This window comes from Carcharodon carcharias, chromosome 11, assembly GCF_017639515.1.
Source record: "Carcharodon carcharias isolate sCarCar2 chromosome 11, sCarCar2.pri, whole genome shotgun sequence".
NCBI classification, from domain to species: Eukaryota; Metazoa; Chordata; class Chondrichthyes; order Lamniformes; family Lamnidae; genus Carcharodon; species Carcharodon carcharias.
In genome coordinates, this window is record NC_054477.1 from 125,805,764 (window position 1) to 125,947,390 (window position 141,627).

The following is a 141,627-nucleotide window of genomic DNA, read 5'->3' on the forward strand; positions in this document are numbered from 1 at the left end:
ACCTATTGCTCTTCCTCCTGTCCTGGACAGGCAGGCTACTTGTGGTGCCAGAAGCTTGGCTCTGTCCACACTCCATGGAGGATCCAGCACCCTCATCAGCCTTCAAAATGGAATACCGATTTGCGAGCGAGACCCTAGGGGACTCCTGAACTACCTGCCTGTTTCTCTTGGACTGCGTGGTGGTCACCCATTCCCTTCCTTTCTCAAGTCCCTTCAGCTGCGGTGTGACCACCTCTCTAAACATACTATCCACGATGCTCTCAGACTTGCAGATGCTCCACAGTGTCCCTAGCCGCCGTTCCAGTTCTGAAACCCCAGCTTCCAGGAGCTGCAGCTGGACACACTTCCTGCACACATGCTGGTCCTGGGCATTGGAAATGTTCCTGGCTTCCCACATGGAGAACGAGGGCTTATCCTTTTAAGTTAAACCTTTTAAATCAATTACTCTCAGGCCATTCTTTCCTGATCCTTGTTACTACAGAACTTACAAACTATAAACCACAAAAAAGACCTTAAGCAATAAGCGATAAAAGTAGTAAATACTTGCCCAACCTTACCAGTCATTTCTCTCCCTTGTAGCCCCTACTGCTAAAGCAGGGCAAGACCAGTCTCTGAAGATTTAAGAAGTTGGATAGCAAAGAAAAAATGCAAAGAGCACCTCTTCCTCTCTGCACTGAATTCCCACTGTGCACCAAATTGCCAATATCTCACTCTGGCTGTGTCTCACTCAGGATGAGATCTCTCCCCTGCTCGTGTGCAAACTCACTGATCACTGGCATCTAGCTCACAACCGGCTGAAGGGACATCACCTCTGTCTCTCTTACACACACCCTCATCTCCATTTGGCCTCATCACCTCTGGAGACTGTCTCATCCTATCCAAGGCCTCGCTCAGCACATGCTCATGCCTACCGTCCTTCTCATTTGGCCTGCCATGCATCTTGCTCACACTCTCAATTTGTCTTTATGCAGGACAATATTGCACACAATCACCAGGAGAGGTCCGAGACTGGGGGTGAAGTGCCAGACATCAAGGTCCTCACTCCATTCGAGATTGGAGCATTGCAGCTGGTCAGCGAGGATGTCGACCATTCCTGTGATGATGGTGAGTTTGGCAGTGAACACCCACGAGGATCCTGCATCAAATCACCCCTCTCTCAAAGCTGCTCTTCTGTTCTGTGTTCAACATGGCTGTCAAACACCAACAATCTCCATTTTTTCTCCTAGGTACACAAGACATGTCGCCCTCAGGTGACCATGACCTCAACCCCAGCACTGATGAGCCCTGGAAGGAAGACCCTGAGGGCAGCACAATTGAAGACCCATCATGGCGCTCACCTACACCCTCCACCAGCATAGCAACACACACCTCTGTGGGACCTAGATGTAGAGTAGCCTTGGGATCCCAATCTGGTGAGCACACCACACAATCTGTTCCGTAGCAGGCAAAGGCAGAGACATCACTGGTCACCAGCACTCAGGGGACTGCTGGAGGCAAGGAATCTGAGTCCGAGTCAGATGAGGAGCCTCTGGACTTGGTCCTCAATCAGTTGGTGGAGCTGCAAAGGCAATCACAGGAACATCAGGAAGGGATGTTCGCTGCACTCCTCAAGATTGCAAAGCATGAAGGAGGAGTCTGCCCATCTTCAATCCTAGATGATAGCATCCGCATGCCAATGCACCAAGGTCAACACTGGTAGGATGATGGCTGTCATGGAGACCTTGGCCCCCAATAGTGTGTACGTAAGATGGGTGCGGGACAGCTCAATCTCACTCTAGCTTCCCCTTCTTAAGGAGTCAGCCAGGCGCCATCAGGAGGAGGAGGATCAGCAGCTAGACTCCCTGGGGCCATCCACCTAGGTGACTCTGGGAATGCCTCGTTGATCCAAATCCCCTCTTTCTCTGAAAGATCGAGGAGGGTGCAGCTGGCACACAGCAGGAAATCCAAAGCAGGCTGGGATCCTTCAGGTCTCGGCCTCCAGAAGATGCCTGCAAAGGTCATCACAGACAGGGCATAGCAGTCAGAAGGCTGCCTCCACCTCCACTGTGGATGTCAGGGGAGCACCAAGACGTAGTGGCATGGTGAGAAAGGTTAAGCTGATGTAATTCTTTTGGAGACTGCATGCGGGTGTTAATCACTTGTACATAATGTTTTTTATTGTCAATAAACTCCCAAGAATGTCTCCTTGTTCTGATGATTAGTGTTCATGTCACTCAGACGTGAAATCATGGTTCCTGCACAAGATAAAGGCAGGAGTCCCAGTCCAGGGCCTCTTCCCTGTGCTGTGTGTAGCCTTCAGACCGAAGTGAGGGTCTGGCTTCACACCCACTGGACACCTCAGTGATGCCTGCTTGTTATTGCTGCCTGACTGTTGTGGGCAGGTGTCAGAGTTCCCTCATTCTCTGTGTGCTCTCAGCACCTTTGAGATGAAGTTGGCCCCCCACCATCTCTTCAGCATCTGTGATCAATGATGCTGTGCTCCTGAAGGGGTCAGGTGCTGAAGGCTGACAAAGGATCAGGTGCATTTAAAGTTTCACGGTTGTTTCTCCATGATATGACCCTGATCACAGAGCGTGAGTGAGTAGCCCTCAGCCAGACAGGAGGGGTCTGACATTCACAGAGGCTATGTGAAGATCTATAGGGCGTCCTCACTGCATGTCATCATTATGTTCCTGGAATCTAGAGACTATTAGGGTCGCTGTTGCATCTCCATGCCATGAGCCTGAGCACTGAGGGTATGTGCACTGCCATCAGGCACACAGGAGTCATACGTTCACAGATGCAAGATGAGAATGTCAGGACTGCCCTCACTTCATCTCGTCGTCATCCTTCACGAATCTTGCAGCTATGAGGGCCTCCCAAATGTGCCTGCCTCATCTGGTCAGCGCGATAGCATCATCACTGGCATCCTTGCCTTTGAAGGCCTCATCGTTGTCGCTGTCTTCTCTGGGGACTGTATTGTCCACCAGACCTGTCAATATACCAGAACTTCATTTTCAAAATGCCTATCATTTGCTCCACCAAAGTCCGGGTCACTCTGCTGCAGTCTGAGGCCGCCGCATAGGCGCCAGCCACGTCACGGGTAGCCCTTGTCCCTGAGGAGCCAATCCTGCAGCCTCTGTGAACCCTGAAAGAGGTCAGGGGTCGAAGACCTGCTAAGGATGTAGACCTGCAGGATGCATTTGTGGTGGTTACATACCAGCTGAATATTCGAGTGGAAGCCCTTGCAGTTGACACAGTTGACTGCTTGTTGTCATGGAGATCTAAGTGCCACGCGAGTGCAGTTGATTGCTCCCAGCATCTGTGGAAAACCACAGGTCTACGTAAATCCCAGTGCTCTTGCATCCTGGCTTTCCTGATCCCAATCAAAATGAACAAAGTTCTGTGCCTTCGCGAAGATGGCGTCTGTGATCTCCTGAATACACTTGTGTATGGAGGCTTGCAAGATCCCACACAGTACACCTGTGGAGTGCTGGACATAAAAATTGAGCACAGTGGTCACTTTCATGGCAACTGGCAGTGGATGCTCTCCATGTCCCCTGCAGGTGGTGTCACATGTGACTTACAAGTTCCCCAGACATGTGCAGTCTTTGGCGACGCTGGCTCTCAGTCATCTGCAGGAACGACAAGCACCTTCTATAAAGCTGGGGTCTTGCGAAGCACCAAGTGACAGCTTTCTGTGAATCTTCAGCTCCGTGCACAGCAGCCCTGCCGCCCCCTTCATCTCGAAGGAGGTGCTCCTCCCTTTACCTAGCCATGTGCCTCGCCGTACTCTCCTTCCCTGTTCCCTGTAAGCCATTGGACATACCACTAAATCACCAGGCTCCATAACCCTGATGTTCTCCTCTTTACAGGGTCAAAGAGCTGCATGGGTTAACATGGTTGTATCAAGAACATCCCTTGGTTAAGTCTGAAGGCCCCTTCACACATGCAGGAGAGTGCTGGCCACTGCTTGGATGGTCAGTGTATAGTGCGCTTCATCGCTTTCTGAAAATTCACCCACCTCCGCTCTACTTGACCAATTGGCAACAGCTTCAGCCATTGGACTGTATGCTGTGCTCTCAGTTCAGGTGCAGGCATTCTCCTAACCCGCTCTATAAGCTTAAACCATAATGGATATGGGTCCAAACCTGTGAGTGTCTCCACCAGTAACTGCACTATGGCTATGGAGATTCTACAACTTGCCCAGTTGACCAATGGTTCTGCTGCCCCCTAAAACGCACATTAATTTGCAGTCTGCACCCAAGTGGCATTTGGTGGCACTTCAATGCTTTGCTCGAGTGGGCAGAAAAAGTACAGAGACCTGACTCCAAAAATGTCAATGGGGCCGCTGCTGAATCGTCTCAGCTGGGTAAGGATGCTCACATTTGACAAGCTTTTCCAAGTGCTTGGCCGACCCCCAGCATGTGTTTCTGTAATTCCTTTAGCGTGTGCTGCTTTGCACCCAACCCTCCCAGCCCTCCCAGCAGAGCCCTTGCCCTGGCACCACAGTAAAAGCCAGCTGGGAGAAAGTGACTCCCCAAATGCATGGCACCTTGTGCTTGATGGCCTACGGGTGACGCTCGTGAACACTGTCCTAGGTCGTGTGCAATCAACTTAGAGTTCCCCTCAAAATTCAGGTCATCAGGTTTAGACCTTTTAAAGGCAGTCATGAAGCATGCCGTTCTGCAGTCACACCAACGTAGGCAGTAAATTTGATGTGGAGGGGTGATTCTGGAAAGCAGGGCATATAATGAGATGCAAAGTATTAAAATTAGGTTCCTGACATGCAGTGGCAAGAAACGCAGCCTGACATCGATGGGTGGAGCAGCCGATCACAAACTGGTTTCATAACACCATGAAACCGAATTTTGGCCTCCTCACCAGTGTCTGCTAACGGAGCCAGACAATTCCATCCTAAAAATTAATAAAGAGGGAAAAAAATTATAGTACAAGAGAAAGCTAGCTAGAAATATAAAGACAGATAGTAAGAGTTTCTACAGACATTTGAAAAAGAGTTAAAGTGAGCACTGTCCTATAGAAATTAAGGCTGGTGAATTAATAATGGAAAATAAGGAGATGGCAGGTGAACTGTAAAGGTATTTTGTGCTGGCCTTCATTACAGAAGTGACAACTAACATCCCAGAAACAGCTGTAAATCAGAAATTGGAAGGGAGTAACTCAAGAAAATTATCACCATGGAAGTGGTACTTTGCAAATTGTTGGGACTGCAGGTTGACAAATCCCTGGGTCCTGATGGATTTCATCCTGCAGTCTTAAAAGAAGTGGCTAGTGGGATAGTTGATGTGTTAGTTTTAATTTTCCAAAATGCCCTAGATTTGGGGAAGGTTCTATTAGATTAGAAAATAGCTAAGGTAACTCCTTTATTCAAAGAGGGAGACAGAAAGCAGGAAACTGTAGGCCAGTTAGCTTAACATCTGTCATAGGAAAAATGTTCAAAACTATTAAATACATTATAAGGCACTTAGATAAATTCAAGGTGATCAGGCAGAGTCAACATGGCCGTGTGAAAGGGAAATAGTGTTTAACCAATTCAGTGGAATTTTTGAAGTACAGGTTCTGTGGATAAAAAGGGGAAACCAGTGAATGTACGGTTTTCAGAAGGCATTCGGTGCCTCAAAAGGTTACTGTGAAAAATAGAAGCTCATGGTGTAGGGGGTAATATATTGATATGCATAGAAGATTAGCTAGCTAACAGGAAACAGTAGGCATAAATGGGTCATTTTCTGGTTAGCAGGATATGATGAGTGGTATGCCATAAGGATCAGTGCTGGGGCCTCAACTCTTTACAATTTATACAAATTATTTAGATGAAGGGACCAATGGCTGCTAAATTTGCAGATGACACAAAGATAAGCAGGAAAGTAAATTGTGAAGAGGGCATAAGGAAGTCACGAAAGGATATCAATAGGTTAGGCAAGTAGACAAAGATCTGGGAAATGGAGATAACGTAGGAAAATGTGAGGTTGTCCATTTTGGCAGATGAATAAGAAAAAAGGCAAATTATCTAAATGGTGAGAGATTGCAGAGTTCCGAGATGCAGAAGGATCTGAGTGCCCCAGTGCATGAATCACAAAAGGTTAGTATGCAAGTGCAGCAACTAATTAGCAAAGGTAATAGACTAGTTTTCAATTCCCCTTGCAATAAACAATAACAGAGTTGGGAGGTTATGCTTCCATTATACAGGGCATGGGTGAGACCACATCTGGAGTACTGCATACAACACTGGTCTCCTTATTTAAGGAAAGATGTAAATGCATTGGAAGCAGTTCAGAGGTTTAGATTAACACCTGGAATGGGTGGGTTGTCTTATGCAGAAAGGTTGGTCAGCCTAGGCTTGTATCTGTTGGAGTTTAGAACAGTAAATTGATTAAAATCTTAAAAGTTCCTGAGGGGGCTTGACAGGGTGAAGGTGGAAAGAATGTTTTCCTCTTGTAGGACAATCTAGAACTAATGTCACTTTCAAAATAAGGGGGTCACCCCACTTAGGGCAAAGATGAGGAAATTTTTTTTGACACTTTGGAATGCTCTTCCTCAAAAGGTGGTTGAGGCAGAGTCCTTGAATATCTTTAAGGCAGAGGTAGATAGATTCTTGATAAGCAAGGGGGTGAAAGGTTATTGAGGGTAGGCAGGAATGTGAGGTTAAAATCAGATCAGCCATGGTCTTAGATCAGGCTTGAGGGACTGAGTGACCTACACCTGTTCCTAATTCGTATGTAACTTATAGCCCGTGGGCCAGTTGTATCAGGGGAAACATGGAATATGTGCTGGTGAACAGAGTGTACACCAGGTGCACATTGGGCAGGTGCCAGGAATAGTTGCCAATCAGCATCAGGAGGGTGAAGGTAAGTTGCAGATCATGGAGTTTCAAGGGGCATAATACTCAGGTAAATTAGAATTGGGTAATGATCAGAGGCAGGTTTTTCCTCGGTGCGTGGCTACCATGATAAAGGGGTGAGCAGACAGAGCAGCAGTGAAAACATAGGTGCAAGTTTAAGATTAGTTATCAGGTTTCTGCAGTTCTGATGTGCATTCTGGTTTTACAAGTATATACGTTAACTTAAAAAATGTGAAGTTTTGAAAGTATTAAAACCTAAATAAAACGTGTTATAGAAATTTATAATTGTACAAGAGATATGGAACTTCTGTTAAATGGGGGAGGCGTGGGGATGAGAAAAGCTGGAAAGCTGGGCTGTTCTCCTTGAAGCAGAGAAAGTGAAGGGTCTATTTAATAGGTCTTCAAATCATGAAATGTTAATTAGGTAAGCAAAGAGAAAAGAACCAGAGGTAACAGATTTTTAGATTCGTCAGAAATTTGATCTGCAATTCTAGGATTAACATACCAAAGCATAAATACTGCTACCTGCAACAAGTCCCAAGGTATGTGACTGAGGGTCTCCATAAGCAATCTCAGTTTAAGATTTTCAGATGGCCATCTCAGTGCTTAGTTGTTTTTCAACTCTAACTTTTGGAAGTGCATAAAGTATCTGTTCCTGCCATTAGTGCAGCTAAACTTTTAGAAATCCAAAAGCTGGTGAATGTAATAGAACGTGAAGTGTGTGTGGTTTTACATTGGAATTTGCGTTTTGAGAAAATTGAAAATTAGGATGATGATTCCAGATCAGTGTGGACTTTTCCTGGGTAACCACCTAGGATGTTATGTTAGCAAAAAACCCTAGTTTAGCTCCTGGGTAACTGCAAGACTGATGCTAACCACTCAGACCAACTCTCTCACCAACCTGACTAGCCCCTAAACTGACTACTCCTCTCAACCTGCCACCCTACCTATTCACCAACATTCAATTTACCATACAGTAGCCTGTACTGGAGGGGGGGGGTGTGGAGGAAAAGGAGGGTATACCTCATCTTCCCGACTAAGCACTGCGATGGAGCACTCCAATCGATGCTGCATTCCTGAAGCAGAACTTTGAAGACTCAGCAAGAAATTTCTGAACAGCATCTAGGCATGGAAAAGTTCAAGCAGAGTGGCAGTCCACCGGTAATTGATGCTTTGAGGAAGATCCAGGCCCATATTGTAAATTTATGATAAAGCAGCATTTTTATTGGTAAGACAGATGTATAACAAAGATACGGATGTTGGAAATAAAACAAAACGTTGGAGTCAGGGAGCATCTGGAGAGGGAGAGAAAAAAAAGTGAGGAGGTAACCAACTGCATTGTTCACATTAAGCCAAGATAGCCAAAAAAGAGGGCAGGTTTCGTTTCATTATTGTATGTAGGCATCGTTATGATGATAAAACCTTCATTAGTGTGATAATTCTATGCTCACTTGTACCAAGATTTATCTTTGTAATTGTAATTATATGGTTCATTTCTTGAGCATTTATGGCCAGTGCCCCATACAATTTCCATACCCTCTGGTCAAAAATTGGTGTTAAGATATTACTGGGAAGTTTTACTCTGCAACTAGCCACTGTTAAATTGCTGTGACAATATTTGAAACTTAATTTGGCTGCAGTATGATTAAGCACTGATTATGTAAATGGGATTGTTTAAAGGGTTAATTGTTTTTTCTATCATGGAGCTTTGCCCGACAGCAATGCATATTATGAATTTGCACTGAAAAATCAAGTAGCAGGCCACTGACCTCTATTCAAATTCCAATATGTAGTCTCAATAGAATTCTTAATTGTCCATGTCATGAGTCAGGTATTAGTGAAAACTAGCTCTAAAATCTTATCCTGACAATTGAAGTCTCTAAACAAATTAATCATAACTGATATACTTTATTTACAATTTTGATACTTCATGGAAATATAAAAATAGTCCCAAATTTCAGAACAGAGTGCAAGTACAAATAGTAAAATTACATTTCAAGTGCAAAATCATGAGGCATGTTTGTACTGCAAGTCTACTTCATACTCATCTACATACTAAAATTGTTTGCAGGAAATGGTGTTTTGTTGCAGACATTCAGAATTGAGTTGTACACATCGTAAATCTGGCCATTCACTCTGCAAACCTTTCTGTACAGAAAACGGTTTTAAACCGAGTGGAATTCCCCATTCTTAGCAACATTAATCTAGGAAATAACTCGACAATGTGATGACTATGTAGTTGGCACAATTTTACCTAATGGAATGAAGTTTTTATATTTTCCCCCAAAAATAATAAATTTAAAAGTTTAGTTTAAAATAATGATATTTGCGTGCCAGTTGATATCTGATCCCCCCAATGATCTATAAAACGTAAGGTCTCAAAGGATTCAAGCTTAAATCCATGCTTAACCAACATGGGCATTTAAAATCCAGTAACCTAGATGGGAGGTCTTGACAATTCCAACATGCCATCAGATGGAGTACTTCACTGCCACAAAGCGTACTATTTCCAGGTGAAAAAAGAACATTATGACACAAGACAAAAACAAAAATCCTTTAATCAACTTTGTAATAAGCTATACTGCCATACAATTGACACATCCTTGAGTACGGAGTGGCAATGAGGAAACTCAGCTGCCACCAGCATAGATCAAAATAAAACTGGACAATCGCCCACAAATTTTGTACATGTGCTGATGGCAGCAAAAGAAGTTCCCCAATGTTAGAAGCAAAATACTGTAGATACTGAATATCCGAAAGGAACAGAAAATACTGGAAACACTCCGGTGATCAGGTAACATTTGTGGAGAACAGAATTAGCATTTCAGGTTCTAATGAAATGTTAACACTGCTTCTCTCTCCACAAATACTGCCTAACTTGGAGTATTTCCAGCAATTAATATTTTTATTTCCAAATGTCAGTATGTGCTTGGGGAAATCACCCACATTACCCTTGTTCTGCAAACAAAGTATATGTTTATTGTCCTTCAAAATGACATGAATGGAATACTAGTCCGATGCTAGATATCAAATCATTTGCATTGACAGCTTACTATAAGGTCTTAAATTAATTTTAAGCTCATCTTTCACGATAAGCAGGCAAGTCTAATACCAGATGTCAAAATGTCAGTTTGGTGTTCACCTGAACATAAAAGAGCGTATTCTGTTTTTATATGGTTGCTAAACAAGACAAAAATACCTGACGTTAACCCCAGCACATCAAAAGTGGGCTAGTTATTTCAGGAGCAAGAAATGCAGAATGTTATTAGTATGCAGTTCTAAGATCCCTTAACCAATACTTTTTAGATACAATGGATCTAGTAGCATGGGCTTTCTGCCCAAAGGTAATGTAAAATGACAATCCTTTCTTTCATATTTGTCTCAAGCTATATCCAAATCAACAACCTAGTGCAAAGCTTGCATTCAGAATATTTCACATACTCAACAACCTTGTACAGTCTACAAAAAAGATACACATGTAAATTTAAGTTTCCTAATACATTACTATGATAGAAAAATAATCTCAAGGGTGTTTTGCTAGTTTTTTTTAATCTATCATTAACAAGGGGAACCCTTTATAGCAAATTTAAAACGGCTGCTTTTAAATAGTGTACTTTAAAATAATCTACTTATCTTCAAAAATTGAAAAGGTTGGTTACGTAACCAGAAATGTCACTCCAGCAGCAAATAAGCCACATGTATAGACTAAGAACTGGGCACTTTATCTCAAAGGAGATAAATGTCCAGTTTATGTAAAAAATGAATGTCATAACTGAGATGGGGCAGATTTTAATGCTAGCCAAGCCAGGGTTTCAATCTTTAAAGTGGCAAAGTACAAAAATTCATTTTTGAAAGAAATGTGCACTATTGAGAAGTCTGAAGATGATCGCATTTGCTGCAGGTAAATGCCATGTGCGTGTAAGGGTTAAACTCCATATAGAATTACAGCATGAGCACCATTTCAAATATTGAAATTCCCAGATTTCTACCAAAATTATAAAAAAAGTTCCACTACAGTATATCCAGATGATCATTTGCTAAGGGAATAATCCTTTTCTTTTGTATAGAAGTTTTAAACCATTCCAGTGTCCTTAAAGCATCAAGTTACGAGTGGATTAATTGGACCGAACAGTGAATAGGACATTTTTAATGTGTCTAAAACGTGTTCCATGACGGGATGAATACTGGAATATTTTGTTTTAAGTACAAGTTCTACTTCCATGAGTTTGAAACAATCCCACAATATGAATAGTAATGAGGTCAGATAAGTGCCATTGTATGCCACTAAACCGTGCTCATTCTATTGAGAGGGGCATTATTCAAAAAGTCCTTAGGCCAATTTTAAATGATACAAAATTTCCATTATTACTAGATGATTTGCTGTTTATCTTAGAAGCCAAGGACTTTCAAATCACCCGCACAAATTAAGACAATATTTTGGGGAATAAATTATTTTCAATGGGATCACATTTTAAGGCAATTTGCTTTATTATAAGTGTACAATGCATTTCGTATTTTAAGGAAAATATTTCAAAACTGTCCTGTGTGTGAAAAATACTATTCTGAACATTTTTGGCTGAACAAGAAAGTTATGCTGTTTAATCCTTTAGATCTTGGTTTCTGGCATCACATTCAATATTTCTGTTCCATGAAGTCTTTCTAGAAATGAGTAGCCAATACTCAAAACTTAGTTAAAGTGGAATTTAAAATTAAAAGGTCCTCCTGAGCCAAAAGGATTGAATCCTTGCCATTGGTTCCAGGATCTGTGAAAGTGATGACCACCTCCGCCTTGCTGATTTTCTGGATCCAGGGGATCCTCCCCCGAATCAAATTTCTTCCTCATTTCTATAATGAAAAGAGAAAAACATTAGCCCTAGGGTCATAGAGTCATCCTGGCACAGAAGATGGCTATGCAGCCCATCAAGTGTCCAGGTCAGCTCTCCATGGAGCAATCCAGTTAGCCCCATTACTCCACTCTATCCCCAAAGCCCTGCAAATTAATGAATGTCCCTCATTGCCCATCCAATTTCCTTTTGAAATCATCGATCATTTCTGCTTCCATCATCCTCAATAGCATCAGTTCCAGATCATTACCATTTGCTAGGTAAAAAAAGTTCTTCCTCTTTGCCCCTGTATCTCTTGCCCAAAGCCTTAAATCTATGTTCCATTTGCTAGGTAAAAAATGTTCTTCCTCTCATTGCCCCTGTGTCTCTTGCCCAAAGCCTTAAATCTATGTTCCCTAGTCCTTGTGTAATCAGCTAACAGGAACAATTTTTCTAAAGTTACCATAATTTTGAATAGCTTTATCAAATCTTCCATCAATCACCTTTGCTCCATGGAGAACAACCCAGCTTCTCAGCATCTTTGAGGATTTTCACATCCTTCATGAAATGTGGTGACCAGAACTGGATGCAATACTCTAGCTGCGGCCTAAGTTTTATAAAGATTCAGCATAACTTTCCTGCTTTTGTACTCAATACCTTTATGAAGCCCCAGATATCTCATGCTTTGCTAACTACCAACTACTCTCAAAATGTCCTGTCGTCTTCAAAGATCTAATACATGCACAGGAAGGTCTCTGTCCCTGCACACTCTTCAGACCTGTACTATTAATAATACATTGTTTCTCCCTGGCCCTTCTTCCAAAATACACCTCACGTCTCTATCAAATACAATCTTCCCATTGTATGAGCCATGCCCTTTGCAATTGATTCGCATCACTCTCATTGTTTGCCACTCCAAGTTTGGTGTCAAATTTTGAAATTATACCCTATTCCAATATCCAAGTCAAAAAGTAATGGTTCTAATCCTGACCCTTGCAAAACACTGACTATTGTCTATCATCCTCCATTTACCACAGCTTGCTGTTTTCTGTCCTAAGGCAAATTTTTTATCCGAGCTTTGTTAACCAGTCTTTTATGTAGCACTTTTCTAAACATTTTCTAAAATCCATATAGACAACATCCACTATGCACACTTTTGTTCCTTCAAGGTTAAATTAGGTTAATCAAGCACAATCTGCTTTTTACAAATTTGTGCCAGTGCTCCATAACAACTCAAACCTCTCCAACTGCTGTTAACTTTTTCCAATTTTTGTTTCTAAAACCAGTGATGTTAACCTGACCATCCTGTAGTTACTAGGAATGTCCTTACACCCTTTATTGAACAAGGGTAACATCATCTGCCAGTGTCCAATTCTGAGACCCCTCCGATATCTAGGGAAGACTGAAAGATTATTGCAAGCTCTTTTATCTCCACCGCCGCCCCCCCAACTTAGCATGATCAATATTTCTAGAACATACCATCAATTTGACCCCACCCATTACCTCTATCATCTCCACTCCTACCAATATTCTCAGAATCCTTTTCGTTAATGAGTACTTTGTATCATTAAGTAATCTAGTCTTGCCCCACATCTACGCATATTGTCACTTTGTTTGACCCGAAGAGGCCCCACCCTGCCTCTTACCAGAAGATTTTGGGGTCAGCTTTATCTAAAATGTCATTCTATTCTCAATCTCACTTTGCCAGTCTTAATCTCTTCACTTCCCCACTCAACTTATTGTAATTGGCCTAGCTCTCAATTGAAGAGTTCATGTGGCATGCATCATACATACTTTTTTTATTTCTTCATATTCTGTATTACCCATCATCCCTGGAGCCCTGGCCTTTCCCTCCTGTTGGAATGTAATAAGCCTGTCTTTGAAACATCACTTCGTTAAAGACGGTCTGCTATTTGGTTACAGTTTTTCCAATCAAACTTTGGTTCCATTTTACCCTGGCTATATCTCCCCTCATATCAAGTTGACCTTCTTGCAATTTAGAAGTTCTTCTTTAGATTATTCCTTGCAATTTTCCATTACTAATCTCAACTTTATGATCACTCATACCCAAATGTCCTCCAATAGACACTTGGCCCACCTCATTCATTCAATGACTGAAATAACAAGTAAGGAAGACATTTATCTCTAGAAAAGTACTAAATCGATTTCTATTACTTTTTTGGCATTCAGAATGTTCATAACACCCTCAAGATTTAGTTAGAAAAATAAGAAAAAGGGTTCTCATAAATTCTACCTTAAGCTCAACAGGCAGCTATAAACTAAATTGTCAACAACTCATAACTAAACTCTGACAAAGGCTTTGTTTTACAGATACTGCGGCCTGGCATTAAAAGAGGCAGATCAGCTGAAGTACATCTTCTCCCCATAAGCAGCAGAATGCACTGCAGCCTACTGCCATTATAAAATAGGGGAATATCAAATTTTCGACGATTAGAAAATCAAGTATAGATTAATTTTTGAAAAGCAGTCTCAAAATATGCCAAAGCATTACAAAATCATGAACTTATTAAATTCAATTACATGCTGTGATATTGAATCGATAAAGCAGAATTCTAAATCAATCGAAATAGAACTTGCATCATATAGCACCATTTATGTTCCCAAGTGCTTTACTGACAATGAAATATGTCTGATGTGTAATCATTGTGTGCAAATTATCTTCCAGGTATTCCTAAATTATGACACTTTTGCAAACAGCAGTGAAAAATCAGATTTTATATAAAATTAAATATTACTGAGAGATAAACAATGACCAAGACATTAGAGGAATCCCTTGCTCTTAAAAGTTACCATGGGATAGCTTATATCCATCAAATGCTTTTCATTCTCATCCAATAATATAGCACCTATCATTGTAGCAGTCTCAGTATAGAAGATTACATGCCAAATTCTTTGCAGTATAGCTTAAACCACAATCTTTGAGTCAAGAAGCAACTGTTACTGCGGAGCCAAGGAAAACTGCATCCATAACGTAGCCATATTAATCTTTCCTCATCTTGGCCAACTGGGGGTAAAACACAACTTTAGGACCTGGCTTTTACCCAGAAACATTTTAATGCTGTGGTTCTCCATTCAAAAAAGAGACAAGGAATCTAGAGACTAAAAAAGTAAAAGTTCATTAATTCTAAAATTGAAATATAGTCCAGAAATAGAATAAAAATTTCCAAAACTTTGAACGTGTGTTAAATCTTTGTCTACAGTTAGCACAACGGCAGAATAGTGGTTATGTCATTGGACTAGAAATCCATAAGCCTGGTTTAATGCTATGGAGATATTAGTTCGAATCCCACCACAGCAGCTGGGGATATTTTAAATTAAACTTAGAATAAGAAACTAGTCTCAGTAATGTTGATCATGAGCATACGGGATTGCCATAAAATTCCATCTTATTCACTAATGTCCTTATAGGATGGATATATGCTATCCTTACCTGGTCGTTCCTACATGTGGCTCCAGACCCACTGCCCTCCAAAATGGCCTAGTTGTATCAAGCCGCGACAGAAAGTTGAATAATAAAACCAGAGGGACCACCCAGCACCAAGGCACCAGCTAAGACATAAGCACAGCCTGCCCAGCAAAATCCTCATCATTGACACTTAGGGGCTTGAGCAAAAATGGAAGAGCTGTTCCACAGACTAGTCGAGCAACTAACTGACAATTATACCTTAAAGCCATTATCTCAGACACCTCCAACCACCCATTTACATGGTAGCATGGGCTCACCAATCCTGGGAGAAGTCATCATTGACTCTAGATCCCATTGTCTCATGGCACCAAGCAAAAGAGATTAAGAAAATCTCTTGCCGATTACCACAAACTGTCCTTCAACAGCTGAATCAGTACTCTACATGCTCAACATCGGCTGGAAGGAGCACAGACTACAGCAACAACAGAATGCACTCTGGGCAGGGAACTTCAATGCCCATCATCAAGAGAGGCTAAGAAGCACCAATGCTGACTGAGCTGGCCAAGTCCTGATGGATATAACTGCCTGCAGCAGGTGGTGAGAGAAAAAGAGCAATGCTGCAGAGAGGAGGGATGGGAGTACTGATTAATGTTTTTATAAAGCAAGAGAGAGATGTCCTAAAGAGGCTAAACGAAGAATCTATTTGGTTAGAGCTAAGAAAAAAAAATAAAGGTACCATTTACACTACTAGGTGTAATCCATAGGCACCAATTAGTTAGGAAAGAGCTAGAGGAAAAAATCTGCAAGGAAATCCCAAAGAGATTTTGCAACAGATAGGTGCAAAAAAAAAATAAAGGAATACTTTGATTATTCTAGAGACAAGGGAAAAAAGTTCCTGAATGCATTCAGAATTTAAGATCAAAATGGTAGTGACTCAATGAGGAAGGAGGCAATGATAGATCTGGTCCTGAGGAATGATGTGGGTCAAGTGTCACTAGGACACAATTGCATGACCGTGATCATAGTGATAAAGCTTAGGTTAGTTATGGATTGCTCCATGTCCTTCTTACAAGTAAATATAAACTGGGGGAGAGCCAATTTCAGTGAGTTGAAAACAGATCTAACCCAGATAAGTTGAAATCAAAGTTTGGCAGGCAAAACTGTAATGGAAAAATGGGGTTCTTTAAAGAAGAGCTTCAAGGTACATTCGCACAGACAAAGCCCAAGCTTCTTGGATGATGAAAGAGAGAGAAACTAAGATAAAGCAGAAAAAGGGTTTGTATGACAAATGTCAGGTTGATAATAACGAGTGAGAATCTGAATACAGAGGAGAAGCAAAAAGCTTGCAGATAACAAAGGGAATCCAAAAGTCTTATGAGCATATAAGTAGTCAAAAGAGAGGTAAAAGGGGGAGTGCGGTTGCAAGGAAGATGTCGCTGTCAAAGTCATTTGAGAGAGGTAGTTGAGATATTAAGGCCTAGATTTTGCAGTCGTGGAGACCCTGCACCTTATCCAAAAATGGCACCAAGACCCTGGATCCAGAAGTTCTGCCCCCATCTCCAACAGGTCCTATTTTTGCCAGTAGGGGAAAGGTGTGATTCGCACCTGGGAAAACTTGAACCCAGCAGGCCCATTTGTACTCAAGTTCAAACAGGCGCCATTTTTTCTGGAGCAAGGTTCATGTCACCATAGTGAGTATACTCTTAAACTAAGTCACATGCTCATAAAAGGTGAATAAGGTCTGTTGAACTGTCAAGCTGTCATGCTATTTAATTCCCCTGCCCTTTTGAAGTTTTGAAAACCAAACAGCTTGCTCTCAGTTAAATAAATTGGTGATTACAGTTTCAACAGTTGTTTATTAACATAACCCCAAGTGCTATTATAGTATTATTACTGATTGATTGCTTCCACAACCTATTATCAACACAATGGGCATGGGGGGCATAAATTCAGAGTTTGATTGACAGTTCAGAGATTATAAAGGGATTAGCTGTCTTTGATATGGGGCTTTGCTTTTATCTTTGTTTCTTTAAAAAAGATTAAGTGCTGAGGGGATTTTAAAATGTGTTGAATAAGCTTTTATTAACGAGTGTTTTTATATAGTGAAGTCTGTAATACGTAGAACTTAATTCTATTTAATCTCAGCAAGGCTCCCAAGGTCTGCTCATGACAGATATTGGATGAGTTGGTATAGAGGGTGTAAGGGCAGAGAAGGTGGGTTGGCATGAGTTGTCATTGTGGCTCTAAGGAGCCATGGCATGGGTAGAGGGACATGGGTTGACATGGAGGGTATGAGGGGCCTTTGGGGGCAACTGGGGGTTGAGGTGGTGTGAGGGGTAGAGAGCCTCGGATTCAACCACATAATGGAACAAAGACCCAGAGAACAGATGCAGGCCTTTTAACCAGCCTGCCTCAGCACTCAGTAGCCCATAGCTGCCTCCGAACTGTTTCCAGCACTGGCAGCCCAGACTCCAGCATGTATCCACCCCCACCAGAATGAAGGTCCTGTTGTTCGTGGCATTTTCCTTTTCTTTCCTTTACACACCAGCCCCTCCCCCCCAATCACCACCACCAAAGTGGGTGTGGCAAGTCAGGGAATTTCCCAACTCTGCACACCCAGAGTGGGAGTGGAAATCTGGGCCTAAACAAAAATCGATTAGAAAAGCTGGCTATACTTCAACTTGATAGATCACTCGGGCAGGATGAGATGCATCCATTGCAGAGGCACTGTTCATAATTATCCAATCCTCCTTAGGTACAGGGGTGGTGCTGGAGGACTGGAGAATTACAAATGTTACATCGTTTTTCAAAAGAAGGTGTAAACATAAGCCCAACAACCACAGGCCAACAGTTTAACATCAGATTGTGAAAGCTTTTACAAATGATAATCAAGGACAAAATTAACAGACACTTGGAAAAATATTAAGTAAGGCAGCATGGATTTAAACAAAAAATCATGTTTGCCTAACTTAATTGACTTTTCTCAAAAAATGCTCAGAGGATCAATTAAGGCAATACAGTTGATTTTATATACATAGCCTTCCAAATAGTGTTTGACAAAGTGCCACATAACAGACTTGTTAGCAAAATTAAAGCCCATACTGTAAAGGGAGAGTAGCAGCATTAACGCAAGTTAGTTGAGTGACAGGAGAGAGTAATGGTCAAGGAAGTATACCGTGTGAAAAGGGCAGACAAGCAGATGAAATTTAATGCAGAGAAGTGTGAAGTGATATATTTTGATATGAAGGATGAGAGGCATTATGAAAGCTACAATTCCAACGAGGCTGCAGGAACAAAAAGACCTGGGTGTATGTGCAGAAATTATTGAAGATGGCAGGGCAGGATAAGAAAGTGGTTAAAAGACAAAGGATCTTGCACAGAAAAAACAGAAGTACAAAAGCAAGGATAAGGTGAGTTGTTAAAAAACAATGGCTCGGTCCCAACTGGAATTCTGTACAATTCTGGACATTCCTAAAGGATATAAAAGGCAATAGAGAAGGTGAAAGAAATATTTACGAAGGGTTCCAGTGATAAAGAATTCAATTATAGGGATAGATTGTAGAAGCTGGGGCTTGAGATGAGAAAATTGAGGGGAAAATTCTTTGGTGTTCAAAATTATAAGGCATCTGGAAAGAGTAGATAGGGTGAAATTGTTCCCATTGCCAGAATGGTCAAGAGCCAGAGGACACAGATTTAAAAAGGTGCATAGCAACCAAAAGGTGAGTAGAATTTTTATTTTATTTAGTGTTTTGAGGGGATCTGGAATATACAGCCCAAAAGAGTGTGGTGGAGGCAAATTATCATGACATTCAAAAGGGAAATGGATAATTCCCATGAAGAGAAGGGCAGGGCTATAAGCAAGTGTGAGATAGAGGGACTGCGAGTTTCTCTTGGCAAACTGCATCGATATGACACACTTAATTGCCTACTTTAGTGCTGTAACCATTTAATGATTCCTTGATTACCAAGTCCAATCCTGGTACAGAAGCAAGGAGTATACTAGGAGTAGATCAAGGCATGCTTTAAAATGAGATGCCAACCTGGTGAAGATACAAACCAGGACGACATGCGTACTAAACAGTGGAAGCAGCATGATACAATTAGAGCTGAGTAATCCCATAAGTAATGGATCATTGATTCATTATGGCACAGGAGGCCATTAAGTCCATGCTTAGTTCTTGTAGGATCAGCTACAAGGAACAACTTTTCTTAAACCTCAACCTGTCATAATATTGTACACCTCTAACAGATCTCCCCTTCATCTCCAAGGAGAATATTTCCAGCATCTCCAAACAAACCTTGTAGCTAGACCTGCACCCTCTCAAGGATCCTTGCATTCTTCCTGAAGTGTGGTGACCAGAACTGGACGCAACGGTCTAGTTGTGGCCTGACCAGAACTTCATGCAGGTTCACCATAACTTTCTTGCTTTTGTACACAATACCTCTATTTACGAAGCCCAAGATTCTACATCCTTTGCTCATTACACTCAGTATGTCCTGCCCTCTTGAAAGGTCTATGCATCCCCAGGGCCTTCTATTCCTGCACACATTAAATCTATATTGTCTCCCTATTCTTTCCACCAACATACATCATTTCACACTTCAATAAATTCCATCTGCCATTTGTCTGCCCATTCTGCTAGTTTATGTCCTACTGCACACAATTGATATCAACACATTTGCCACACGACATTTGGTTATCATTGGCAAAACTTGAAGTGTTACTCTGTATTCCAATATCCAAGTCATTTACATGTATCAAAAAAGCAGTGGTCCAAACACTGATGTACAGGGAACACCACCATCTCCCCTAAACTGAAAAACAAAGTTCTCTCCCAAGCCAATTTTTTTAAGCCAATCTCACACCAACCCTCTTATTCCAGGAGCCTCATTTCATTAGGCAGCCTCGTATGGCACTTTGTCAAATGCTTTCTTAAAATCAATATAGACAATTTCCATTGCATTCTCTTCATCAAAAAATTGAATTAGATTAGTCAAAACACAACCTGCCTTTTACAAATCTGTGCAGACTATTTAACTCAAACCTTTAAGTGCCTGTTAATTTTTTTCAATTATTGTTTCTAAAGCCTAACCAGTGATATTAAAACTGGGTAGCCTATATTTACTCGGACTGTCCTTACACCCTTTCTCATTTGCCATTCCAATCCTCTGGCACCTTGCACTGTATCTAGGAAGACTAGATTATGGCAAGCCCTTCTGTTATCTCCACCCTAAATTCAACCTGGGATTCAACAGCCATCTGGCTAGTTAGCCTATGCACTCTAATCAGAGCCAGCCTTTCCAGTACATCCTAAGTATCAATTTCTACACCATCCATTACCTCTACCATCTCCACTTCTACTGATACATGAATAATCCTAGGGAGTTTCCCAGTGCAATACTCCTTTTTGAACCGGTAATTGGCACATAAAATATTTAAATGTTTCATTGTAACAGCTTCTCTCCACTCTCCTTGCTTCCCCTACTCCTCCCACCGCTCACCTCATCTTCCACAGCCTGTTATGGAACAGCAGGGAGTGGAATGGAGAAGTGAAAGAACGGGGGTGGCTGCAGAGAGATGGTGAGGGCCATAGGGGGAAAAGAGGTAGAGGTAGTGAGGAGAATTGGGGTGGGTGGGGGGGGGCCACTGGCTAGGGAGAGGAGGCAAAGGACTACAGGGATGCAAGAAGAGCAGGGAAAGTGAGGGGTGTGGTGGGGAACGTGGCTGTAGTAGTCATCGACTTCCTGATTGCCTTTTCCTGTTTGGCAGCAGCAGGAATAGGCTAGTGAAAAAAGCCTCCCAGCATCTGTACAGTCCTGATATGATACAAAGATTTGTTTGAACATCAACGTACAAGCTGCAAACTGAATATTCACTGACCCAAGAATCATGATGTTTCATACAGCTACCAGAAGTTAAGGGTTAAAAGTGGCAATGTCACAGAATTTTTCCAACAATGCTTAGCAAGTGAAAAGTCAATTTACAAGTCGCCAAGATGTTCCGTCAGATGCTCCAAGTGGGTTTGAAATATTCCATGATACTACTTGATAAACACTTTTTTTTCCAATGTTGATCCCTTAAACAACAAAATAAATCAACTCCAGAGATTTGGAGAGAAGTGGCAAGGAGCTCAGTAAAACACTGGTATGGAAGTAGTCACTCTCTGTATATGATCCAAAGGCATATGACAACAGCAAAGAGAAAAATATTCCAAAAGAGTCTCAGTGTCAGATCACAATCTTGTGTGACCCCACTGTGAATCACAAAGGACTCCAATGTTGCCCCATCATAACTGACCTTACCCATCATGTTGTGATGGAAAGAGCAGCAGCTTCGGCAGGCAGTCAATTTTCTCCAGCACCTGTTTACATGGTTGATGCTTTGGTGAGATCGATGAAGGCAACATATAGTGGTACCCTTGGTTCATGGATTTCTCTTGCAGCTGCCAGGCTGATGCAAGGCATCTCCTTGCTGAGTGTCGTGGGACAAGTATTTGCCTGTGTTGCCCTCTTCAGACTGGCTGAACATACCTGCCCTGAAACTCAGGGTGGTTTCAGACTGGAAGGTCTATAATTGACATGATCTTCTCAGTCCTCAGCTGGAAGAGATATTAACTTACATTGCTTTAAATAACAGTCTTGTTAACTGCCTGTGACTTTACACATGGAGAGTCAAGATCAAGTCTGAAAATGAGCATATGAAAAGGATAGGCAAACAAAAACAGCAGGTCTGCAGAATCTGTCCCAGTCATGTGGCAACTAAGCAGCATGACCAACAATACACTCCACATTCACCAACAGCCAGGTTATTTTCTTAAAGAGGCAAGGAAACTAAACACTTAGTTTAACCAGAGCAAAAATAATCAGGTCAGCACAAGAAAGTGAGGGGGCAGGGGGTGGGTTTCAAGTAAAAGTGAGAGGATGGGGAGGCGAGGAAAAGGGATAAAAACAAAAAAACTGCGGATGCTGGAAATCCAAAACAAAAATAGAATTACCTGGAAAAACTCAGCAAGTCTGGCAGCATCGGCGGAGAAGAAAAGAGTTTACGTTTCGAGTCCTCATGACCCTTCAACAGAACTAGGTGAATCCAAGGAAGGGGTGAAATATAAGCTGGTTTAAGGTGTGTGTGTGGGGGGCGGAGAGATAGAGAGAGAGAGGTGGGGGGTGGTGTGGTTGTAGGGACAAGCAAGCAGTGATGGAAGCAGATCATCAAAAGATGTCACAGACAACAGAACAAAAGAACACAGAGGTGTTGAAGTTGGTGATATTATCTAAACGAATGTGCTAATTAAGAATGGATGTTAGGGCACTCAAGGTATAGCTCTAGTGGGGGTGGGGGAGCATAAAAGATTTAAAAAATGGAAATAGGTGAGAAAAGAAAAATCTATATAATTTATTGGAAAAAAAAGGAAGGGGGAAGAAACAGAAAGGGGGTGGGGTTGGAGGAGGGAGCTCAAGACCTAAAGTTGTTGAATTCAATATTCAATCTGGAAGGCGGTAAAGTGCCTAGTCAGAAGATGAGGTGCTGTTCCTCCAGTTTGCGTTGGGCTTCACTGGAACAATGCAGCAAGCCAAGGACAGACATGTGGGCAAGAGAGCAGGGTGGAGTGTTAAAATGGCAAGCGACAGGGAGGTTTGGGTCATTCTTGCGGACAGACCGCAGGTGTTCTGCAAAGCGGTCGCCCAGTTTACGTTTGGTCTCTCCAATGTAGAGGAGACCACATTGGGAGCAACGAATACAGTAGACTAAGTTGGGGGAAATGCAAGTGAAATGCTACTTCACTTGAAAGGAGTGTTTGGGCCCTTGGACGGTGAGGAGAAAGGAAGTGAAGGGGCAGGTGTTGCATTTTTTGCGTGGGCATGGGGAGGTGCCATAGGTGGGGGTTGAGGAGTAGGGGGTGATGGAGGAGTGGACCAGGATGTCCCGGAGGGAACGATCCCTACGGAATGCCGACGGGGGGGGTGAAGGGAAGATGTGTTTGGTGGTGGCATCATGGTGGAGTTGGCGGAAATGGTGGAGGATGATCCTTTGAATGCGGAGGCTGGTGGGGTGATAAGTGAGGACAAGGGGGACCGTACAATGATTCTGGGAGGGAGGGAGAAGGCGTGAGGGCGGATGCGAGGGAGATGGGCTGGACACGGTTGAGGGCCCTGTCAACGACCGTGGGTGGAAAACCTCGGTTAAGGAAGAAGGAGTTCATGTCAGAGGAACTGTTTTTGAAGGTAGCATCATTGGAACAGATGCGACGGAGGCGAAGGAACTAAGAGAATGGGATGGAGTCCTTACAGGAAGTGGGGTGTGAGGAGCTGTAGTCGAGGTAGCTGTGGGAGTCGGTAGGCTTGTAATGGATATTGGTGGACAGTCTATCACCAGAGATAGAGACAGAGAGGTCAAGGAAGGGAAGGGAAGTGTCAAAGATGGACCACGTGAAAATGATGGAGGGGTGGAGACTGGAAGCAAAATTAATAAATTTTTCCAAGTCCCGACGAGAGCACGAAGCAGCACCGAAGTAATCATCGATGTACCTGAGAAAGAGTTGTGGAAGTGGGCCGGAGTAGGACTGGAACAAGGAATGTTCCACATACCCCATAAAGAGACAGGCATAGCTGGGGCCCACGCGGGTACCCATAGCCACACCTTTTATTTGGAGGAAGCGAGAGGAGTTGAAGTAGAAATTGTTCAGTGTGAGAACAAGTTCAGCCAGACGGAGGAGAGTAGTGGTGGATGGGGATTGTTTGGGCCTCTGTTTGAGGAAGAAGCTAAGGGCCCTCAGACCATCCTGGTGGGGGATGGAGGTGTAGAGAGATTGGACGTCCATGGTGAAGAGGAAGCGGTTGGGGCCAGGGAACTGGAAATTGTTGATGTGACGTAAGGTGTCAGAGGAATCACGGATGTAGGTGGGAAGGGACTGGACAAGGGGAGAGAGAAGGGAGTCAAAATAGCGAGAAATGAGTTCTGTGGAGCAGGAGCAAGCTGACACGATCGGTCTACCAGGGCAGTTCTGTTTGTGGATTTTGGGTAAGAGGTAGAAGTGGGCCGTCCGAGGTTGGGCGGACTATCAGGTTGGAAGCTGTGGGAGGAAGATCTCCAGAGAAGATGAGGTCAGTGACAGTCCTGGAAACAATGGCTTGATGTTCAGTGGTGGGGTCATGGTCCAGGGAGCAGTGGAAGGAAGTGTCTGCGAGTTGACGCTCAGCCTCCACGAGGTAGAGGTCAGTGCACCAGACAACAACAGCACCACCCTTGTCAGCAGGTTTCATGACAATGTCAGGATTGGACCTGAGAGAATGGAGTGCAGTAAGTTCAGAGAGAGAGAGAGAGAGATTAAAATGGGTGAGAGGAGCAGAGAAATTGAGACGACTAATGTCGCGCCGACAGTTCTCAATGAAAAGATCAAGAGAAGGTAAGAATCCAGAGGGAGGGATCCAGGTGGAGGGAGAATATTGGAGGTGGGTAAAAGGATCCATTGAACGGGGAGAGGACTCCCACCCAAAGAAGTGAGCCCGGAGACAAAGACGGCGGAAGAAGAGTTCAGCATCGTGCCGAGCCCGAAATTCATTGAGGTGAGGGCGTAAGGGTATGAAACTAAGTCCTTTGCTGAGCACTGAATGTTCAGCATCGGATAGGGGAAGGTCAGGGGGTATAGTGAATACACGGCTGGGGCTGGGATTGGAAGATGGGGTGGGGACAGAGGGACAGGCAGGGGTGGAGGGTCCTAGTTGGGTGTTGGTGTCGATGAGTTGTTGGAACAGAACTGCTGAAGGGTCATGAGGACTCGAAACGTCAACTCTTTTCTTCTCCGCCGATGCTGCCAGACCTGCTGAGTTTTTCCAGGTAATTCTGTTTTTGTTTTGGATTTCCAGCATCCGCAGTTTTTTGTTTTTATATACGAGAAGATCAGAGGCTATTTTCAAATCTCAGTAGGAAAGGAGGGAGAAAAAGCAGTTAGGAAATGTGTCTGCTGCAGACAGTACACCAAAATGTTTGATCTTGACTCTTCACTTAGAAATTATACACGATTTGTTTTAAGGACTGAAATGCTGGTGCAGAACCATATGGAAGCCAATGACAAAGGCTTACACAAAACAAAAACAGAATGGAAAAACTCAGCAGGTCTGGCAGCATCGACAGAGAAGAAAAGAGTTGACGTTTCGAGTCCTCATGACCCTTCAACAGAACTGATCTTTCTTTACAAGAAAGGGGAAATATAAGCTGGTTTAAGGTGTTGGGGGGTGGGGGTAGGTGTTAGGATAGGAGCAGATCATCAAAAGATGTCACAGACAAAAGAACAAAAGAACACAGGTATTGAAGTTGGTGATATTATCTAAACAAATGTGCTAACTAAGAATGGATGGTAGGGCACTCAAGGGGTGGGGGAGCATAAAAGATTTAAAAATAATGGAAATAGATGGGAAAAGAAAAATCTATATAAATTATTGGAAAAAACAAAAGGAAGGGGGAAGAAACAGAAAGGGGGTGGGGATGGAGGAGGAAGCTCAAGACCTAAAGTTGTTGAATTCAATATTCAGTCCAGAAGGCTGTAAAGTGCCTAGTTGGAAGATGAGGTGCTGTTCCTCCAGTTTGCGTTGGGCTTCACTGGAACAATACAGCAAGCCAAGGACAGACATGTGGGCAAGAGAGCAGGGTGGAGTGTTAAAATGGCAAGCGACAGGGAGGTTTGGGTCATTCTTGCGGACAGACCGCAGGTGTTCTGCAAAGCGGTCGCCCAGTTTACGTTTGGTCTCTCCAATGTAGAGGAGACCGCATTGGGAGCGACGAATACAGTAGAGTAAGTTGGGGGAAATGCAAGTGAAATGCTGCTTCACTTGAAAGGAGTGTTTGGGCCCTTGGACGGTGAGGAGAGAGGAAGTAAAGGGACAGGTGTTACATCTTTTGCGTGGGCATGGGGAGGTGCCATTGGTGCAGGTTGAGGAGTAGGGGGGTGATGGAGGAGTGGACCAGGGTGTCCCGGAGGGAACGATCCCTACGGAATGCCGACGACAGGGGTTGGGGGGGGAAAAGGGAAGATGTGTTTGGCGGTGGCATCATGCTGGAGTTGGCGGAAATGGCGGAGGATGATCCTTTGAATGTGGAGGCTGGTGGGGTGATAAGTGAGGACAAGGGGGACCCTATCATGTTTCTGGGAGGGAGGAGTAGGCATGAGGGCGGATGCGCTGGAGATGGGCCAGACACAGTTGAGGGTCCCGTCATCTTTTGATGATCTGCTTCTATCCTAAACACCCCCCCCACCGCACCCCCCCCCCACCTTAAACCAGCTTATATTTCCCTCTCCTTGTAAAGAAAGATCAGTTCTGTTGAAGGGTCATGAGGACGCGAAATGTCAACTCTTTTCTTCTCTGCCGATGCTGCCAGACCTGCTGAGTTTTTCCAGGTAATTCTGTTTTTGTTTTGGATTTCCAGCATCTGCAGTTTTTTGTTTTTAAGGCTTACACGAAGGCTGAACTACCAAATTACTCACAATTAGCTAGACAAAGGTGAAAAGAGGCCACTCCATACCTGGATCAGTGAGCACTTCTTTAGCAGCTGCTATATCTATGAATTTTTTTTCTGCTTGCTTCTTCTCATTTTCTTCCTGGAAGTTATCAGGATGCCACTGCATTGCTAGCTTTCTGTATGCTTTTATAATCTCCCGTTTTTTGGCATTTCTGAAATGTCAAAAGCATAAAGAAACTACACATCAACAACTTGAAGTTCTAGTAGATTAAATTGCACAAATCTTTCCTATCAGAGTTTTGAGACTTTATTGCTCCATAAGTTAACCTATTTTAAAAGTAAAAAATAGGATAATTAAATTTATTCATTGTTATATATTTGAATGTCTTATGTTTACAATTGAAAAAACAAACATTAATTCTCTTACTGCATCACTTAAAAAAGTATTGCTAGCCCCAACAAAAGAAACCATGTATACCGTTACTGTGTTATAGGCTACTGAATTATAGTGTAAAAAAAGGTACCCTGATATGCACCTGAAATGCTGTAACTGCAAAGCTATGGACCAGATGCTGGAAGGCAGGATTAAAAATGAGCGACTTTTTTCTCTTTTTATGGCTGGCACAGACATGGTTTGAAAGGCCTCTTTCTGCACCTTAACTTTTCTACAGTATTACAACTTGTAAGTTAAGCATTTCATGGGTTTTGATCGTCTCACTCCAGATCCAGGATCTTTAGAAAGGTGTAACATTTTGCAGAGATTCAGTAAATACCTTTTCACTCCCAATATTTTGTAGTAGTCTTTCTTCTGTGACTGTTTTAGAAGTTTCTGAGCTCTTTCCAGCCCTTCCTTTATTCCTTGATCATTGTCACTGTGGTCTCTTGCAATTTCATAGTCTTTGATTGCTGTACAACACATTAGACAACTTTTGAGTTTACTCTTCACACTCTGCATGTTAAGCCTCACACTCAACTCATTTAAGTAGGGATCATGCAGCACATTTTTTTTTTTAAACTTAAACTCATGAACTGTTTAATAACAGGTGGATGTCTGCAAGGTAAAAGTGAGCTAACTCAGTCTTCTCATCATTATCCTCTGTACCTCAGAATTGAATCAGATAGGCAAGTTGGAGGAAGAGAAAAAGCCAGAATTCAAAGATTAGAAACTATTACTGGTAATATTAATCAGCAAGTATTTAACAAGATAGAGGCATTCAACATCATGTGGGCTCTGTCCAGAATAGCTTCTATCGGTGGAAAATCAATAAACAGGGGGAAGTTAATTGGCAAAAGAAACATTGGCGACCAGAGATAAAATTTTTATTAAAATAAATAAATGCACCAAACAGTTAGGATCTGGAATGCACAGCCTAAAATTGTGGTGAAGGCAGGTTCAACTGAGGCTTCCAAAGGGGAATTGGATCATTAACTGAAAAGGAATAAAATGCAAGGCCATGGGAAAAAGGCAGGGAAGTGGCACAAGGTAAATTGCTCCTGCAAAAGGCAAGCACAGTCAGTGGGCCAAACAGCCTCTCCTTCTGTGATGTAACCACTCTAAATCTATTTGTCCATATGATGATATTGGCATCCTTCTATCTGCTAAGGTTAATAGGCAGGGAACAAATCAAACATGTTTGGGATGGGTAACTCGATATGATGTATTTTTGTTGATGGCTGAAGGGGCCGATCCATGAGAAACAAGTTCTGCCACAAGTGCTGCATAGTTGTGGGTGGTTGTTTTCAGTGCTGGCACCAGGTGCCAAGCCACTGATTGTCATGGTGACACATGCTGGCCTACAGGATGTCACCATTTTCCTGTGTTGTCAGCTAGTGTCTCCCAGGTGCAAAAGTCGATGTTCTAAAGTCTGAAAACAGCAAAGATGAAAGTTGATGAGCTTCCTTTCTGGCTAGCTGAAAGTCAGCAATGTTTCATAGCCACACACCAAGGTACTGAGAACACAGGCCCCACAGACCAGCATCAGATGAAAGGAAGGTAATAAAAGTTGACAGTTCTACACCTGAGCATATGTATGAACACTGGGTAAAGGCAAGATTGGGCAAAGTTGCAACCACCCAATCCAGCACAGCTGACCTTATCCATACTTGCTGTCAAGGCTCACACACAGAATTATTAAGTACTGAGGACACAACATAGAAACAAAATATACGAATGCTGGAATTGAGATATAAAAAACAGAAAATGCTGCAAATACTCAGCGGGTTTAGTCTGTGGAGGGGAAAATAGTTGATGTTCTGATAAAAAGTTATGCAGAGCTGTATTTCTGTCTCCACAGATGATGCCAGACCTGCTGAGTATTTTCCAGAATTCTCTGTTTTTATTAGTTAAGGGTTTAGCCCAGCACAAATGAACATCTGCAGAAGACAACTTTTTTTTTTTAAGAAAAGCTATGACGACACTGGGAAGCCATTATATATCCTTACTGGACCCAACCACTCTTGCACATGCAAGTTGAGAGAGAAATAGCAAATTAAAATGATAGATTTTACAGATGAGACACCAGTTAACTACAAGTCAAAGTTAGCTGATGCAACAGCAGCACTGTAATGAGGACAGAAAGGGTGGTTTTCCCAATTGCATCTAAACACCCATCTTGCACCATCTCCTCTGCTTGATGCTAGGCTGTCAACGTTTAGTGAGACCTAAGCTTCAGACATTTAGCTGAAGGGTCTAAACAGTGTAAAGTGATCTGTCTAAACATTTAGAAATTTGAGTTAAGACCTTAAGACACCAAGAACTGTGTAGGTCATGGGTATGCGGTTTGTTTAAGTTTCCCTATATTATAATATTTATTATATGTAAATAAAAAAACAAACTAGTACCTTCTTCATACTGTTCCTCTAAAATATAAGCTTCTGCTCGGTCTTTCAACGCGTTTATATTGCTGACATCCTGGTCCAATACTTCTGTGCAGGTTTTGATGGCTTCTTTTGCTTGTTGGTTCTAAATGAGAGATCATAATAGTTCAGTACTACCTTCATGAATTAGTCACCAATTTTCCTTGGAAGAAAAAAAAAGTTGTGCATAATTTTAACCGGATTTACATAATCTGCAAATGGGGAAGTCAAAGTGAACAACCATTTTACAAGATTTACTCAAGAAGACTGATTTGTAATCCATCAAAAAAGGATGCATTTCTAAGACAGAATTCTAAGGTTTATTAATTCTAAACTATGATTCTTGACAGTGGAGTTGCAGGAGCCAGTTCGCCTGTAGCAAACTCAGTTTAAGAATGTGAGCCTGGTGTTTCAGTTGTTCACTTTAATATTTTTTTGTTATTCTTTAACACAATGTGGGCATTATTGTTAGGGCAGCATTTATTCCACATCCCAAATTGCCCACAAAGCTGGTGGCAAGCCACCTCCATGGACTGCTGCAGTCCATGTGGTGTTGGCACATCCAGAGTGCTGTTATGAAGGAAGTTCCAGGATCTTGATCCAGTGACAGTGAAGGAACAGTGATATAGTCCCAAGCCTGGGCGGCGTGGGGTTTGGAGGGAAATTTGCAGGTGGTGTGTTCCCATGAATCTGTTGCCCTTGTCCTTCTAGATGGTAGAGGTCACGGTTTTGGAAGGTGCTGTGGAAGGAGTATTAGCAAGTTGCTACAGTACATTCTGTAGATGATTCACACTGCTTTGATGGTTGAGGTGATGGATGGGGTGCCAATCAAGCAAGCTACTTTGTACTGGATGGTGTCAAGCTTCTTGAGTGTTGTCAGAGTTCCAGGCAACTGGAGAGTATTCCATCACACTCCTGACCTGTGCCTTGTAGATGTGTACAGGCTTTGGGAATCAGGTGGTGAGTTACTCACCACAGAACTCCCAGCCTCTGACACACTCTTGTAGCCACAATATAAGGCTGGTCTAGTTCAGTTTCTGGTCTGGTCAATAGCAACCCCCAGGATACTGATCGTGGAGGATTCAGTGATGGTAATGCCATTAAACGTCAAGGGGAGCTGATTAGATTCTTTGTTGGAGGTGATCAAGCTTTACTGCCATCCCTTCCCGATTTGTCATTTGGAGATGCACTGTTTGGCACATATGTTATTTACCACTTATCAGCCCAAACCTGAACTTTGCCCAGGTCTTGCTGCAAATGGATTTGGACTGCTTCAGTATAAGCCATTGCAAATGGCACTGAACATTGCATTAACATCCCTACTTTCGATCTTACAAGGGAGGGAAGATCATAGATGAAGGAGCTGAAGATGGTTGGGCATAGAATCCTCAACCTGAGGAGATCCTGCAACCATGTCCTAGGACAGGGATGACTGACCAACAACCACAATCATCTTCCTTTGTACTAGGTATGACTCCAATCAATGGAGAATTTCCCCCCGATTCCCACTGACTTCAGTTACGCTCAGGTGCCTTGATGCCACACAAATGCTGCCTTGATGTCAAGGGCAGTCACTCTCATCTCACATCTTGAATTCAACTTTTGTCCATGTTTGGACCAAGGCGGTAATGAGGTTTATATTTAAATGAATTCCAGATAGTCAATGTTAATAAGGGAAGCTACATTACCAATTTAAAATATGTAGTAACCAAATGTTTACTATGGTGGATTTATCAAGTGGATTTCAGGAATGCAATGGTAGACAGATTATATAGATGAGTTTATATAGACATTCTTTCTAGGGCCTGGGTTCAAATCCATGATCAGGGACATGGCCAGGATTTTTTGGACCGTGTTTCCCACCCCGCCACCCAAAGAATCAGTGGTTGGGCGGGGGGGGGGGGGGGGGGGAGGAGAAAAGAGACATCCCTGCTAATCACAGCAGCACTATAAGCCATTTAATGCTCTGAAGAATCTGTTGGTTAAGTAGGCCCCAGCAGCACAGACTGAGAATCTGGACACTGATAGTATTCCAAGTCCTGGAGGCCAAGATCAGGAAAATGCAGGGGGGGGGAGGAAGCAGAGGTGGGGGCGGGGGGGAAGGAAGCAGAGGCGGGGGCGGGGGCGGGGGGGGGAGGGAAGCAGAGGCGGGGGGGCGGGGGGGGGAGGGAAGCAGAGGCGGGGGGCGGGGGGGGAAGGAAGCAGAGGCGGGGGGCGGGGGGGGAAGGAAGCAGAGGCGGGGGGGCGGGGGGGGAAGGAAGCAGAGGCGGGGGGCGGGGGGGGAAGGAAGCAGAGGCGGGGGGCGGGGGGGGAAGGAAGCAGAGGCGGGGGGCGGGGGGGGAAGGAAGCAGAGGCGGGGGGCGGGGGGGGAAGGAAGCAGAGGCGGGGGGCGGGGGGGGAAGGAAGCAGAGGCGGGGGGCGGGGGGGGAAGGAAGCAGAGGCGGGGGGCGGGGGGGGAAGGAAGCAGAGGCGGGGGGCGGGGGGGGAAGGAAGCAGAGGCGGGGGGCGGGGGGGGAAGGAAGCAGAGGCGGGGGGCGGGGGGGGAAGGAAGCAGAGGCGGGGGGCGGGGGGGGAAGGAAGCAGAGGCGGGGGCGGGGGGGGGAAGGAAGCAGAGGCGGGGGGCGGGGGGGGGAAGGAAGCAGAGGCGGGGGCGGGGGGGGGGAAGGAAGCAGAGGCGGGGGGCGGGGGGGGGGGAAGGAAGCAGAGGCGGGGGCGGGGGGGGGGAAGGAAGCAGAGGCGGGGGGCGGGGGGGGGGAAGGAAGCAGAGGCGGGGGGCGGGGGGGGGGAAGGAAGCAGAGGCGGGGGGCGGGGGGGGGGAAGGAAGCAGAGGCGGGGGCGGGGGGGGGGGGAAGGAAGCAGAGGCGGGGGGCGGGGGGGGGGAAGGAAGCAGAGGCGGGGGCGGGGGGGGGGAAGGAAGCAGAGGCGGGGGCGGGGGGGGGAAGGAAGCAGAGGCGGGGGCGGGGGGGGGGAAGGAAGCAGAGGCGGGGGCGGGGGGGGGGAAGGAAGCAGAGGCGGGGGCGGGGGGGGAAGGAAGCAGAGGCGGGGGCGGGGGGGGGAAGGAAGCAGAGGCGGGGGCGGGGGGGGAAGGAAGCAGAGGCGGGGGCGGGGGGGGGGAAGGAAGCAGAGGCGGGGGCGGGGGGGGGGAAGGAAGCAGAGGCGGGGGCGGGGGGGGGGGGAAGGAAGCAGAGGCGGGGGCGGGGGGGGGGGGAAGGAAGCAGAGGCGGGGGCGGGGGGGGGGGGAAGGAAGCAGAGGCGGGGGCGGGGGGGGGGAAGGAAGCAGAGGCGGGGGCGGGGGGGGGGAAGGAAGCAGAGGCGGGGGCGGGGGGGGGGAAGGAAGCAGAGGCGGGGGCGGGGGGGGGGAAGGAAGCAGAGGCGGGGGCGGGGGGGGGGGGGAAGGAAGCAGAGGCGGGGGCGGGGGGGGGGAGGAAGGAAGCAGAGGCGGGGGCGGGGGGGGGAGGAAGGAAGCAGAGGCGGGGGCGGGGGGGGGAGGAAGGAAGCAGAGGCGGGGGCGGGGGGGGGAGGAAGGAAGCAGAGGCGGGGGCGGGGGGGGGAGGAAGGAAGCAGAGGCGGGGGCGGGGGGGGGAGGAAGGAAGCAGAGGCGGGGGCGGGGGGGGGAGGAAGGAAGCAGAGGCGGGGGCGGGGGGGGGAGGAAGGAAGCAGAGGCGGGGGCGGGGGGGGGAGGAAGGAAGCAGAGGCGGGGGCGGGGGGGGGGAGGAAGGAAGCAGAGGCGGGGGCGGGGGGGGGAGGAAGGAAGCAGAGGCGGGGGCGGGGGGGGGAGGAAGGAAGCAGAGGCGGGGGCGGGGGGGGGGAGGAAGGAAGCAGAGGCGGGGGCGGGGGGGGGGAGGAAGGAAGCAGAGGCGGGGGCGGGGGGGGGGAGGAAGGAAGCAGAGGCGGGGGCGGGGGGGGGGAGGAAGGAAGCAGAGGCGGGGGCGGGGGGGGGAGGAAGGAAGCAGAGGCGGGGGCGGGGGGGGGAGGAAGGAAGCAGAGGCGGGGGCGGGGGGGGGAGGAAGGAAGCAGAGGCGGGGGCGGGGGGGGGAGGAAGGAAGCAGAGGCGGGGGCGGGGGGGGGAGGAAGGAAGCAGAGGCGGGGGCGGGGGGGGGAGGAAGGAAGCAGAGGCGGGGGCGGGGGGGGGAGGAAGGAAGCAGAGGCGGGGGCGGGGGGGGAGGAAGGAAGCAGAGGCGGGGGCGGGGGGGGAGGAAGGAAGCAGAGGCGGGGGCGGGGGGGGGAGGAAGGAAGCAGAGGCGGGGGCGGGGGGGGGAGGAAGGAAGCAGAGGCGGGGGCGGGGGGGGGAGGAAGGAAGCAGAGGCGGGGGCGGGGGGGAGGAAGGAAGCAGAGGCGGGGGCGGGGGGGGGAGGAAGGAAGCAGAGGCGGGGGCGGGGGGGGGAGGAAGGAAGCAGAGGCGGGGGCGGGGGGGGGAGGAAGGAAGCAGAGGCGGGGGGCGGGGGGGGGAAGGAAGCAGAGGCGGGGGGCGGGGGGGGGGGAAGGAAGCAGAGGCGGGGGCGGGGGGGGGGGGAAGGAAGCAGAGGCGGGGGCGGGGGGGGGGGGGGAAGGAAGCAGAGGTGGGGGCGGGGGGGGGGAAGGAAGCAGAGGTGGGTGGGGAGGAAGGAAGCAGAGGCGGGGGCGGGAAGGAAGCAGAGGCGGGGGCGGGAAGGAAGCAGAGGCGGGGGCGGGGGCGGGGGGGGGAAGGAAGCAGAGGTGGGGGGCGGGGGGGGGAAGGAAGCAGAGGCGGGGGGCGGAAGGAAGCAGAGGCGGGGGGCGGAAGGAAGCAGAGGCAGGGGGCGGAAGGAAGCAGAGGCAGGGGGCGGGGGGGGGAAGGAAGCAGAGGCGGGGGCGGGGGGGGGGAAGGAAGCAGAGGCGGGGGCGGGGGGGGGGAAGGAAGCAGAGGCGGGGGGGGAAGGAAGCAGAGGCGGGGGCGGAAGGAAGCAGAGGCGGGGGCGGAAGGAAGCAGAGGCGGGGGCGGAAGGAAGCAGAGGCGGGGGCGGAAGGAAGCAGAGGCGGGGGCGGAAGGAAGCAGAGGCGGGGGCGGGAAGGAAGCAGAGGCGGGGGCGGGGGGGGGAAGGAAGCAGAGGCGGGGGCGGGGGGGGGAAGGAAGCAGAGGCGGGGGCGGGGGGGGGGAAGGAAGCAGAGGCGGGGGCGGTCGGGGGGAGGAAGCAGAGGTGGGGGGGAGGAAGGAAGCAGAGGCGGGGGGCGGGGGGGGAAGGAAGCAGAGGCGGGGGCGGGGGGGGAAGGAAGCAGAGGCGGGGGCGGGGGGGGGAAGGAAGCAGAGGCGGGGGCGGGGGGGGGAAGGAAGCAGAGGCGGGGGCGGGGGGGGGAAGGAAGCAGAGGTGGGGGGGGGAGGAAGGAAGCAGAGGCGGGGGGCGGGGGGGGAAGGAAGCAGAGGCGGGGGCGGGAAGGAAGCAGAGGCGGGGGGCGGGGGGGGGAAGGAAGCAGAGGCGGGGGGCGGGGGGGGAAGGAAGCAGAGGCGGGGGCGGGGGGGGGAAGGAAGCAGAGGCGGGGGCGGGGGGGGGGAAGGAAGCAGAGGCGGGGGCGGGGGGAAGGAAGCAGAGGCGGGGGGGGGAGGAAGGAAGCAGAGGCGGGGGCGGGGGCGGGGGGCGGAGGAAGCAGAGGCGGGGGCGGGGGGGGGGGAAGGAAGCAGAGGCGGGGGCGGGGGGGGGGGAAGGAAGCAGAGGCGGGGGCGGGGGTGGGGAAGGAAGCAGAGGCGGGGGCGGGGGGGGGGGAGGAAGGAAGCAGAGGCGGGGGCGGGGGGGGAGGAAGGAAGCAGAGGCGGGGGCGGGGGGGGAGGAAGGAAGCAGAGGCGGGGGCGGGGGGGGAGGAAGGAAGCAGAGGCGGGGGCGGGGGGGGAGGAAGGAAGCAGAGGCGGGGGCGGGGGGGGGAGGAAGGAAGCAGAGGCGGGGGCGGGGGGGGGAGGAAGGAAGCAGAGGCGGGGGCGGGGGGGGAGGAAGGAAGCAGAGGCGGGGGCGGGGGGGGAAGGAAGCAGAGGCGGGGGCGGGGGGGGGGGAAGGAAGCAGAGGCAGGGGCGGGGGGGAGGAAGGAAGCAGAGGCAGGGGCGGGGGGGGAGGAAGGAAGCAGAGGCAGGGGCGGGGGGGGAGGAAGGAAGGAGAGGCGGGGGCGGGGGGGGAGGAAGGAAGCAGAGGCGGGGGGCGGGGGTGGGGGAAGGAAGCAGAGGCGGGGGCGGGGGGGGGGGGGGAAGGAAGCAGAGGTGGGGGCGGGGGGGGGGGGGAAGGAAGCAGAGGTGGGGGCGGGGGGGGGAAGGAAGCAGAGGTGGGGGGGGAGGAAGGAAGCAGAGGCGGGGGGCGGGGGGGGAAGGAAGCAGAGGCGGGGGCGGGAAGGAAGCAGAGGCGGGGGCGGGGGCGGGGGGGGAAGGAAGCAGAGGTGGGGGGCGGGGGGGAAGGAAGCAGAGGCGGGGGGCGGAAGGAAGCAGAGGCGGGGGGCGGGGGGGGGGGAAGGAAGCAGAGGCGGGGGCGGGGGAAGGAAGCAGAGGCGGGGGCGGGGGGGGGGAAGGAAGCAGAGGCGGGGGCGGGGGGGGGGGAAGGAAGCAGAGGCGGGGGCGGAAGGAAGCAGAGGCGGGGGCGGGGGGGAAGGAAGCAGAGGCGGGGGCGGGGGGAAGGAAGCAGAGGCGGGGGCGGGGGGAAGGAAGCAGAGGCGGGGGCGGGGGGGGGGGAAGGAAGCAGAGGCGGGGGCGGGGGGGGGGGAAGGAAGCAGAGGTGGGGGGGGGGGGGAAGGAAGCAGAGGTGGGGGCGGGAAGGAAGCAGAGGCGGGGGCGGGGGCGGGGGGGGGGGAAGGAAGCAGAGGCGGGGGCGGGGGCGGGGGGGGGAAGGAAGCAGAGGCGGGGGGCGGGGGGGGAAGGAAGCAGAGGCGGGGGGCGGAAGGAAGCAGAGGCGGGGGGCGGAAGGAAGCAGAGGCGGGGGCGGAAGGAAGCAGAGGCGGGGGGCGGAAGGAAGCAGAGGCGGGGGGCGGAAGGAAGCAGAGGCGGGGGGCGGAAGGAAGCAGAGGCGGGGGGCGGAAGGAAGCAGAGGCGGGGGGCGGAAGGAAGCAGAGGCGGGGGGCGGGGGGGGAAGGAAGCAGAGGCGGGGGGCGGGGGGGGAAGGAAGCAGAGGCAGGGGGCGGGAAGGAAGCAGAGGCGGGGGGCGGGGGGGGAAGGAAGCAGAGGCGGGGGGCGGGGGGGGAAGGAAGCAGAGGCGGGGGCGGGGGGGGGAAGGAAGCAGAGGCGGGGGCGGGGGGGGGAAGGAAGCAGAGGCGGGGGCGGGGGGGGGGGAAGGAAGCAGAGGCGGGGGGGGGAGGAAGGAAGCAGAGGCGAGGGGGGAGGAAGGAAGCAGAGGCGGGGGCGGGGGCGGGGGGCGGAGGAAGCAGAGGCGGGGGCGGGGGGGGGGAAGGAAGCAGAGGCGGGGGCGGGGGGGGGGAAGGAAGCAGAGGCGGGGGCGGGGGTGGGGAAGGAAGCAGAGGCGGGGGCGGGAGGAAGGAAGCAGAGGCGGGGGCGGGGGGGGAGGAAGGAAGCAGAGGCGGGGGCGGGGGGGAGGAAGGAAGCAGAGGCGGGGGCGGGGGGGGAGGAAGGAAGCAGAGGCGGGGGCGGGGGGGGAGGAAGGAAGCAGAGGCGGGGGCGGGGGGGGGAGGAAGGAAGCAGAGGCGGGGGCGGGGGGGGGAGGAAGGAAGCAGAGGCGGGGGCGGGGGGGGGAGGAAGGAAGCAGAGGCGGGGGCGGGGGGGGAGGAAGGAAGCAGAGGCGGGGGCGGGGGGGGAAGGAAGCAGAGGCGGGGGCGGGGGGGGGGGGAAGGAAGCAGAGGCAGGGGCGGGGGGGAGGAAGGAAGCAGAGGCAGGGGCGGGGGGGGGAGGAAGGAAGCAGAGGCAGGGGCGGGGGGGGGAGGAAGGAAGCAGAGGCGGGGGCGGGGGGGGAGGAAGGAAGCAGAGGCGGGGGGCGGGGGTGGGGGAAGGAAGCAGAGGCGGGGGCGGGGGGGGGGGAAGGAAGCAGAGGTGGGGGCGGGGGGGGGGGGGAAGGAAGCAGAGGTGGGGGCGGGGGGGGGAAGGAAGCAGAGGTGGGGGGGAGGAAGGAAGCAGAGGCGGGGGGCGGGGGGGGAAGGAAGCAGAGGCGGGGGCGGGAAGGAAGCAGAGGCGGGGGCGGGGGCGGGGGGGGGAAGGAAGCAGAGGTGGGGGGCGGGGGGGAAGGAAGCAGAGGCGGGGGGCGGAAGGAAGCAGAGGCGGGGGGCGGGGGGGGGGAAGGAAGCAGAGGCGGGGGCGGGGGAAGGAAGCAGAGGCGGGGGCGGGGGGGGGGAAGGAAGCAGAGGCCGGGGCGGGGGGGGGGAAGGAAGCAGAGGCGGGGGCGCGGAAGGAAGCAGAGGCGGGGGCGGGGGGGAAGGAAGCAGAGGCGGGGGCGGGGGGAAGGAAGCAGAGGCGGGGGCGGGGGGAAGGAAGCAGAGGCGGGGGCGGGGGGGGGGAAGGAAGCAGAGGCGGGGGCGGGGGGGGGGGGGGAAGGAAGCAGAGGTGGGGGCGGGGGGGGGGAAGGAAGCAGAGGTGGGGGGGGGGGGGGAAGGAAGCAGAGGTGGGGGCGGGAAGGAAGCAGAGGCGGGGGCGGGGGCGGGGGGGGGGAAGGAAGCAGAGGCGGGGGCGGGGGCGGGAAGGAAGCAGAGGCGGGGGGCGGGGGGGGAAGGAAGCAGAGGCGGGGGGCGGAAGGAAGCAGAGGCGGGGGGCGGGGGGGGAAGGAAGCAGGGGCGGGGGGGGGGAAGGAAGCAGAGGCGGGGGGCGGGGGGGGGAAGGAAGCAGAGGCGGGGGCGGGGGGGGGGAAGGAAGCAGAGGCGGGGGGCGGGGGCGGGGGGAAGGAAGCAGAGGCGGGGGGCGGGGGGAAGGAAGCAGAGGCGGGGGCGGGGGGGAAGGAAGCAGAGGCGGGGGCGGGGGGGAAGGAAGCAGAGGCGGGGGCGGGGGGAAGGAAGCAGAGGCGGGGGCGGGGGGAAGGAAGCAGAGGCGGGGGCGGGGGGGGGGAAGGAAGCAGAGGCGGGGGCGGGGGGGGGGGGAAGGAAGCAGAGGTGGGGGCGGGAAGGAAGCAGAGGCGGGGGCGGGGGCGGGGGGGGGGAAGGAAGCAGAGGCGGGGGCGGGGGCGGGGGGGGAAGGAAGCAGAGGCGGGGGGCGGGGGGGGAAGGAAGCAGAGGCGGGGGGCGGGGGGGGAAGGAAGCAGAGGCGGGGGGCGGGGGGGGAAGGAAGCAGAGGCGGGGGGCGGAAGGAAGCAGAGGCGGGGGGCGGGGGGGGAAGGAAGCAGAGGCGGGGGGCGGGGGGGGGGAAGGAAGCAGAGGCGGGAGGCGGGGGCGGGGGAAGGAAGCAGAGGCGGGGGCGGGGGGGGGGGAAGGAAGCAGAGGCGGGGGCGGGGGGGGGGGAAGGAAGCAGAGGCGGGGGGCGGGGGGGGGGAAGGAAGCAGAGGCGGGGGCGGGGGGGGGGAAGGAAGCAGAGGCGGGGGGCGGGGGGGGGGGAAGGAAGCAGAGGCGGGGGGCGGGGGGGGGAAGGAAGCAGAGGCGGGGGGCGGGGGGGGGGAAGGAAGCAGAGGCGGGGGCGGGGGGGGGGAAGGAAGCAGAGGCGGGGGGCGGGGGGGGGGAAGGAAGCAGAGGCGGGGGCGGGGGGGGGGAAGGAAGCAGAGGCGGGGGGCGGGGGGGGGAAGGAAGCAGAGGCGGGGGCGGGGGGGGGAAGGAAGCAGAGGCGGGGGGCGGGGGGGGGGGGAAGGAAGCAGAGGCGGGGGCGGGGGGGGGGAAGGAAGCAGAGGCGGGGGCGGGGGGGGGAAGGAAGCAGAGGCGGGGGGCGGGGGGGGAAGGAAGCAGAGGCGGGGGCGGGGGGGGGGAAGGAAGCAGAGGCGGGGGGCGGGGGGGGGGGAAGGAAGCAGAGGCGGGGGCGGGGGGGGGGAAGGAAGCAGAGGCGGGGGCGGGGGGGGGGAAGGAAGCAGAGGCGGGGGCGGGGGGGGGGAAGGAAGCAGAGGCGGGGGCGGGGGGGGGGAAGGAAGCAGAGGCGGGGGCGGGGGGGGGGGAAGGAAGCAGAGGCGGGGGCGGGGGGGGGGAAGGAAGCAGAGGCGGGGGCGGGGGGGGGGAAGGAAGCAGAGGCGGGGGCGGGGGGGGGGAAGGAAGCAGAGGCGGGGGCGGGGGGGGGGAAGGAAGCAGAGGCGGGGGCGGGGGGGGGGAAGGAAGCAGAGGCGGGGGCGGGGGGGGGGAAGGAAGCAGAGGCGGGGGCGGGGGGGGGGAAGGAAGCAGAGGCGGGGGCGGGGGGGGGAAGGAAGCAGAGGCGGGGGCGGGGGGGGGGAAGGAAGCAGAGGCGGGGGCGGGGGGGGAAGGAAGCAGAGGCGGGGGCGGGGGGGGAAGGAAGCAGAGGCGGGGGCGGGGGGGAAGGAAGCAGAGGCGGGGGCGGGGGGGAAGGAAGCAGAGGCGGGGGCGGGGGGGAAGGAAGCAGAGGCGGGGGCGGGGGGGAAGGAAGCAGAGGCGGGGGCGGGGGGGAAGGAAGCAGAGGCGGGGGCGGGGGGGAAGGAAGCAGAGGCGGGGGCGGGGGGGAAGGAAGCAGAGGCGGGGGCGGGGGGGAAGGAAGCAGAGGCGGGGGCGGGGGGGAAGGAAGCAGAGGCGGGGGCGGGGGGGAAGGAAGCAGAGGCGGGGGCGGGGGGGGAAGGAAGCAGAGGCGGGGGCGGGGGGGAAGGAAGCAGAGGCGGGGGCGGGGGGGAAGGAAGCAGAGGCGGGGGCGGGGGGGAAGGAAGCAGAGGCGGGGGCGGGGGGGAAGGAAGCAGAGGCGGGGGCGGGGGGAAGGAAGCAGAGGCGGGGGCGGGGGGGAAGGAAGCAGAGGCGGGGGCGGGGGGGAAGGAAGCAGAGGCGGGGGCGGGGGGGAAGGAAGCAGAGGCGGGGGCGGGGGGGAAGGAAGCAGAGGCGGGGGCGGGGGGGAAGGAAGCAGAGGCGGGGGCGGGGGGGAAGGAAGCAGAGGCGGGGGCGGGGGGGAAGGAAGCAGAGGCGGGGGCGGGGGGGAAGGAAGCAGAGGCGGGGGCGGGGGGGAAGGAAGCAGAGGCGGGGGCGGGGGGGAAGGAAGCAGAGGCGGGGGCGGGGGGGAAGGAAGCAGAGGCGGGGGCGGGGGGGAAGGAAGCAGAGGCGGGGGCGGGGGGGAAGGAAGCAGAGGCGGGGGCGGGGGGGAAGGAAGCAGAGGCGGGGGCGGGGGGAAGGAAGCAGAGGCGGGGGCGGGGGGGAAGGAAGCAGAGGCGGGGGCGGGGGGGAAGGAAGCAGAGGCGGGGGCGGGGGGGAAGGAAGCAGAGGCGGGGGCGGGGGGGAAGGAAGCAGAGGCGGGGGCGGGGGGGAAGGAAGCAGAGGCGGGGGCGGGGGGGAAGGAAGCAGAGGCGGGGGCGGGGGGGAAGGAAGCAGAGGCGGGGGCGGGGGGAAGGAAGCAGAGGCGGGGGCGGGGGGGAAGGAAGCAGAGGCGGGGGCGGGGGGGAAGGAAGCAGAGGCGGGGGCGGGGGGGAAGGAAGCAGAGGCGGGGGCGGGGGGGAAGGAAGCAGAGGCGGGGGCGGGGGGGAAGGAAGCAGAGGCGGGGGCGGGGGGGAAGGAAGCAGAGGCGGGGGCGGGGGGGAAGGAAGCAGAGGCGGGGGCGGGGGGGAAGGAAGCAGAGGCGGGGGCGGGGGGGAAGGAAGCAGAGGCGGGGGCGGGGGGGAAGGAAGCAGAGGCGGGGGCGGGGGGGGAAGGAAGCAGAGGCGGGGGCGGGGGGGAAGGAAGCAGAGGCGGGGGCGGGGGGGAAGGAAGCAGAGGCGGGGGCGGGGGGGAAGGAAGCAGAGGCGGGGGCGGGGGGGAAGGAAGCAGAGGCGGGGGCGGGGGGGAAGGAAGCAGAGGCGGGGGCGGGGGGAAGGAAGCAGAGGCGGGGGCGGGGGGGAAGGAAGCAGAGGCGGGGGCGGGGGGGAAGGAAGCAGAGGCGGGGGCGGGGGGAAGGAAGCAGAGGCGGGGGCGGGGGGGAAGGAAGCAGAGGCGGGGGGCGGGGGGGAAGGAAGCAGAGGCGGGGGCGGGGGGGAAGGAAGCAGAGGCGGGGGCGGGGGGAAGGAAGCAGAGGCGGGGGCGGGGGGGAAGGAAGCAGAGGCGGGGGCGGGGGGGAAGGAAGCAGAGGCGGGGGGCGGGGGGGAAGGAAGCAGAGGCGGGGGCGGGGGGGAAGGAAGCAGAGGCGGGGGCGGGGGGGAAGGAAGCAGAGGCGGGGGCGGGGGGGGAAGGAAGCAGAGGCGGGGGCGGGGGGGAAGGAAGCAGAGGCGGGGGCGGGGGGGAAGGAAGCAGAGGCGGGGGCGGGGGGGAAGGAAGCAGAGGCGGGGGCGGGGGGGAAGGAAGCAGAGGCGGGGGCGGGGGGGAAGGAAGCAGAGGCGGGGGCGGGGGGGAAGGAAGCAGAGGCGGGGGCGGGGGGGAAGGAAGCAGAGGCGGGGGCGGGGGGGAAGGAAGCAGAGGCGGGGGCGGGGGGGAAGGAAGCAGAGGCGGGGGCGGGGGGGAAGGAAGCAGAGGCGGGGGCGGGGGGGAAGGAAGCAGAGGCGGGGGCGGGGGGGAAGGAAGCAGAGGCGGGGGCGGGGGGGAAGGAAGCAGAGGCGGGGGCGGGGGGGAAGGAAGCAGAGGCGGGGGCGGGGGGGAAGGAAGCAGAGGCGGGGGCGGGGGGAAGGAAGCAGAGGCGGGGGCGGGGGGAAGGAAGCAGAGGCGGGGGCGGGGGGGAAGGAAGCAGAGGCGGGGGCGGGGGGGAAGGAAGCAGAGGCGGGGGCGGGGGGAAGGAAGCAGAGGCGGGGGCGGGGGGGAAGGAAGCAGAGGCGGGGGCGGGGGGGAAGGAAGCAGAGGCGGGGGCGGGGGGAAGGAAGCAGAGGCGGGGGCGGGGGGAAGGAAGCAGAGGCGGGGGCGGGGGGAAGGAAGCAGAGGCGGGGGCGGGGGGAAGGAAGCAGAGGCGGGGGCGGGGGGAAGGAAGCAGAGGCGGGGGCGGGGGGAAGGAAGCAGAGGCGGGGGCGGGGGGAAGGAAGCAGAGGCGGGGGCGGGGGGAAGGAAGCAGAGGCGGGGCGGGGGGAAGGAAGCAGAGGCGGGGGCGGGGGGAAGGAAGCAGAGGCGGGGGCGGGGGGAAGGAAGCAGAGGCGGGGGCGGGGGGGAAGGAAGCAGAGGCGGGGGCGGGGGGAAGGAAGCAGAGGCGGGGGGCGGGGGGAAGGAAGCAGAGGCGGGGGCGGGGGGAAGGAAGCAGAGGCGGGGGCGGGGGGAAGGAAGCAGAGGCGGGGGCGGGGGGGAAGGAAGCAGAGGCGGGGGCGGGGGGAAGGAAGCAGAGGCGGGGGCGGGGGGAAGGAAGCAGAGGCGGGGGCGGGGGGAAGGAAGCAGAGGCGGGGGCGGGGGGAAGGAAGCAGAGGCGGGGGCGGGGGGAAGGAAGCAGAGGCGGGGGCGGGGGGAAGGAAGCAGAGGCGGGGGCGGGGGGAAGGAAGCAGAGGCGGGGGCGGGGGGAAGGAAGCAGAGGCGGGGGCGGGGGGAAGGAAGCAGAGGCGGGGGCGGGGGGAAGGAAGCAGAGGCGGGGGCGGGGGGAAGGAAGCAGAGGCGGGGGCGGGGGGGAAGGAAGCAGAGGCGGGGGCGGGGGGGGGAAGGAAGCAGAGGCGGGGGCGGGGGGGGGAAGGAAGCAGAGGCGGGGGCGGGGGGGGAAGGAAGCAGAGGCGGGGGCGGGGGGGGAAGGAAGCAGAGGCGGGGGCGGGGGGGGGAAGGAAGCAGAGGCGGGGGCGGGGGGGGAAGGAAGCAGAGGCGGGGGCGGGGGGGGGAAGGAAGCAGAGGCGGGGGCGGGGGGGGGAAGGAAGCAGAGGCGGGGGCGGGGGGGGGAAGGAAGCAGAGGCGGGGGCGGGGGGGGGAAGGAAGCAGAGGCGGGGGCGGGGGGGGGAAGGAAGCAGAGGCGGGGGCGGGGGGGGGAAGGAAGCAGAGGCGGGGGCGGGGGGGGGAAGGAAGCAGAGGCGGGGGCGGGGGGGGGAAGGAAGCAGAGGCGGGGGCGGGGGGGGGAAGGAAGCAGAGGCGGGGGCGGGGGGGGGAAGGAAGCAGAGGCGGGGGCGGGGGGGGGAAGGAAGCAGAGGCGGGGGCGGGGGGGGGAAGGAAGCAGAGGCGGGGGCGGGGGGGGGAAGGAAGCAGAGGCGGGGGCGGGGGGGGGAAGGAAGCAGAGGCGGGGGCGGGGGGGGGAAGGAAGCAGAGGCGGGGGCGGGGGGGGGAAGGAAGCAGAGGCGGGGGCGGGGGGGGGAAGGAAGCAGAGGCGGGGGCGGGGGGGGGAAGGAAGCAGAGGCGGGGGCGGGGGGGGGAAGGAAGCAGAGGCGGGGGCGGGGGGGGAAGGAAGCAGAGGCGGGGGCGGGGGGGGGAAGGAAGCAGAGGCGGGGGCGGGGGGGGGAAGGAAGCAGAGGCGGGGGCGGGGGGGGGGAAGGAAGCAGAGGCGGGGGCGGGGGGGGGAAGGAAGCAGAGGCGGGGGCGGGGGGGGGGAAGGAAGCAGAGGCGGGGGCGGGGGGGGGGGAAGGAAGCAGAGGCGGGGGCGGGGGGGGGGGAAGGAAGCAGAGGCGGGGGCGGGGGGGGGGAAGGAAGCAGAGGCGGGGGCGGGGGGGGGGGAAGGAAGCAGAGGCGGGGGCGGGGGGGGGGGGAAGGAAGCAGAGGCGGGGGCGGGGGGGGGGAAGGAAGCAGAGGCGGGGCGGGGGGGGGGAAGGAAGCAGAGGCGGGGGCGGGGGGGGGAAGGAAGCAGAGGCGGGGGCGGGGGGGGGAAGGAAGCAGAGGCGGGGGCGGGGGGGGGAAGGACGCAGAGGCGAGGGCGGGGGGGGAAGGACGCAGAGGCGAGGGCGGGGGGGGAAGGACGCAGAGGCGAGGGCGGGGGGGGAAGGACGCAGAGGCGAGGGCGGGGGGGGAAGGACGCAGAGGCGAGGGCGGGGGGGGGGAAGGACGCAGAGGCGGGGGCGGGGGGGAAGGACGCAGAGGCGAGGGCGGGGGGGGGAAGGACGCAGAGGCGGGGGCGGGGGGGGGAAGGACGCAGAGGCGGGGGCGGGGGGGGGGAAGCAGAGGCGGGGGCGGGGGGGGGGAAGCAGAGGCCGGGGCGGGGGGGGGGAGCAGAGGCGGGGGCGGGGGGGGGGAGCAGAGGCGGGGGCGGGGGGGGAAGGAAGCAAGGCGGGGGCGGGGGGGGAAGGAAGCAGAGGCGGGGGCGGGGGGGGAAGGAAGCAGAGGCGGGGGCGGGGGGGGAAGGAAGCAGAGGCGGGGGCGGGGGGGGAAGGAAGCAGAGGCGGGGGCGGGGGGGGAAGGAAGCAGAGGCGGGGGCGGGGGGGGAAGGAAGCAGAGGCGGGGGCGGGGGGGGAAGGAAGCAGAGGCGGGGGCGGGGGGGGAAGGAAGCAGAGGCGGGGGCGGGGGGGGGAAGGAAGCAGAGGCGGGGGCGGGGGGGGGAAGGAAGCAGAGGCGGGGGCGGGGGGGGGAAGGAAGCAGAGGCGGGGGCGGGGGGGGGAAGGAAGCAGAGGCGGGGGCGGGGGGGGAAGGAAGCAGAGGCGGGGGCGGGGGGGGAAGGAAGCAGAGGCGGGGGCGGGGGGGGGAAGGAAGCAGAGGCGGGGGCGGGGGGGGAAGGAAGCAGAGGCGGGGGCGGGGGGGGAAGGAAGCAGAGGCGGGGGCGGGGGGGGAAGGAAGCAGAGGCGGGGGCGGGGGGGGAAGGAAGCAGAGGCGGGGGCGGGGGGGGGAAGGAAGCAGAGGCGGGGGCGGGGGGGGGAAGGAAGCAGAGGCGGGGGCGGGGGGGGGAAGGAAGCAGAGGTGGGGGCGGGGGGGGGAAGGAAGCAGAGGTGGGGGCGGGGGGGGAGGAAGGAGAGGTGGTGCGAGGGAAGGAAGGAGAGCAAGGAAGGAAGGAAGGAGAGGAAGGAAGGAAGGAAGGAAGGAGAGGAAGGAAGGAAGGAAGGAAGGAACGAACATTTGCAGGGGGCAGAGCTCAGCAGGTGAGGGAGGAAGGTGGGCATTGATGTGGAAAGGGAGGCACCTCCCCCTTCCTGACCAAGGAAAGAACTGCAGGACCTGCTGGGCTTCCTCCTGCTACTAAACTCCTCCCTCAATTGTGACTGGATGGGAAGCTGCCCATACATGCCAATAATTGGCTATTTAGAGGGCCTCACTTGGGGCAAGGGTGGACAGGTTACCCTAAACCTCACCTATCCCTTGTAAAATTGTGGGCACATTATAGACAGGTGAGAAGGCAGCAACAAGGCCACCTGGGGAATTTAACAGATCCCCAGTTGCAAACTCCCTGGTGGGGGACTAAAATTCAGTCCCTGTTCTTTTTGTACACTTGCCAAGCCAAGTTTTTCTCTTAAGGATACTGATCCCATTTTCTCCTGGTATTTATCTCTTCATTAAAAATAAATTATGGCAGCAGACATGATAATGATCTCTGGACCTCAACCTGTCTCAATCTGGTAGTCACAAGAAGGTATCGAAGCTGTACAAAAAACTCCACTAATTTCTTTATCCCCTCTACCAGCTACCTGTCAGGCCTTACCCCCACAGCGATTAACAACTCAGTGGAAAGCGATTGATCTATCTCCAATTTCTTAATGGCTCTGAAGTGTGCTTAAACACCTGAATACTAGCAATGATGCACTTCATACTGAATATATAATTAAGCAAATAAATATCACAGCCATTTTGCAAAGGGACAAATGATCACTTGATAGTGGTGTTGGCAGAGGTTGAACATTGACTGATGCATGAACCAAAACTTCCAGTGCTTTCAATGCTATAGTCTTTTTAGCAATCCCTAAATTCATTGGAGCAGGCAGGCAAATCTTTGAGTTGGCACTACAAAATAAATGCAGCACTCCTTCAGCACTGTAACGTAACGTCAATTTCAGAAGATCTAGAGGAGGGTTTGAAACCCTAACTTTGACTCGAGTGCACCATCAACTCAGGATACTAAAAATCTAGGGCTAAAAAATACATTTTACATGACACCACAGACATTAAAATTAGTTTGCAAGCATAACTTTGAGAACAACGCTTGAAACTATAGTTACATCCCTTAGTGCATGCTGCCATCATATTCCATCAAAATGTCCAATTGCAAAACTTCTTACCTTTGATAAACAATGACAAATTCTTTCCTTTGCATACAAAGTGTACTGAAGAACATTTGGCTCAGTTTTCATAGCAGATTCATATTTACTGACAGCATCAGAGTACCTATGTCAGGAAAGAAAATATTTACAATGTACTGTAAAAATTAGAAGCAATATTTTCTGGATTCTTTGTTGTAATAAGCAGGACCCTTCTATTTACTGTGATTATACACAGCTTTATAGTGGTAATGCCAATTAATGCCCATAAATTCTAGTGTGCACAGAATGCATTCCAAGTTGAATGATCAAAGCTGGAATAATTCTAAAATGCTCTTACTTTTCTTGTTTAATGAGGTCTTCTCCAGTTGCCAGCTGCTTGTTGAGTTTTTTCACTTGCTTATAGTGGGCAAAACAGAGTTTGTGATCTGGATCCAATTTCAGGCATTCCCGAATTTCACTATACATAAATCAAAACATGTTACATAATAGTTTAATGCAATGCTGGCAAAAGCTCATTCAACCAAGCTCCAATTCCAGTAAGTAATGGTATACTCAAAACCAAAAACAGTGGGGTCAGGTGGGAAAGGAGGTGGAGTTGGACATAGATCGCAAAAAAAATTTATGCTTTGTTTTATCCCAGTCTCTGCCTCGGCTCTTATGCCCATCGAAAAGAAATGCTGAAAGACAAAAAATTTGGGTTGGCTCAGATCAAACCAAGCTAATATTTCCAAAAACAGTGCAGCACAATTTCCTTGTTATTTACTATAACTAACAATGTCAGAGTGATGACTGTTATTGTTCACAACAGTGAAGATCCACAGGCAGAACGCAGGAACTAAGGAACCTTCTATCCATAATAATTTTGCGCAACGGCTCTAAGTGTCAAACATTGTTATACTATCCCAGCACTCTGTTGTGGCTCAGTGACAATTGTTTTCCTGAAAACACTTCTGTGAATAGCCTAGCAATGTTTTACTTTAAGGGTACTAAATAAAGGAAGCCCTTAAAGTTTAAAGTTGCACCATTTGGACCCTTATTCGCATTTAACATTGCGAGTTTCAATTCTGTCATTTTGCACAGTGTCTGATATCGGGCCACATGACCCAATCGGCAGCATTTGGGAGCAGCCTCTGCTTCCTGACCTTTTCTCTGCCTGCTGACCCTCCCTCTCATCACCTCTCCAGCTGGCAGCTTACCTCCTACGAATTGAGGTTACTCTTTCAGCCTCTCACTGCTCATCTTCAGAGCCTTCGATCACAGTAAGGATCAAAGTGTTCAGAAGAGGGAAGCAGTGAACGAGAGAGGTAGGAGCAAGCGGTTTGGCAAGAGGAAGAGTCCATAGTGACCAGGTTAAGGAGTGGCAGAGTCCGCAAACTGGAGAGTCAGTAGCAACTCAGGGGGCCAGGGCACAGCAGAGGTCATGAGCCAGAGGGTCAGCAAAGGGAAGGGTCTGCAGTAACCAGAGAGTCAGGGAGCAGGGTGTGGGGCAAGCATGAGCAGGGGAGGCAGAGAATGGGAGTTAAGTAGAAAGTTAGCATATCCTTTATCTTTTAGAATAAAATAAGTTTGAAAGTTTAATTTAACAATTTAGGAATTTAGCAAGTATTTGAACTGGAGTATAATGTTTTTTTTTTCTGATGAGAAAGGTCCTACAGAAACTAACTACAGCTTTTACATTGGTTTTAGTAGGAAAATTTGACTTGCTTCAAATTGTTTCACTTAAGATTGCACTTTCCAGGAAGGTAACCACAACTTCAAGTGAGGATTTACTATTGTAAATGCAAGTTGTTCTTAATAATCTGGATTTCTATTCTAGATTTAGTGATGTGTAATGAGGCAGGTTTGATAAGGGAGCTTAAGGTGAAGGAACCCTTAGGAGGAAGTGACCATAATATGATAGAATTTACCCTGCAATTTGAGAGGAAAAAGCTGGAATCAGATGTAACGGTATTACAGTTGAATAAAGGCAACTATAGAGGCATGAGGGAGGAGCTGGCCAGAATTGACTGGGAGATAAGCCTAGCAGGAAAGACAGTGGAACAGCAATGGCAGGAGTTTCTGGGAGTAATCTGGGAGACACAGCAAAAATTCATCCCTAGACTAAAGGGAGGACGAGGCAAGCTGACAAGGGAAGTCAGGGACAGCATAAAAGCTAAAGAGAAAGCATACAATGCGGCGAAGAGCAGTGGGAAAGCAGGGGACTGGAAAGCCTACAAAGACCACAGAGGACAACTAAAAAAGAAATAAGGAGGGAGAAGATTAAATATGATGGTAAACTAGCCAGTAATATAAGAAGATTGCAAGAATTTTAGATATGTAAGGGTAAGAGAGGCAAAAGTGGACATTGGGCCGCTGGAAAATGACGCTGGAGAAGTAGTAGTGGGGAACAAAGAAATGGCAGAGGAACTGAATAGGTACTTTGCATCAGTCTTCACAGTGGAAGACACGAGTGACATCCCCAAAGTTCAAGAGAATCGGTGGGCAGAGGTAAGTATGGTGGCCATTACCAAGGAGAAGGTGCTGGGAAAACTGAAATGTCTGAAGGTGGATAAATCACCTGGACCAGATGGATTACACCCCAGAGTTCTGAACGAGATAGCTGAAGAGATAGTCGAGGCGTTAGTGGCAATCTTTCAGGAATCATGGAGTCAGGGAGGGTCCCAGAGGACTGGAAAATCACTAAAGTAACCCCCCTGTTTAAGGGAGTGAGGCAAAAGACAGGAAATTACAGGCCGATTAGCCTGACCTCGGTCGTTGTTAAGATTTTGGAGTCATTATTAAGGATGAGATTTCAGAATACTTGGAAGTACATGGTAAAATTGGGCAAAGTCAGCATGGTTTCATCAAGGGGAGGTCATGCCTGACAAATCTGTTAGAATTCTTTGAGGAGGTAACGAGTAGGTTAGACAAAGGAGAGCCAATGCATGTTATCTACTTGGACTTTCAGAAGGCCTTTGACAAGGTGCTGCACAGGAGGCTGCTCAGTAAGATAAGAGCCCATGGTGTTAGGAGCAAGGCACTAGCATGGATAGAAGATTGGCTGTCTGACAGGAGGTAGAGAGTGGGGATAAGGGGGTCCTTCTCAGAATGGCGGCCGGTGACTAGTGGAGTTCTGCAGGGATCAGTGTCAGGACAACTTTTCACTTTATACATTACTGATCTAGATGAAGGAACTGAAGGCTTCCTGGCTAAGTTTGCAGATGATACAAAGATAGCTGGAGGGACAGGTAGTATTGAGGAGGCGGGGAGGCTACAGAAGGATTTGGACAGGTTAGGAGAATGGGCAAAGAAGTGGCAGATGGAATACAATGTGGGCAAGTGTGAGGTCATGCACTTTGGTAGGAAGAATAGAGGCATAGACTATTTTCTAAATGGGGAGAGAATTCAGAAATCTGGGACTTGGGAGTCCTAGACCAGGATTCTCTTAAGGTTAACTTGCAGGTTGAGTCGGTAGTTAGGAAAGCAAATGCAATGTTGGCATTTATTTCGAGAGGACTAGAATATAAAAGCAGGGCTGTGCTGCTGAGGCTTTATAAGGCTCTGGTCAGACCACATTTAGAATATTGTAGAATTTTGGGCCCCATATCTCAGGAAGGATGTGCTGGCCCTGGAGAGGGTCCAGAGGAGGTTCATGAGAATGATACCAGGAATGAAAGGATTAACATATTAGGAACGTTTGAGGACTCTGGGTCTATACTCGATGGAGTTTAGAAGGATAAGGGGGGATCTGATTGAAACTTACAGAATACTGAAAGGCCTGGATAGAGTGGACGTGGGGAAGATGTTTCCATTAGTAGGAGAGACTAGGACCTGAGGGCACAGCCTCAGAGTAAAGGGAAGATCTTTTAGAACAGAGATGAGGAGAAACTTCTTTAGCCAGAGAGTGGTGAATCTATGGAATTCATTGCCACAGAAGGCTGTGGAGGCCAGGTCATTGGGTGTATTTAAGAACATGATTGATAGGTTCTTGATTGATAAGGGGATCAAAGGTTATGGGGATAAGGCGGGAGAACGGGGTTGAGAAAATTATCAGCCATGATTGAATGGTAGAGCAGACTCGATGGGCCGAATGGCCTAATTTCTGCTGCTAAGTCTATGGTCTAATCCTATTGTCGTAGGGCAGCAAATTTTACAACTCATGGAGCAATGCTACAGATCTACTAGGATGTTTTTTTAAAAAAAACACTGACACCTGGGAAAGGTCACCAGATCAAGACAGTTGTGAATTATATGAATTTCTTAAAAAGGAAAATATGCCTAGGTAAATTTTCCTCCATTTTATTAATAATGCATACAGATGTGCATAAATTTTATAGGATCTGTTATGCAGCGTTCATTTTTAAGGAGCCACAAAATGGGCATAACATTAGTTCTACTATAAAACAAACATAGGACTGACCAAGGCCTCATTAGCAACTCCTGGAATCATACAGCACAGATGACAACCATTCAAACCATTATGTCTATGCAAGCAAGAGCAACCAATTAGGCTTTGCTAGTTCTTTGCTCCTTCCCCACAGTTCTACTTACTTTCCATTTTAAGTATTTTTTTAATCCCACTTTTGCAGTTAGCACTGCTTCCACCACCTTTCAGGCAGTAGATGTCTGCCCCACAACTGTAGAAAAACAGTAAAGATTCATTCAATTGGTCCCTGGGATGAGAGGCTTAGTAAATTGGGTCTATGTTCTCTGGAATTAAGGAGGAGAGGTAAACTCATTGAAACATTCAAGATTATGAAAGGTTACACAGGGGGATACTGAGATGCTGCTTCCCCTGGCTGAGGAATCTAGAAGGGAAGGATAAGGAGCCAATCATTTAGGCCTGAGACAAGGAGGAATTTCTTCAAAGGGTTGTGAATCTTTGGAATTCTCTACTCCAGAAGGTTGTGGATGCACCATCATGGAATATATTTAAGCAAATTTTAGATCTCTCAAAGAATCAAGGGATATGGGGAGCAGGCAGGAAAGGAGTTGAAACCCCAAGATTAGCCACGATCATACGGAATGCTGGAGGATGACAGAAGGCTCAATGGACTATATGATCTTCTCCTGCTCCTGGTTCTTATGTTTGTAAAAACTGTAGACAGGTTGCCCCTGACTAATCAGATCGCAAGCTTTCAGTAAAGAGCCATGACCCTATAAGTACAGGTGAAGAGAACTGAGGCCACACTGTTATAGCCCTGTCTCTGATCCTGGAGTCAAATGTGTACATCTCAATTCAATCAAAATCTCTGTGCAGAAGAGGCCCTTCGGCCCATCAGTCTGCACCTAATCTCATTTACCACGTGCCAAGTTCTCATCCAGGTACTTTTTAAAGGATGTGAGGCAACCCATCTCCACCACCCTCCCAGGCATTGCATTCCAGACCATCACCACCCTCAGGGTAAAAAGGTTTTCCTCACATCCCCCCCTAAACCTCCTGCCCCTCATCTTGAATTTGTGTCCCCTTGTGACTGACCCTTCAACTAAGGGGAACAGCTGCTCCCTATCCACCCTGTCCATGCCCCTCATAACCTTGTACATCTCAATCAGGTCACCCCTCAGTCTTCTCTGCTCCAACAAAACAACCCAAGTCTATCCAAGCTCTCTTCATAGCTTAAATGTTTCATCCCACGCAATATCCTGGTGAATCTCCTCTGCACACCCTCCAGTGCAATCGCATCCTTCCTATAATATGGTGGCCAGAACTGCACACAGTACTCCAGCTGTGGCTTCACCAAGGTTCTTAACAACTCCAACATGACCTCCCTACTTTTGTAATCTATGCCTCAATTGATTAAGGCATGTCCCATATGCCTTTTTCACCACCCCACTAATGTGCCCCTCTGCCTTCAGAGATCTATGGACACACCCACCAAGGTCTCTTTGTTCCTCAGAACTTCCTAGTGTCATGCCATTCATTGAATACTTCCTTGTCAAATTACTCCTTCCAAAGTGTATCACCTCACACTTTTCAGGGTTACTTTCCATCAGCCACTTATCTGCCCATTTGACCATCCCGTCAATATCTACTTGTAGCCCAATACACTCAACCTCACTTAACCACCCAATCTTTGCATCATCTGCAAACTTACTAATCCTACCCCCCCCCCCAAGTCATCTATGTCATTTATATAAGTGACAAATAATAGGGGACCCAGCACAGATCCTGTGGTACGCCACTGGACACCAGCTTCCAGTCACTAAAGCATCAGGTATCATTACCCTCTGCCTCCTACAACTAAGCCAATTTTAAATCCACCTTATCAAATTACCCTGTATCCTATGTGCATTTGCCTTCTTTATAAGTTTTCCATGTGGGATTTGGTCAAAGGCTTTGCTGAAATCCATATAAACTACATCAACTACACTACCCTTATCTACACACCTGTGCACCTCCTCAAAAAATTCAATCAAATTTGTTCAGCATGACCTCCCTCTGACAAAGCTATGCTAACTATCCCTGATCAAAACTTGCCTCTCCAAGTGGAGATAGATATTCTCCTTCAGAATTTTCTCCAATAGTTTCCCTACCACTGACGTGAAACTCACTGGCCTGTAGTTCCCTGGCTTATTTCTACAACCCTTCTCAAATAGCAGAACCACATTAGCTATTCTCCAGTCCTCTGGCACCTCCCCCATGGCCAGAGAGGAATTAAAAAATTGGGTAAGAGCCCGTGATCTCCTCCCTTGCCTCCCTCAGCAGTCTGGGACACAAATCATCCGGACCTGGAGATTTGTCCATTTTTAATCCTGGCAACATCTCCAATACCTTGTCACTCCCTATATCAATTTGCTCAAGAACCTTGCAGTCTCTCTCCAATTTCCATACCTTCATCCTCATTCTCTTGGGTGAAGACGGATGTGAAGTATTCGTTCAACAATCCGTGAGATAAATGTGCTAAAAATACTGAAGGACTACAAAACTCCTAAAATTACTTGTTTGATACTTCAAAAAAAAAGTACCAACTTGAAATGCTACATTTCTCCAGAACAAGAATTCATCCTACAAAATATTTAAAATATATATCAAACACCTCCACCCACAATTGATGGAATGGCTAACAAAAATCTGGTGACCAAAAAGACTGAAGTGAACGACCTGCAAAGGGTATATGAAAAATGGTAAAAGATTATTAGAAGAATTTAAAAAAAAACGAAGACACTTACCTAAGAGACATTTCATGGTCTCCAAGTTGATAATAGATTATACTGATTTTGTAGAATGCTTCAGTGTTGTCATGTTTAAGTTTTGATGCTGCTTTCAAGTCACTTATTGCTTTGCCACTTTCATCAATCTGTATGTAGCATTCTGCCCGGAGTTCTCTCAATTCAGAATCCCAAACACATGTCTGATGCAGAAGACAGACAGAAACCTTTAGTACTAAATTGTGTAATACATTTTATAAAACCCAAGGCAACAACTTGCATTTACCATAGATGTCTACATTTAAGTTGACCTTTGAAGCCTCAAAAAATCCCTCCAAACACAGGGTTCACTTGTGCAGCAAGTATAAAAGTGAACTGCTGGTATGGGCGGTCATCTTTGTTGTTTGCCACATGGGGTTTGTTCTGTGCAGGTGGGTCTCGAACTCCCACACATCTTTCCGGCACAACCCGTATTGCCTGCTTGATCCTTTACACCCAGTTACAAGATACAGGTAAGTAAAATATCCATTTTGAGGTGAAAAATTGAAGCTAGCTACTATGCACGTACAGCATGTTGTAACCAAAAAGATTGCTTTGTTGAGGCTGGGAGTGGGGGATGGTTTTAGACTGAAGGGATTTAAACACAAGATACTTTTAAATTTGGGCTGGCCTGGAAGTCAAAGGAGGACAAGAACAGGTCATGGGCAGAGTTCTGGATCAGCTGAATTTTGTAGAGGCTTGCAAAATGGTATGTTCAGATAATCACATGAAAAGAATGAGCACACGAGGGAAAAAAGTCCATCACCAGATCATGAGCATGGAGGTGCGCAATGGGCAAGGGAGATTGGACACTCAAGTGAGGGAACATGCACAGAAAGTAAGAACGACAGCATAATGGAGAGGAACTGCGGTGCGAGAGCATGCAAGAGAGAAAAAAGGATTCAACTGATCTTGTCCACACTTTTCTTTTGAGCTACCTATTCAACTCGTGCACCTTCTCGCAGTACCTGCACACACCATCTTCTACCCCTGCCTAATGTTTGCCTATCCAAAACTACAATACCCAAATTCACTCTCACCCATTCACCCCACACCTCACTCTACATTGGCTCCCGACCCAGCAAGGACTTGATTTTGAAATTCTCATTATCATTCAAATCCTTTCATGGCCTCGCCCCTCACTAGCTCTATAACTTCTTACAGTTCTTTAAGAACTCTGTGCTCCTACAATTCTTGCCTCTTGCACATCCCAGGTTTTTTAAATTGCTCCATCAATGACAGCCATGTATTCAAGTGCCGAGGCCCTTAGCTATGCAATTTCCTCACGAAACCTCTCCATCTTTGGGTCTCGGGATTAAAGAATATGGGGAGCAGGCAAGGAAATAAACTTGAGGCCCAAGATCAGTCATGATCATACTGAATGGCGGAGCAGGCTCAACAGGCCATATGATCTTCTCCTGCTACTATTTCTTGTGGTATTATGCTCACCTCTCTGGCCCTGTCTCCACCTTTAAGACTACCCTTGAGATCTATCACTTACCTGTCCTATATATGTGGCTCAGCATCAAATTTTGTTTGATAATACTCAGGTAAAAAACATTGGGACAGTTTACTCCATTAAAGGCACCACATAAATGTTGTTGTTGATTGAGCATCAGACTGGCAAACTACGACGTACCAGGTGTCACGATGCAGCTCAAGGCCAATAATCAGGCCCTCCTGGCTCGCAGAAAGGTAAAAGCGGGAGACAGGCCAAGAGCAGGGAACGGAGGGGAGTAGTCTGAGGAGGCAGGAGGCCAAATTATTTTTGTGGAGTCTAGCAGAGGATTCCTGTTCCTCCTGACTCGATGGAAATACCAAATTTTAGTCGGCTGGTTTATTCTCCCCCATCATCCAACAAAATGTTCAGTATGTAAGCTCCAATCTTATCTAATCTAAAAAGGCAATCAGGATCCTGGGATCCTTATATGCAAACTGAAGTGTGCCTATGGTCCGTAACAGTGATAGTTCCTTTCAAATTGGCACCAACTGCATCAAGGTTAGCAAGGGGATATGGCGACTGACCCCATTTTGAGGCAGTCACAGCAATAAAAAAAAAAGTTATATTTGTTTCCTTAAAACGGATAGAACATTGTGTTTCCACGGACCATGCCAAGCCAGAGCTAAAGCTCAATTTTGTAGTTACAAGGGCATCTATAACAATTTAAGTTGTAAAGCAAACAGTAGTGTCTAGATGAGAATACATTTGTCTTGGTGGAAAAGGCGCAAGTTGACTGATAATAAATACCAGTCAACAAAGAGCAATTTTCCCCAGACGTTTCCATCTTGCCACCTAATGCGGGCCATATGGTCTTGATTCCTTTAGTCCTCCATGAAATTAAAATAAGTGTTAGTTTTTAGTTGTTTGGTAGTGCAGAACTAAGTATTGCTGAAAGGAGGGACATGTCTAAGCTTTTCATCTTGCAAAGGAATCCTCCACTAGACCCCACAAAAATAATTTAGCCTCCTGAGGGGAGAATAGTCCCAGATTTGCACTAAATGCGGATGGCGGCTTTTCACTCTATCATCCCAAACCTGCCGCATTAATTATCCATTCCTGATAAACACGCTGTTGCCATTGCAGGCAGGCTCTCATTGTCCACCATGCCACTTCATCACGCTGGGTGCCATATTTAAAGTCCAACCACATGCACACTTCAGTGCTTCCAGCCCACAACTGCTGCAAAAGAAGGCATAGCCCTGAAAAGCAAAAAGACTGTAGCCCCCAGGTTCAATGACACATCCCTAGAGCGCCTTTTGGACACAGTGGAGACTTGCTATGATGTCCTTGACCCCCGCTCTGGCTGCAGAATGGGCAGCAACCTCTAATCCGGCTGAGGGGCGGTGGTCAATACCAACACTCTGTAAAAGAGGTCAGCCATCCAGAACCATAAGATGAATGAATGATCTCCTCTATTCCACCAGGAAAAGTCACTCTTCTCACTCAACCCCAAAACACATCCAAAGGGCCTCTCGCTCTCTGCCAGTTCAAGGGACATCGCCATACACACCTTCATTATCCTCATCCATTGGGACCACTCACCACCCACACATGCCAGGCATACTTACCTGACTTGGCAGGTGGCCTGCTTACACTCCATCTGTATTTATGCAGGACAAGTTGGTACACAAGAGGAAGAGGTCGCTTATCAGTGGAGGAATGGGTGAAATCAAGGTCCTCATGGACTTTGAAAACAGCTATTCAGCTGGCTGGTGAGGATCTGGACCATTCCCATGCTGATGGTGAGGTCAGCAGTGCTCTAGCATGTGAGGGTCCAGCAGTACAACATCCATCAGCCAACCATGCTGTGAGTGATGTGTGATGTTTCACAGGCCACTGCCATGCACTAATTTTTTCTCCTTGCCTTTGCAGGTACATTTATTAAACAACTAAGAAAATCCACAACCCAGGGCCTCGAATCAAGCCCCAAGGAAACCTCAGAAGGGGAATCTAAAGGCATTCACGAAGTGCCATCACAGCACTCACCCACACCCTTCATCAGCACATGCACCTTAGTGGGACATAGCTTTAGAGTAGCCTCGGGATCACAATCTGGCAAGCACATCACACTTTGATCCACAGCAGGTGGCGTCAGGGACTTCCCAGGTGTCTAGCACTCGGAGGACGGAAATTTGAGGAGACAGCCAGATGAGCCTCTGGACCAGGTCATATCACAATTGCTGGAGCTGCAATGCAAACTCAGGGATATCAGGAAGGTGCCTGCTGCACTCCTCAGATTGCAAGGCTCGGTGGAGTCCATCTGCCTTCAGGCTGAGGTGATTGCACTGGCATGCTAACACACCGGAGGTCAACACTGGGGGAATGACAGCCACCATGAAGACCTTAGTCCAGCATTTCGCTTCTGCACTGCAGCACAGGCTGAACTCCATCACTGACACCATGGTTGACCTTCAACAGTGTGCACACAAGAGGGGTGCAGGGCAGCTTGATCTCACTCCAACTACTCCTCCTCAATGAGACAGCCAGGGGTCCTTGCGGGCCCATAGGGAGGATCAGCAGGTGCATACCCCAGGGCCATCTACCCAGGCGACACGGGAGTATCCAACCCATCCGAATCTCCTCTTCCCGTAGCCCTAGGAGCTTCAGCTCCACAGCTCAAGGTGGGTGCCACTGCCACACAGCAGGTCTCTGAAAAGCAGAGTCTCAGCCCTCCACCCACCGAAGTCAGCACAGGGTGTAGCAGTCAACAGGCTGCTTTCACCTCCGCTGTGGACGTCCAGGGTGCACCAAGACATAGCAGCAGGGTTAAGGAGGTCAAGAAGTTGTAGTTGCACAGCCTGGGCATGAGTGTTAATCACTTGTTTAAATGTTTACTATTATCAATAAACTCCCAAGAATGTCTTTCTGACTATGGCTCCTTGTTCTGATGAGCAGTGTTCGTGTCACTCAAATGTGAAACCTTTCTGCACACGATAATGGCAGGCATTTCAGTCCAGTGCCTCTGTTTTGTGCAGTCTTCAGACCAAAGTAATGGTCCTGCCTCTCACTCCCTGGACATTAGTGATGTCTACACTCTACTGTGTATGCCACTGCTGCCAGAATGTCATGGGCAGGCGTCAGAGCTCCATCATTCTCTGTGCTCTCAGCACCTTTAAAGATGGGACTGGGCCCCATCTCTTCAGCATCCATGACCAGTGATGTGGTGCTCATGAAGGTCTCAAGTGCTGAAGACGGACAAAGGGTCAGATGCTTTTACAAAGTTTCATGGCTGCATCTCTGATATGACCCTGATCAGAGGGAAGTGGAGTTGCCCCCAGTCTGAGCATATCTCACTCCTGTCTGGCCATGTGAAGATCTATGGAGTATCCTCACTGCATGTTATCATTCTCCTGCAATCAAGCGACTATTATTAGGGCCTCCACTGCGTTGCCATGACAGGTCCATTCTCAGAGGGTATGTGCGCTGCCATAAGCCAGACTGGAGTTAAGCGTTCATAGATGCAATGTGAGAATCTTATGGTATCGCCTCACTGCATGTCATCAACCTCCTCCATGAACCGAGCAGCTAAGAGGTGCCTGCCTCATCTGGCCAGCGTGAGGGCCTCAATGCTGTCATAATTGCTTTTGAGAACCTACTCACCCTTATTGTCAACATTCTCATTGGAGGAGACCTCTAGCTCCTGCAGCCCCTCCCTCAGCCAGCTCCTCTCCCCATTACAACCTGGCACTGCAAAGGAGGCAGCTGGCTATGAAGTGTGACACCATCCGTGTGCCCCACCAGACCAGTCGAGGAACTGGAACTTCATTTTCAGCATCCCAATGGTTTGCTCCACCAAGTTGCAGAATGAACCTTGTTATAAATCTTTGTTCTGCTGCAGTCTGAGGCTGCCACAGTGTCATCAGCCATGTCCTCTGCAGGTAGCCCGCCCCAGGGGAACCATCCTTGCAGCCTCTGTAGACCCTGGAAGACATCAAGGATCTATGACTGACTGAGAATGTAGTTGTTGTGCACTCTCCCCATCACATCATGATCTTATTGAATAGCGAAGCAGGCTCAAGGGGCCAAGTGGCCGACTCCTGCTTCCAATTCGTATGCTCCATGTGCAGACCTACAAGATGCACGTGGTGGTTGCGCACTAGCTATGCATTTAGTGAATGGAATCCGTCGTGGTTGACTGCATGCTGCAATGGAGATCTGCAGTTGACGGCACCCTGTACCTGTGGGAAACCCGAGATCTGGGCAGATCCTGTCAGGTTTGCATCCTGATTCTCCTGCCCCTGGGCAACATGCAGAAAGTTGTGTGCCCTTGCGAAGATGGCATCCATGACCTCATGGATGCATTTGTGGGTGGAGGAGTAATATTCCAGAGGTCACCTACGAAGCCCTAAAAAAGAGCTACTGGCATAGAAATTGAGCACTTTCACGGCTACAGGCAGTGGGTGCCCTCCATGTCTATGTGGTGCCAAATCCTGCAATAGCTTGGCAGATGTGACCTAGACATGTGCATTCGTCAGCAATACTGATTCTTGGTCATCTGCAGGTATGAAAGGCAGCATCTATAGATCCTGGGCATAGCCAGGTGCCAACCAGTGTCAGTTCACTGTGGCTCTTCAGCAGCATGTGGAGCCCCAACCACCCCTTCTTCCAGAGGATGCTACTCCTCCTTCTGCACAGCCAGGCACCTCAGTCACTGTCTTCCGTCATCTTCACACTGTACACCACAAGCCATACAAGCTAGTGCACCAGGCTCCATGATCCTGATAAACTCCTCCTGCAGGATGAAAGAAAGACATATGGGTTAGCATGGGTATACTAAGAACCTCTCTTGGTTAAGTCTGAAGGCCCCTTAATACATCCAGGAGTGCTGGCCACCACTTAGAAAGCCAGAATTTAGTGCGCTGCATTGCTGCCGGAAACCACCTTCCTCCACCCAACTCAACCTGACCAATTGGCAGCAGCTTTTCCCATTGGATTGCATGCTGTGCTCTCAGCTGTGGAATTCTCCAAACCCACATTGCAAAGCTGCACTGTTAGCTTGAGCCATGGGGGAGACTGGCCCAATCTGGGATGATGACATTGCAAGGGGCTGAACGCACCTTCACCAGTGACTGCTCTACAGCCAGTTTTATTAAGGAGATTGTACATACAACGTGCCCAGTTGTCCAATTGTTCTGCAGTCCTCCAAAATGCTCATTAATGTGCAGTCTGTGCCCGAAGGGTGAAAAGCTGTGGAGCACTTTGCTCGAGTGGACAGATAAGTTAGAGGCCAGACTCCAATCATGAATGTGGCTGTGCCTGAACTGTCTCAGCTTCAGAGGAATAGTCACTTTATACAAGGTGTCCCTAATGCGTAGCCACTTCCCCCACCACAAATACCCTTGTGCACTACCTTCAACCACAGAGCAGCTTTTGTGACCCCCACCATCAAAAAGTCACCTCAACTGCAGGGCAACCTTTGCCAAACATCCCAAATGACCTCAACCTTGAAGTTCAACAGGATTCGCTTGCAAGTGATCTGCAACGTTACTGTGCACTCACCTGAGGTCTTCTCAAAGTACAGCCTGCCAAGTGCATGCCTTTTATATGCTGCTGTAAAACACATCGATGTGATATGAACATACTGAATAGGCTTGAGGCTTACTCCTGCTGCTAATTTGAAGATCATGGCTGATCTGATGGATGGATGATCCATCAGTAGGCAGGGGGGGAGAGAGGAAAGAGGGGAACAGGAGAAAGGAAATGAGTCCAGCAGTCTCATCTTGTAATGATATGCTGATGTATTACATTGAGGCTCCTGATGTCCAGTGGCAAGAAACGTGGCCCACCATTGATGGGCTGAGTGGAAGATCGCAAACTAGTTTCACGACGTCATGAAATTTTTGGCCTTCTTGCCACATTGTCCATTCATGCCACTGAACATGCCTGAGGCCAGCAGGCACAGACGATTCTATCTTCAGGCTACTCCCCTCCATTTCCTGTTCTTGGCTTATCTCCTGCTTTTATCTTTCTGCGAGCCAGGAAGGCCCAATTATTATTTGGCCTCAAGTAAGCTACATTGGCAAATTATGAAGTACTACCAGGTGTCACAATCTAATGTTCAATGGAAATTATTGTTAATTTTGGAGTAAACTGTCCCATATAAAAGGCAAAGTGTTTTATTTGAGTATTAATCGCAAGAATGCCAATAAGGGGAAAAACCAATTTATACTGTTATGTGAAGAGAATGCTGATTGGTTGGCAAATGACATTGCCATGGAGAATGCACAAGTGATAATGACTGACAGTTGACTTCTGAGCACTGTTTGAAATTTAAACTAGGCAGCTAGACCCCAACTGGTCAAGGCACCACCCTGAGGAATAGGTCAGTGAATGACTGTCACTTATTTTTGTTCAGCTGAGACATGCATTATGTACCTACATAAAAAAAACATATGAATTAGGAGCAGGAAGAGGCCACTCAAGCCTGCTCTGCCATTTATTCAGATCATGGCTGATCTGAATGTAACCTCAACTCCACATTCCTGCCTACCTACACCCCCGATGACCTTTCACCCCTTGTTAATCAAGGATCTATCTAGCTCTGCCTTAAAAATATTCAGACATTGCTTCCACCACCTTTTGAGGAAGAGAGAGTTCCAAAGACTCTCACCCCTCAAAATTCTCATCTGTCTTAAATGAGTGACCCCTTATTTTTAAAGCAGTGACCCCCAGTACTAGATTCTCCAAGGTGAACATCCTCTCCACATCCACCCTGTTAAGACACCTCAGGATCTTAAAGGTTTCAAGTAAGTCGCCTCTTACTGTAAATTCCAGTGGATACAAGCCTAACCTGTCCAGCCTTTCCTCATAAGACAGCCTGCCCATTCCTGGTCTTAACCTAGTAAACCTCTGAACTGATTCCAAACATATTTACATCTTTCTTTGAATAAGGAGACCAGTACTGTACACAATACTCCAGATGTGGTCTCACCAATGCCCTATAAAACTGAAATGTAACCTCACTACTTTTGTAATCAATTCCCCCCAAAGAATAGTATTCTGTTAGTTTTCCCCAAATACCTGCTGTACCTGCATATTCATGCACTTGGACAACCCAGATCCCTCTGAATCGGAGCTCTGCAATCTCTCACCATTTAGATAATAAGCTTTAAATTCTTCCTGCCAAAATGAATGATTTCACATTTGCCTACATTATACTCCATTTGCCAGATATTTGCCCGCTCATTTAACCTATGACACTTTGTAGCCTCCTTATGCCCTCTTCAATTTATTTTACCTATCTTTGTGTTGTCAGCAAATTTAGCAACCATTCCTTCAGTCCCTTCATCAAATCATGTACCTGTTCTTTGCCTACACAGGGCCTGTGTATTGTCGTTATTCACTGGAGATAGTGTGCTGCAATATCAAGCCCCACTGCTCCCCAAGCCGTGACAAATGTAAAAAAGTTTGATCAATCCATCTAATTGTTTCATTTAGGTTAACAGAATACATGCACCAGGTTTGTAAACTTAAGTAAATAACTATTTAAACAAAATTGTCTGTAATCAATGGCAAAAGAAATACGAACTGCTGACTTTTTATAACCTAAACTCTACCCCCTTAAATCACAATACACAGACACAAAAATATGGATTTAAGGGTGGGATAAAACAGTTCAAAGCACCAATTCCAGAGTACAGGATTTGATGGGTTGATTTTGATTGATGTCTCCAAAATTCCTCTCAGTTCTTTGTTGATGACATGAGGTGATCTTCCTGCGCCTTGTCTTTAGTTCACTGTTGAGCACTTGTCTTTCAATGTCTCTAAGTGATTTTCCCCTTTTCCTCTTGACAGGGGTTTTTTAGAGAGCATTAAATGTGATTAAATGCCCTTCCAGCATAATCAGAGGAAACTGGGCACTTTACAGGGCTGAAAGTCACAGCCAAAGGCCCGTTCATGAATTTGGAGAGCACAATGATCTGGTCTGGGTAGTCATTATCCTGTAGGATGACTTTGATGCACCCTATTTCAGCATCAAGCTTGCATCATCAGCAAATGTAAGAATCCCAATGCATATACTGACCAGTGAAGATAACTTTGTGGTAGACCATGGCAACAAACCCCCTGACAGATTTCTCAACTCGTACTAGTTCATTTGATTGCTCTATTTCAAATGTGAATTTGAGCGCAGGATGGAGCCCATTAAGACATGCAAGGAAATTGTTATATGCAGCTGCAGATGTAAATATAGTAAACACATCATCCACATATCAGAGATATGTGAGGGGCAGGAGGTTGTGTCGTTCCATCAAAGGTTATGTTTTTCATGGAACCCACAATGATGTTTGAGAGCGCTGGGCCTAGAGGGATCCCATGGCAACACCATTTATTTGGGCATACATGGTGTCATTAAAACTGAACTCAACTGTGCAAGTTGTTGAGTTAGTAATTCTAATGAATACTGATTCACGCAAATGGTGGCAGGTCTAGGTTGCCACAATATAATGCTGCAGCACAAAACTATGGCTTCCTTAAGTGGAACATTGATGAATAGGCTAGCAATGTCAAATGAGCACATGGACACAGCATTGCTCCTGTATGGCCATGTACTCTGAAAGCAAGTTTGTTCTTGTGCATGGTTTCAATTTTGGTGCACCTTCATCCCAAATCAAAATAGGAAGATGTATTTGCTGACTTCAAACTCCTCTACTCCAATATCTTACCACACACCAGTATCTACTAAAGACACAATCCTTAAAAGTGCATCTAGCTGATCTTGCGCATACATATTGCAGGATTCCAAACCTGTCTGACTCGCACGCAATGAGAATACCTTACAGCATTGCAAGGCCTTAAGACCAATCTGGACATACACATAGTAAACCTGAAAGGGGCAGGAATAATCATCCTTAACAATTATACTATATCAACAAAATGCATGCCATTCTTAAATGACAGGTCCAAGTTCATATCCATTGGGCCTGCCATTCAACAAGCCTTGCTCGAAAGTCAGCTAAACTCTTCTTGCTGGACATGTGCAAGAGTGATGAACTGCCATGTAATATACAACAGTGTTCGTCCTCATGGTTCACTATGCCCACATATATGTGGGCTGCCCAAGACACAAGTGATGTCGCTCTGTGTCCCATCTTATCTATGATCAGTTCTGCGCATTGCTAGCCTATTCACCAATGTTCCACTTAAGCCATAGATATTTGCGCTGCAGTACTACATCATGGTGATCTAGACCCAGCACCATTGTGTGAATCAGTATTCAAATGAACTTGAGCTTGGCAATTCGCACAGTTGAGTTCAGTTTTAATGACACCATGTGTGCCTAAATAGATGATGCCATGGGTTCCATTCTAGGCCGAGCTCTCGCAAACATCTTTGTTGGGTTCCATGAAAAACGTGTCTTCAATAGAATGACACCTAACCTACTACCTCTTGCATATTTCCAATATGTGGATGATGCGTTTGCTATTTTTAAATCCATAGCTGCATGTAACGATTTCCTTACATGTCTTAATGGTCTCCATCCTGCACTCAAATTCACCTTTGGAAACAGAGCAGTCAAATAATCTCCCCTTCTTTAACATAATAGTTGCGAAATCTGCCAGGGGGTTCTGTACCATGGTCTACTGCAAGCTGACCTTCACTGGTCAGCATACGTTTTGGGATCCTCACAGTTCCACACGATAAGATTAGTCTTATTGGCAACCTTGTAAATAGGGCCAGAGCCATTTGCTCATGATGCAAGCTTGATGCTGAAATAGGATGCAATGGCATCTTGCAAATTAATGGCTACCCTGACCATCTGTATCCATGACTGTATATCACACAAACTCAAATGGGCCTAAGGCCGTCACTTTCAGCCCTGAAAAGTGCCCAGTCTAACTCAGATATCCCTGGAAGGGCAAGGCATCTCAAAAATTAGAGCAACAGGTGAAGCTAGCTGTTTCATGCTGCTACTACGCAGTAGCAACACAAGCTGTATTCACCACTACCAGGATACTGCCGTCAAGCCAAAAAGGTGTTCTGCCCATCACAAGTGAATATGAATATCAGTGCCAGGTATGTTAGCCAAATATCCCAAAGACTGGCAAATTGTATCAAACAGCATGTTCCTTCCACTGCTTGCAGACAGGGTACAGACTATATACAACCAGCCCATGCTTGCAAAACTGTGTCCAACATTAGATGCAATTCCGTGATTGAGGATCATTTAGCAAATGTTGCCCAATGTACTAAGAATAATGCTGACAACCAATTTAAGATTGCCAGTCAGACTCACGGTGTAGTGAATTTGCATGTAGTAGAAGCCACATACCTTAATACACAGAACCCTGCTCTTTGCAAACAGAAAGAACATGTATACACATTATGCCTTTTTCAGCTAAAAAGTAGTGACAGTCATTCACCAACTCATTCCTCAGGGCAATGAGTAACCAATAAGGGTCGAGCTGCCTGGTTTAAATTTCAAACAATGCTCGGCAGTTATCCAGTCACCATCAAAGGTGTATTCGCCATGGCAACATCACTTGCCAACCCTCCTATCAGCACACTCTTCATATACAATATGAATTGTTGTTTTCTCCTTATCAGGACACTTCAAGAATACCAATATAAGGAGAAAACAAAAGCTTAGACAGGTCCCTTTTTCCAGCAATAATCAATTGTTACTTTAAAATTTGGGGCGCCAATACCTACATAAGAACATACTTGAACTTTCAAATAAACAAGTCAAACATGTCTGCAAGTTTAGATGCCCATCCACAAATAAAAATATGAAAAATAAAGAACAGGTATGCTGATACAATATCAATATGACATCAGCAAGGTGCGCGTGCATACATTGGGAAAAAATGATGATTTTGGAAGATAAAGGGCTTTTAAATTAAAAATTTGAGACTTGCAACAGTAAAAATATTAAATATATTTACAGCAATGCAACAGGAAGCTTGATAGGAGCAGGTGTAGGCCATTCAGCCTGTTGAGTCTGCTCCACAATTCAATATGATGGCTGATCAGCTAATACCTTTTTCCCCTTACATTATTGACAGATTTCTAAATACCAATCTCTACTTTAAACATACTCAATGACAGAGCTTCCACAGCTCTTTGGGGTAGAAAATACCAAAGATTCATAATTCCGAGTTCAAAAAAAATTACTTATCTTGGTCCTAAGTGGCTTTCCTCTTATTTTGAAATTGTGTTCCCTGGCTCTAGACTCCCCCAACTAGGGGAAATATCTCACCTGCACCTACCATGTCTATTTCTCCAAGTATTTTGTAGGTTTCAATGAGATCACCCCTCATTCTTCAAAATTCTACAGAATATAGACAGTTTCTCCAATCTCTTCACAGGATAGTCCTGCCATCCCAGAAGCAAGTTTGGTGAACCTTCGTTGCTCTCTGTCTATGGCAATAATATCCTTCGTAAGGTATGGGGACCAAAACTGTACACTGTACTCCAGGTGCAGTCTAACCAAGGTTCTATACAACCACGCAAGAATTGTTTGCTGCACCTGCATGGTAGCTTTCAGTGACTTATTGACAAGGATACCCTTTCTACACTTTTTAACCTCAAATAAATATTCTGCATGTCCATTCCTCCTACCAGAGTGCGCAACCTCACATTTTGCCACATTATATTCTTATCTACCATGTTGTTGCCCACTAACAGTCTGTCCAAATCCCTTTAAAGCCACTTTGCATTTTTCTCAACACATTCACACCTAGCTTTGTCATCCACAAACTTGAAAATATTACATTTGATCCCCATGTCCAAATCATGGATAATATATTGTGAACAGCTGGCATGGTAAATGGGTTATATAATGATTAAAAAAGACTGGGTGGGGTGGGGGGGGGAGAAAGAATGTTGAGAAGGGAAGAAACAGAAGAAAGTTCTATGCTAATAGGTAAACTGCATTGTTCCATGGTTACACAGCATGTCAAAAGGTTAAAAAAACTAGAACAATGTAGTCCATAGGTGTGAAATTACAATTACAAAAAGGCTAATTTTCCATTCATAAGCTACTGAAAATTAGAGAAAGCTTTACACCATGTAATTATGTTAATAGTGAAATAAAATTCTTCCCCTCAGCTATATCACACAAAACTATTTCTTGTTAATAAGTATAGCTAAAGCTTGCCTCAATAAGAGTGTCTAGGAATTCGATTGCTGCTGTGTAATCCTGGTGTTCATACGCAGTTCGTGCTTGCATAACAATCCGTTGTAATTCATCTGCTTTAATTAATTGTGATTTTGCTTCGTTTTCTTCTTTCTCATTGGGGTTAGATTTTAGCTGTAAAACAAAGGACAGTTTCAAGGTAACATGCACATTCTTCATCTGTCTCATTTGACTTCATTTGTCTCATTTGCTGCACTTAAATCAAGTTAAAAGCAAAACACTATCTGCCAGCCTCTAAAAATATACAGTCCACTAATTAGTCAAACACTTTTTCATCCAAATTGCTTTCTTTGCTCATGTCTCCCAATCTTACCATCTATTTGAACTTTCCTATCGATACATGATTATTCTCTCAATCTCTCAAGATTGCAGATCTCAATAATTCACCAAGCTCTGACCAGTTCCATATCTCCACTTTCCTATATATTTCATTCCTACTTGTAAACCTTTACAAATCATCTTCCCACCCTGCCCAACTAAGCATCTATTCTCCTAGATTAACATATGGTGACAAGAGATACAGGCAAGACCATTGTGGACAATTAAAAGTATTCTTACCCATTGTGCCTCGATACAGTTTAATAACCACAGGTAATAAACATCAATGTACATTCCATTCAGGTGGGTGCCCACTGCATTTTCCTCCTAGTATAATTTACCAAGGCTAGAGGGCAGAAAATTCCAAAAACTTTCTGCAATATTAGCCACCATTCAGGATCTCAATTCAATACTCCAAGAATCTAAAATCACTGTCCAGAAAAAAAATCTGCGCAAATTTTTGTTGCCTCCCATGTCACTGTCCCTTCAATGTTAAACTTATACCATCAAGTCAGCTACTGCACCCTTCAATCCTCTTCTTCATCCCAGCTCGAGGACAATTGAGTTTTTCTAAAAACAAGAAGTTCAGCTGCATTGGCCTTTGTGACACATCTTTTCAAATTGAATTGTTCCTAACCCAGGTTTTCAGAAGACTTCAAAAACAGTTTAAAACATCCTGACAGAAAAAGTCAGTTCAGCATAGAAATTGTAACAGGAGTAACAATAAGAAATGTCTTTGTAGTCTGGAATATAGCATTCATTTCATCAATACTTCCAGAACTCAAAAGGAAAACAGAAAAACTTTAAACGTGTTGTACAACAAATTCCACTATTTGAACATAAAATTCAACAAATCCAACAAATTGCACACAACATCTTTCTTCACATGGGTGGAGCATCATCATTACAGGTCACTAACTATCTAGGATTGCCATCAAGACTAGTTATCAACTTATGGCTGGATGGTAAGGGCAAGTCTTTTTTAAATGATGAAAGACAGACCTGAAATGTCAATTATTTTTCTCACCACAGATGCTGTCAAACCCAAGTATTTCCAGCATGTTGTTTTTAAATTGAGTTTAACTGCATTTTCAATTTGTTCTTAATTGACAACTATTTTGTGAAGAATGTTGCAGAAAAATTGTAGGCAAAAACAGTATTTACTCTTTCACACTTAAATTCAGTGAGGAAAGGGAAAAACTTGCATTAAGATGCTTTTCATAACCACTGATCAAACATTTTACAATCAATAAAGTACTTTTAAAGTATAGTCACTGTTGTAATATCGGAAATGTGGCAGCCAATAACAGCCAGGTAAATTTTCATGCTATTTGAGGGCCAGGGCACTGGAGGTAGCACCTCTACTCTTCGAAATAGTGCCATGGGTTCTTTTACATGCACTAAAGCAGGCAAACAGGGCCTCGGTTTTAACGTCACATCCAAAAAACAGAACCTCCAAACAGTGCAGCACTCCCTCAGTACTGCACTGGAGTGGCAACATTGATTTTTGATTGGAGTGGGACTTAAAAACAGCAAAGTTCATGGTTTAAGTGCCAAGTGGCTACCAACTAAACAGCTGAAACACACAATCAAGTAGTACTGAACTGGTCAAGTCTGAAGCATTCTCAAATGATCAATGCAGTAGAAATCCCAACAGCTTAACAAGGGCTTTAATCAAGTAAATTGTCACACATCAGCACCTTCTCAAGGGCAACTAGGGATAGGTAATAAATGCTGGCCCAACCAGCAAAGCCCACATCCCATGAATCATTTTTATTGCTGAAGATGGTGTCAAGTGTGGTTTGCAGATGTAGGCCACAAACAATCGAGTTGAATATTAGCCATGACTGGACATTATCACTAGTCTTCAAACACTCATATTTTTCAGAGAATTAACATTCACCAACCACCAACATCCTTATTACCTAACGTGTACTTCTGACTAGCAAATTAGATTGAACTAATGTTTTGAGATTTTTGGAATAGGTGTTGCAGCAAGTGGGAATTTGGGGACAGTGAGAATTCTTGGGTGACCGTGTGTTGGAACATTTTTAAATAACAATATCTCAAGGTAAGTTGACAAGAGGGAGGAGGCTAGTTTACTCCAGAATAGAATCACACCACAAAAGAAAAGCAGAGGTGCATGAGGGAGAATGAAAGACCTTCAGTCAGCAAGCCAAGTAATGGGAAAACTTGGGCATAAAACAGGTTCCACAGACAATGGTCTTATTGAACAGGTACAATGTATTTGTTATCTGTGAGGACAGGATGAAGGCTGAAGACAGGGTGGCTAGTATGCTACCCATCACACCATGGAGAAGGAGCAAAATCAATTAAGTTTGTAGGCGCGAGGGATTCTATAGCATCTTCTGCAATTACAATCAAGAGTCCTTGAGAGTGTGTCACCTACCTGATGAAAGACAAAAAGAATCTCTCGGAAAGCTGGAGAGAATTGGAAGGGAAAGGGAAGATTCCAGTCATGGTGCATGACAGAACCAATATATAGAGCAGAAAAGGAAGGCAGTCTGACTAAGTGAGCATCAGAACCTAAGAACTAAATTTTTAAGAAAAGGTCCTCACCGCTGGCAATCTCAGGATTACTGCCTGAGCCATGTGTTAATGAGCTTAGCGATAAGGAGATCAGGAAGGTAAATATGTGGCTTGGAGTGGCACAGGCAAGAGGGGTTTCCACTTCATAGGACACTAGTTCAGGAACTGGATTAGAAGACAATGCCTAAACAAGCTTCACCTGAACCAGAAAACCACCAGAGTCCTAGCAATACAAGATAAATATGGCCGTGGATAAGACTAGCAAGACAGGAGAGGAATCTTGAGATAAGTGAAATAGAAGACAATAAAAGGTCAGAGCAAGTAAGGATAAAGATATCAATCATCAGATACAATTATAGAACAGAAGTAAAAATGACAAAGAGGGTGGGACAAAAAATTAATTAATTCCCATTCAAGGGCCTCATTCTGTTGCCACGAGGATTTAACCAGCAGTGGGAGAAACCCACAAGCGGCCAGTCCACTGGTTTCCTTGCATGGGCTGGTAGGGGTTGTGGGGGTCCTTCCTTAAAGGGTCCCCTGGAACAAATAGGAAGGCCTCCCCCCAGGCCTCTCAAACCCCAGCCCCAAAAGGCAGAAGTCCCATCTCCAGGACCTGGCTGCAGGGCAGCCAGCATTCCTCAGCAGGCAGCCTCCCAACTTTTCAGCCAGGGTGTAGGGAAATCTGGCACCTTGTTTAATTATACAATGTTTCAGGTCAATGATCTTCAGTCCCATCAATTCTAATGAAACAACATTGATCTGAAAATAAAACTGAATCCTACTACAGGACTGAATTAAATATTGTAAATTATAACATTTAGAAAGGATAAAAGAGGATAATGGAGGAAGCATTTGATAGTCTAACTGTATTAATGAAATAATGCATTTAAAAAAGGGATGTAACAATTAGAATAGTGTTTAACCAATTTATTGGAGTGCTTTGAGGAAGAAAGATGTGCTGTGAATGAAGGGGAACTGGTGGATATACTGTACTTCACTTTCCAGAAGGAATTTGATAGCGTCACAAAGGTTATTGCAGAAAATAAAAGCTTGTGGCATAGGGGGTAACATATTGGCATGGATAGAAGATTGGCTGGTTAACACGAAGCAGAGAGCATTTTTTTTTAGGTTTGCAAGATGTAACGAGTGGCATGCCACAGGGATCAGCACTGGGACCTCAACTGTTTATAATTTATGATTTCTATATGGATGAAGGGATTGAAGAATGGTTGGAAGGTTGCCAAATTTGCTGATGACAAAGATAGGTGGGGAAGTAAGTTGTGAAGAGGACATAAGGAGGCTACAAATTGATATAGATGAGTTAATTGAGTGTATAAAATCTGGCAGATTAAGTATAATTGGGGAAAATGTGAAACTGTCCATTTTGGCAAGAGGAATAAAAGAGAAGCATATTAAATGGGAGATTGTAGAGCTCTGGAGGTGCAGAGGGATCTGGGTATCCTAGTGCATAAATAACAAAAGGCTACTATGCAAGTACAGCAAGTAATTAGGAAAGCTAATAGAATGTTATCATTTATTGCAAGGGGAATTGAATACAAAAGTAAGGAGGTTATGCTTCAGTTGTACAGGGCACAAGTGAGACCACATTTGGAGTACCGTGTACAGCATTGGTCACCCTATTTAAGGATGGATGTAAATGCATTGGAAGTAGTTCAGGTGGTTTGTAACAGACGAACACCTGGAATGGGTTGGTTGTCTTATGAGGAAAGGTTGAGCAGGATAGGCTTGTATCTGCTAGAGTTAAGAGTAAGAGGCGACTTGTTTGAAACATAAGATCCCAAGGAGTTGACAGGGCAGATGTGGAGAGGATGTTTCCTCTGTGGAAGAATCTAAAACGAGGGGTCACTATTTAAAAAATAGTGTTCAAAATAGATGTGAAATTTTTTCACTCAGAAGGTCATGAGTCTTTGGAACTCTGTTTCCACCACCTTCTCAGGAAGAGTCTTTGAATATTTAAACTTGAGGTGGACAGATTCTTGCTGAGCGAGGAGGGTGATAGGTTACTGGCAGTAGATGGGATGCAGATTTCAGGTTACTATCAGATCAGCCATGATCTTAAATGGCAGAGGGACCGCAGGAACAGAAAGATCTGGGTATATGTGCACAATTTGAAGGTGGCAGGACAGGATGAAAAACTGGTTAAAAAGGCAAGCAGGATTCTGGGCTTTATAAACAGATATAGCATACAAAAGCAAGGATGTTATGCAGATCCTTTATAAAACACTGGTTCTGTCTCAACTGGAGCAGTGTGCCCAATTCCAGGCACCACACTTAAGGATGTAAACACCCTAGAGGAGGGTGCTGAAAAGATTTATAAGAACAGTTCCAGGATTGAGGCACTTGAGTTAAGTGAATAGATTGAAGATAGTGGGGTTGTTCACCTTAGAGAAAGTAAGGGGAGATTTGTCTGTGTTCAAAATCATGAGGGGTTAGGCAGAGCAGATGGAGGAAAAAACTTGCTGGGAGTTGGTGCGGAGCAGACCTGCAGGAGACAGTTGGGAACTAAGGAGCGTGCTGTTTCAGCTGCTGTGCAGCTGCAGTCCAGGAAAAAGGAGAAAACAGCAACTGAGATGTCACAGGAAGTTAGTAAGTTTATTGGCCAGTAAGTGCTCAGTCTAAGGGACAGTGTGTGAGAAACCAGCTTAGGACAGGAACGTTCAGGCAGATTTACAAATAAGAGGTCAGAGAATGGCAGGAAGGGACAGAAAAAAAAAACCTCAGAATACATCAACAGTTAAGACTAGATGTTACAAAGGTAACAAGACAAAACTGAAGGCTCTCTATCTGAATGCATGTAGCATTACTAACAGAGTATATGAATTGATGACCCACATTGAAGTAAATAAATATGATCTGATAGCAATTGCAGAGACACGGCTGCAGAATAACAAAGGCTGGGTCCTTAATGTTGAGGGGTACATGACATTCAGGAAGCTAGGTATAGGTGGAGGGGTGACACTTAATCAAACAGGGCATTGGTGCAACCTTGGTTCAGGAGGTCAGGATGTAGAATTGGTTTGGATAGAGATGAGGAATAGTAGGGGAAAAAAGTCATCACTGGGAGTGGTCTACAGGCACCCTAACAGTAGCCACAGTGCAGGACAAAGTATTCAAGAGAAAATAGTGTGCTTGTGATAAAGGGGCTGCAATAATTATGGGTGATTTTAATCTACACATACTGGAAGAATCAGATTGGCAGTAGTAGCCTGGATGATGAGTTCTTAGAATGCTTTTGAGATAGCATGTTCTGGACCCAGAGAGGAGGTTATATTAGACTTGGTATTTTGTAATGTGACAGGATTAATGACCTAAGAGTAAAGGCATCCCCTAGGTAGCAGCAACCACAATACAACTGAATTTTACAACTGATTTTGAAAAAGGAGAAGAGTGGGTCTAAGACTAGTATCTTAAACTTAAATAAGGGCAACTATGTGGAGAGGAAAGCTGAGCTAGCTGAAGTGAAGTGGGAAACTAGGCTAGAGGTTAGATCAATAGAGCAGCAGTGGCAGGCATTTAAGGGTATATTTCAGAGTATTCAGAATAAGTACATTCCTATTATAAAGAAGAATTCTAAGGGGAGAACTCACCATCCATGGTTAACTGAAGTAGTTAAGTAAAGCATCAAACTTAAGGGAAAAAAAAGCATATAACTCCACCAAGATGAGTGGCAGAACAGATGATTGGACAGAATATTACCAGCAGAGAATGACTAAAAGGTTAATTAGGAGAAAGAAATTAGAGTATGAGAGGAAGCTAGCTAGAAATGTAAAACAGATAGCAAGAGTTTCTACAGATATTTAAAAAGAAAAAAATGTAAAGTGAGGCTGGTCCTCTAGAGAGTGACAGTGGTGAGTTAATAGTAGATAAGGAAATGGCAGAAGCAAAGGAACAAATATTTTGCTTCTGTGTTCACTATAGAGGAAACAAATAACATCCCAGAAGCTGCAAATCAGGTGGTGAATGGGAGAAATGAACTGAGTGAAATTGAAAGCACTAGGGAAATGGTACTAAGCAAATTGTTGGAGCTGCAGGCTGGCAAATCTGCAGGTCCTGATGGAATACATCCTAAGGTCTACGAGGTGGCGAACACTAACTTTTCCACAATTCAAGAGCCCGGAACGGTTCCGATGGGGTCTGTCTCTCTGTGTCTCTCTGTGTCTGTCTGTGTCTCTCTGTCTGTGTCTCTCTGTCTGTGTCTCTCTGTCTGTGTCTCTCTGTCTGTGTCTCTCTGTCTGTGTCTCTCTGTCTGTGTCTCTCTGTCTGTGTCTCTCTGTCTGTGTCTCTCTGTCTGTGTCTCTCTGTCTGTGTCTCTCTGTCTGTGTCTCTCTGTCTGTGTCTCTCTGTCTGTGTCTCTCTGTCTGTGTCTCTCTGTCTGTGTCTCTCTGTCTGTGTCTCTCTGTCTGTGTCTCTCTGTCTGTGTCTCTCTGTCTGTGTCTCTCTGTCTGTGTCTCTCTGTCTGTGTCTCTCTGTCTGTGTCTCTCTGTCTGTGTCTCTCTGTCTGTCTCTCTCTGTCTGTGTCTCTCTGTCTGTGTCTCTCTGTCTGTGTCTCTCTGTCTGTGTCTCTCTGTCTGTGTCTCTCTGTCTGTGTCTCTCTGTCTGTGTCTCTCTGTCTGTGTCTCTCTGTCTCTCTGTCTGTGTCTCTCTGTCTCTCTGTCTGTGTCTCTCTGTCTCTCTGTCTGTGTCTCTCTGTCTCTGTCTGTGTCTCTCTGTCTCTGTCTGTGTCTCTCTGTCTCTGTCTGTGTCTCTCTGTCTGTGTCTGTGTCTGTGTGTGTATAGAAAACAGGGAACTATAGGCCAGTTAGCTCGAGTTCTGTCATGGGGATGTTACTAGAATCCATCATTGAGGAGGTTATAGCTGGGCACTTAGAAGAGCTCAAGGCAATTGGGAAGAGTCGGCATGCTTTTGAGAAAGGAAGAATCATGTTTAACCAATTTATTGGAGTTTTTGAAGAAGTGACATGCTCAGTGGATAAAGAGGAGCCTATAGACATACTGTGCATGGATTTCCAGAAGGCATTTGTCAAGGTGCCACAACAAAGATTATGGAAAATAAAAGCCCATGGTGTAGGGGGTAACCTATTAGCATGGATAGAAGATTGGCTGGCTGGCAGCAGAGAGTATGCATAAATGGGTCTTTTTCTGATTGGCAGGATGTGATGAGTAGAGTCCCACAGAGGTCTGTACTGGGGCCTCAACTTTTTACAATTTACATCAATGACTTAAATGAAAGGAGTGAAGACGTGGTTGCTAAATTTGAAGATGACACAAAGATAGGTAGGAAGGTATGTTGTTAAGAGGACATGGAGGTTACAGATGGATACAGATAGGTTGAACGAGTGGGCAAAGATCTGGCAGATGGACTATAATGTGGGAAAATGTGAAGTTGTTCACTTCGGCAGGAAGAAAAGCAAAGTATGATTTAAATGGAGAACGGCTGCATAATTGAGGTGCAGAGAGATCTAGGTGTTCCAGTAATGAGTCACAAAAAGTTAGTATGCAGGTACAGCAAATAATTAAGGCAGCTAATGGAATGCTATCCTTCATTGAGGGATTGAACATAAAAGTAAGGATGTTATGTTTAGTTACACAGGGCATTGGTGAGGCTGCACCTTGAATACTGTGTGCAGTTTTGGTCTCCTTATTTAAAGAAGGGTGCAAATGCATTAGAGATGGTTCACAGGGGGTTTACTAGATTGATACCTGGAATGAGAGGCAAGCTTGGACAGACTGGGCTTGTTTGCATTGTAGTTTAGAAGAGAGAGGGGTGATTTGATTGAAGTATGCAAGATCCGGAATGGCCTTAAGGTCGACATCGAAAGGATGTTTCCTCTTCTGGAGGAGTCCAGAACTAGAGGGTACTGTTTTAAAACTAGAGGTTGCCCTTTTAGGACAGGTGAGGAGAAATTTCTCTCCCAGAGGGCTGTGACACTTTGGAACTCTGCCTCAGAAGGTGATGGAGGCAGGGTCATGAAATATTTTAAGGCAGAGGTAGATAGATTCCTGTTAGACGAAGGGTTTGAAGGTCATCAGGGTTAGATGGGAATGCAGAAATCAAAACACATCAACCATGATCTTAATGAATGCAGAGTATGTTCTAACTGTTCCCATTTGCAAAACAAACAAAGGCAACTTAAGAACATTTTTCCCCACAGCAAGTGTGTTTTGGCATCTGGGCAAGCCTGAAAATGTGGTGAAGAAATGGCAGATTCAATTGTAGGGTTGGTTCAGTTGTTCTTGTAAAGAGCTGGCCCAGACAGTATGGGCTGAATAATGTGCTGTAATGATTCTACAATTCTACTTGTGGGGTAGTCCAAATTTTGGGGTTTTAAAAATTAACAAGTCACCAATAAGCAATTCAGGAGGAATTTATTTACTTAGAATGTGGTTAATGTGTAGAACTTCTTACTACATGGATTAGTTGAGGCAAACAGCTTCCCTATTAATGTATCTATGCTAAGCAGGAGGGGGGGAAAAAAAGCAAAAAAATGATATGTCAATAGGATTAAATGAAGCAGAGTGGGAGGAGGTCATTGAGCATAAGCACTGGACCGGTTAGTTGGACCAGACAGCCTGTCTTTGCACTGTAAATTCTACGTAGCTTTAAGCTAAATACTTATTACCAAATTGACAGCATCACTGCTCAGCAAGTCAGCACATTGGCTGTTTTATAGCTCATGAGGTACGAAATACAATATCAGGGCTACCAGTTTTGGAGCTTCAACAGTAATCATGACATGGGAAGAAGGCACAGCAAACATGAAGGGTATAATTTCCACTGGATTTTTGTGAGCAGCCATTTTCACATCTCCAAAAATTTTTACTGGTCTAAGTTGGATCTAATCTCACAAGCATTTCAAGATCTACAACATATCTAAAACAAACAATCAATTCTGTACAAAACAAGAAATTGTCTATTGGGGGAAGTACGAGACATGGCAGCAGCTGATAAGTCAGAGTGGGGGGTAAAAAAGCAGACCTCTTAACAGTATTTTCCAAAAAAGGACTGACGGGAGAGGATAGCAGGTAGGTGACTGATTGGTGGAGCAGTGATTTAAACTAGCGTCAGAACATTTTGCTGTATCAAAATTAAAGCTTAGCTTAATTAATAAAATTTCAATCAGGGTAAACATAATAGTAAATAAAACAAAAACAGAATTACCTGGAAAAACTCAGGTCTGGCAGCATCGGCGGAGAAGAAAAGAGTTGACATTTCGAGTCCTCATGACCCTTCGACAGAACTTGAGTTCGAGTCCAAGAAAGAGTTGAAATATAAGCTGGTTTAAGGTGTGTGTGTGTGTGTGTGTGTGTGTGTGTGTGTGTGGGAGAAGAGAGAGAGAGAGAGAGAAAAGTGGAGGGGGGTGGTGCCCTCCAGCTCTCTCCCCCTCCCCCCCCCCCCCACCTTAAATTTCACCCCTTTCTTGGATTCACTCAAGTTCTGTCGAAGGGTCATGAGGACTCGAAACGTCAACTCTTCTTCTCCGCCGATGCTGCCAGACCTGCTGAGTTTTTCCAGGTAATTGTTTTTGTTTTGGATTTCCAGCATCTGCAGTTTTTTTGTTTTTAATTTTTGTTTTTATAATAGTAAGTAAATTAGACAATGTATTCAGGAGATCTTTCTTGACCAGTATGTTCTCTGAATAAGGAGGCATTGCTGGATTTGGTGCTGTACAATTAAGTGGACCAAGTGTAATTTTTCAATGTTTCACAAGAGTAAACATTGTATCATCAGGTCTAGACTTGTGCTAAAGCACACAATTTCAGCAGGATAACACCAGCATTCTTAATTCAAAATATCGACAGTCTTCATGACAAATCAAAACTCACCATAAGAGCAGTCTGGACAAGACTTCCAGTTCTCAAACTGTCAACTATATTTCATCATTGGGCTTTGTGCATTATAGGCCCAACTTCAATTTTAGATTTTCACATCAGTTTAAGGCAACCAGGCTCAAATTAATCAAAAATCAAAACTAAAGCTAGCTGCTCATTCATACTACATGGGATAAATAATTATGGTCATTAAAAAAGAGCTACATTATATTTCATCAAGTGCAATTAAAACAAGAAATAATTGCCTGACATATCTGAACCTGTTAAATAGTCAGGACTTGCCTTGCTCTTTTTTTCTTGCAATCATAAGAGAACAAAATGACTCACTTCTCACAATACTCCATCTGCCATCTTGATTCCCAATCACTTAACCTGTATCTCTTTGCAGCCTTACTTGTGCTGTCTTCACAGCTTAATGTCCCACCTAGCATTCTACCAGCAAACCTGGATTTGCTCTTTTTTTCTTGCAATCATAAGAGAACAAAATGACACAGTAAGTTTCCATTTTTCCAAGACCATTAGGTTTTAATGCCCTTTTATTAAAAATGTCCTGAGGTATAAGCAGTGACAGGGAAGTATTAATTGCCCAACCCTAATTTCCCCAAGGTCATTAAAAGTTAATCCACAATGTAGGACTGTGGTCATGTGTAGGTCCCTTACTCTCCTCCCTTAAGGGCATTACTGATCCAGTGGGTTTTAATGACTATGCATCAGCTTTCACCATCATTTCATCTTGTCCTCAAGAAATTGCTATGGTGGCATTTGAATTCGATATTTGTAACACTCGACTATCACAACCACTTTGCTACTGTACCCTAACAATTGTTGTTAGCCAATATTAATATTAGATTCTACCATTTTAAATAATCAGAAAAACAAAATACAAGAAATCTTTAGTATATTCAATGAATTAAGCATCCCAACAATTTATGCAGACAGTGATATACGTTTATGAAACATTTCATACTACTGCTGCAATCATGTGGATGGCATCAAGAGCCTTATTCTATAAGCGGATGGATCCTGAACAACTTTGACACAGGAAAATTCACTGCCTGTACTGACACCTACTGAAGGATTGAAGCATAATTACAACATACTTCAAATGACTTCCAAATTAAAGGTTTTTAATTTGTTTAATTAAATTTTAACCTGCTGCACATAATTTTCACATGCTGATGTGGGTTTTGTAAGCCCTAAAGAAAAACACCTCCTTAGAGGGTTTTGGACCACTTAGGAAAGCTTGGTGAGTATGGAACATTCTGAAAGGCAAGTGTAAAATGTTTTGACACCTTCAAACCTCGGTATTAGATGCTGTATTGTAACGTAGTTGTGCTTTTAACTCATTCAGCATAGGGTTCTGTCCTGCATAAGCAAGTTAAGCAATTGTGGTCAATGTAATGGCTGCATTTAAATCCATTGGAGAAATTGCCATAATACATTCAAAAATGTAGGAAAATGTGTTGGTAAATTCTCATTATGTTTGGATTTAAAAACACAGTTCTGACTCTGCTTCAGAAAAGGTAAAATCAAACTGAGCACCTGGTCCCCTTCACTGATTGACAGGCAAATCTTCTTTGAAATGGAGACGACACCTGCTTTTTCAATTTCAGGCTCTTGAAGTTGTTTTGATAGCTGTGACAATTATAAATGCTTGTCGTCAGAGATTCAAAAACTAAGATTACTCAGTGACACATGACTGAGTTTTACCCGTCTGTAATAACGGCCTTTGATGTGGTTTTGGAGTACAATTGATTGTTTACTCAACTTAATGGCCACTAAGTATGGAAGTCTTGTGCAGACTCCTCTTATGGTGAGTTTTGATTCGTCATGAAGACTGTCGATATTTTGATTTAAGATAAGTCTAGTGTCTCAACCTCTGACCATGTAGGTGAAATCAGAGGACCAACAGAACAGGCTCATGGCTGTGATATCATAGCTAATGACAGCTGTGTTTGATCACAGATTCCAAAATCAAATTGAAGTACCAGCGTTTAATCATGTGAAAATCAACTGTTACAATGGTGCCCTTCCCCTGACTGACTGTCACCATATGTAGTTCCATTATAAATATTAGATCTATGAGGCACATTTATACAATGCCAGTTAGGTGTCCAATTTCTTTTTAAGACCAAACCTGCTTTTTCTAGTCAGCTTCCAGAGCACCCTCTAGCGGAGGTTGTTCTAAATTTTTAAACAGGAGGATTGTGAAGGCCCGAGAGAGTGGACATGATAGAGCTAGATTTCACTTTCAGTTCAATGTTATGAAGAATAAATTTAAATCAAAATAAAAGAGTACCAGAAGAAATACTTTTTGAAGAACTGACAATAAGTAAATGATTGAAGACAATGTAAATCACCTCTCCAACTGGCAGGCAATTGGAAATCTTCTGAATTAGGATACTGAACTACAATTGCATGGGTTGTATGATTCTAATGCTGCCAGTGATTTTCAGCAGCAGAAGGATCAGTAAACAGAGGGCAGAGATTTAAGGTAATTACCAAAGGAACAAGAACATATATGATTTACATTCTTTGACGTGTGGGGTATTTGTGCATGAGCCACTTATCACTTAGCAAAAAGTTAATACCCCCGGGCAGATCAGATCTTTATAAATTGTATAAGACCTTTAAGATGTTATGGGGACATCCCAAACATTGCACGATAAAACTTCTTAAGGGGAGTTTTTCCCTTTATAGAATTTCTCTCTCAGACCACTAGAGTACGTGTGGAGGAATCAGTTTATAGAAAATATATTTTTTGTAAATTTTAGTACCTTAGCATCTTCAGTTAGTGCTCAACCAAAATTTTGCAAACTGGTAATATTTTCCTGAAATAAAAGAATGTCCTAAATCTTGTACAGGATACTGAGCTTTTTTTAAAAAAGTGCTACTTCCAATTTGGCCACAGGCTCAACAGCAGCACTCTTGACTTGAGACTAACACAATCTAGGCAGACACTTCAGTGTACCACTGAGTTCTGCAGGCATGTGATCTTTCAAATACAATGAGGATGTGTGTTCTTGCAACAGCCATAAAATGCCACGGCACTGTACAAAGAACAATCAAACTCAGTGCACTGGCCAGTATCATTCCTCAGCCAACATCAGCAAAACAAATTATCTGGACATTTAACTCAAGTAATTTCTGGAACCTTGCTATGTACATATTAGCTGCCATGTTTCATTGCAATTAAAAATAGTTACTGCACTTTAAAGTACTGAAGCAGCTATGAAGCACTTTTGAGGCATCCAGTGGTTGTGAAAGGCACTATAAATGCAATTTATTTTTTTCCTTCATTTAATCACACAAAATAGTCAAATAACTTTCTGGCAAGTCAAAAACACATACAGCTCAATAGTCCAATGCTTGGGTGACACTAAAGACAGTAACTGTCTGGATAATCTGAAAAAACCTGGGTAGAGGCCAAGTGAGTATTTCTGTTCCACTGAGTTTTAAACTGGTATGAAAATAGCAAAAGTTATGCATAGATGCAACAAATCATCAACAAATATATTAATGGGTGAAAGGCAAAACCAAAAGCATCAGAATCCCAAAACTCTGAATCTGTACAAACTTACCACTTTCTTAAAGTCTTCCTCTGCTTCATCCAACTTCCCTTGTTTTAGCAGCAAATGTCCCCTCTGTAATCTAGCCTAAATACAATCAAAATCATTTATAATTCGATTTATACCGAAAACATATGACAATGTATTTTTTCACGGAACAACCATCAACAAAATTCTATGCAAGAATGCCTTGCTTTTCAAACAAAAACAATGCAATAACTAAGAGAGCATTACTTACAGATGTGAAGTCTGGTTTGAGCTCAATAACCTTACTTAGGTCTGGGAGAGCAGATTTTGATTTACCCATAGCCAGATAGACTGTAGCTCGTCTATAATAGGCAATATAGTTATCTGGATCCCCATCTGCAAACACAAGTCATCATGATTGAATTAAGGATAGTCTTTTTTGAACAGCAAGATTCTGAAGCTCTTAATAAAAAGACAAGCCATGCCTGTTAAAATGGTTCAGCATTGCTGCTGCATACAAATCTAGACTGGAATAGGATACAAATAATTTGGGTCAGTAACAAAACTTAGAATTTGTAGCTCAGCAACCGAATACACCACATGTGAAACTGAGCAAACTGAAGTAACAGAGGGGTTAATGAGGGTGGTGCAGTTAGTGTTTGTGTATATAGACTTTCAAAAGTATTGTGACAAAGTTTCACAATGGACTGGTTCGCAAAATTAAAGCTCACAGGATTAAAAGCAGTAGCAACATGGAATACAAAATTGTCTAAAGGACAGAAAGCAGCGAGTAGTGGTGGTGAACAGTTGTTTTTCCAGACTGGATGGCAGCATACAATGATGTTTGCCCAAGCGTCAGCATCAGGACCACTGCTCTTTTTTAAATGTATTAAAAACCTGTACTTGGGTACATAAGGCATTATTTTAAAGTTTGCAGATGACAAAACTCAAATGCAATAAACAATGAGGATAGTAATAGACTTCAGGAACATATAGGCAGACAAAGGTAGATGATATTTAATGCAAAGTGTGAAGTAACAATTTGGTGGGTAGGTTGGGAAGTGGCACAATGAACTAAATGGTACAATTTTAAGGGAAGGTACAACCGTGTTATGGTGTGGGCAGTGTATTTTCGAAGGTCAAGTGGCTTTGTAACAAACTCAATGAACTCAAGGGTGGGTGGGAAGGTGGTGGACTGGGCACCTGCCCTATTGTGCCCCCCCACCCCATCAAAAACATATCGTGGGGCACAAAATCCAGCCTATTGTGTTCAATTCTGGGCCTACACTTTGAAGAATGTCAAAAGGTGCAGAAGAGATTTATTAGAATGGATCCAGAGTGGAGACACTTCAAATTGTGGAGACTGGCATTATAGAGGTTGATGTGTTCACAATCATGAATGGTATGAAAAGTAGGGAATTATGCAGGCAAAGCTTCACTCATTTTAAACACAGCATGATGACCAATTAAATCAATTTTGACAAAAACATCCTCAACCTGAAACATTAACTGTTTCTCACCATATTGATGTTAATGTTGATGTTGCCTGACCTGTTTTTTTTTTAAAAAAAAAGCATGCTGAAAAAGAAAATCAGATGCACAGCAACAGCAGTATTTTGCTTTTGACCAAAGATGTGTTTTTGGCAGTGCTGGCAGACAAATATTAGCTGGGACAACAGCACCAAGACAGGTAGAAATTAGTCATTGAAAGGGTGGAACAAAGGATGCTTGAAAAACTAATCAATCCCATATTGGCCTCTTGCATAAAAAATATTTCAAAACCCTTAGAACTTGCACTGCTGGACTACCTCAGATTTTTTGGGATGGAGGCTAAGTAAAAAGTGCTGCCAAAACAGAGTTTTAAAAAACCCACAAGTGTGGGAGCCAGAGTAAGCCATTCAATTAAATTGCGACTGCTCTGCAGCTTAATGCCATCTACCTCCCTTGGTGTTACAACCCTTATATACTCTGCAGAGTGCTCCTCCCAGCTCCACAATCCAGGGCACTCCTGACACCTATAATTAGCAGTTACTCATACAGGGAGAGTTGCCAGAGAAGGCACAACAGGACTGATCTCAGGCCTCCAGCACATAACTGCATCGGTGCCTTCACAACCAAAACCAAACACTTTCTCCCTGAATATTTTTATACTGTTCACCTCAACCAAAGAAAAAATAAACAATAGGGTCTTGGTTTCACATTTCAAAAGGATAACTCCTCCAAGAATGCAGTGCATCACCATGGAGTATCCACCCAAGTCTTGCGTAGACAGATGAATCTGAACACAATCAAGTTTGACACTAAGACAAGGAAACACTTCAATTATGCACTGCAGTGCTGTCCTTTTGATGCCATTAAACAAAGGCCCCACACCTGCCTGTTCTGGTGGTCATTAAAAGTCTCATGGCTCCCCATATCCTCAGATACTTCACTCAAACAATCCTGTACCACGAAAAACTGATGAAAATTTCAGTTGTTTATAGGATCCGCCTAGACATAAATAAACTGCCCTATTTCTCCACTACTCCAAACAAAAGTAGTGCACATTTTGTCTAATGCCAAGGACAATTTGCATTTTACTCAAACTGCAAATGGCACACCTCCACTGCAGTGTGACTTGAGGCCTAATGCTATACCATTGCTACCAACATACTAATACAATAAGAATTTTTAGAGACACAACACTAGTACTTTGAGAAAAATCTATTCAGCTGCACTATTAAGAATGTAGCATGTTTAAATACTTTGGTTCACCCTTCAAAAGCTGCAAGTAGGATGTCAGCACAAACTTCATAATCTGTTGTGATCCACGATACTCAAACTGGCTTAGCAAGTTCCAAGAAAAAAAAACAGAACTTCTCAACCAAACAACCATAACCGAATGAGCTCAGGTCACAATTTGTTTATTGGAGAAAATATAGGGCAACACTGTTCATCTACAGCTCACTTAATTTAAGAATTTAAACTCAATTTTGGGTGAGTACAACAGCAAAATTCAAGGGGAACAAAAAAACCGTTTTTGACAAGGGCAAAAAAAGTGGAGAGGGTATGGTAATGGCACAAAGGCAGGACAGGACATAGTAGCAGCTAACAAGGCCACATAATTCAAAATCAAAATCTATTCCATGCATTGCGTTCAGGAGCTGTACTAGATATTTTAGTCACTTTTTTTGCAAGGAGCTCATCTTTCAATTCGTGTTTTGTTTGAGGGGTGGGTGGAAAGGAGAAAAATAGTAGTCAGAGCAAGGGTACTTCAGGGTCAAAGCTTTGGAGCAAAGCATGGGTGGAAGCTCTGAGAGCAGTAATGGCTTACAAGCACTAAGAAGCTCTAGGGTGAATGGGGCATGGACAAGCCATAGAGCACATGGAACACAGGTGGAAGGCCAGGGGAAACAGAAAAGGATCTTTTTGACACTGAAGTAGGAAAGGATGATGGCTGTACAAGAGTGATTAGGAGGTGGATGGATGGATCTGCTTACTTTATCTTCTGGTTATATTTCACTGCTCCCCCCATTACTTTTTGATTTGTGTCAATTTTATACTTTACTGGCTCTGAGCCAATTAGTTTTTGTATTTGAACATATGGCACTTTGGAAGCATTAGGTGTACAACACAATTTTTCAAATGCTACACGATTGAAATGTGATTATACATAAGCAAATTTCATGTGACATGAAAAGTCAAAAGATGTGCTTTTTTAAAAAAAGGCATGATGTTTCTTTGGGTATGAGGTCTGCATTAGTGCTTTGAGGTTTAAATTCCACCAATATTAATATGTGCACACACCTTTACAATTTTTAAATTGATGATTAAAAAACCAGATGGAGGTGAGTACTTGGACTTTAGTACTAGGAGTGGGGTTACTCCTTAGGTTTTGTAAAATAGGTAGGCCCGAGGGAGTGGAAAAATTGTTGTGGGGTATGCTGGAACTCAGAAGGGACATTGAGGGGAGCCTGAGATTCAAACAATTAAAATTAGATCAAATGTAGAATTCGACTCTGAAGGAATCACAGGTCTATTCAGTGTGGAAAGAGAAAAAGGTGACAGACCTGGGATCAGTAGTTTGTAAATGTGAGATTTCCATAACATTGAACTCAATTTCAACATTCAATATTTTTAGATGTTTTTCATATAGTCTCTAAATGGAACATTTAGATTTTGATTAACCATATTGTTGTGGGTCTGGAGTCACATGTTGGCCAGGCAAGAACAACGGATTTCCTTCTCTCCCTGGGTTTATAAATGACAAAATCTTCAATAAAAATTTTTTTTTTTTTAAAAAAAGATTTTATGGTGGGATTCAAACCTGGGTCCCTACAGTATTATCCTGGGTCTCTGGAATACTAGCCCAATGACAATACCACTATGCCACCACCTCCCCCCATGCAAATAATTTTCAAAAGCACACTAGTATCATTTTTTCACTGAAAAACTTCAGAAAATTCAAATTCAAAATAAAAGCTGCCTCAAGAATAATTATGAAAATAGTTCCATTTCCTGATAAAGTCTGTCTGCTTTAATGTAAAGCATTTAATATACATTTTACCTGAATAAAGCTCAAAACATTTCCCCTAACTTTTCTTCAAATAATTTGGCAGGATGTGATGAGTGATGTGCTGGGGCCTCAAGTTTTTACAATTTATAAATTACAGGATGAGCGGACCAAAGGAATGGTTGCTAACTTTGCTGACAAGACAAAGATAGGTAGGAAAGTAAATTTTGAAGATGACATAAGGAGGCTACAAAGTCACATTGGTTAAGTGAGAAGGCAGAGATCTGGCAATTGGAGTAAAATGTCGGCAAATGTGAAATCATTGCATTTTTGCAGAAAGAATAAAAATGATTATCTAAGTGGTGAGATTGCAGACCTCAGATTCAAAAGGATCTGGTTTGTCCTAGTGCATGAATCAGTATGCAAGTACAGCAGGTAATTAGGGAAGCCTATAGAATGTTATCATTTATTGAGAGTGGAGTTGATTACAAAATTAAGGTGGTTATGTTTCAGTTGTACAGGGCATTGGTGAGACCACATCTGAAGTACTGCATACAGTACTGGTCTCCTTAAAGAAAAATGTAAATGTATTAGCAGTTCAGAGAAGGTTTACTAAACTAAGACCAGGAATGGGCAGGTTATCCTATGAGGAAAGGTAGGACAAGTTAGGCTAGTATCCACTGGAATTTAGAAGAGTAAGAGGCAACTTACTTGAAACCGTTAAGATCCTGAGGTGTCTTGACAGGATGGATGTGGAGGCGATGTTTCCTCTTGTGGGACAATCTAAAACTAGGGATCACTGTTTAAGAATAAGGGGGTCGCCCATTTAGGGCAGAAATTAGGAGAATTTTTCTGAGGGTTGCATGTCTTTGGGACTCTTCCTGAATAAGGTGGAAGCAGAGTCTTTGAATATTTTTTTTAAGGCAGAGCTAAACAGATTCTTAATTAACAAGGGGACGAAAGGTAAGCAGGAATGTGGGGTTGAGATTACATTCAGATCTGCCATGATTTTACTGAATGGCAGAGCAGGCTCAAGGGGCCGTGGCCTACTCATAATTTGTATGTTTGTATACAATAGTACATTTCTAACACTGATACATACCTACAGCAGCATGAAAATGAGACAATGCATCTGCTAACTGTCCTGCAGCCAGCAGTTTCTTCCCCATTTCGAGGTGCTTTTCAACTTCAGCATTTATACCACCTTCTATTCCTGTAAAACATCAAAAATACTACATTTAAAAATTGGAGTATAAAACACTTCAGAGATCAATATAGGTACTTTGAATTGGGCCTATCACTCCTTTCCATCAGTTTGACTGTGCCTAGAAAGTATTTTTAGAGGATAAAGGAGCAAAAAGAACAAAAAGCTGACAACAGCACAAGTATTGTTTAAAATTATTGAACTAATTGTACCTTGAAATATAAATTTATATTGTCACAAACTGAAGTAGTATGAATTTTAAATCCCTATGCCAAAGTGCAACATACATTAAGATACCTCCTTCAAACAATTGTACAAAATGTGATTGCTACTCAATTTTCAAATCTGGTAGCTACATGCACGTTCTTGTTGAAGAGGAAGACAAACTAGTGCCCATTTGAAAAAAGGTCTATATTGAAGTGCATTTAGGATGCAGTTTTAGGAAAGAACTAAAAAGCTAAGCTAAGGTGAGACACTTCAAATTTTTTTACAAAATTTAAAAATGCTGAAAATACTCAGGTCAGGCAGCATCTGAGAGATAGAAACGGTTAACATTTCAGGATTAAATTTTGTTGGGACTACGTTCTAATTTTGTTAGATTTCCAGCATCCGCAGAATTGTTTTTCTGTTTCAGCCAATATTTTCCTATTAGACTTGTTATCATAAGTGTTAAGTTTTAGCTTTTTGCACAGTCAATATGAATCTTTATGGTGGGGGTGGGGGAAGAGGAGTGGTATTGGGGAAGAAAGGGAATCAAAAAGGAGGAAAATCAACTGTATAGGAGGTGCTCTTAAACACATCTGCAGACTATGAGAATTAGTCTTTCCAATGCAAGCAATCCCAGGCCTTCAAGATGTTTCCATCAGTGAAGTGAATTGAATGTTTTTCCTTTCCTCATCCTGAGTCAGCTGATCAGCCACTTGTATGGCATTCACGTGTAGCTAGGAATGTGGATTCATTCACTGAGAACTGTAGTGATGCTTCTGATTACTAATTATAATTTCTTAATGTGTTATTCAAGAATATTGTCAGAATATTATTCAAGGATATTGTCTCAAAAACACTGATTCATAACTGCACTTGTTCATAACTGAATTTAAAGTATATTTCAAAATTCTAAAGTTATGCAAATTGCTGACCATAACCAATATTAAATGCTTCCTAAAAACACCAACAAATTAGCACTGCATGGAAGAAAAGTTAACACTTCACCACCCAAGATACCTACAGGTCCAGACAAATTTGTTTTCTTTATGACACCGGTACACTTCAAGAGTATTGTAAAAGCATTTTGGGCATCTAAGGTTGTGAAAGGCACTAAACAAGTGCAAGTCTTTCTTTAAACTAGAGAAAATACTTCACAGGGTCCAAGTAATCAGAGCTACATGATGAGCCACATTGCTTCAAAGGCACTTGGAAATACCATGCAGCATACAGCTGGAACATCCGATGGCACCAGTCAGCTGTGACCTGAAGCTTGGCTCTTACTTCCTTCAGGGCAGAGTGCAATGCTGACCTATTGGGAACAGTGCCAAGAAATAGAACTTTCCTTGTAATCACATAATGCAATATCCCTTAAACAACCAAACAGTTGAGCTGCTGTCACTTGACTGCAAACACCTATATATTGCTATCTCACTCCTCCAGCCTTGGCAAAGGTGACAACAGTTTAGGCAAACTTATTTCAGGCAGGAACCTTGCAAATTAAAAGGGGAGGCTTGACATGGGTCCTGATGAAATGCTTTAATAAAGCTGTCTCAACCAGATTTACTACTTCACCATTTTGTATTATGTAATTAATCACAATTTTGAAATGATCTCTGGCTTTACTTCAAATGCTGCACTTTCATTTGTTTAAAATCTTAAAATATTTGTCAATGAAAACTTGACTGCCTTTTCACTAAATTGAGACTCTCCTTCAATTATAACCACCTCTTTTAAATTTAACAGAAATTTTCTGTCCCAGTACTACTGTGGCCCTACACATCTAAATCAGAACCTGAAGCTACACACATTTGTGTATGACAACAGACCTCAAAATATTGCATTTTAAAGGCCAAGGTGTATCCTTTGTGTTCCCACATGGATACATGCTTATTCTGGCCACAAAAAAGTGATTTAAGAGCATACAATTTTAGGGATACGCATATAGAATTTTGGATACAGTATACCAAAGACTCCTCAGCCTTTTGCATCCATTCAAACACGAAAGTCAAACTAAACACCCCACAAGTTATCTTCAGATTGTACTCATTTATGGGTGGTCTCAACATTGCAATTTATTTCTTAAATTTAAGTTTGAGGCATGCTCTGTATTTCCTGTTTCTTTTAAACTTGCCATAAAGATGTATTAGATTAAAACTTAAGCATCCTCTGATTGTAGATTGTTAAATTTGCTGTGCCTGAAATGCTTAAATTTTAATTTTAGGGCCCCAAAAAGTGTGCATTAATTCACAGGATGTGGGCATCACTGGCATAGCAAGCATCTATTGCTCGTTCTAATTGCCCTTTGGAAGGCAAAAACTGACTCATCCCTGAGCATCATGGGAAAAAGTGTGTTCACATTGCCCTGCTCTGACTGCAGATTTTGGCTGAACACATCTATTCTGAACTCGTGTGGTTTCAGAACTGGAAGATCCACAATTGACATTTTTCTCAGCCCAGAAGTTGCAAAAGAAAACACCATAAGCAATGGAGACAACTATATATTGCCTTCAATCAATCTCACCAAAGGCATTCGACCATGACAGCAGAGAATATATTTAAACTGCTGGACAAAACTGGCTGCCCAATGTGGTCATCTCTTCCCATGGCAAGGTGATAGGAAAGGTCAGATACAACGCTGCATCATCAGAATTTCTGATCTGAAATGGGATCAAACTGGGTTGTGCTCTGTCAACCACAGTCTGGCATATTCTTCTCTTTATTGCTGTCAGGCAGGGTCATGTACAGAGGGTATCCACCTATGGAAGTAGCTATTCAGTCTAGCTCACTTAATATCCAAGACAAAAAAGGTGAATCAAGTCTTGGAGATTTGCTCCACAGCAGGCTTGTCCAGCCCCTGGCCTGTGTACTTGATCTGGCACAGTCTGCCTCTCTATCTTGGCCAACAGACCATGTTCAAAGTACCAGTGAGCAGAATGGAAGATTCTGCAAGGAGCTGTTCCTCCGATCACAAGCTGTTTGTTTCCTATATTTCCTGCTGCTGGGAGAGAACACCACAGTCAGGGTTCTCACTCACCCTCAGCCACTGGGTTTGGTGTGTTATGAGTGAGGGAGTATCCAAGACTGGGAGTGAGCCACCTCAAACTCTTAATGGTCAACTTCATTAAGCACTTTTTTAAAAATTATTTCTTAGACATTGCTTTATTATTTTCTCAAAAAGTGGTTTATTTTCTTAATACCTCAATTTTATTTTAAATTCAACTTCAATATTAGTCAAACCTCATCTTTCCAATATTTGCTCACTGGCCCCTTGAGTGAGAAAGGAAAAAGCAATGCAGCCCCTTGCGTGAAGATTTGTACAAGCCTGCTCTACACAGATGATACCACATCAGCATTCCATAGGAAGGACACCTCAAGCACAAATGGACAGACTCAACCTGTGAAGAGTTTGGTCAGACTGTTAGGGGGGAAATTAAAAATGCTAAAAAAGAACACAGTAAGAATTTACTGAAAAACCCCTAAAATCTCCAGGCAGACATGGCTGCTAAACATATTAAGAGTTGACGATTACCAGATGAACATTGCATTGCCTTGAGCGGTAGACTGGAGATAAAACATGGCATAAAATTAGAGTAAGTATGCTCAACCGTCAGACAAGGGGAGGGCAAAGGCTTTAGCTTAGATTTGGGAAGATGAACAATCGACAAAGAAGGGGCTTAGATGAAATACAAACAGTTTTGAGTTGTAAGACCCAAGGTCCTTGTGTACGTGTTTAATTTTGATTGGATAATATAATTATGCATACATCCTTTAGAATGATTGGTTAGCAAAATCACATGTTTATGTACTCAATAGGATAGTATGAAACCCGGGGTGTCGGTTACCAATTGGATGTGTTCAAATGTGTTATAAGTACAAAAGTAGCGAAATGTAATTAATCAGGGAGCTGGGTCTTCATTCTTAGGAACAGTTGCAGCTCCCCTGCATATGCTTGAATAAAACCAGTTAAAAGGAAGCCGGAGTCTCATGTGGTCATTGCAGGATCAGAGAGTGTAAAATCTCTTCAAGACCAACATCAGGAAAGCACATGACATGGTCCAAAGTGTTGCCATACCACCATCTATCAGCAATGACAATGTGATGCTAGAGGTTTTGATAGGTAATTGTAGAGCCTAGATATGTGAAGCTATCTGTTGCTTGATGCCAAAAGTAATATAACAGCTGTAGCTTTTGCAGTGTGTAACTAAGTGTAGAACAACTGGAACCAGATTGAACACCAATCTGAGTCTACCAAGCCTACAACCTCAGCATATTCCTCTACACACCTGAACAACAAATGATAGGCAGGAGAAAGGGCTGAACAGTTTCACCTTCACTGTCTCTTTTACATCTCTCAGCAAGACAAGGTCACCGACTGAGGTCCTGGAGTGTGCCAGTTCTTTCAGCATACACGTGTATGCCGATTACGTCTTAGCATGGCTGAGCAAGTGCAACAGATGGATGACAATCATATCCAAAAAGACCTTTGCACAATGAACTCTCTACTAGGTCACAGCCTCCTAGGCATCCACACCTCTGACAAGGACACCTGCACATGAGATATGAAGATGGCAGACATTAATAACTGGGAGACAGTTGCTGATGGCCTTAACCAGCAAATCGTACACCCTCCCAAACCACTGTCTACCCCTGTAGAAAATGCAGCAGAGACTGTCATGACAGGATGGGGATCCTGAACTACAGCATGTGATGCTTAACAGTTGATCACCACAGTGCAAACTATCTTGAGACAGAAGGCTGCCATCAAGTCTCTCCGAAGATGGTAAGCTTCCTTCTTATACCAGTACATTTCATGTGGTGAAGCCAATCCCAGAATACTGTCAGGGAATTCCAGAGTTTTGACCCAGTTATAACAAAGGATCAGTGCATACTTCAAAGTCAGGAAGGCATTTGATTGGAGGGAAATTTAGAGATATTCCTGCACAGTTGTTATCATGCACTTCTAACTATCAGAGGCTTGGGAAGTGTGCCAAAGAAGCCTTGTAGTACATCTTGATAATCCACTGCAGCCTCAGTTTGCCAGTTGTGGACTGGGCAAATGTTTGTGGTGTAGAGGGTGCCAAATCAAGCAAACAGGTTTGTCATGAAAGATGCTGAGCTTGTGTTGCTGAAACTGCATTCAGTTTCTGAGGTGAAACGGACTTCTCCCAATCTCAGAAACCTTAAGAGAATTCGGTCCACTGTCTACGAGTGTGATTTAACTTATTGTTAACCTGCAAGATCCTTGGAGAATAGACAAAACTTGATATGAGACACTGGCCATAGATGCCGACATGAAAATACTGCTCAAAGATATCCTTGCATCCCATGAATGCAAGGTTGATGAGCTAGTCAAGTGGGTCTGGCTAAAGATGATGGTCCAAAAATACTATATTGCAATACCACGGCACACTTTGAAGAGACTGCTCCACAAAGTGAGGCAAGAAGAGTTCTAAATGTATCCATCTTATGAAGATCAAACAAGTAATAGCACTGGCCAAAGCAGAGAGGGACTTTCCCTCATGTACAGAATCAAGTGTGACTGGAGTCCATTGAGAGACTCAGTTAACAATTTCATGCTACCTCCCTGGATGGTCCCTCAGAAAATGACTTCAACATGGAATCAGCTGTAGCCAGGTGGTACAAAGCAGTTAAACAAGTAAGAACACATGTTCAAATATACAGTGTGTTGGCCATCATCAGCTAACTTATCTGAAGCAGCATCAACCTCAGGCTGCACATTGTGCAGACAAGCATAAAGGACAGGAAACCGTTTTTGAAAAAACACATGTTAAGAAACAAGCGATGTAGTGACAGGCAGTGATTGATAAATAAAAATATTCGCAAACCATTTATTTTAATCTTGAAAATAGTTTGCACAATTATTGTGAACCTCTTCAATTTCCATGTAATTATAGTCTGTAGAAAAGTATTTGCTACTTTTGCTTATAATGAAAAACTTTCATTTCAATCAAAACTGCTGTTAACCACTTGCCATATGTTTTCTGTTCTGGTTTTGTTCAAATCACTATTGACAAGCCATGTGTTGCTAAATAAAAGCATTACTCTACAAAATAAGTTTAATTTAGCATTGACACAGTTAACATGCTATTTTGATCTGAATTTTTATTAGAGTTATCTCATTTGGAATTTGTGTTATTTTGTCTACCTAAAGAAGGGAATCCTGAAAAAAAAAGTAATGTTACTACATGACTGCATCACCTAAAAGAGTTAGAGAATGAAAAAGGAGCCCTTGAAAGAAAAAGTTGATCCCTGGATAGGGGCAGCAAGTCTTATTGTTCACCATGCAGGATGCTGGTGTGAGCTTGCCCTTGGATTGAAGAGACCAAGCTCATGGGGGTTTAAACAAATCTGGGAGATTTGCCCAGCTTTGGCTGGAGGAAGGGATTTCCAATTCATGCCGCACCTTAAAAATCTGCTCGGAGTAGAAGCTGCTATCTGGCTGGTAAATAAAAAAGAATTTTGGACTGCTTCCTGGAGAATGAAGTGTCTACTTAAGGGTCAGACTAAAGTATAACCGTTGCAGGGGGATTTCTAGTTGTTGTAAAGGTTAAATGGAGAATATTCAAAGGTTAGAGCTCAAATTGCCTGCTAAAATAGTGTTTGTTTCAGTAAAAGTAACATTAACTGAAAAGACAAACTTGAAACCTTGTCATGTGATCATTTGTCATTCACTGGAAGTCTGAATTTCTTTAAAATTGAGTATTACGATCTTGTAGAGACTGAAGATACAATTAAACTGGAGCTGCCTTACATATTAGAATTTCTACTGTTTAGAGTAACTTAAATCTTCTCTATTAGCTTCTATAAACCCTGACAGCAAGTGCCAAGTCAAAATGCAATGAAAAAAAGTAGGAAGCCAATTAGATAAATATGCCTGGCCTGAGGTACCTTTCCACCACCATCCCCACCAAGCATTGTTTGCCCATGCGAGGCATATCCAATACACACCACTCTTTCCTAATGCGTTAGAGCTTAAAATAACTACTAAAAACAACAAAAGAGCAAAGGAAGCAAAAATGATTTAGCGTACATACTAAAAAGATAATTTACTAGCTGATCTCAAATGCTTTCCCTGCTTCTAAAGCTAGCAACTTGCATGCTTCCAGTATTTCACACAAGTGGCTATGCTTTATGTTAACAGGCTATTTGATAGTGGAGACTATCATAAAGCCAGCCCTCAGGCCAGGCATATTTATCTAATTGTCTTCCTACTTTTTTCATTGCATTTTGACTTGGCACTTGCTGTCAGGGTTTATAGAAGCTAATAGAGAAGATTAAGTTACTCTAAATAGTAGAAATTTTAATATGTAAGGCAGCTCCAGTTTAATTATATCTTCAGTCTCGACAAGATCGTAACACTCAATTTTAAAGAAATTCAAACTTCCAGTGAATGACAAATGATCACATGACAAGGTTTCAAGTTTTAGACTTTTCAGTTAGTTAATGTTACTTTTACTGAAACAAACTATTTTAGTAGGCAACTTGTGCTTTAAACTTTGAAGATCCCCCATTTAACTTTTACAACAACTAGAAATCCCCCTGCAACAAGTTATTTCCTTTGAATAGCGATTTCTAGATACAAGGTTACGAGAAGGGATGGGAGGGGGGTTGGGCTGGGGATAATATGAGGGAAAAGGAATGGGTGGGTATGGCATGAGAAGGATGAATGGCATAGGGCTTTAATAAAGACACTAATTTCACAGCAAATGTTTTTCAGGTCTCTGCTCATATATATTTTCTAGTTAGGGATACAGTAGTTATTTTTGATCTTTTAAAATTAAATGCTTAAAAGATGACTCAGGTACCTTAACCAAAAGGATCCAGCTTTATTTCTGAAGCCTCCTCAAAGGCCTGTAGATAAGTAATTCATGGAAACTTTACCCTGGGAGTGTGGCCAGGGTTTACACCCTAAAACTAGCACAAAAAAATTGTGGAAATTTGGAGTTGTGCTGTGCTTACATGTGTGTCCATTTGAGCTGATTCCACAACTGCTACCAAGCAAAGTGTGCTAAAAATAAAACTATAACAAATAGGAGGAAACTTGCTTGATGCTGATTAGTGCTCAGTCAAAAGTATGATGTATCCCAATGACCACAAGTATCAAATTTGATTTTAAAAAGGTTATGAAGACAGATTAGCACGTTTCAGTCAACAGAATTGAGATGCCAAAATGTATTTATTTGCTGCGGCTTCTGATAAAACTTTGAACAAGGTACTTTAAAAGAGCTCTTGGTGATTGGTCCAGTGGCATACACCAGGATCTGTGCCGAGTCCCCTATTATTCATCATTTATATAAACGACATAAATGACTATGTAGGGGGTAAGATTATTAAACTTGCGGATGACGCAAAGATGGGTGGTTAAGTGAGGTTGAGTGTCTTGGGGTACAGTAAGATACAGATGGGGTGGTCAAACGGGCAGATAAGTGGCAGATGGAATTTAATGCTGAAAAGTGTGAGGTGATACACTTTGGAAGGAGTAATTTGACAAGGAATTATTCAATGAACGGCATGACACTAGGAAGTTCTGAGGAACAAAGGGACCTTGGCGTGTGTGCCCATAGATCTTTGAAGGTGGAGGGGCATGTTAGTGGGGTGGTGAAAAAGGCATATGGGACACGTGCCTTTATCAATCGAGGCATAGATTACAAAAGTAGAGAGGTCATGTTGGAGTTGTATAGAACCTTGGTGAGGCCAGAGCTGGAGTACTATGTGCAGATCTGGTCACATTATAGGAAGGATGTGATTGCACTGGAGGGGCTGCAGAGGAGATTCACCAGGATGTTGCCTGGGATGAAACATTTAAGTTATGAAGAGAGGCTGGATAGACTTGGGTTGTTTTTGTTGGAGCAGAGAAGACAGAGGGGCAACCTGATCGAGGTGTACAAGATTATGAGGGGTATGGACAGGGTGGATAGGGAGCAGCTGTTCCCTTCAGTTGAAGGGTCAGTCTTGAGGGGACACAAGTTCAAGGTGAGGGGAAAAACTTTACCCAGAGGGTGGTGACGGTCTGGAATGCACTGCCTGAGAGGGTGGTGGAGGCAGGTTGCCTCACATCCTTTAAAAAGTACCTGGATGAGCACTTGGCATGTCATAACATTCAAAACTATGGGCCAAGTGCTGGTAAATGGGGTTAGGTAGGTAGATCAGGTGTTTCTCACATGTTGGTGCAGACTCAATGGGCTGAAGGGCCTCTTCTGCACTGTGTGATTCTGTGATTAAAGTGAGCCATTTATTTGTAAAATTTAAGAGGTAGCTTAGAAAGGAATTCTGTTAGGCAGCAGAATGACATGGAAGAGGCATACCTGGAATTGCCAAGCCCGAGCTAATCAAGCATCCAAATACCAGTCCAAAGATATTCAGAAAAATTCAAAATTATTTTAACAGCATCAAGTTTGGTTATGACAAGAGAACTATGAGATTGAAATATTAGGCACATTGTACAATTTCATTTGAGTCAAATTTTATTCCTATTAAATTCTGTCATTCACATTTTTACATTAATGATGCATTTTTTGTTTTATAATTAGTTTTTATTTTTAAAGTTGGATGGCAAGAGTGATATTTTACACCAATACTTTGCATTTAAATTCTGCTTAAATATTAAAATGTAAAAATATCACAATTATCTTATAGCCCTGCAGTAGAATACAAGACTTGGATGATTTTCAGTCTGCAGGTACTAGTCAATTTACAGCATTAAAAGCTTAAAAGATAATTCTGTCTGTAATGCCTAAGGATTCAAAAACATTTTCATCAGCACTTCTGGTCCAAAATTTCACTGGAAAATTGAACCCCATATTAACATGTGCTTTTGCAGGAAACATTTAATCAGGAGCAGAAACCTTATCTGCTATTGCCTCCAAACTCCGTAACCTAGGAAGATGAGACAAATGAAGGCACCAGTTCAGCAGTGTAGGGAGTGAAGTTGATACCTGCCTGGGCTGTATTTGTTCTGTTGAATTGGATAAAACATGCTCGTTTCCTTCAAGAATTTTATTCTGTACAATCCATTGTGTGTTATCTAGGTGTACTGTCTTCTGCCAAAAATAATTTTACAAGGTCACACCCTGACAAGAGCACATACAGCATTCAGGCATGTGCCCACAATTTTCCATCCATTAATAAATGGAAAGTAACAGGCAGTACAAGAAAAATTTCCTTATGTGAATTCTCAGTGGGTTCACAACCAAATATTTGAGCCCTTCCCAGCTACTGTTATTATCTGAGTCTGTAAGTAGTTTACTTGTCTAACTCCTGGGGACATAAGAACAGGGAGTAGACTATTTGAGCCTGGTCCATCATTCAATGATGTGATGACTGACATGCTACCCACCTCCACATTAGCGTTTGTTCCATACCCCTTTGATACTTTTGGGCAACAAAATCTATTTCAGATTTAGAAGTAGCATTTCATTTAGCAATTGCGTTTGCAGAACAGAGTTCTATACTTCCATCAGCCGGTATATTAAAGTGTTTCCAATGTAATTCCTTGAAAGGTCAGGTTCTAATTTAAGACATTCCTAGACTCCCAACCAGTGAAATTAATTTCTATCTACTCTATCAGTTTCCCTAAATATCTTGAAAACCTGTACTAAAATCATCCTTAATCTTCTAAACTCAAGGAAACACAGCCCCAGTTTGCATACTCATCATTTAAACCTTGGGAGTCCAACTATCAGGGGACAGTACTATAGTGGTAATATTACAGGACTAGTAATCCAGAGTTCCAGATTAATGTTCAGAGATGGGAATTCAAATCACACCATGGTAGCTGGTGGAATTTAAATTTAATCAATCAATAAATCACAAATAAAAAAGCTAGTTTCAGTAATGGTGATCATGAAACTAAGATTTTCCAAACAATACATCTATGCACTAAAGCCCTTTAGGGAAGGAAATCTACCATTGGCCTACATGGGACACCTGACCAAATGCAACTGCCCTCAAACAGCCTAAACAGCATCTCAGTTGTATAAAACTACTACAGAAAAGTCAAGAAAGAACAAAGCCAGACAGCCCACCAGGCAACATATTAGGCACCAGAAATGCCAAAGCCACAATGTTTAATTGACCCTGTCAAGTCCTCTTCATTAACATCTGGGGACTTGTGCCAAAATTGGCAGAGCTGTCCCACAGATTGTCCTGCAAAACCAACAGCCTGACAGTCACATTCACTGAATTATACCTTACAGCTAAGTCCCAGACTCCATCACCAACCCTGGCTATGTCCTGCCCCACCAGGACAGGCCCATTAGAGATGGTGACAATGGTATACCATCAAGAGGGAGCTGGCAGACTGTCCTCAACATTGACCCTGGATCCCTTGAATTCTCATGGTATTAGTCATTCACTGGCAAGGAAACATCTTAAAGAATACAACCTACCATCTCCCTCAGCTGATAAATCAGTGCTCTTCTCTTGGAAGAAACACTGAGGGTAGCAAGGGCACAGAATGTACCCTGGAATGAATCACAGTCCACCAGGTGTGGCTCAGTAGCACAATACTGATCAAACAGGCCATGGGCTGAAAGTCATATCTGCCAGACTGGGCAAGTGACAGGTGGTGAGAACACTACCAATAGAGGAGAAAACCTACTTTACCTTGTCCTCATCAATCCATCTGTGCTGATGTATGTCTGACAGTATTGGTAGGAGTGCCCACTGCACAGTCCGAGACAAGAAAGCCTCAGCTTCACACTGAGCAGGTGCTCCATTTTGTGTCACTAACAGATTGCTAAATGGGATAGATTCAGAACATCTTGGGAGGCAGGAGGTGCAGAATTCCAAGCCACTGATCTGCTCTTGTAGTGACAGTATTTATATGGCCGGTCCAATTCAGTTTCTGGTCAATGACAACCCCACCCCTCTAGACATAGTTAGTGGGAATTAAGCAATGCAAATGCTATTGCATGTCAGATAGTCAGTCAGGTTCCTTGTTGTACAAGGTCATTGCCTGGCACTTGTGAATGGTATTTCCCACTTATTAGCCCAAGTCTGAAATATTGTCCATGTTTTGCTATATCTGAGCATAGACTGCTTCAGTTTGAGTTGCAAATGGTATTGAACACAACCCCAGTCATGGATAATGTTGAACAATTAAACAACTAACCAGAGATGACTCCTCAGCATCCTTATCCTCAACAATGGGAACTCTAGTTCATCAATGCAAAAGACCAGGCTAAAACATTTACAACCGCCTTCAGCCAAAAGTGCCAAGTCAATAATATATCTCAGCCTCAGCCCGAGGTTCCCAGCATCTCACTAATAACCTGCTCGATGTTCAGTTTGGATTCTGTCAAGGCACTTGGTTCCACACCTCGTTACAGCTTTTTTCCAAACATGGAGAAGAGATGAATTCCACATGGGAGGAGGGTGCGATTGCCCTGACATTAAGGAGCCCTAGCAAAACTAGTTGGAGTAATACCTAACACAAAGGAAGATGGTTATGGCTGTTGGGGGACAATCACCATAGCCTCAGGACTAAGTGTTCTTCAGGATTGTGTCCTAGACTCAACCATCTCCAGCTGCTTCAATGACCTTCCCTTAATCATTAGGTCTGAAGTGGGCACACTCACTGACTGCTATTCAATACCACTTGCAACTCCTCAAACAGGAGCAATCTATGCTCAGATATTCAGACTTGGGCCATTAAGTGGGAAGTAACATTTACAAGTGCCAGGCAATGACCATCTACAACAAGGAATCTGACTGACTGTAACATTCAATGGCATTTGCACTGCTGAATTCCCACTAACATCCAGGGTGCTGGGGTTGCCATTGATCAGAAACTGAACTGGACCAGCCATATAAATACTGTAAATATGACAGATCAGCAGCTTGGAATTCTGCACCTCCTGCCTCCCAAAATCCTCACCATCTACGAGGCAGAAGTTAGGAGCATGATGGAACATGCTTCACTTGCCTGGATGTTGCAGTTCCAACAGCATTCAAGCAGCTCAATATGGCTACCACCTGATGCACCAACATTCATGGCATTAGTATGTACCAACTACTACATACACTACAAAACTCAAGGCTCCTTCGACAGCACCTTCCAACCCATGACCTTTACCAATGATAAGGGCAGCAGACACATAGGAAAACCATCACCTGCAAGAACCTCTCCAAGCCACACCATCCTGACAAAAAGCCATTTCTATCACTTCCTTGCATCATTCTCCAACTATATCCCACTGACCCCTCCAAACTCTATTACTTCTATCATCCCCTGGAAAAATACTCTCCTTTGATTCTCTTAAAATCCCAACTGTCTAGCCTTTGGCATTCCACACACCATGACCTTTCACTAATCCCCTCTGAAAACCACTGTCTCCCTCTCACCCTAGTCATTCCCTCAATACTGATCCCTTAAGTCCAAGATAGACCTGAATAGACATAACAGACAGCTGGTTTCTCCATTCACTGCCAGATCTAGTTAGTGCTTTGTGCTCCATCAGGTCCTGCTGTTGTCTGCCAAAATTGTTCCTATTCCAGGATGATCCTGAAATGAAGATTTTTTTCTACTGCTAACATTCTTAAATCCTTGTCTCCTTCATCCTCAACTCAAGCAAGTGCAAGGAGCTCATGGAATCCTGTCACTAAGGTTGAGATCACTTGATTATCTGCCTCTGTTGCTTCCCTCCCTTCACCCAATGGGTCAAATCTTTTCTAATATCTTTTCCTTTGCCCTAGCCCTGAACACATCTTTCTCTAGTTTCCTTCCCCTGAAACCCAAGCAGAGGTCATCTTGTCCATGATACCCACCTCCTTCACCTTCAACTCTATAGCCATTAAACTGGTTCCCATGTTAGCTTATTTTGTTAACAGTTCACCCTCCTCAGGTACTCTGCTTGTCTTCTTCAAATCAGCCATCATCACCCTTCCCAAAACTAAACAAACAATCTTTGACCCGTCATTGAAATCCACCACTTCCTCCCTTTGAACATGCTGTCACCTCCCAATCTGTGCCCATCTTTCTTGAAACGCCATGTTTGAATCACTCCAATAATGTTCCTGTACCTGCCAGTAACAATAGCTCTTCCAGAAATAAAAACAGAAAATGCTGGAAAAACTCAAGTCTGACAACATCTGAGGAGAGCAAAACAGAGTTAACGTTGAGTCCACATGACTCTTCAGAGCTGGAGAGGTAGAAACATGATAGATTTTATATGATTGAAAAGGGGTGGGGTGTGAACTTTTTACAGGATGTCACTTGTGACTTGATGCATCAGTGACAAAGGTAGACAGTTGCTCCTTGCCCTTCTCAATCTTTGATATGGTTGGCTACACAATCTTCTCCAATGCTACTCTATCATCATCATCATGCTGGGCAGGACAGCCCTCATGTAGTTCCAATCTCATCGATCCATCCAGTTATAATTGTAGAATCATGAGCAATGGCTTTTCATCCCACTCCTGACCAATTACCTCTGGATTGTCCCAAACCCCTATCCCACCTACCACTCCCCATCCCATTTTTCATCAACATGCTGCCACTGAATGATACTATGGGAAAATATCAGTTTCCACAGAGGGCAGGATTTCATCATGGTACATCACCACCTCTCAACCCCTCCAGTGGATCTAAATTGTCATACTGCTTGCCTATCATCCAATACTGGATGAGCAGAAATTTCCTCCAAGTAAATATTATGACCAAAGCCATCATCTAGTGCCCACCACATCTCAGCTCCCTAGTCAATGACTCCATTTCGTTCCCCTAGAACCATCTGGAGTCTGAACCAAATGTCGTAATCATGTGTAATTCGACTCAGATGATTTTCCGAGCATAGATACACACTATCAATAAATAAAACCACTCATTTCCACCTCCAAAACATCACTCCACTCCAGCTGTCTCAGCTCATCTACTGAAATTTATCACAACTTGTTGCTGGTGTCTGTGCCTTCAGCAAGGCCAAAGCCCTGGAATTTCCTCCCTAAACTCCTTAAAAGCCACCTCTTTGGTCAATATCCTAATATCTAATGTGGCTGGGTGTCTAATTGTACTTTATAATGCTCTTGTGAAAGCACCTTGGGACATTCCACAGCATTAAAAGGAGCTATATAAATGCAAGTTGTTGTGCCAGCTCTTTTGCAGATCTATTCAATTCATTCCATTTTCCTGACATTGACAAAGATGTCATCAATAATCTCTCCTTTGCCTCCACCTATAATTGGCCTTCTATCCAGTTTCACCTGCTCCAACCCCCTTAATCAGTATAAATTTCATCACATTTTTACTTCTCTTTAGCTTGAAGAGTCATATGGACTCGAAACTTTAACTGTGTCTTTCTCTCAACCAATGCTGTTAGACCTGGTGAGTTTTTCCAGCATTTTCTATTTTTGTTTCAGATTTCCAACTTTGGCAGTATTTTGATTTTACACTCAATTTTCCTGTTCTGTCCCTTCGGTCCCGTAAATAGTTATCCCTTCAATTATTCATACCAATGAGCTCTAGATTTCTTTACATCAACTGTCTTGCAGTGCTCCGCTTAACTGTACTGAAAACCCAACTTAAATTTTAGGGAAATAGTTTGTTTTGTCTCGTGTCTTTTACTCATTCACGGGACGTGGGCTTCGCTGGCTGGACCAGCATGTATTACCCAACCCTGTGTGGGGAGGTTTCATTCACTTTGTGCTACGCCCAATAACAGCAATCTCCGAATACCAACATTTCACCTCCGATGTCCAATCTGGCTACTCCCACAACTAATTCAATCCTTAGTTACAGAAATGACAAAGGCCAGGTGCCAATAAGCAAACGGTCAACTAAATCATTCTAAAGCGTCCTTCAGAGTGGGGGACATCTCAGCAGTTCACAAAGACAATAAGTAGCTTGTAACATTTCACAAAACAATGAGGGTCTTCTCACTTCCAGTTGCTATTATTTTCAAATACAAAAGGTGCTGGAAGCGACGAGGCAATGTCGCTGCATTTATCCCCTCCTCCACCAAGATGCAGCAGATACCAGAGCTGTCACGGTTAGCAGGGTTCAGCTGCTGTTAAGCCTGCGAGTTCAGAGAACGATAAAATTGTCAAAGTCAGTTGACCGCACCAAAAAGCAGGCTGAGTACAGCAGCTGAGTGCTGCCTTGACATCAAGTCACGTTGGGCCCTGTCACAGTAACACTCCGGACGCTCCCCTCACTCTGGATCCCTGATGAGTGGACACATGGCGGACTCAGCCCCAGTTCGAGGGGAAGCGGAAGCTGCAGACGGAGTTAAACTGGTGGGAATTAAAAGTTTGAGTAAATAACAAATTAGTCCGATCACTCATGCCGCTGTAAGTCTCCCCCCCCCCCCCCAAGCCGCTTCATCCTCCGCCTTACCTTCGTACTGTAGATCAATAAGAACCAGCAGGAAGGGGAAATAGGAGAACGCTTTAGTCAGACAGGCTCGTGGCGCCACCATCCCGGGACAGGGTAACGGCCTGGTGGAGCCCGTTCAAATCCTCCGAGCAGGCGACAGAGCGCGAGGATCTCCTCTCTCCGGCCGCTGAGGCTGAGGGCGGCTCCGCGCCCAGTCCCCTCCTGCCGGGGCTGCGCGCACGCGCGTCCAACGACCCGCCGAAAGTTGTCCGATCTCTAGAGAAGCTGCAGTCTGCGTTTTGGATTTTTTTCCCCTTCCCGTCCGCAAACACCGAGCATCGGCCTCAAGGCCGCACTTAAAGCAACACGGATCAATCGTGGTCTGCTCTGATTGGATAACAAGGGACAGAGTCACACCCACTTACCCCCACTCCGATTGGACAGCGGCCGTTCATAGCCCCACCCACAGCTTCCAAGCTCCACTACGTGGAGCTCCGGCACCAGTTCATGTATCCGATTGCTCACTGTCTTAAAGGCATAGCAGCACGTGCAAACTAATCTGTCTCATAGCTTTCTTTGGAAATGACAGTAGGAATGTATTTTTGCTTAAGAACACGAATATCTCCTAGTTATATACTGAATCAGTTGTTTTATCTCGTTTTTAATGAATGCTTTTTTTTCCCTTTATGGAATGTGGACATCACTGCCAAGGCCAGCATTAGCTGTCCATCACTAATTGCCCTTAAAATGGCTTGCTAGACCATTTCAGAGGACAGTTAAGAGTCAGCTACATTACTCTGGTACAAATACAAAAATTTCAGATTTCCAGCATCCACAGTATTTTGCTTTTAACATTGCTGTGGTCCACAGAGTTCATGTAGACGGGACTGCATCAGGTTGGCAGATTTCCTTCCCTAAAGGACATTAGTGAAGCAGATGAGTTTTTACAACAATTGAGGTGAGTTGTCATGGTCACTATTACTGAGACTAGCTTTCAATTCCAAATTTATTTATTGAGTGTTGGGATTTGAACCCATGCTCCCAGGGCTTTAGCCTGGGCCTCGGGATTACTAGTCCAGTGATATTACCACATGCCATCATCTCCCTACGTCTGACAAATGGATCTAGAATGGTAGTCATCTTACATGATTTAGTTTAGGCTTGGATTAGGCATTATTACAATAAAACATTAATTATAGAGCTGCCAAATTAAGTTTGTGAACCCATTTAGGCATTGAGTGCTCTGTTAATTTATTGGAGTGACATAGATTATATGTTTGTACAAAGGAGCAAACATTTTATAGGGTGTATCACAGGTTAGGCAATAGGGTGTGAAATGTGCTAAACCAAAGAAGCAATGAATTCCAACCTTAAATATGATTTACTAAACATTTCAAAGTAAAACTATGACCAGCGTCACGACTCGCTGGGGATAGTGCGTTGTAATATCAAGCCCCACTCTTCCCTGAGCCGTGACAAATGTGAAAAGTTTGACCAAAACACCAGATTGCCCCAATGCTAACTAACTGTTTAATTTAGGTCAACAGAATATGAGATTTGTAAACTTAATAATTAAATCAGTGTGCTTGCACATGAGCAGGGGAGAGATTTCATCCTGAGTGAGAAACAGCCAGAGTGAGGTATTGGCAATTTGGTGCACAGTGGGAATTCGGTGCAGAGGGGAAGAGGTGCTCTTTGCACTTTTTGTTTGCTGTCCAACTTCTTAAATCTTCAGAGATTGGTCTTGCCCAGGTGCAGGAGTAGAGGCTATAAGGGAGAGGAATGACTGGCAAATAGTGGGTAAGATTGGGTAAGTATATACTACTTTTAATGCTTATAGTTTAAAGTCTTTTTTGTGGTTTTTAGTTTTTAATATTCTGTAGTAACAAGGATCAGGGAAGAAGGGCCCTAGAGTAATTGATTTAAAAGGTTTAATTTAAAGGGATAAGCCGTGGTAGGAGTGGTCAAAGCCATGGTGTGCTCCTCGTGCTCCATGTGGGAAGCCAGGAACATTTCCAGTGCCCGGGATTAGCATGTGTGCAGGAAGTGTGTCCAGCTGCAGCTCCTGGAAGCTTGGTGTTCAGAGCTGGAACGGCGGCTAGGGACACTGTGGAGCATCCGGGAGCCTGAGAGCATCGTGGATAGCACGTTTAGATAGGTGGTCACACAGCAACTGAAGGGACTTGAGGAAGGAAGGGAGTCCAAGAGAAACAGGCAGGTAGTTCAAGAGTCCCCTGGGGTCCCACTTGTAAATCGGTATTCCATTTTGGAGGCTGGTTCCTCCAGGGAGTGCAGACAGAGCTAAGCTTCTGGCACCGCTAGCAGCCTGTCTGTACAGGAGGGGAGGAAGAGAGGAAAAGCAATACTAATAGGGGATTCTATAGTCAGGTGAACAGATGGGCGCTACTGTGGCCATCAACGTGATTCCAGGATGGTGTGTTGCCTCCCTGAGGCCAGGGTCGGGGATGTCACTGAACAGCTGCAGGGCATCCATAAGACCATAAGACATAGGAGCAGAAATTAGGCCATTCGGCCCATCGAGTCTGCTCCGCCATTCAATCATGGCTGATAAGTTTCTCAACCCCATTCTCCCGCCTACTCGCCGTAACCTTTGATCCCCTTACCAATCAAGAACTTATCTATCTCGGTCTTAAATGCACTCAATGGCCTAGCCTCCACAGCCTTCTGTGGCAATGAATTCCATAGATTCACCATTCTCTGGCTAAAGAAGTTTCTCCTCATCTCTGTTCTAAAAGGTCTTCCCTTTACTCTGAGGCTGTGCCCTCGGGTCCTAGTCTCTCCTACCAATGGAAACATCTTCCCCACGTCCACTCTATCCAGGCCTTGCAGTATTCTGTAAGTTTCAAACAGATCCCCCCTCATCCTTCTAAACTCCATCGAGTATAGACCCAGAGTCCTCAAACGTTCCTCATATGTTAAGTTTTTCTGAAGGGGAAGGGTAATAAGGCAGAGGTCATGGTACATGTTGGTGCCAATGACATAGGTAGAAAGAGGAATGAGGTCTTGCATCAAGAATTCAGGGAGTTAGGCAGTAGACTGAAAAGCAAGACCTCTCGGGTTGTAATCTCTGGATTACTTCCAGTGCCACGTGCTAGCGAGCTCAGATATAGGAGAATAGCGCAGATGAATACATGGCTTAAAAGTTGGTGCAGGAGGGAGGGTTTTAGATTCCTGGATCACTGGGACCGTTTCTGGGGAAGATGGGACCTGTACATGCGGAATGGTCTAAACCAGAGCGGGACTAACGTCCTTGCGGGTGGGTTTGCTAGTGCTGTTGGGAGGAGTTTAAACTGATTTGGCAGGGGGAGGGGACACAGAATGTTAGCGGAGTAGGGACACATCATAATACAGTAGAACGATCAAGTCAGAGGGAGTACAGCTGCATTAAGCTTCAAGGAAGTAAGGCAGGGCTGGATGGCCTCTACTTTAATGCCAGGAGTATTACAGGTAAAACGGATGAGTTAAGGGTGAGGATTGACACGTGGAATTGTGATATAGTAGCCATCACAGAGACTTGGTTGAGGGAAGGGCAGGATTGGCAGCTCAACATTCCGGGATATAGAACCTTCAGGCAAGACAGGGGAGGGGGTCAAAGAGGAGGAGGCATTGCATTACTGGTTAAGGAGTCAGTTACTACAGTAAGGAGAGAGGCGTCGAATGAAGTTTTGTGGGTAGAGTTTAGGAATAAAAAAGGGGCAGCCACATTGTTAGGTCTTTATTATGGACCCCCAGATAGTTAGTGGGAAATTCAGGAGCAAATGTGTGCACAATTTACAGAGGTGTGTAAAAACAATAACAATAGGGTAATTATATTAGATGATTTCAACTTTCCCAACATTAATTGGCATAGACATAGTGTTAAGGACTTGGATGGAGTGGATTTCATGAAATGTGTACAGGAGAACTTTTTAGGTCAATATGTAGAGGGTCGAACAATGGACGGCACAGTGCTGGACCTAATTCTGGGGAATGAAGCTGGACAGGTGGCTGAGGTGGTGGTGGGAGAGCATTTTAGTGATAGCAACCACAACATGGTACAATTTAAGCTTGTTATAGACAAAGAAATCAACAAGTTGCAAAAAAATGTTTTGGATTGGGGGAGAACGGATTTTAGTAAAATAAGGCAGGATCTGGCCAAGGTAGACTGGGAACAGCTACTTGTGGAGAAATCTACAGAAGAGCAGTTGGGGGGGGGTGCGTTCAAAAAGGAAATGGGGGGTGCACAGGCTCAATATGTTCCCTCTAAGGTGATAGGAAGGAGTAACAAGCCCACATAACCATGCATGACCAGAGATATTCAGGATATGATGAGAAGAAAAAGAGCCTTTTAAAAGGTACAAGGGGAGCAAATCAGCAGAGGCGTTAATGGAGTACAGAAAGTGCAGTGTGGAGCTTAAGAAAGCAATTAGGAGAGCAAAGAGGGGATATGAGAAAGTTCTGGCTAGTAAAAGTAGGGAAAATTCCAAGATATTCTATAAGTATATCAATCGGAAGAGGATAAGTAGGGAAAGAGTAGGACCCATTAGGGAACAAGGGGACAATCTATGGGTGGAGCCAGAAGACATCAGTAGAGTACACGTCCATCTTCACCCAAGAGAATGAGGATGAAGGTATCAAACTCAGGGAGATAGACTGCGAGGTTCTTGAGCAAATTGATATAGGGAGTGACAAGGTATTGGAAGTATTGGCAGGCTTAAAAGTGGACAGGTCTCCCCGTCCAAATGATTTGTATCCTAGACTGCTGAGGGAGGCAAGGGAGGAATTCGCAGGTGCTCTGACCCAAATTTTTAATTCCTCTCTGGCCACGGAGGAGGTGCCAGAGGACTGGAGAACAGCTAATGTGGTTCTGCTATTTAAGAAATGTTGTAGAAATAAGCCAGGGAACTACAGGCCAGTGAGTCTCACGTCAGTGGTAGGGAAACTATTGGAGAAAATTCTTAAGGAGAGTATCTATCTCCACTTGGAGAGGCAAGTTTTGATCAGGGATAGTCAGCATGGCTTTGTCAGAGGGAGGTCATGCCTAACAAATTTGATTGAAATTTTTGAGGAGGTGACCAGGTGTGTAGATGAGGGTAGTGTAGTTGATGTAGTTTATATGGATTTCAGCAAAGCCTTTGACAAGGTCCCACATGGGAGACTTATAAGGAAGGCAAATGCACGTGGTAATTTGATAAGGCGGATTGAAAATTGGCTTAGTTGCAGGAGACGCAGGGTGATGATAGAAGGATACTTTAGTGACTGAAGCCAGTGTCCAGTGGGATCTGTGCTGAGTTCCCTATTATTCTTCATTTATATAAATGGCATAGATGACTATGTGGGGGGTAGGATTAATAAGGTTTGCGGATGCCACAAAGATTGGCTGGGTGGTTAACAGTGAGGTTGAGTGTCTTGGGCTACAGGAAGATATAGATGGGATGGTCAAATGGGCAGGTAAGTGTATCACCTCACACTTATACAATTTAACCCTGAAAAGTGTGAGGTGATACACTTTGGAAGGAGTAATTTGACAAGGAAGTATTCAATGAACGACATGACACTAGGAATTTCTGAGGAACAAAGGGACCTTGCATGTGTGTCCATAGATCTCTGAAGGTGGAGGGGCATGTTAGTGGGGTGGTGAAAAAGGTATATGGGACACTTGCCTTTGTCACTCGAAGCATAGATTACAAAAGTAGGGAGATCATGTTGGAGTTGTATAGAACATTGGTGAGGTCACAGCTGGAGTACGGTGTGCAGTTCTGGTCGCCACATTATAGGAAGGATGTGATTGCACTGGAGGGGGTGCAGAGGAGATTTGTCAGGATGTTGCCTGGGACAAAACATTTAAGTTATGAAGAGAGGTTGGATAGACTTGGGTTGTTTTGTTGGAGCAGAGAAGACTGAGGGGCGATCTGATCGAGGTGTACAAGATTATGAGGGGCATGGACAGGGTGGATAGAGAGCAGCTGTTCCCCTTAGTTGAAGGTTCAGTCACGAGGGAAAACAAGTTCAAGGTGAGGGGCAGGAGGTTTAGGGGGGATGTGAGGAAAAACGCTTTTACCCAGAGGGTGCTGACAGTCTGGAATGCACTGCCTGGGAGGGTGGTGGAGGCGGGTTGCCTCACATCCTTTAAAAAGTACCTGGATGAGCACTTGGCACGTCATAACATTCAAGGCTATAGGCCAAGTGCTGGTAAATGGGATTAGTTAGGTAGGTCAGGTGTTTCTCATGTGTCGGTGCAGACCCGATGGGCCGAATGGCCTCATCAGCACTCTGTTTTTCTGTAAAAAAACACTGATTATTGAACAAATTGTCTTTAACTAGTAGCAAATGAAATATGAACTGCTAACTTCTAACACTATCACTTAAACTCTACCCCCTTCTTAAATGCCTATATATACACACACACACACGAGACACACAAAACATGTTCAATAGCATCAATCCGGAGTACAGGATTCGATGGTTGATTTGATCAATGTCTGCCAAATTCTTTTCTGTTCTTGTTAATTACACGAGGTGGTCTTCCAGCACTTTCAATATATTAGCTCACTGGTTGAGAACTTGCTTATCAATGTCTCCAACAGTGGTTTTTCCCCTTTTCCTTTTTATGGGGGTTTCCTCAGAGAGAAAGCAGCTTATAGAGATATGAGGAAAAGAGATTTCAGATATTTTCTCTTTGCAGGCCAGGAGCTTTCTGCTGCACTGTTACCACACAAAACTCTGGTCACCTCATCAGGAGCCAATTAAAATGCTATTGTCAGGCAGCTCCATTGGTCCGGGATGTCTTTCCGGCACCATCCTGTCTTTCATGGCACATTATGTTCCAGGACTGCTACATATATCTTATCCTGTTCCAGTGGACATGTCCTTTAAACTGCAGCCATTGTAATTTTAATCCATAATCCAACAGAAAATAAAAAGATATGTTCTTTACAACAGTGCAACAGAAATAAAAAATATATGTTCCTTACACCAGCTATGGTGCAGGAGGGACTTGAACAAAACAAGTTTCACCTGAACAGGGCTAGGACTGATGTTCTTGCAGAGAGGTTAACTTGTACTGTTGTGAAGAGTTTAAACTAATTTGGTGGGGCTGTGAGAGGTGGGGAGGCAGCAGAGAGGAGAGACAAGCTGCATAGAAATTAGGAAGAACAAACAGCAACACAATAAAAGCATAAAAAGTGCAGGAATTAGAAAAGGAAAAAAAATCAAAGTAGATTAGTATGGAATTGGGATGCAAGTGTGTTAATACTAAAGTTTCACAAATGAAGTTGGTGAACATTCACTCCCTTCACCATCAACACAGTGACAGAAGTGTGTGTACCATCTACAAGATACACTGCAGCAATTCATCAAGACTCTTTAGACAGCACGTTACAAATCCACAACCACTACCATCTAGAAGGACAAAGGCAGCAGACATATGGGAACACCACCAACTGGAAGTTCCCCTCCAAACCATTCACCATCTGACTTGGAAACATATCACCATTCCTTCACTGTCACTGGGTCAAAATCCTGGAACTCCCTCCCTAACAGCATGGTGGGTGTACCTACACCACATGAACTGCAGTGGTTCAAGAAAAGCAGCCCACCATCACCTTCTCAAGGACAATTAGGGATGGGCAATAAATGCTGGCCTAGCCAGCGATGCCCACATCCCATGAATGGTCAAGAAAAAAGCTACAAGTACAAGTTGCTTCATCTGGTTATAATGTAGTGGCTATACTGATTAAACTTAAGCAGGAATGGCAACTAAATATTCCTGGTTACAGGACTAATAAGAACTAGACAGAATGGGGCATTTTAGTGCAAGGTCTCTTGACCTTAACTGAGTTCTTACAACAAGACAAAAAAGGCAACAGACAATAATTTTGGTACAACAAGTTCAGAGTCTATTAAGTAAGTAATTGAACAAAATATTTAACAATAAGCAATAGTATATGAGCTGCTTTCAATTCTTGCTCCTCGAAAATGTCTGGCACAGGTGATGTCGTCTGTGGTTCCCTTTGGCTCCTCCTCCTGTGTGCCAGGTCCTCAAGGCCACGACTCTTAAATACGCTACCCAGGTCTGCCTATGTTTAATTTTGCACATAGCCTGCTGCCTACATGTGGCCTGGCCATCTAACACCAGACTCACTGGTGACATTTTCACACCATTTGCCATCCATGTGACACCAAGGTCTGTGTTTGGTGCCAAAATAGCAAAGAGGCTTTTTAAAAAAAATTCACTCTTAATTCCCTCACAGCTGCAAACGGTTCAAAAAATATTATTACAATTCAGAACTTCTCCATAAATAACCCAGGCAACATGCTAATCAGAACATGTTCATAAATGAATTAAGCTACAATTCCCACAATTTACTATTTTCCACAACTCTATACTTTGAGGATGAAACATATCCTTGCATCTATATAATAAGTTAATATCACCCAGACAGGCAATTTCAATATGGATATGATTCAGTACCATGGGTGTTGACCCACGTTAAAGGTTATTTTCCAGCAGTGACTTGCTTCCAATGTCTTAATGTCTTCCCTATCCCTCCTGTTCTGTTGTTTCATTTGAATCATGTGTTTTTGTGCTTGTTTGTATTCTGGAAATTATATTCTTAAGAAACAGGGAAGAGGAGCTATGGCATGACCCAATGCGATCATGGTATTTTGGGCTTCCTTTTGCATACAAAAATGAATTAATTCTGTAATATGAGTAAGAACTAGGTGCATCTATTTGTTTCCTATCTGCCCTGTGTGGGAGGGGGTGAAGCAGATGGTAGGTGGCCTTGATCTGGCACTCAGCCAGTCTAATCCACATAGTCTTATCAATGTGGTTAAACAATACTGTCCATTTGTCTGATACACTGCCATAGTTGCATCCATTCCCCACCTAGAGACTGACATTTTGTATAGTGGCAATGCCTCTATCTAGGGCAAAAACGCAAGCTTTGGTCTTTACATGTGTACATTGTTTCTGCATTTATAGATATATGTATTTTATATATATATTTACAAAAAATATATACTCTCTACGGAATCACAACACTTCAAATCACCTGCTTCCCCCGTCCTATCCAAATTAATAAGGCTTGTTGGTATTCCTCGTTTCAAAGTGGACTCCCTTTTCTGCAATCCATGTGGAACCGACCCTAAATACCTCCCATCTGTCTTCTTTTCCGATAAGTGGAATGTCCAACACTATAGCTATGATCACTTATGGGGTTTCACTCTTCCTTTTTGCATAGTATGACACTCCTATCTGCTTTGCTAATGTTTCTAAGTTTTCTGCCATCCATTCTCCCAGTTTGGACAGGGGAATTAAGGGGGGCACCTTTCCTTATGCTACTTGCCATAAGTTAGATTCTGTGTCGATTAAGATGTAACTGTCATAGATACTACAAATGATGGCTCTAGGGATGTTCTTCTCATACCGCTCTCCCCATTCTGTCACATTCTTTATATAGTTAACTATTTCTGCAAAATGTTTCATCTCCTGTAAGGTAATATCCAGTAGTTCTTGTACTTCACTCGTCATTTGGAACTGTTGATCATTACCCCTTCCTAGTACTGATTGTATGTGCCACCTCATGGAGTCATTATGTTCCCACATCCATTATATGGGGCAGAATTTTGTCCTCACCAGGCGGGCATGGCGGGTGGGCCAGGGAGCGGTCGCGAAGTCAACTGCCACCTTTGATCGGGCCCCGACCACGATTTTGCACTACAGTGCTCAGCGCTGCCAGGGTGGGGCAGGAGCATGAGCACTGAAGTTCACACATGCGCGCGTGTGTCCGCAATGAAAGCTGCCCGAGGCACAGAGCTGCATCAGGGAGCTGAATATTTTTAACTATAAAAATAAGGACATTTAAAATTATGTAAACATGTCCCTTCATGTGACTCTGTTAAAAGTTTTTTTTTAAATCACTGGTTGAAACCTCATCCCGCCTGTGGATGAGATTTTGCCAAAAATGCTAAGGCCGCTTGGCCTTTTCAGCTGCCCACAAACTGAACGGTTGGACGGGCAGGGAAAAATTCTACTCAATTAATTGATTAAAGGCCTTAATAGGCTGCTTAATTTTCAGCAGGCTACTTTTGCACACACCCGCCTACCAAAATATCGCGTAAGTGCACGATGACATCAGGATGTTCGCCTGACGTCATTTTATGTTCATTCAGGTCAGGCACCACCCACCCAACAAGAGGAAAATTCTGCCCATGATCTATTTTGTTCAGCACCTCTACTCCTCCCACTGTACCTACTCCTAAGCATTCCTTTAAACCTCTTTTTCTTTCTAGTCTCCATGGTTGTATCCTAGTGGCTGGCATTGGAGTATATGTTACTGTGAATATCTAGGTCATAGTTCACATTGCGAAGAACATATTTTTATTTTTTCTTGGACTGTGGCTTTAAGATTGGACTGTGGCTTTACAGGCTACCATGGCTGCAGTTTAAAAGAGATGTTCACTAGAGCAGGAAGAAGAAAATCTACAATGTTGCTATCTCATAGAACGTGTGTGCTAGGCTGGAAAAGAGACCTGGTTTAAGAGGGAACTGCCTGGTGACAACGTTTTGATTGGCTCCTGACCATGTGATCAGGTTCAGTGTGAGGATAGTGCAGTAGGTCATCTCCTAACCTGAAAGGAGCAAAGACCTGAAACCTCTCTTTGTTTTTGTAAGACTCCAGTAATACTGCCATAGTAGTTAGCTGGCTATTCCTCGCATCGCTCTATCCTGCTTTCTTTGAGAAATCCCTGTTAGGAAAAGGGGAAAAATCGCCAGTAGAGACATTAAAAGCAAGTTTCAACCAGAGAACTACAGACTGCAAGCGCTGGGAGACCACCTTGTGACAGCCACAACAACCTGCAAGGAATTTGGACGAAAGCAATCAAAGTCAATTTATCTAACCCTGAACTCCAGATAGGTGGTATTGAGCTGTTTTATCTCACCCTTAAAGAGTGAGTGAGTGAGTGTGCACGTGTGCGTGCGAAGGGGTAGAGTTTTAAGTTATAGAGTTAAAAGTTAGCAGTTCATATTTCTTTTCGTCACTGGTTATAGACAATTTGTTTAATTGCAGACAATTTGTGGAGTTTACAAACCTGTCACTCGTATTCTTTTAACCAAAATTAAACAGTTTGGTAGAATTGGGGCAATTTGGTGGTCTAATCAAACTTTTCATACTTGTCACGGCTTGCAGAGCAGTGGGGCTTGATACTACAGTGCACTATCCCCAGTGAGTTGTGACAACGTGTTTTAGGATATAACTTTTAGTTTTAGGAAGTCCAGTTTTAACAATAGAAAATGGGGGTATCCAGTTAAGAAACTGGTAAAAGCAGCACTGAAGTAAATACAATTAAAACAAGCTTGGAGTTTATTGCACAAAAGGTTGGGGCCATGTTGATTTAAGAGGTTAACAGCTAGAAAGGTAAGATCATAAAACAGCAGGTGGGCTTACTTAGCTAAGTAACTGGAGAAATGACATCTGCAATCCTTGCAGTAAGGACAGTCCAGAGAGATGTTTTTGTTTTGCACGTTAGACCTAAATTAGTTTAAAAGCATTTGGTAAACACTCAAGGATTGTAAAATCCATTTCTTTCATCAGATCAAAGAAATCATTTTAAATGAAGGATACTTAACAAGAATATCTGTTCGCGGACATTCCAGGGCATGCTACATTGGCATGGAGATGGGCGCAGCTTAGGTAGGTCCTCGTTTCAATTTATCTGGGTGTTTGCTGAGAGAGTTAGTTGGTAGTTGGACCTGGTGTGTTCAGTTTGCTGCTCACTAAGAGAAGATATCCAAAGTAAAGGACAATTAGTAGGTCTGCACTGTAAGCAAAAGCTAACTTCATCATTCACCGTATGGAATGCGGGTAGGGCTTAATCTCAGTTTGGAATTCATGAGGGACAAGAACCTGGAAAATTGCCTAGTTTGAAGCTAGTGGAAAAATCTACAGTGGTCCTCACACAGTCTTGTGGCATCTAACAGATTAGCTTAGAAATATTGAAAAGGCAGCCAGAACAAAGATTGAGGCCTTGATAGTCAAGAGGTAATAAAGGAAAGTCTTACCTCTGAAAATAGCTTTAACTGTGGAGAATTAAAGTAGTTTCCTGAGGACTGTGACATACCTTTCGGTGATCCCAACAGAAGCTAATAACTCTAAATATAAAGTATAAGAGAATTCTTGGGGCGTGAGGGAGTAAGATGTACAACTGAGTGCATTACATACAAAATTATAATCAAAGTTAATAGTGCTTGTTTTAAGCTTTTTTATGTACAATAAAATTTGTTTTTGTTTATAAACATGACATCTTACAGCATAGGTGCAATCTATTGGTGAAAACAAGGCCCTTGGATTTCTCTTTAGATGGTAATAGTCCCTACAGGATTGTAACAATGTTCTTAACTTTACCTGGATTAAAACTTCCCAAGTGTGATACTGAGGGGACAATTTTTCTAAAGTACCTAAATAGTTGCTTCACTAATAATTCATTAACATTTCATAAGCAGTCAGGCAGATCCCACCTCGGAAAGCTAAACTGGTCCAATTCAGGTTTACAGGGGTAATTTCATATTGGACATTATTAAACATGTCACCTAACTCTGGAAAGACTACTGGACCATTGTCTGGTCTTTCCTCCTGTAGCGGACAGTTGCAACTGTCTTTGTTTCTTCAACTGGCTTTATGCGATGTACCCATAGCTGCATTGTGACCAGGCGACAACTCATTTGATTCTTCAGATGGTTTTGACATAGAGTCAGGTTGGTGCCTTCCATCAAAGATTACCAACATGGGTGTTAAACATGCAGGGGAACGCTTCAATCACTTAGTGAACTGGTTGATAACTACAAGGGCATATATAAAATTACCGTGATGGTGGCAGGAGCCCAAGAAAGTCAGTCTGAATATGGGTCCGGGGCCATCTGGGGTTGCCTGACTCCGAACGGAAGCTCATTTAGTGCATAGGGAAGGATTCTGCTTTAAACAAGGTAGTCACCAAGAGGAAATGGAGATTTACAGCCTCCTTCATTGTAGGCCGTCATGCAGTAGAAACAATTTTTTCAAGAGTAGATTGGCAGAATCATGACCACCAATGAGGAGAGAATGGAACAAAGGAAGCCATCCTGCCTGGAAACACATCACCAGAAACTGAGGAAACAGTAACCCATGTCTGCTGTTGGTCCCACAATTGATTTAGTGCCAAATGCAGAGGAGAACACAGAACATAGGACTCTGATCTGGTGTTTGTTGGTACATGAGCATGGGTGATGATCCTTCAGGGAAATGGAGAGTCTGAGTAGCCCATGAGGCGGGTGTAAGCAAAGACTGGCCTCATGTCAATGCATAACAGTCTGGTACAGGTCATAGTCAGCTTAGAGGGAGGCCAAATCAATTGCAGGTTGAACTATCTCACCGATGGGCTTTCCCAGAATGGCACTGTGCCTGACATTCTTTAAGGGCCTGGCAGGGGAGATGCAGCCATGGTCCATGGACCAAAGGTCTGAAATATGGTATGAATTTTTGTCAGAGAAATAGCATGGCATTGATGGCATAGACACTATCAGCCCATATATTTACAGAATGGTCAGAAGCTTCACGAATAGCAATTAGGAGGTCCATTATTAAGGCACACTAGATGAACATCGAGAACATTTGAACTTGGTGGTACATTAAGGGAAGACCACTGCAAATCCTGTGTGAGAGAACCCCTAACATGGTTCTCTCTGTTGAGCCATCAACAAACACATTATGTGCCTCTCTAATTGATGTGAGAAGTATTGGATGTGACTTGAAGTTGATCAAAGGTAGAGTATGACCTTCAGAGGCCATCATTATTGGCAAAAGAGTGGTCTGCTCTGGAATGATATCAAAATCACAATGAAGTAGCTCCAAAGCCTACCTGCTTAGTTTTTGTGAAGAGACCAGCAAATTCCCAGGTTTGATACCAAATTCAAGGGAGCATGTGGGGAATGGATAATGATCTTCTATAGGTTCTGTAGGTGATGTAGGTAAAGTGCTAGATGACCCAGAATGTTGCGCTCATATAACAAATATGTTGTTTCTGCCCCTTGTAGGATATGAGATGTGTAAGCAACCTCACAATGAAATGATTGTGAGACAAGACATGTAGACTACATCACTGCCTTAGGTTCTACACTGTTATAGTATGCTCTGGGTCCAGAATGGAAGCACCTGGTCATCCTTTCCCTTCAGAAGTTTGTAGAGGGGATTGGCCATTTCTGCAAATTCTGGAATGAAATTATGTTGGTACCCCACCAAACATAGGAACCAATGAAGAGCTGTTTTAGGTACTGGATGAGGTATCTGAATAAATATGGCTTTACAGGTGTCTGGACTGAGACCTTGTGGAGATCATGGAGACCTCCAAGAAGGTCGTTTCTTCCTACAACAACTGAGCTTTCCTGGGGTTGATCTTTAAACCAGCCTCTGTCAGCAAGGGCAGGAGCTCATCTAGAAAACCCACATGTTCAATGTTTTTTGTAGCTAACAATAAATCATCCACACACTGCAGCAGACACTGTGGCTGAGAGAAGCCTTTTAAAATTCAGGCCATTCTTATATGAAAAATGGTTGGAGAATTGTGGAAACCTTGCAGCAGACAAGTTCAGGAATTGCTCCAGTTTCCAAAAATGAAGCAATTTTATTTTGGTCTTCTTCAGCCACCAGAATACTCCAAAACCCATGCTGATGTTCGGTGTCAAAAAAAACTTTGAGCCTGAAGGTATCACAGAGTAGGATCTCTCTGACAGTAGGGATACATTTCATGTAACCTTATGCAAGCACCAATAACCAGTGGTGAGCCTCAGTCAAGTGATGCACTTTGGGAAGAAAAACATGGACAGACAGTATAATCTAAATGTGCTGTTTTAAATGCATATGCACAAATCTTTGAAGTTGGCAAGGTAAGTTGAAAAGGCAATTGAGAAATTGTATGGGATTCTTGGTTTTATGAGTAACGGCATTTAGTTAAAAATAAGGAAGTAATGCTTACCCTTTACAAATCACTATTAAGGCAATTGAGAAATTTTATGGGATTCTTGGCTTTATGAGTAACGGCATTTAGTTAAAAATAAGGAATTAATGCTTAACCTTTACAAATCACTATTAAGACCTTAGGTGTAGAATTCTGGGCACCACATGTTAGGGCGGATGTCAAGGCATGAGAGAATGTACAGAGGAGGTTTACCTGGATGATACCAGGGATGAGAGATTTCAGTTATGTAAGAGAGATTGGAGAAGCTAGGATTGTTCTCCTTACAGCAAAGGTTAAAAGATGTATTCAAAATTTTGAGAGGTTTTGATAAAGTAAGCAGTGTGAAACCTTTTCTGCTGCCAAGTGGACCAATCAGAGGTCATAGATTGAAAATAATTGGAATGCAGTACATGAAGGGGCAGTGGGAGCTTCTTCGGAACTTTCAAAAGACAACTGGGCACACCAATGAAGAGGCCTGATTTCCAGCATTCTTGGGAAAAAGCTGTGGTGTGAGACTAACTTGAATAACTCTTTCAAAGATGCCAAATATTCTCCTTCTGTGTTGTAAGATTATATGATAATAAAGAATCACTTTAAAGCCAGTCTAAGAAACCTGAAGCAGTGAAAACGGGTTGGTGTCTGAGTGGAAGATGAAATAATAAATGATTATTTTACAATTGTGTTTAAAAATTTTAAAAAGGGGAATATTGAATTGAGGTGACAGTTTAACCCTTGTCTAGATTTAAAAAACTTCCAAAGAAAGAAGGGAAATTAGATGTATATAGCATCTTCCAAAACAATCCCTCCCAATGTGGCTTATATTCAATAAATTACTTTAGAAGTGTAGTCACTCTTGTCAGGACCAATTTGTGCAACACCAAGTGAAAGACCAGCTAATTTGATTCTGGCGGCATTCATTCAGAGATAAATGTTGGACAGGACACCAGGAGAATGCCATAGCACTTCTTTAAAAATGCCATGGGATTGCTCACATCCACCCAATACAGCCCTTCCCACCTGCTGTGAGGAGTGTGGTGAATTAACATATCTATCTGCTAACCAATCATTCATCCTAACACCCCTGCATTTAGAAGTATGTTTGTGTTTGCCTTCTTCCTAAATTCTGTGCAGCAAATAAATATATGTCCAGATTTTGCAGCCAGTAGTGAAGTGATGGTGATTCACCACTGACCTCAAAGATGGTTGCCCAGAAATAACTAGCAATCTCTGCTGTGGATTTCACCTTTCCTGGCATTAATTGAATCTGACATCAAGTCAAGGGGATCTCCAAGCATTAGCAAGTGATTTCATCAAGCAGGGTTGAAGTATTTACTTCCTGGTTTGATGAATGTGTAAAATACACTGATTATATCTTTTATAAATTTTAGAGACAGAAAAAGGTTTATTCACATTAGAAGCTGAAATAACAATCAAATTTTCTTTCTTTATTATATAAGATAAAACTGACATTACAGAAGTGTAAAATTAGTTTTCCAGGGCTGGAGAGACTCTTTGGCAGTAGTTAATGATTTACATTTCATTAACAAAGCATTACTTATCTAGGGCCTTTTAACAGTGATATCATAACAGAAAAAGGGAAGTTCTCATCAGTCCAGTGATATCAATTGGTGGTCCCCTCCAGGAACTTTAACACTGCTCCCTATAAAGAAAAATAGGATCATTAGCAGCAACAATGGGATTTCTGGATTTAACTATTGCAATGAAAACTATACTAACCTGTTCAGACCAGAGGTCCGGAACTTCAACTCCCAGTGGACCTAGGAACATTTAAGCATATGCAGACAAAGGGCTGCATATGTGTGGTCCTGCAATTTGTACATTTTCTGGGCTGAGGATGGGCCCAGCACTCCTGTGCATAAAGAGAGAAATAAGAAAGAAAGGTGCAAAAGCCCAGATTAGGTGTCCAGGAGCAGAGCACCATGGAAGATCAGTGTACCAAGCAGGGACAAGGGATAGAGAGGTCCCAGAGAGGGGGAACAGGGATGCAAAGAAAAAAAGACACCAGAGAAACAGGCTCCAAATAGGAAAGGGGGCAGTGGGGAGCACACTTTACATGAAGGAAGCAGCTGAATGTTGGTGGCTCCATGCTGCAGGCCACTGGAGCAAAGGTACCTCTTTGAAGCAGTAGTGTTCTGCTTGGTTCAGCTGAAGATCTGAAGTGGTGTTTGAGAGTTGGTCAGGAATTCAGAAGAACAGAATCTCAGGATACAAGATTGAAACCATGCGAGGTGGGCTGTCATTGAAGCCGCCTGAGCTGGAGTAACTTTGAGAGAATTCCAAGGCGAGATCTTCGAAGGTAAAGACCTGAATCCCTCATGAGAGAAACAGAGTTTCAGTGAGAATGATGCCTCTGTGTTACTGACATCTGGGTGGGTTGTTGAGAAATTCATGGACTCTTTTGATTGCATCTGTTATTTATTGTGTAGTGCGGTGTGTTCACCATAGTTGGCTTGTTAATTTCCATGTACCTCATGCTTACCCTGAGTGTTAAAGTATTAGATATATATTGTAAATTGTTTTTTCTTCCTGACCTAGGATAGTAAAGTTTATTTTTGCTTGTTTAAAACCAGTTTAATACGTGGCTTTTTTCACTTGTCATGAAAAGCAGATTAGTCACAAATTGCTCAAGAGCATATTGAGCCTTAAGGAAGATGTGATTCTTTTTTAAATACAAGCAAAGACACGAAGTGAAAGATGGCTGATAATATAAAGTGACCACTTTCTGGAAAATTCCAATGTGGATTATACTGACAGAACTGTCCTGAGAATATGGAATGTCACACCTGAAAAGGTGCAAAGGCCTACTTCAAACAAAGACACTTGAAAGGAGAGTATGAAAAATGCAAAGGACAGGATTTTGATCTCATGTGGTTGTGAAGACAATGGAGACCATTTTCTACCTTGTCAGACATCCAAACATCCACCTCATGTTGATTTATATCTCAGAATATGTAAAATGGTCCAAGATGAAATAAATCAGATGCTGGGTGCAAGACATGTTTTTTCCCCCTTACAGGAATACGTAGGGAAAAATGGGTTAAAAATCTGGCTACAGACCATTACAGTGTGTGCTGTGTGAATGACAGAAACAAGAAACACCAACCAGTCACCCCTGCAGTTTGTAGGCAAAGTCTTTCTCTCTCTGCTGCTGGAGGCAAGTTTCAGCAGAAACCACAATCAAAAAGGAAATAGGACAGCCTCTTCAGCCACCCTGCAGAACCAAGTGTCTCTAACTGATTGCAAATCCGCCGAAGTCAGCTCTACTGGAATCACCCAGCTTAATGGCCGCCTCATGGACATTTTTTTAAACTTTTATTTGGACTCTTAAACACAGATCAGAAATGAGAAGAAGTTGTATTGCATTTTTAATATTTTCTAATTTTTTAAACTAATAAACTTACTTTTTGAAACAAGAAAACCTGGTTAAATTGGCATCTTATAAAAAAAGGTAAATCCATTTGGACTGGGAAAAGGTATCCACGGGGAAAGGAGATTTTTAAATTAACCTTGTGACCAACTGAGGGGGCTGAATAAAGAAGGGGAGCCAGCTCATTCCTCTTCACCCAGGATCATCCCAAAATAGGGGTTCCGTCCCAGTCGTTACAAATTGGGGATATTGTCTGGGAACTTAATGAGCTGGGGGACCTTGCCCGGGGACCGGCTATGACAAATTGGGGGCTTGTTCCAAGATTGTTCCCACAGATGAACCGAAAGAGTGGGGAAAGTATGTTCTTCCTTCGAAACCAAATTTTAAAAACTGAAAAAAAGTTTCCTTGAGTCTGTACTACTGAAGTGTAAAAGTGTCTGCATGTGATGTTTGTGCTTTGAGCAGAAGATAAAGTTACTTTTCAGGATTTAAAAGTTCTGTCCCTTGAAAAGTTAAAAGAGCTAGCTAGGCACTGAGGAGTAGAGATTCCCTCGAATGAGATGAGGTACATAATATTAGTCTGTGGCTGGAGCATTATGTCATGAATGTAAGAGAAGGAGGAAGAAGAAAGAAAGAAGATGACTATGTCAAGTAGAAAGACAGATAAAGACAACTAAGGCTGCCAAATGGATAGCACTCCTGAAAAGTCAGGAAAAAAACTGACTCAAAGGAAGCTGAAAGGGCTGCAGAAAACCAGCCGGGATCTGCGGGAATACAGGGAACCCATAATGGTTCAGGAGCCTTAAAGGGAGCAGTAGAGCCTGTAACGGGTGCAGTAGCTAGGCCAGGGTTACTTGCAATCAAAGAGGCAGAGAACATGCAGCCAAAGTCTGCAAAGAGCTGGAGAGTGTTCAGGGACCCAAGGGGAGGCAATAAACTAGTGAGGGTTTGAGTAGTTAAGAAACAGCTTCTTTAATTTAAAAAGGCCAAGGCTAGATATAAAGAGTTAACAAGGGTCCAGAAAAGACTTGTGGAATTTAAAACAGGGGAAAAAAAGAGGGTGACCTGGAAATTAGTAGGTACATTTTTTGCAGAATTAACCAGGGGAGCTCTAAGACAAGTAAGGAGACAGTGAGAGGTGCATGCCCAGCTGCAGAGCTACTGGAAGTTACAAGGGCCAAAGACAGGCCTGCAGAAGTGCAAAGAAACAAAGTAGAACTTGAGCAAGTTAAAAGGATCAAAGCTAGACCAGAAGTAATGACAGGGGTCCATGGGGGACCTGTAAAGGTTAAAAAGGAGTATAGGAATAAGCCAATGATCTGTTTGGCAGACATCTTCATGGCAGATTTAGATTGTGATGAGGAGAGTTCTCAAACAGAAAAGTAGATAGTGAGGGACATGCCTCCCTGGTTGAAGAGCCACAAGGAGGAGCCAAATGTCCACTTGGAGGCGTAATGTTTCAGGAGTTACAGGCACAGATTGCCACATGATGTTGTGGCGATAACAGAGACCTGGCTCAAGGAAGGGCAGAACTGGGTGTTAAATATTCCCAGGTATGAGGTGGTGTTCAGAAGAGATAGGAAAAGAAGGAGGAGGGGTGGCAGTATTGGTTAAGGAGACCATTGCAGTGCAGTATTGAAGAAAGAGGATGTCCCAGGAGGATCAAGGACAGAATCAACTTGGCTAGAGCTAAGGGACAAAAAAAAAAGGCACAGTTACATTGCTCGGTGCAGCCTATAGACTGCTATAGTGAGAAGGACATAGAAGAACAAATCTGCAGGGAAGTTAGAGAGATGCAAGCACTGTAGAGTGGTCATAATGGGAGACTTTAATTACTTAAATGTAGACTAGGACAGTGGTAGTAAAGGGCAGAGAGGGGCATAATGTGATGTTCAGGAGAATTTTCCATAGCAGTATGTGCCCAATCCAACAAGAAAAGACACACTGGTGGACCTGGTTCTTGGAAATGAGGTGGGCCAAGTAAATCAAGTGTCAGTGGAGGGAACATTTAGGAGACAGTGATCATTGTATTGTATATTTTAGGTTGATGATAGGTAATCCAGATTAAGAATAATTCACTGGATAAGAACTGACTTCAATGGGGCAAGAAAGGAGCTGGGCCAGATAGACTGGAACAAAAGATTGGCAGGAAAAATTGCAGCTGATCCATGGGCTACCTTCAAAAAAGAATTGGTTCAGGCACAGTCAAGGTATATTCCATCAAAAGGAAAAAGGTAGAGCAAACAAATCCAGAGCTCCCTGGATGAAAAAGGAGATTGAAATTAAGATAAAGGAGAAAAAGTGCACTTATGACAGGTGTCAAGTAGAAAATACATTGAAAACCGAGAGGATTACAGAAGGTTCAGAAGGGAAGTGAAAAAACATGCGAAGAGGGATAATGAGAAAAGACTGCATGCCAACATAAAGGGAAATCCCAAAGTCTTCTATAGATGTATAAATAGTAAAAGGTGGAAAAGGGCTAATTAGGACCTAAAAGGGAATTTACACATGGATGAAGAGGCCATGGCTGAGGTATTAAATGAATACTTTGCATCTGTCTTTACCAAGGAGGTAGATGCTACCCAGGCCATGGTGATGGACAAGGAAACTCTGTCACTAGAAGGGTTCAAAATTGATAAGGAGGAAGTGTTGAATAGACTGCCAGTACTTAAAGTTGACAAGGCGCCAGGACTGGATGAGATGCATCCAAGGATATTGAAGGAAGTGACTAGAAATTGCAGGGGCACTGGCCAAAATCTTTCAGTCTTCCCTAGACTTGGGGGTGGTGCCAGAGGGCTGGAGAACTACAAACATTATGCCCTCATTCAAAAAAGGTTGAAAGGATAAGCCCAACATTTACAGACCAGTCAGTTTAACTTCAGTGGTGGGCAAGATTCTAGAAACAATTATTCATGATAGAATTAGTAGTCACATGGAAAAATATGGGTTGATAAGGAAGAGCCAGCATAGATTTCTAAAGGGGAAATACTTTTAACTAACTTGGAGTTTTTTTGAAGAGTTAACAGAAAAGGTTGATGAGGTTAATGCTGTTGATGTGGTATACATGGACTTTCAAAAGGCTTTTAACACAGTACCACACAACCAACTTGAGAGAATTTATTGCTCATGGAATAAAAAGGACAGTAGCAACGTGGATACAAAATTGGCTGAGTAATAGGAAGCCTAGAGTAACAGTCAATGGATATTTTTCAGGCTGGAGAAAGGATTGTAGTGGAGTTCCCCGGTGGTTGGTACTGGGACCCTTGCTTTTCCTGATATATATTAATAATCTGGATCTTGGTGTGCAGCGGACAATTTCAAAGTTTGTGGATGATATGAAGCTTGGGAGCATTGTGAACTATGAGGATGACAGTGTGGAACTTCAAGAGGACATAGAAACGTAGAAAATAGGAGCAGGAGTAGGTCATTTGGCCCTTCGAGCCTGCTCCACCATTCATTATCATCCAACTCAATAGCCTTCTCCCACTTTCTCCCCATATCCTTTGATCCCTTTCGTCCCAAGAGCTATAATCTAACTCCTTCTTGAAAACATAATGTTTTGTCCTCGACTGCTTTATGGTAGTGAATTCCACAGGCTCACCACTCTCGGTGAAAAAATTTCTCCTCATCTCAGTCCTAAATGGTCTACCCCGTATCCTCAGACTGACTCCTGGTTCTGGACTCCCCACCATTTGGAACATCCTTTCTGCATTTACCCGGTCAGAACTTTAGAGGTTTCTATAAGACCCCCCCGCTCATTCTTCTGAACTCCACCAACTCAATCTCTCCTCATGTGTCAGTCCCGCCATCCCAGGAATCAGTCTGGAAAACCTTCACTTCACTCACTCTATAGCAAGAACATCCTTCCTCAGATAAGGAGACCAAAACTGCACACAATATTCCAGGTGTGGTCTCACCAAGGCCCTGTAAAATTATCGTGGGGTCTGTCTTTAACTGAATGCAACCTATTTTCAACAAGGCAGACCTCAAAGAAAAATACCACTCTTGATGCATCATTCAACCCATAAATATTTATTCAATTTCCGAAGCTTTCCTTCTACACCCCCAGTTTCTTTGGGTGGTTTAAAAAAAAATAACTCTTTGAAACTTTTCCTCCTGTAAAAACACAGCCTTCATATCAAACGATTTACACTCCCAGGAATAGGTTGCCAAAATAACTAAAAAATATCTTCAAACTCACTTTCCCTACAGTAGGACAGTTCACTCTGACATCCTGATCTCCTAGTCGCATCACAGCCTCAGGCTACTAATTTCACTTTGGCCTTATATGTGCCATCTGGGAGTACCTTTTCTGTACGGGTCCATCTGAGATAAAGTTGGCTGTCCTGTGTCAGGTATTTCAGAACATACCCCAAATTCCTTCCAACTTTCTAACTTCTACTCTTCCACAACTCTTTCTCCGGTACATCGATGATTACTTCGGTGCTGCTTCATGCTCTGGTCGGGACTTGGAAAAATTTATTAATTTTGCTTCCAATCTCCACCCCTCCATCATTTTCACGTGGTCCATCTCTGACACTTCCCTTCCCTTCCTTGACCTCTCTGTCTCAATCTCGGGTGATAGACTGTCCACCAATATCCATTACAAACCCACCGACTCCCACAGCTACCTCGACCACAGCTCCTCACACCCCGCTTCCTGTAAGGACTCCATCCCATTCTCTCAGTTCCTTCGCCTCCGTCGCATCTGTTCTGATGATGCTACCTTCAAAAACAGTTCCTCTGACATGTCCTCCTTCTTCCTTAACCGAGGTTTTCCACCCACGGTCGTTGACAGGGCCCTCAACCGTGTCCGGCCCATCTCCCGCGCATCCACCCTCACGCCTTCTCCTCCCTCCCAGAAACATGGTAGGGTCCCCCTTGTCCTCACTTATCACCCCACCAGCCTCCGCATTCAAAGGATCATCCTCCGCCATTTCCGCCAACTCCAGCATGATGCCACCACCAAACACATCTTCCCTTCACCCCCCCTATCGGCATTCCGTAGGGATCGCTCCCTCCGGGACACCCTGGTCCACTCCTCCGTCACCCCCTACTCCTCAACCCCCTCCTATGGCACCACCCCATGCCCACGCAAAAGATGCAACACCTGCCCCTTCACTTCCTCTCTCCTCACCGTCCAAGGGCCCAAACACTCCTTTCAAGTGAAGCAGCATTTCACTTGCATTTCCCCCAACTTAGTCTACTGCATTCGTTGCTCCCAATGTGGTCTCCTCTACATTGGAGAGACCAAACGTAAACTGGGCGACCGCTTTGCAGAACACCTGCGGTCTGTCCGCAAGAATGACCCAAACCTCCCTGTCACTTGGCATTTTAACACTCCACCCTGCTCTCTTGCCCACATGTCTGTCCTTGGCTTGCTGCATTGTTCCAGTGAAGCCCAACGCAAACTGGAGGAACAACACCTCATCTTCTGACTAGGCACTTTACAGCCTTCCGGACTGAATATTGAATTCAACAACTTTAGGTCTTGAGCTCCCTCCTCCATCCCCACCCCCTTTCTATTTCCCCCTTCCTTTTGTTTTTTTCCAATAAATTATATAGATTTTTCTTTTCCCACCTATTTCCATTATTTTTAAATATTTTTAAATCTTTTATGCTCTCCCCACCCCCACTAGAGCTATACCTTGAGTGCCCTACCATCCATTCTTAATTAGCACATTCGTTTAGATAATATCACCAACTTTAACACCTATGTGTTCTTTTGTTCTATTGTTGGTGACATCTTTTGATGATCTGCTTCTATCACTGCTTGTTTGTCCCTACAACCACACCAACCCCCTCCACTTCTCTCTCTCTCTCTCCGCGCGCCCCCCCCCCACCCCCCCCCCAACCCCACATACACCTTAAACCAGCTTATATTTCAACTCTTTCTTGGACTTGAACTTAAGTTCTGTTGAAGGGTCATGAGGACTCGAAACGTCAACTCTTTTCTTCTCCGCCGATGCTGCCAGACTTGCTGAGTTTTTCCAGGTAATTCTGTTTTTGTTTTGGATTTCCAGCATCTGCAGTTTTTTCATTTTTATTTCTAACTCTGTTTGGCTTCCTTTATCAGCTTACTTTCCAACTTATTAGCAGCTACTAGAATCTGTCATAAGGACTTCTACTTCTATTAAGATCGCTAGCTTGCTCTCTAGTCCTCCTTGTTAAGCTATGGTCTCTACTCACATTCCTCTCCTTTTCTGGACTGCTACTATATGATCGCCCTTCCATGCAAAGTTAACTCCGTTCGCCAGTCCGTGATCTTTTTCTAGGGTCATGGCCACTTTCTGAACTCATACTGCACTTTCAGGGTTTCCAGATCTTTACCTTGGTTTGCCAATCGATAGGTCTTGTCTCCTGTCCTTCATTCTGCACATTTAGCCAATGTTTGTATTTACCCATGGCCTTTCCTGCTCTTCCTACGATTGTGGCATCCCTCCACATGCTGGTACCTTCTGGCATGTATGTTGCCTTTGTTCCTACTTTGGGAACATTGACAAATAGAGTTGTCCTGTACCTCAGTATTACTTTACTCTGTCAGTCAACCCTGTCGTCATCTGCTCCTCATAGCTACCCGGCGTATGTGTATGAGAAGTGCAATGTGCCTCCTCGCATTCTATGTCCTATTCAGAACCTGTAAAGGTATATCTAGTACCAATTAACTATGAAGAATATACTCTAACAGTTTGATTACCTTGTAGCACAATTACTACTTTCCCATCATTCCCTATAACCTTCCACTCTCGGCCTTCCCTTTTATAATATAGCATGTCTCCTTGTCTAAACTGTATTCTTAATGATCTTATGCAGTGCCATAGAGCCTGCTGAATTTTCCCTGAAACCTCAGCTTTAATGAAAGCTTTTCCACCCGCATGCAAAGCATTCTGACAAGCAGAAAAAGGAGCTAATGCTAATCCCTACTAGGGCAGGAGGAAGCATCTGACAACACCAAAGGTAACTTCAAATTTCTTCCATACACCAACTGATACAGGCTGTATCCCTCAACCATTTGCAGAGAGTTCTTTGCATGCACTGCCCATGATAACATCTTTTGCAGTTTACAACCTGGTTGATCAGCTAATATTTTATGTAACATGTCATCTATTTAATCCGTCTTCATGATCCAAATCATCCACTTTCCACTCTGAAAATACTTTACTCCTTATCTTTTGGTTGGTGATGATAACACATAAACCATACCTTGCTTCTTCCAGGATATAGCAGTAACCCAGGTCCACATTTCAATTTCAGCCTTCCATTGCTGATAAGGTTCAGAGTCATAAAAAATTGGTTAGTCAAAGCTTTCAATTTTGCATCATCCTTCCACCATTCCATGACTTAAATTGTGAGCAACAGTACACTTCTTTTCCCTCAGAGGACTGAGACAGAAAGCTTCATATACAGCAATCAACCAGCAAAGCTTAAAGTTCATCCTCTGCTTCCATGTTATTCACAATAAGAGGTTGTGATGGAAGAATTAATCCAGATTGGTCTCTTGGTTAAAGCTGGTTTATTTCCAAGACAACTCCTCAATACTAGGAACTTCCACACAAAATGTTCCAGCTGTATTTTTTTTATTCTATTCAGTTTGGATAATTAATGCCATCACCTGTTTAACTAGCAATTGGTTTTAACAACATGATTGCCATATTAACATCACTGGCGCCTCAAAGCTGCACTTTTGATGCCTAGACAGGTCAGGCAGCACTCTCCAGTATTCTCCCCAGAGGATCTCCTGCATCATCGTGGCTTCCTGCGCTCTACACAACCTGCCAGCAGAGAATGAGAGACAGAGGAGCTGCACATCTCCTCCAATGATGAGGACTTCAAGAAGGCTGAGCTCGATGAGGACGAGGAAGAGGCCATAACATAGGTCAGACGAGGAAGGTGTTCGCATAAAATGCTTATAGCCACCAAGTTCCAGGACGATAACGGTGAATAGCTCAAATGAGCCTCTTTCACCTATACCCTCTGTGCTAGATCCACCTTAACACCTTCATTGCAATCCTCATCATCTCAACGCAGCATATCAATCTCTGAATGAGTAGTTACACTGTTATATCACAATCTCATCCTTGGAACGTGTGGCAGCCTCTGGAGCATGTGGCCTTTCTGTAATGGGATAAGAATTGCAACAGTGCATTTCGTGAGCGGAGTTGAGATGGTGCAGCCTCTTCAAGCATCTCGTCAACATCCCACTGCCTATGGCAACCTTCAAAGAGGTTGGAGCAGTTCAATCCTCAGTACACTCAGGGCAGTATGCCTGCAGTCTGGCAAGGTGTCTCAAGGGTGACAATCATCACTCAGTGGTTCTCGCCTTTATTTCAGAAGGTGAATTTGAATCTGCACTGTGGTATCTCTGCACAAGCAATTGTTCATGCCAGACAAGTGTTCAGGTCACATCATCATCCTCAGTGCGCCCAGTGTTAGATACATCTTCAGGATGCAGTCATCTGTAACTCTCAGTAATGGATGCGAGCCTGCACTTCAGCTCGCCTTTCAGCGGACCACAAAACCCTGCTCTCTGTTAAGCACTCACAACCATGGCTCTATTTGGAGTCTCCCAACTTCCCATCCAGCCTAGCCTTAGCATTTGTGAGCCCAAAATGCTGACACTCCATTTAGGCTTAAGGGCATCAAATCTTTGATAATAAAGAGCACACCTCACATGTATTGAAGCTTCACTCTGATCCTTTGTGCAGCTTCCAGATTTTCATTCCAATAGTCTGACATATGTGCATGGAAACCAATCACACCGATGCTATTGTAAATAGCACATAACCGTGTTGATTGATCATCTGAGAACTAGGAGAGGGTTAATGCCACGAGAGGTTAGACCAAACCTTCGAGCCCAGTGCTGTATCCTCCCAGATTCATGTCAGGCATCTGGGGCCTTTATACATAACTCCAACATCGCACAGTTTTAACCATCTAGCAGGAAACATAAGGTTCAACATGTATCAGCGAGGTCCATAGCTCTGAAGCATAAAGAGGGAAGGTGGGGACTATTATTGAGGTGATGTTCAGATCTACACGTGGACATGAGATAATGCAGCAGGCAGACAGGAGTGCATAAGAGCTGAGTTTTGGTTCATATGTAAGGCACCTTCAAACTTGATGGAAAGTACATGGTGGCCAATGAAAGATGCACCAACTCAAGGAAAGTTACCATGCAATCTTCTAAGGTCCACACTGAGCACTCTACAATGCGGAAGCATCAGGAGACCAAAGCAACCTCCAGACTCTAAACTCATGAGGCAATATTATATGAACCTCTGAAGCATGTCCCAGAGATGCCTTGCCCAACCACCAAGTTCTTAGAGCCAGGGGCTTCACTCATATCAATACTGCACAGAAAAAGGTCAGGCACTATAATGAGATAGTTCAAGACATCATAGAGTTGAGGAAGATAATGGGACATTTGGGATGAGGGGGGCATCTGTGACACTTGACTGACCACAGAGCATATCATCAGATATAAGAGGCTGTTATGACCTCAGCCGATGTTAATTACTGCACAAACCAAATCCTAGAGGGAAACTTGGCTTATGGGCCACAACCTTTTTTTTGTATTCTAATAACGAGAAGATGTTGTACCAATCTCAGCAGTAAGAGGTACAGTAAAACTTGTGGGTTTTTAAAAATTAACAGTAAAAGTTTTATTTACAAAAAAAAAGAAAACTAAAGCACACAAGATTACAGTTACACAATTAGGGTTAGTTTTACAAAACATTCCACCAAAACTCTCTCTTGGTCAAACCCACAAGTAAACACTTTCAGGCACCACTCCCTTACAGGTATTTAAATATGGGAATCCAGTAATGTTACACAAGGCAGACTGCTGTGGCTTCAATAAAGGTATACCACATGACCTGTACACTCTTCCACTTTGAAATGGAATTCACTTCAGAATAAAGCTGCTCGCTGCAGTCCAAGACTTAACAGCTCAAGCAGCTCCAGCTATCTCCAGCCATGTCCAGCTGAATGGCCCGACAGCTAACCAGCTTGATAGCTATCTCTAACTCTCTGTACCTCAACAGCTATCCACAGTAACTCTAATATACCATTTTTTCCCTTTCATCTCAGTTCCAATATTCTCACACTCCTTTGAAACTCAAACACTTCCAAATATAAGATCTTTCATGTTTCCATCTTGTCTTTGCTTTTAGGTCAATAAAAATATAATATTCCCACTACTATTTACCTATGGACTCCTGCAAGATGCAAACATTTTCTTTGTCACCTCTGATTCCTCTCTGAAATTCAAACAACCTCTCAATTTATCTAAAAATGCAAATGTTAGATCTAACCTACTTATTTGCGCCTCAAATTTAATACCTTTAGCCTTTTCATATTTCCAAACACCCAGGCAGCCTGACTCCTATCAACCTCTTGCCCAGCTTAATTAAATGACAGACACACACACACGATGCATGCTCGCATGCACACACAGACATACCCATCCTTCTTTACAGAGTAACACAATATTCCCCAAAATATTTTTAAAAATCACATCCATTCTCACAATGTATATATTACGTGAGAAGTGGAATGAATCAAAGTCTTCTTACATTTATGAAATCAATATACAGATTGTGGCCTCCTGTGCTACTTTTATGCTCCTAGTATTTCTTAGCTTTTCTTACCCTACCGCTACATTTTGGTGCACCCCCGACATCCACAGCAGAGATGGAGGCAACCCGTTGACTGCTACGCCCTGTTGACTGTGATGACCTTGGTGGGCATCCTCTGGACAGCCAAGGCCTGGAGGGCCCCAGCCTGCTTTGGGTCTCCTGCCATAGAGCTGCAGCTGATGGGGTTGCAGGCAAAGGGGATTGGAAGCAGCTAAACAATCTTGGAGTTACCTGGGTTGATGGCCCTAGGGTGTCCGGCTGATGGTCCTCCTCCCTATGGAGTGCTTAATGGGGGCTAATGAAAGACGTGCTGACTCAATACAAGTCATCATTCAATCCTCTAAGATCCACATTCAGCACTCTACAATACAGTAGCATCAAGAGACCAAAGCAACATTCCTGACTTCTTGAGGAAAGGGGGCATCTGGAGTGAGCTCAAGGTGCCCCATTCCCCTCTTGCCTAGCCACTGATGGGTCCCACCTATGCCTAGAGCAATGGAGAGCAGGTCCTGGTGCATACCAGGTGCAATGTCCTGCAGCAAAGTCCCCACTGTGTTAACTTCGGTGCACTGGCCTGTCGGCGCAACAACACCAGATTGAACGGGGTGGACTCCTCCATCGTCCGTTGCAATCTGGTGATGGCATCTGACAACCCTTCCTGATGTTCCTGTACCTGTCTTTGCAGGTCCAACATCTGTGTTAGGGCTGAGTCTACAAGCTTGCCATCTGGCTTGGACTCAGCAGGAGTCTGGTCTCCAGCAGTCCTCCGAATGCCAGTGACCTTGGATGTCCCTGCCTCCGCCTGCTGTGGACCCAAATCTGTGCTGTGTTCACCAGCTTGTGACCCCAAGCTTGCTCTACAACTAGTTTCTACCAAGGTGTGTATCTCTGCGCTGGTGAAGGGTACGGGCGAACACTGTGACGGGTCTACATCTAATGCGTCATCAGGGTCATCATCCACAGTGGTGTGGGGTGCTGGGGCTGACAGGCTGGCTTCTGGTGGGCCTTTTCCTGCTGTCAAAGAGAGAAGAGATAATGAGTGATTGGCTGCATAGTCAACAACATTACAAAGCACTCACAGTTGGGTGAACAATGAGCTGGTGTTAGGACCTCACTGGCTTGGAGATATCGGTCTCACCATTGTTGCAGGCACAATCCTGGACCTTGACGACCAATTCTGCCAATCACTCAGGGCCTGAGCTTAGGCATCCTCCCCTCGGTCTGGGATATCTCCCTTTTGTTGTTGGTGATCTTGTCCTGGTGATCTTGTCCTACATAAAGACACATGGCCAAATAAGAGCATGACAGATACCAATGCTGATGATAAGGATGCCTGCCTTCTGTGGATGCTGAGTGGACCTGTGTAACGGCTGAGGACACGACCTGTACAGGATGTGGGAAGAGATGAAGATTTCAAAGTATGTGAGAAAGAATCAGTGCTGATATCCCTTGTGGTGGCAGTGTATGAGATCCCTGTGGACTGTGACCCTGTGAATGCCTGATTGGCTTGTGAGAGTGAGTTGAGAGTGGGGAGCAGGTTGACTTATCCTGGTGAAGTGGATGAGATCATTCCTCCTCCTCCTGCACTGGATGGGAGTCCTCGTGAGGACTGTTGGTGCTGACCACCCTGGCGACCTGCTCCCAAGCCGGTGTGGTGAGGTTGGTGGATCTGCTTCTCCCATTACAGGTGTAAAGTATGTCCTGATGTACCTCAACACCATCCACATGTCCGTCCTTGGCCTGCTGCAATGTTGCAGTGAAGCTCAACGCAAACTGAAGGAACAGCACCTCATCTTCCAATTAGGCACTTTACAGCCTTCCGGACTGAACATTGAATTCAACAACTTCAGACAATGAACTCTGTCCTCCACCCCCCTCTTTTTGATACCCCCTTCTTTCTATATTCTTTTCATTTTAAATTTTTTATTTATTTATTTATTTTCCTACTTATTTTCATTATTATTATTTTTTAAATTTATTTCCATTTTTATTCATTGTTTTATCTTTTTGATCTTTTTTCCTCATCACCTCTCTCCCCACCCCCACTAGGGCCATCTGTCACTTTCCAGAGTGCTTACGTTGCTCCGGCCATTATCACATTCTGCTTTCCACTCTTAATGTCACCATTAGCACCTCATTTAGCCAGTACCACCACGATTAACAACTCTTTGACCTTTTGTTTATGACATCTTTTGCAATCTCGCCTTTGCCTCCAGCTATCTCTGGCCTTCTACCCAGTTTCACCTGTTCCACACCCCCCTTAAACAGTGTATACTTCACCACATTTCTACTTCCCTTTAGCTCTGAAGAAGAGTCATACAGGCTTGAAATGTTAACTCTGTCTTTCTCTCCACAGATGCTGTCAGACCTGCTGAGTTTTTCTAGCATTTTTTGTTTTTGTTTCTGTAACTTCTCTTATTAGTCATAGTTGGATCACTTTTTTGCTGACTTTCTGTTCCTTAAAGAATGCAAATTTGTTGTAAACCATGTATTAATTCTTTAAATGCTAGCCATTGCCTGTCTACCATCATACCTTTTAATGTAGTTCCCCAATCTACTTCAGCCAACTTGCCCCTCGTACCTTCGTAGTAAAGACCCTAGTTTCGGATTGAACAACATCATTTTCAAACTTCATGCAAAATTCAAGCATATTATGGTCACTCTTCCTTAAATGCCCATTCACAACAAGATTATTAATTAGCTCTTTCTCATTCCACAATACTAGGTCTAAAATAGCCGTTCTCTAGTTGGTTCAAATGCTGCTGACACTCAGTCAAATGCTGTCTTGATGTCAAGAGAAGTCACTCTCACCTCATCTCTGGAGTTCAGTTCTTTTGGTCATGTTTGGCCAAGGTCAGGAGCTGAGTGGCCCTGGCAGATCCAAGCTGAGCATCATTGAGTAGGTTATTGCTGAATATGATTGCACTGTCGACCCCCACCCCTTCCATCGCGTTGTTGATGATCAAGAATAGACTGATGGGGCAGTAATTGGATGTCCTTTTTGTGAACAAGATGTACTTGGGCAGCTTTCAACATTGCCAGGTAGATGCCAGTGTTGTAGCTGTACTGGAACTGCTTGGCTAGGGGCCAAGGTTAGTTCTGGAGCACAAGTCTTCAGTGCTTTTGCTGGAATGTTGTCAGGATCCATAGCCTTTTCAGTTTCAATGGCATTTTCTGTTTCTTGATATCACATGGAGTGAATCGAATCAGCTAAAAACTGGCATCTGTGATTTTGGACGCCACAGGAGAAGGCCGAGATGGCTCATCCACTCAGCACTTCTGCCTGACAATGGTTGCAAATGCTTCAGTCTTGCCTTGCACTGATGTGCTGGGCTCCTCCATCATTGAAGATGGGGATATTTGTGGAGCCTCCTCCTTCTGTTTGTTGTTTAATTGTCCACCACTATTCATGGTTGAATGATTGACAAGAGGGTGTCGGCATGCTGCCTTAACATTTCAAACACCAGCTGCACCACAGTCTTCAGTAATGTACGGAATTAATGAGAAACTGATAACAAGAAAATCTGATTCCCTATTCAATATTCATTGAAAACTTCCAGTGCTTTTTCTCCTAGTAACATAGAAGCAGGAGTAGGCCATTTGGCCCATCAAGACTGCTCTGGCTGGTCATCTACCTCTATGCCATTTTCCCCCACTATCCCCTCTCCCTTGATGTAATTAGTATATAGAAATCAGTTGATTGCTGGCTTGAACTTACTCAATGATTGGGCTTCCACAGCCCTCTGGGACAGAGAATTCCAAAGATTCACCACTCTCTAAGTGAAGGAATTCTTCTCCATCTCAGTCTTAAATGGCATGCCCCTTATTCTGAGACTGTGCCCCTGGTCCTAAGCTCACCAGCCAGGGAAAACATCCTATCCACAGCTACCTTGTCATGCCCTGCAAAAATTTTGTAAGTTTCAATGAGATCACCTCTCATTCCTTGAAACTCTAGAGAATACAACCCAGTTTCCGTAATCTCTCTGCATAAGACAGTCTTGCCATCCATTGCACTCCCTCTATGGCAACTATATCCTTCTTTCGATAAGGAAACTAAAACAGTACACAATACTCCAGGTGTGATCTCACCAAGGGTCAATACAAGTGCAGCAAAACATCTTTACTGCTGTACTCAAATCCCCTTGCAATGAAGGCCCACATACCTTTTGCCTTCCTAATTGCTTGCTGCACCTGCATGCTAAGTTTTAGTCACTCATGAACAAGGACACCTAGGTCCCTTTGACATCAACATTTCCCAACATCTCACCATTTAAAAATACTGTGTCTTTCTGTTTTTCTTAGCAAAGTTGTTAACTGCACACTTATGAGGAGAGTGCAAGAGGAGGACCCTGGGACAGGAAGCCAGCAGCGCCTAGAGGAGAGTGTGAGAGGAGGACCCTGGGACAAGCTGTCAGCAGCACCTAGAGGAGAGTGTGAGAGGAGGACCCTGGGACAAGCAGTAGCATGATCTAGAAGAGAGTATGAGAGAAGGACCCTGGGACAGGCAGTCAGCAGCATCAAGAGGATTTAGTCTGTCTAGAGAATCTAGCTTCTAGTCTATACTCAGATAGGAGTAAAGGTAAAATAAAAGCAAGGCCCCAAATTCTATTTAGTCTGGGGAGCTCAGTGCTGTGATTCACACATCCTGCGCTATGTGGGAAATCCTAGATGCTCCTGGCAGTCTAGATGACCATGTGTGCAGGAAGTGCCTCCGACTGGAGCAACTTGAGCTCCAGGTTTTGGAGCTTGAGCAGCAGCTGGGGGCACTACGGTGCATTCATAAGGTTGAGAGGTTTGTGGAGAGCACATTTCAGGACATGCGCACTCCACGGCTTAAGGAAGTGCAAGCAAAGAGGGAATGGGTGATCATCGGACAGAAGAAGGGGACCAGGCAGGGAGTGAGGAAATCCCCAGAGTGCATCTCACTCGCAAACCATTTTTCAGCCTTGGAAAATGGTGAGAGTGACGGTTCCTCTGTGGAGCCCAACCATAGACAAGGACATGGCACTGTGGGTCGTCCAGATGCTCGGGGGGGTGAGAGGAGGAAGAAGTGTGGAAGGGCAATAGTGATAGGGGCTTGTTAGTGAGGGGAATAGACAGGGGTTTTGTAGACGTGACTCCAGGATGGTATGTTGCCTCCCGGATGCCAGGGTCAAGGATGTCACAAAACAGCTGCAGGGCATTCTGAAGGGGGAGAGTGAACAGCCAGAAATTGTTGGGACCAATGACATAGGAAGAAAGAGAAATGAGCTTCTACAAGCAGACTTTAGGGAGTTAGATAGGAAATTGAAAAGCAAGACTTCAAAGGTAGTAATCTCCGGATTACTCCTGGTGCCACGCAGTAGTATATTATAGGAACAGAAGGATAGATTAGATGAATGCGTGGCTGGAGAGTTGGTGCAGGAAGAAGAGCTTTAGATTCCTGGGGCATTAGGACCATTTCTGGGGGAGGTGGGACCTGTACAAGTTGGACAGGTTACATCTGAACAGGAACGGGACTAACATCCTCGTGGGGAGGGTTGCTAATGCTGTTGGGGCAGATTTAAACTAAATTGGCAGGAAGATGGGATCCTGAAAAGTAGTTCAGAGGGAGGAGAAGCTGAGATGGAATTAGAAGTTAAAATGTTATTAAGTGAGTCTGGAAGGCAGAGGAAACATAGGCGAGATAAGAAAGAAGTGAGTTTAGCGAGGCTAATTGGAATACATTTTAATGCAAGGAACCTGAGGAATAAGACAGACAAGCTGAGGACACAGATAGGCACATGGGAGTATGATATGGCTAGGGCTGAGACGTGGCTTAAAGAAAGGCAGGATTGACAGCTCAACGTTCCTGGTTATAACGTATTCAGTCAAGACAGAGAGGGGAATAGAAGAGGAGGGGGGTGTTACAATGTTGATCAAGGAATCAATTATAGCAGTCAGCATCTTGGAAGGATCATGAAATGAGGCCATATGGGTAGAAGCAAAAGGGGCAAACACACTTTTGGGTGTGTAAAATAGGCCCCCAAACAGTCAGGGAGAGATAGAGGATCAAATATGTAATCACATTTCAGAGAAGTGTACGAATAATAAGGCAATAATAGTAAGGGATTTTAACCAGCCAAATATTAACTGGGATAGTTTTAGTGTGCAAGGTAGGGAGGGAGCAAAATTCTTCAGTTGCATCCAGAAGAACTTTTTTAATCAGTATGTCGAAAACTCAACAAGGGGAGGGGTGGGGGGCAGTTCTGGACCTATTATTTGGAAATGAGCCCAAGCAGGTTGAAGCTGTATCATTGGAGAGGCGATGAAGTAGTCGTATTGTCACTAGTCTAAAAATCCAGAGACCCAGGTTAATGCTCTGGGGACCCAGGTTCAAATCCCGCCATGGCAGATGGTGGAATTTGATTTCAATAAAAAACCTGGAAATTAAAGTCTAATGATGACCATGAAACCATTGTTGTAAAAACCCATCTGGTTCATTAATGTCCATTACCTGTCTGGCTTACATGTGACTCCAGACCCACAGCAATGTGGTTAACTCTCAACTGTCCTCTGAAGAAGGGCAATTAGGGGTGGGTAATAAATGCTGGCCTGGCCAGTGATGCCCACATCCCATGGATAAAAAAAAAAAGCAGGGGAGCATTTTTGAGACAGTAACCATATGGAAAAGGAAAAGGTAGGGCCAGGAATAAATGTCCTCAACTGGGGAGGGCTAATTTTACTAAATGAGATATGATTTTGCCAAAGTGGACTGGGAACAGCTACTTGGAGATAAAACTGTGTTAGAGCATGGGAGGCATTCAAGGAGGAAATAGTGAGAGTGCAGAGCAAATAGGTTCCCCTGAAGACAAAGGAGGGAGACCAAGTCTGGAGAACCTGGATGTCAAGGGACATATAGATTAAGATTAAGGAAAAAAGAGAAGCTTAGGGCAGATACCAAGGGCTCAATACAGCAGAGACTCTAGAGGAGTATAAAAAATGCAGGGGGAAACTTAAGAAGGAAATTAGAAAAGCTAAGAGAGTGCATGAGAAAGCATTGGTGGGTAGAATAAAGGAAAACCCAAAGAGATTTTTTAAATATATAAAGAGCAAGAGAATAACTAGGGAAAGAGTAGGGCCAATTAGGGGCCATGGAGGTAGCCTGTGTGTGGACCAGAAAACATGGGTACAGCACTCAATAAATACTTAGCGTCGGTCTTCACAATTGAAAAGGATGAAGGAGTTATAGACATCAGGGGATATTAGAGGAAATTAACATAGAGAGACAAGGTACTAACGAGTTTAGTGGCATTAAATGTGGATAAATCATCAGTCCAGATGAGATGTATCCCAGGCTGCTGAGGGAGGTAAGGGAAGAGATATCAGGGGCCCTGGCAGTAATTTTCAAATCCTTTCTGGCCACAGGTTAGGTGTCAAAGGACTGGAGGAATGCTATAATTGTCCCATTATTAAAAAGGGAGGAAAGGTTAGACCAGAAAATTACAGGCCAGTCTGTCTAACCTCGGTGGTGGGGAAGTTACTAGAAAGAATTCTGAGGGACAGAATATATCTGCATTTGGAGAGACATGGGTTAATCAGGGATTGTCAGCATGGATTTCTTAAGGGAAGGTTGTGTTTGACAAATCTGATCGAATTTTTTGAGAAGGTAACCAGGAGTGTTGATAAGGGTAATGCCTTTGATGTGGTCGACATGGACTTTAGCAAGGCTTTTGATAAGGTCCCTCATGGCAGACTGGTCAAGAAAGTAATAACCCATGGGATCCAAGGCAAAGCGGCGTGTTGGATCCAAAATTGGCTGAGAGGCAGGAAGCAGAAGGTAATGGTTGAGGGATGTTTCTATGACTGGAAGTCTGTTTTCAGTGGGGTTCCGCAGGGCTTGGTGCTGGGGCCATTGCTGTTTGTGGTGTACCTAAGTGATTTGGATAAATGTAGGGGGTATGTTGAAGAAATTCGCAGATGACACAAAAATTGGTAGGGTGGTAAAGAGTGAGGTGAATAGCCGTAATCTGCAGGAAGATATCAGTGGACTGGTCAAGTGGGCAGACCTGTGGCAAATGGAATTCAACCAAGAAAAGTGTGAGGTAATCCACTTGGGGAGGGCTAACAAGGCAAGGGATTACACTATGAATGGTAAGACCCTGGAAAGTATCCACAGATCCCTGAAGGTAGCAGGGCAGGTAGACAAGGTGGTTAAGAAGGCTTATGGGATACTTGCCTTTATTAGCCGAGGCATAGAATACAAGAGCAGGGGGGTTATACTGGAACTGTATAAAATGTTGGTTAGGCCACAACTGGGGTACTGTGTGCAATTCTGGTCACCACATAATAGGAAGGATGTGATTGCACTGGAGAGGTACAGAGGAGATTTACCAGGATGCTGCCTGGACTGGAGGATCTGAGCTATGAGAAAAGGTTCGATAAGCTGGGGTTGTTTTCCTTGAAGCAGCATAGGTTGAGAGGGGACCTGATACAGGCAGATATTATGAGGGACATAGATAGGATGGATAGAAAGACACTTTTTTCCATTAGTAGAGAGGTCAATAACCAGAGGCTGTGGATTTAAGGTAAGAGGTAGAAGGTTGAGAGGGGAGTTGAGGAGAATTTCTTTTCACCCAGAGGGTGGTGGGAGCCTGGAACTCACCGCCTGAAAGGGTGGTTAAGTCAGAAATTATCATAATATTTAAGAAGTATTTAGATATTCACTTGTGTTGCCAGAGGCCTCCAGGGCTATGGGCCAAGTGCTGGAAAATAGGATCAGTGTAGTCAGATCTTTATTGACCAGCATGGGCACGATGGGCCGACTAGCCTCCATCTGTGCTATACACATCTATGAGTCTATTATTCACATTATATTAAGAAGCAGATCCCCAAAGGTAATAATTTCTGGATTATTACCTGATCCGTGTGCAAATTGGTATAG

At 45.8% G+C, this 141,627-nt stretch overlaps 1 protein-coding gene across 1 annotated transcript; it reads right to left on the reverse strand.

Annotated features, from left to right (window-relative positions):
• Positions 1-8,726: 8,726 nt before the first annotated feature.
• On the reverse strand, positions 8,727-104,076 carry dnajc3a (DnaJ (Hsp40) homolog, subfamily C, member 3a). Its single transcript, XM_041198818.1, has 12 exons — positions 103,728-104,076; positions 87,065-87,175; positions 81,742-81,866; positions 81,516-81,590; positions 67,177-67,329; positions 53,561-53,742; positions 46,749-46,868; positions 46,430-46,535; positions 29,385-29,505; positions 27,317-27,449; positions 26,607-26,755; positions 8,727-11,683 (listed from the first exon to the last, which is right to left on the reverse strand). The coding sequence occupies exons 1-12, from the start codon at positions 103,807-103,809 to the stop codon at positions 11,526-11,528; spliced, it is 1,515 nt and encodes a 504-aa protein (XP_041054752.1). The 5' UTR covers positions 103,810-104,076; the 3' UTR covers positions 8,727-11,525.
• Positions 104,077-141,627: the final 37,551 nt, after the last annotated feature.

Coding starts and splice junctions, on each gene's coding strand:
- dnajc3a (XM_041198818.1), bottom strand. CDS start 103,809: ATGGTGGCGCCACGAGCCTGTCTGACTAAAGCGTTCTCCTATTTCCCC. Junction 53,743..67,176: donor TCCTAGACACTCTTATTGAG/GCAAGCTTTAGC, acceptor CTTCTGCATCAG/ACATGTGTTTGGGATTCTGA. Junction 26,756..27,316: donor AAAATATTGGGAGTGAAAAG/GTATTTACTGAA, acceptor TTGACATTTCAG/AAATGCCAAAAAACGGGAGA.